At 34.8% G+C, this 121,698-nt stretch overlaps 6 protein-coding genes across 8 annotated transcripts; 2 read left to right on the plus strand and 4 right to left on the minus strand.

Annotated features, from left to right (window-relative positions):
• The first annotated feature begins 1,266 nt into the window (after nucleotides 1–1,266).
• On the plus strand, nucleotides 1,267–47,442 carry LOC138315329 (scavenger receptor cysteine-rich domain-containing protein DMBT1-like). 3 transcript variants are annotated; one of them, XM_069256266.1, is made up of 28 exons: nucleotides 1,267–1,430; nucleotides 2,617–2,770; nucleotides 6,888–7,063; nucleotides 8,090–8,246; nucleotides 17,459–17,658; nucleotides 22,806–22,956; nucleotides 24,046–24,218; nucleotides 24,465–24,621; nucleotides 25,217–25,404; nucleotides 25,837–25,987; nucleotides 27,068–27,240; nucleotides 27,487–27,643; nucleotides 28,239–28,426; nucleotides 28,860–29,010; nucleotides 29,997–30,169; nucleotides 30,416–30,572; nucleotides 31,168–31,355; nucleotides 31,789–31,939; nucleotides 33,019–33,191; nucleotides 34,579–34,735; nucleotides 35,273–35,460; nucleotides 36,538–36,688; nucleotides 37,014–37,186; nucleotides 39,012–39,168; nucleotides 39,894–40,711; nucleotides 40,902–41,052; nucleotides 42,522–42,594; nucleotides 43,044–47,442. In XM_069256266.1, the coding sequence occupies exons 1-25, from the start codon at nucleotides 1,364–1,366 to the stop codon at nucleotides 40,153–40,155; spliced, it is 4,173 nt and encodes a 1,390-aa protein (XP_069112367.1). In that variant the 5' UTR covers nucleotides 1,267–1,363; the 3' UTR covers nucleotides 40,156–40,711; nucleotides 40,902–41,052; nucleotides 42,522–42,594; nucleotides 43,044–47,442. The 3 variants fall into 3 exon arrangements, with proteins under 3 accessions (XP_069112367.1, XP_069112364.1, XP_069112366.1); XM_069256263.1 differs by lacking the exons at nucleotides 1,267–1,430; nucleotides 2,617–2,770; nucleotides 6,888–7,063; nucleotides 8,090–8,246; nucleotides 17,459–17,658 and adding an exon at nucleotides 22,194–22,374; XM_069256265.1 differs by lacking the exons at nucleotides 1,267–1,430; nucleotides 2,617–2,770; nucleotides 6,888–7,063; nucleotides 8,090–8,246; nucleotides 17,459–17,658 and adding an exon at nucleotides 22,194–22,374 and having other exon boundaries at nucleotides 40,902–41,025.
• On the minus strand, nucleotides 41,926–55,119 carry LOC138315330 (S-adenosylmethionine-dependent nucleotide dehydratase RSAD2-like). The gene is made up of 7 exons (XM_069256267.1): nucleotides 54,633–55,119; nucleotides 52,697–52,858; nucleotides 47,450–47,586; nucleotides 47,064–47,156; nucleotides 46,336–46,485; nucleotides 46,064–46,096; nucleotides 41,926–45,316 (listed from the first exon to the last, which is right to left on the minus strand). Exons 1-7 carry the CDS (start codon nucleotides 55,042–55,044, stop codon nucleotides 45,152–45,154), a joined length of 1,152 nt encoding a protein of 383 aa, XP_069112368.1. The 5' UTR covers nucleotides 55,045–55,119; the 3' UTR covers nucleotides 41,926–45,151.
• Nucleotides 55,120–61,758: 6,639 nt separating this feature from the next.
• On the minus strand, nucleotides 61,759–65,712 carry LOC138315331 (uncharacterized). Its single transcript, XM_069256268.1, has 3 exons — nucleotides 65,467–65,712; nucleotides 64,327–65,022; nucleotides 61,759–63,257 (listed from the first exon to the last, which is right to left on the minus strand). The coding sequence occupies exons 1-3, from the start codon at nucleotides 65,501–65,503 to the stop codon at nucleotides 62,860–62,862; spliced, it is 1,131 nt and encodes a 376-aa protein (XP_069112369.1). The 5' UTR covers nucleotides 65,504–65,712; the 3' UTR covers nucleotides 61,759–62,859.
• Nucleotides 65,713–72,082: 6,370 nt separating this feature from the next.
• On the minus strand, nucleotides 72,083–93,640 carry LOC138316625 (Golgi apparatus protein 1-like). Its single transcript, XM_069258298.1, has 16 exons — nucleotides 93,626–93,640; nucleotides 91,777–91,800; nucleotides 89,139–89,291; nucleotides 88,614–88,724; nucleotides 88,043–88,131; nucleotides 87,499–87,613; nucleotides 86,982–87,074; nucleotides 84,370–84,441; nucleotides 83,599–83,658; nucleotides 83,052–83,181; nucleotides 82,448–82,590; nucleotides 80,971–81,072; nucleotides 80,123–80,275; nucleotides 79,630–79,750; nucleotides 78,989–79,095; nucleotides 72,083–78,387 (listed from the first exon to the last, which is right to left on the minus strand). Exons 1-16 carry the CDS (start codon nucleotides 93,638–93,640, stop codon nucleotides 78,223–78,225), a joined length of 1,653 nt encoding a protein of 550 aa, XP_069114399.1. The 3' UTR covers nucleotides 72,083–78,222.
• Nucleotides 93,641–96,711: 3,071 nt separating this feature from the next.
• Nucleotides 96,712–98,592, plus strand: LOC138316983 (FMRFamide receptor-like). Its single transcript, XM_069258617.1, has one exon. The coding sequence runs from the start codon at nucleotides 96,936–96,938 to the stop codon at nucleotides 98,112–98,114; it is 1,179 nt and encodes a 392-aa protein (XP_069114718.1). The 5' UTR covers nucleotides 96,712–96,935; the 3' UTR covers nucleotides 98,115–98,592.
• A 6,030-nt stretch (nucleotides 98,593–104,622) lies between these two features.
• Nucleotides 104,623–119,123, minus strand: LOC138315332 (leucine-rich repeat and coiled-coil domain-containing protein 1-like). The gene is made up of 9 exons (XM_069256269.1): nucleotides 119,013–119,123; nucleotides 117,775–118,161; nucleotides 117,211–117,428; nucleotides 113,941–114,048; nucleotides 113,366–113,427; nucleotides 112,456–112,596; nucleotides 109,501–109,587; nucleotides 106,132–106,192; nucleotides 104,623–105,495 (listed from the first exon to the last, which is right to left on the minus strand). The coding sequence occupies exons 2-9, from the start codon at nucleotides 118,047–118,049 to the stop codon at nucleotides 105,326–105,328; spliced, it is 1,122 nt and encodes a 373-aa protein (XP_069112370.1). The 5' UTR covers nucleotides 118,050–118,161; nucleotides 119,013–119,123; the 3' UTR covers nucleotides 104,623–105,325.
• Nucleotides 119,124–121,698: the final 2,575 nt, after the last annotated feature.

Consider the following 121,698-nt stretch of genomic DNA (forward strand, 5'->3'; position numbering starts at 1 on the left):
ACACGAATATTCCTGTAAATCATCACGTAATTAGGTTTACATTGCATCAACCTTTCATTAATGATGGGTCAACCGAACTTGTTTATTGCTGTACCGATACAGATTTATTCAACTGAATTTATTTATCGAAGGGGAAATTAACGCTAATTACGCAAAGGACGTTTTACGACGCGGTTCTATCAACTCTAATTTTTTGCATATGCATATTTCACAATTTTGTGATATTCAGTTCATTTGACTGTTTACTGGGAATGTTATATCGGTGACTTTACAGGAAATCTATGGAATGACATACTTGGTAAAATATAAAGACAAGACAATCAAATAAAATAGTCACGGAAACAAATACATGTACTCTAATGGAAAATGAAAATGATATGATAACACCAAATAATAAAAATGATGTATGCAAATATAAGAAATAATATTCATTGCATATGTAATCAAATCAAATAGTAATGAAACCAATTTATGTAATGACAAAAAAATTAGAACCATGACAAATGGAAATAAAATATTAGTTAATTTTATATACATCGTATAAGCAACATATTCATATCAATAGAACCAGTGATTTCTATATTTTATGTGCATATACATTTCATCAGTTTGTTTGGAAGAATAAACTGGTCCACTCAAAGTCTGTTCAACACATAACTACAAGCTACATCAGAAGAATTTCAACGTCAAACTATGCTGCAAATAATCAGCGAAGGCCGCCATTTTATCACGACGTCCTCAAACCATGCCGTTACGTCATTGTTTACTGACGTCAAGTCATGATGTCACAATGAATTATCAGCCAATGAAAATCGCTCCAGGTTATATTACACGAATGACATGTGTTTTATTTTAAATATTACACGAGCAAAGACACTGGATATCAGGGGGATTGTGTGGTGAAATTAATTGCATCCCGAATTTAAATCCATGAAACTATGCGTTATATGGAATGCGCTACTGATTGCGAAAGCAAATTAGACATATATATAGATATACCGTGTTGATATTTTTTATTCTTGATATCTACTGATGCACAGCGTCTTTTGAAAGTTTATATATATATATATATATATATATATATATATACTGTATATATTCACAATTAAACATCAACTATAGTCAAAATAATAAATATTGTTTATACTCCGTCGACGTCTTAAAACCATACAGTCATGTAAATGCCTACGTGACAGCTATGCCGCTCCCCACATCTCATCTTACAGGTCATTTAAAATACACAATACAGAAAACTTTAAAGTACTCAGTTGTTAAGTTAGTGCTTCATTCCCGTAAACTGTTTCTACCTGTGCATGGACAAGCCTTCATCTGTTCAAGGAAAGTTGTTGACGCTTCCACAAAAATGGAGTTTCATGTTAAACTGGGATTGTTTATTTTGGGAATAGTGCTAAATCATGTATACAAAACAGGTAAATAATCAAGTATACCTTAATTTGGCTAAATGTGGTTTGAACGAGTTTAACGAACACTATTTTAACTGATGCATGATATTTGTACACACACATGTACATACAATTCAATAGGCTGATATTAAATTCAACTTGCAGTGAAAGTTTGCTGATTTTCCTGACTTTATGAAGAATTTCCTACGTACACATTGCATAGAGTCCTCGATCCATATCAATGTGTCAAAGGACGTTGTGTCTTGGGATCAAGGTTACAATTACAATGACACGTGTCCTCATTTTCAGAAGGAAAAAGAAATGAAAACTCATAAACTCTCAATTGATTTCTAAACAGACGTCAACAAGTCAGATTTTACTTAAATTGTCTGAATTCGTTTTCATCAAATTAGTATGATTTCTGCATTTTGCACTAGTAATTAAAAGGGATTACAACTAGGCGTGTTATGGATGCCCATCTTTCTCTCATACCCTAGTATCATACACTCATGTCGTATGAGACTTTCTCTCATACCTACGGCCGTGATGCTTGTTTATCCCCTGGTGTCGTATGAAACTTTCTCTCATACCTATGGCCGTGATAACGGTTTATCCTCGGTCATACACCAGTGTTGTACGAGGCTTTCTTGTTTATCTCCTGTCATAACTACAGTCTATGAGGCTGTATTCTATGGCTTCCCATGCAAAAATAACTCGCAATGCATCGTGTCAAAATATTTTCTCAGTAAAATGTTTACGTTATATTTAAAAACAAGGATGGGTTTACTATAGAAGACGCAATCAACAGGATTTTGATTAAAAAAATTCATGTATGGAGAAATTATGTGCAGTCTCAGTTTTCTTTGAAATTATTCAAAAATGATGGGGTATCATAATTATAAAATTCCAATAAACGTCGATGTATGAGAGACTTATACCTTCACAAAATCCTCGAGAAACATATCCTAATATTTCATATCCAGATTTGAAAGAGACTCCTTTTTCCTCACCAAAATGCCTAGCACAAAGGGAATAGACGATTTCGAGAAAGAACTCCGTTTTGTCAAATCTTGAATTACTTTGGCTCGAGGTTGAAATGAAAAATGGACCGTTTACCAAATACTGTTAGGTTCGGTAGTGGTTTAACCATAACACACCAGTTTTATTCACCACAATACAAAGCCATGTTCAAACCAATACGTTTGTTTTTCAGGTGGACAACAACTTGGACAAGTTCGACTTTCGGGAGGATATTCAAAAAGCTCTGGACGTGTGGAGGTTTTGTATTCAGGACAGTGGGGAACAGTGTGTGATCGGTCCTGGGACAATAAGGACGCCACAGTCGTCTGCCACATGCTTGGTTACAGGTAAAACACTGACACATGCTTGGTTACAGGTAAAAACAACGCCACATGATTGGTTACAGGTATATACATCGCAACATGCTTGGTTACAGGTAAGAAAACCGACACATGATTGGTTACAGGTATAAACATCTTCACCGTCTTGGTTACAGGTATATACATCGTCACGTGCTTGGTTACAGGTATATACATCATCACATGATTGGTTACAGGTAAAAACACCGACACATGCTTGGTTACAGGTTAAAACACCGACACATGCTTGGTTACAAATAAAAAAGACACCGTTACATGCTTGGTTACAAATTTAAAAAAAAAAAACACCGTCACATGCTTTGTTACGGGTAAACACACCGTCATTCCAATACATTCCAGTACACTTTGGACTTTGAAATCGTGTCCCGCGATTTCAAAGTCCAAATGTACTGGAATGTATTGGATTCTATATGCTCACTCACGTGTTATGGTTAGTAGAGCTTCGCTCCACGCTCTTATAAATTCTATAATGCGTATATCCTTAAGATTATTGTGGTTTGCTTTATCAATTCATGATATTAACATAACTTGTTATACACAAGCAGATTACATTGTCTTACTTTCACTATCCAAAAATGACTTGGATACAGCTGTAAATGTTTAAGTGTAATGTATCAAAATCCAGTGTTATTGTTTTTAACAAAAGAAAACGTGCATTTTTCAATTTAAAGAGGGAGTGGTATTTAGGGCCAAACAAAGTAGAAGAGTCCACTAGTACAACACATGTCGGTATCTTTGTAGATTAGTTCAGTCTTGATCGCCTAAACATAAATGAAGTTGTGCATAAGTTAAGTGGGCAAAGCTTTGCTCTGATGCAATGTGATTTACTTGGTCCGGGAATTAATCCGGTAACAGCTCTGAAACTCTACAAATCCATAGTTCTTCCAAGAGCGCTATTTGGCTGTGAGCTCTGGTTCTCGTTGTACTCTAACGATTCACGTCGTTTAGAAACTACCAAGCATCTTTGCGCTAAACTTATGCAAAACTTCCCTATTCGTTCTAGATCTGATATAGTTTTGGGTCTGTTAGATCTGTCTTCGATTTCATCTTATGTGGAACAATGCAAATTACGCTTTTTTTGCTGCCATATGCAACGTAAAATGTCAATGTACTGTAAAGCAGTTGTTTTTCATACGTTTATATTATATATATTTCAGTATTTACAAGTCTAAAAGAGGGTATATACCCGATATATGGTATTTATTCCATAAATACGATCTACAGTCATACTTGTATGATTACTTACAATCTACCTATATACCAAGTAAATTAATGTGGAAGTATATTGTAAAACATGTTTTGTTAGCAAAAGAAAGTGAGCAATGGCAACAGCGTCTGAATCTAAATAGTGACCTGTGCAGATTTAAGTTAATTCACAGACAATTATCAGTGTCTATTCTTTGGCGCCTGTCACAAGCATCTCTAAATTTAGCTGAAAATTGTAAAAGAGTCTCTAAGCTATGGATTATTCCACCTGACTGCGAATTACATTGTGGTAGTTGCAGCTTATATGCCTTAGATGCTGTCACCCTCTGTCTTTTAGACTGCAACAGTCCTGAAGTAATCTCACTCAGAGATAGTTTCTATAGAAATATAGTAAATTCTTACCCAGTTTATGTATATGTAACTTTAGACCAAGATGAAAGAGATGATCAAATTACTACCATACTAGGTCGTCCTTCACACAACATTGCTCTCGCTCTTGGTGATGACAATATAATTCTGTCTTTCATACACGACTGTCTGGTTTTTTTCCTGACAATGACTCAGCTTTAACATTTTAATAAAAAAAATTGTTTTAATCTGATATTATATGTCTATTTTTGATATTATATTATAGTATTCTAGCGTGGCAGTCTCTTTTCAAACCTTGGGTCAATTTTCTGTAAGGTTTACGCAATACTTTATCACATAAAGTTGAGTTTTTGTCCATCGTTAATTCGACCTATTGTTACGTTTACAGGGTTATATCCATTCCACTTTTTGTGAATGTGAACTAATGCTTATACATGTATATATATATATATATATTGTCTTTTTTTGTTCATTTTTCTTGTATATTTACCTTTCGCATTTATTATTTTTGTTCTTCTTTATCCTGTTCATTATTATTTATATAACTCTTCAATTTGGAGGATTAAAGAAATGAATGAATGAATGAATAATGAATGAATGAAAGATTGATTGATAATGCAATACATTCGGCTATAACGACCCGGAAGTATTATTGTGGTCTGAGGCCCATACCAATCGAACTACCTCACCCACTTCTACGAACATAGGAAGTCTAATTTCGGAGAAAAAATACTAAACTTAGGATGAACATCTGAGAAAAACAACTAGTAGAATAAGGGACGCAACGTTGATTGGAGGGTCCTTTAAGTACATATCTTGATAAACACCTGGAAGATGTGAGAATTTACTCATGCATAGTCGGACTTCTTGGCAGGCCGGGGTACATTGTAATCAATTCAAGTAACATACAAAGCATCAGCCCATTAAAACAGAGGGCAATTTGTTTAAGATATTTTGGTACAGGGATCGGTTGTGATATTCTAAACGACATCTATAATGGGCACCCAACCATAGCAGAGTATGTAGTAAACGGGATAACGTGTAATCTCTTATTACCGTGCGCTCCGTTTGCGGGTTCATACCAGTTGTACCGGTACGAATATGATATATCTTTAATGGAACGCGGTACAATCGGTACAAGTGGCACATAACGGACCCGCATTTCTCGTTGAAATATTATTTTTGTTTAAAAGAAGGCGTAATGGATTAATGTTCGTTAGATTTTGATTTATTATGGATTTCCATTTTGAAATATTTTATGTTTTTCCTTTTTTATCCTCAATGCTCATAAGAAAGAAAACAATAAGTTTTTAAATTCGAAGCATGTCTTTCATATAAATGAATGTGTGCCGCCATATTAGAAAAATCCAAACGCGTTCCATTATTCGATCGTGTCAGTTCAGTGCAACTGGCACGAATCCACAAAAGGAACGCACGATAAATGTATCCGACATTGTTCAATCCGACAGAATAAAGATAAAACTCTCTATGCTCCTACCGACGTAAAGACAGTGATGGTAATATATTCTTGTATTTTTTTATCACTTACGGACTGCCTGTAGAATTCGACTCCCCATTTATACATATCTATATATTACACATAGTCAGAGCTTCAAATAAGGTTTATGTGCACCCGATCACATTTTAAAGAAACAGTGTTTATCTGAACCCTTATGACTCTCTGATTACGAAATCAAAAATTACATTGCATAAACTAGAATTAACTTCCGGTTATGAAGTCGTCAAGATGTCAGAAATGGAGACAAAACGTGAAAAAAATCACTTGTCTTTTATTTATCTCTATGGTTGCATTTTGGCGACCATCTTGATTCCTTTTGTTTTAGGTCATCTGACCCAAAGGGTCAAGTTGACCTATAGTCATCACATTTCGTCCATCATAGTGCGCCGTCCGCCGTTCATAAACTTTTCACATTTTGAACATCTCCTAAAGTTCTACATGTGAAATTTAGCTGAAACTTGCCAAAATACAATATGGCGTCATCAGTATGACATCATGACCGGAAGTACTTGCAATTTGTCCCAGTTACCTTTTAACTGCAAAATCAATCGGTCATATGACTTAAACATTGGCTAGTTAAGAGGATGCACGTAAGTCCTATCTGACCGGACTAACGATTATTACTCTTTGTCTCTGACGAATACAGTCAATGAAATAAAAAAAAAATTCATTTCAATGGATTATTCTTAACCAAGAGTAAAAATTATACCGTTTTTCAAAATATTGACGTCAGCAACTGTCCTTCTACCATACTTTAAGATTATGATTTTAAAATAGATGAAATAAATTGAACATTTCATCCACTTTACATAATTGTGTATTTTATTCAGATATTACTATTGATGTATGTTATTTGGTAATTTCAAATTAAGAAAAAACATCGCGATCATCGATTAACGCGTGTACAGTTGAGGCAGAGAGTGGAAATCACAGAATGTACCACATTTATTAATATCATATGTATACTGACATCAAATATCTTGTTCATAGCCAAGGAACTGCCTACTCTAATGCTGTATTTGGCCAAGGATCGGGCTTGATCTTGATGACTTATTTAGATTGTTCTGGGTCCGAAATCAGCCTATTTGATTGTCCATTCCCTGGCTGGGGCGGATCGACCTGCAGCCATACAAACGATGCAGGAGTCGTCTGCTTCAATAACACAGGTATGGTGACGTCACAACTATTCACTTTCCATCTCAGTTAAATGATGAAGAGCTTTTAGTATTTTATTTACCACCAAAACTTAACAACATTTCGAAAATGACAATACAATGCATATACAAATAGGAGCTGAAAACGAGTGTTGGCTGTACTGTCAAAATAATTATATTTACATGTACAGTGCAATGAAATATGGCCAGACCATGAAATCATGCTGTGGTCTACAATGTCATTTCATATTTTCAGTGTAATATTTGTAATTTTAAGGTGATTTCTGCTCATACGTTTCCTTCTAAACATGCATGAGGCATAAACATTAGAATTTTACCGTGCATTATTTCTGTATTGTAACTAATGTTTATAAAGTATCAAACATGTTTTCTGTCAACTAGCATGATCTTGATCATGTCTTCAGGTTTTCAACAGATTATTGACGAAAAAATAACATGTCATTTTTTGCCAAATTATTTCACTTAAACTGTATAACTTTAAGCATTGGTTGCCATAATACGGGTACTGGGTGTTCTAGCATAACATATATGCTAGAACACCCAATGTATGATATTTACACCATTGATTGTCAAACTTTCGCTGTCAATGCATATACAGTAGAACTATATATCGAAGTCCATGTGGAATGGGAAATCTATTCAAATTATCCGGATTTTAAATAACCAAAGAAAAACATTAGGGATATGTGTGAACAGAAATTAAATTTCATTTCAAATTAAGCAGTATTTCAATATAACCGATTACAGATTATCCAAATGTATGTTTATGTAACGTGACTGACCAGAGAGAGGATGTGTTTACATTAGTGGTAAATTGTGTTTTATTTGATAAAGACATGTTTTGGTGTGTTAAATGTTGGTGGTTTTCGTGCCGATCGGCAAATAAGCCAAACTTTGACCACATCCAAAACATGCCATTTGCGGTAAGGGATTCCACTATTTTCATTTAACAACTTGTTATAAACAAGATAGATAATAAAAATTCAATATTTTGAAATAGAAGTTTATGTATTGTAGATATGTCGGAGGTAGCCGTACGTCTAGTGGAGACGGAGGGTTATTACAATACTTCCGGACGGGTAGAAGTATTCTATGATGGATACTGGGGTTACATTGGCCCCCGTAATTGGGACAACAAGGACGCTAACGTGGTGTGCCGAATGATGGGATATAGGTAAGACCTGCTTTCAGTGGATATCTAGGCTGGCCACCAATCTCTAGAATATTGAATATGTCACTTAAATTTGGCTATTAGTTTTTTGTTATCTTCGCCTCTTCTACAATTGATTCTAGAAAGTTCTGAGTTTCAACTAAGGGGAGATAATCTAGTACTCTACTAAGAAAGGTTTATCACCAACTTAGGGTCAGGTCAGGTGACCAGTCTAGAGGATATTATAAACTTTATATTGTACAAATGTGTGTCTAGCACCAATCATGGGGATAATGATTGATATATTGGAGGTATCCGACATATAAACTACTCCTATTGGCCTCGTGTTTATTTAAGGCTAGACTTGCTTAGGAATGTTGCAGGAAAACACCTCCTTACTGGTTACACGAAGTTGTCATTGAAATGAAAAAAAATGGATGTCCAACAAATAAGTCCAGAGACATTCACCAACACTGGTTCTCACAACAAGTCCTTGTAATTATCATGAGGACATTATTTCATCATCCACTGTGTTCCCTGTATTACGTGTAGACTGACTAAGCTTTCCTCCTTTAAGGCCCGGTCCCACTGGCGTTTAGGAAGATTTGCGAATGTATTGCGCACAAAATTGGCTGATATTCGCTGAACATACGCAATATTCGTAAATCGCACTTGTATCTGTCGCCTAACATCCGCACACTTCCGCAATTATCCGCAATGGCATGTTTTTCCGTTCCCAGGATTTTTGAACTGCACAAAATTTTGATTGCGGAAATCATTCGCATTAGATACGCTATTCGTACGCAATACATACTCATTACATGCTTACTATATGCGCTGTATATCCGCTGTTATTCGTTGATATCCGCAACAGACTGGGTTATGCGGCTTTATAGCGAACTGGGACAGCGTGTTAAACGAATTTATAGCGTCCCTATCACGTTGACATCACGAATTAAAATAATTTGTGGCGAATGCATATTGAGTTCAGCGTTTGTATTGCGTCTGTTTTGCATTTGATTTGAGAATAATTTGCGAATTTATAACAAACGTGTTGCGTAAACCAAAACTACTGTATAAATATGGCAAAAATCGACATATTTGTCTATTATTTCCTGTCCGTCGAGAAGTACAGGTGTAATAATGGGTCATTGGCAATAATACCAATGCAGCGGTATCCAATGGTATCCAACAACATATTAATCTACTTGTTCAAGTCATGAAATTGTTTCAAAGACAGAAAAGAAAAAGTTTTCTGCTTTGATTTGAATTTGAAACAGACTGAACCTTCTTTGTATCTGGAGGAGGTAGGATGAAAGTTGCATCTTGATTATCTTTGTTGCAGTCGTGTTGTTGTGAAAAGCGATACCGAAAGGCCCGAGCGCGCTTCTTTTACCTCCGTAATTCAGATGCCCTACATGCGCAATACAACCGTTCTCTCCGCTACATCTGCGCAATGCATTATTAATAGATTCGTAATACTTCCGTAACAATCGCAATACTTCCGATCTGTTTCCTCAATAGATGCGTTATATATTCGTAATTGTTTGTTACGTATCCGCATTATACACCTCACGGGAGCGCGTCCGTTATCGTATTCGCTTGTATTCGTGAAATATCCGCATTTGTTCGTAATAAATTCGCAGAATGTTATTAATATATCCGTAATTTATACTTGAAAATGTGTTATTTTAAGCCAATTTTGTTGCGGATGAAAACGAACGGCCAAAATTTATAAACTAAATTCATCCGTAATTAATCCGCTCTTCAGTTGGACCGGGCCTTTAGAAAACATAACCACGGAATGTCTTAACATAAATTGGTACAGCACCATATATATTTTATATGATTTATATGTTTTTCTGTCAATTACCACGGCGTACGTGTAGAACATCTTTATCGTCTTGACTTACACAGTGTTTTCTGATGTGTGCTTTGTGGTTTGTGTAATATCCTGTTTTGTCCTTTGGGTCTAGTAGACACAACTTATATCTGTTGTGTATGGTGGCTGATTACGGCCATCTCGTGTTGTTGTGTTGTCGCCTTGTCGTGTTGTCGCCTTGTCGAGTTGTCGCGGTTTCAAACTGCGACAACCCGAGATTTAACAGTTAAAATGTCGACTTGTCGCGTTTTCGAACCGCGACAAGTCGACAACACGACAAGACGACAAGTCGACAACACGACAAGTCGACATTTCAAACACGCTAATTAGCGCGTATAAAATATCGTGTTGTCGCGGTAAAATGTCGACTTGTCGTGTTTTCGAGTTGTCGACTTGTCGTGTTGTCGCCTTGTCGTGTTGTCGACTTGTCGTGTTGTCGAGTTGTCGACTTGTCGCCTTCCTGTTACACATGCGCAAATCATATGAAATAGACACTTTCTTTGAATATAGAAAACTGAAGTCAGTGCTTGTGAATATTTGGTGTGTTTGTAAGATATTCGATGTACAAAATTGTTTAAAAATTACATTTTCCCCATTGTTAACTCTTTTGAAAAGTATTAAACTTAACGGAAATTATAATATTAAATTGATTCAATATTAACAAAACAAAGAATGTTGTCAGAACATAGAACAAAAATGTTTGTACAATGAACAGTAACAGAGACGACAAATCTATATCAACTTAATATTGTAAAATCTCCTTTAAAAATATTGTGTCATTAATCGGTTAAGACTTATTATTCAAATTGAAGAATTGAAGAGAACACGGATGATAAGACGAAATATTATCTATTATTACTAATTAGTGTAATAGGTTATGTGTGTAGTACATCAAACAATAACCTTAATTTAAGATCTAATAAAGAATTTGATGTAAAACGATTAGAAAAAAATCATTAAAACTTTAATTTAGTCCAAAGCGTTATAGAACAGATAAGGTGTTGTGCCCCATCTTTCTGGTAATTAGTTCATGTATTTTGATCACCACGATGCATCGCAATGTACATAATGTAAATATTTTTCATAAAACTTATATATTGTACAGTAATACAGTAAGATTTAACCCTGGAAAGTTTGATTGTGTAACCTGACTATAGTAATTCATACAATAGTATACAAATGCTTGAGCATAGATACTTCCAGGGGATATCAATTAAATGGAACTCTTGCAAAAGAAAAGTACACAATTAGTATTTCTGGGTCTAGAAATTCCTAATACACAAAACATGTTACGAAATGAATATCATTATTATGTATTAATCTTTCTCAAAGCGATCAATTTGTGGTTAAGAGAGGCTTGGCTAATTATGATGCATTCAAGTGTAATTGACCTGTGTTAATATAATCCGAATGCAACTCAAGTTACATTACTCAAACATTGCGTTCTTCAGGGTGGTGTCCTATGGTCAATGATTTTTCTTGTAACTAACATGCACATTAGAGAATGGTTTCATACTTGCCAAAGAAAATAATATCTAGCATAAAAAATAAGGACCTCAGTTTCGGTTCATATGGTGTTATACCGCCCTGGTATAACTCGGTGGCCCAGTGGTTGAGATGTTCCGACATATTACCACAAGCCCTCCACCTCTGGGATGCGGGTTCGAATCCCATGTGGGGCAGTTGCCAGGTACTGACCGCTGGCCGGTGGTTTTTCTCCGGGTACTCCGGCTTTCCTCCACCAACAAACCTGGCACGTCCTTACATGACCCTGGCTGTTAATAGGGCGTAAAAATAATTAAAAAAAATAAACAAACCATCTTCTCAACTGGTTCGAATTCAACTAAACCTGTTAGGGAACATGTTTAGGATAAGATATAGTGTAAAATAGCGGCTGATCTCAACAGGGTAGCAGATCTACATATATATGTAGATATTTGAAAAATCTTATGATGTTGCCACGCCTAGGAATCAAAGTTCAATATACGCTATTCGGATAATATATACATGTACCTATATCATAGATGATGTATGGCGACTGGGAACATTTTGTTTTATTAATTACCCGATTTTATGTATTGATTGGTTAAGTTATATGTGCCGTAACTGGGCATGCAATTTTTTCTTCAAGAAACTATTGAAAACCATCAGATTGTTTTAAGGTGTGATAATCATTCAAATGGTCAGAAAACAATGTACGATGCCTTGTAAACATTATTTACAAGTCAGAATTTATGCCTTATGTATGTTAATATGAATGCATACCTGCAGTTATCACTTTATAATTTCTTATTATTTTATAAAAATGTTAAATGAAATTGTAGACCACATCTTGGCTTCATAGCCTGACCGCATACGTACTGTCAAAATCATTTTCAGTTCTTATTCATACTTGTAAATGTAATTTTCTAAAGGTTGATGGTGAAAAAAATATCCGAAAGCTCTTGATTCGTGAGTATGAAAAGTATGGCACATATATAAAGCTTTAAAGACCAACTACCTTTCCGTAACGAAGAATTCAATTAGCGTTTGCCTCTTAATTGTTTTCATTTTCATAATATGAATTAACAAAATAGTAGCACATCTAAAATTAAAACAAAATCATTTTTTCTCTTATATTGGTGATCCAATGTAGATATAGGATTAATTGTTTACATGTAGATAGCGATCCAATAATTTGGACCCACCAGAGTGTCATGCATAGACCATTTTAGACGTTTTATGAGTTTAAATACAAAAATCGGTAAAATCGTAATCTTCATGGTGATATATCTTGAGAAGGATGGATAGATCCCGAGACAAACAAAAATTAGTCCACCTTCATGTAGTTTTAGCGGTTAAAATCATATTTCTAGTAAGTCTTCACAAAAACGGTTACTACCGTTGGTAAGAGCAATAATTTTCTTTTCAAAATCCTACACAACTATACAAAGTACTGTCACTAAGACGAAAGCAGCCGAAAAATTATGCATATATTATAAGCCGGCTTTGATCTTCATCATATAAATGTTTGCACATTATAAAAAGAAGGTTGCACATCATATAATGAAGTGTGTACAGAATTTAAAGAAATTTGTACCGAATATAAAGTTTAATTTTAGCTACATAATATTAAGGAAAAGGCATAGGATATCTCGATATAACGACGGAGCATAATGGTAAATGTATCGAATATAACACAGGAATTACCGAATATAAAGATATACATATATAAGGATGTATATTATACAATTATCGACCTATTTTCAGGTGGATACTGTGAGTTATCAACCCGAGTAAGTGATATATCCCCCGAGGCCGAGGGTTATATCATTTACGAGGGTTGATAACTCACCGTATCCACCTGAAAATAGGTCGATAACTGTTTTATTATATGACACTTACAGATATTTACCCGGCTCTTCAAAAAGAATTAACTACAAAAACAGGATGGTATTTGCAAACTTTCTGTTTACGAAAGTAGTTACATGTAGTATTAATGGTAAATATCCAAATGCTTCTTGCTAATGCTTCTTGCTTCTAGCTAACGGTGTAGACTGGTAGAACCGGAATATTGTATCAACTGCAGCCCGTTTGGCATTCTTGAACGTTTTCCATAATTTGAAGTTTGCAGTTCATTTCTGTTGATCACCGTTGATCGCAGTAAACTTGCTTATAATAATGGCGTCACAATAGACTATCCCGAAGTCATTGAATGAGGGAAACTCCGGTTACGCTATATTTGGGTACGACTCGACGTCAAAAGTGATTATGACGTCACATTTCAGGGGAGTTTACCTCGATCTATTTTTGACGCAGGTTACTGGACTCGCGAGAGATATCTGGACTGAGTCCAGTAACCTCGCGTGCTTTTCGCCGGCCATTTCGGGGTTGATATCGCAGTTGATGAATACTTCTGAGAAGCGTATCGGCCAATCAAAAGACAGCAAAAATACCAGTCATATGATAATTTAAATTATACCAGGGCGGTATAACACCATATGAACCGAAACTGAGGTTCTTATTTTTTATACTAGATATTATTTTCTTTGGCAAGTATCAAACCATTCTCTAATGTGCATGTTACTTACTAGAAAAAGCATTGACCATAGGACACCACCCTGAAGAACTCGATGTTTCCGTAATGTAACTTGAGTTGCTGTTATTGACTTTGCACTCGGACCATATTAACACAGGTCAATTACACTTGAATGTATCATAATTAGCCAAGCCTCTCTTAACCACAAATTGATCGCTTTGAGAAAGACTATTATTTAGTTATGATATTTACTTCGTTAAATGAACACATGTTTTGTGTATTAGGAATTTCTAGACCCAGAAATACTAATTGTGTACTTTTCTTTTGCAAGAGTTCCATTATATTAAATGTCCCCTGGAAGTATCTATGCTCCAGCATTTGTATACTATTGTATGAATTACTGTAGTCAAGTTACACAATAAAACTTTCCAGGGTTAAATCTTACTGTATTACCATAAACAAATTAAAAAATATATATATTTACATTATGTACGTTGTGATGCATGCTGATGATCAAAGTACTGGTAACAAATTACCAGAAAGATGGGGCACAACACCTTATCTGTTCTATAACGCTTTGGACTAAATTAAAGTTTTAATGATTTTTTCTAATCGTTTTACATCAAATTCTTTATTAGATCTTAAATTAAGGTTATTGTTTGATGTACTACACACATAACCTATTACAGTAATTAGTAATAATAGATAATATTTCGTCTTATCATCCGTGTTCTCTTCAATTCTTCTAATTGAATAAAAAAAGTTTTAACTGATTAATAACACAATTTTTTGTAAAGGAGATTTTACAATATTAAGTTGATATACATGTACATTTGTCCTCTCTGTTACTGTTCATAGTACAAACATTTTTGTTTTGTGTTCTGACAACATCCTTTGTTTTGTTAATATTCAATTAATCTAATATTATAATTTCCGTTAAGTATAATACATTTCAAAAGAGTTAACAATGGGGAAAATATAATTTTTAAACAATTTTGTACATCGAATATCTTACAAACACACCAAATATTCACAAGCACTGACTTCAGTTTTCTATATTCAAAGATAGTGGCTATTTCATATGATTTGCGCATGTGTAACAGGAAGGCGACAAGTTGACAACACGACAAGTCGACATTTTACCGCGACAACACGAGATTATGTAAGCGCTAATTAGCGTGTTTGAAATGTCGACTTGTCGTGTTGTCGACTTGTCGCGGTTCGAAAACGTGACAAGTCGACATTTTAACTGTTAAATCTCGGGTTGTCGCAGTTTGAGACCGCGACAACTCGACAAGGCGACAACACGACAAGGCGACAACACAACAACACGAGATGACCGTAATCAGCCACCATACTTTACATTGTTTTCTTCGTTGAACGTAATTTGCCATGCTTTGGACCATGCCGAATGTTATCTAGGTGTAACTGCATTAGGTTAAGCGCATTCAGAGAATTCGCCTGGCCATATGCTTTATTTACCCTATAACACTTCCTTTAGGAACACCGCTCATGACAACCATCCGAGATTACTTGTAAGTTTCACCATTCAGAATAATTCTTTATTTGTATCCTTTTTGAAAGAAAGGCTTCGATCAATTTTCTTATGCTTCCTCAAATTCCTAGTTTATTATAAGCATTGGTTGAAATATTATGACATGCATTGATGTGTAACATACATTGAGAGTTCTTACATTACTTATTACTAGTCATCCCGTTATAAAAAGAAAATAAGATAAAAATGTAGTGAGGGCGCTGCCCTACGTGGCCGAAGGGCACGAAGTGCGAAGCACTTCTAAGGCAACACAAAAACACGAAAATATATGAAAAAACCCAATCTTCCAAATTCAATCCTACACACTGACAACTTCAGTTTGCGGCCGCCATTCTTTTATACATATGGGGAAGGGAATCATTGGTAAGCACTATGGATATGACGCTTTGGAGTCAGCTCATTATACAATTTAGCGGTTCAAACGCTCTTATGATCTGACAAACGTAATCTTCATCCAGCAGAAGCTCAGTGCCATCGCTCTTTATTTGCAAACGTTCAAGTGATTCAGACCACCTTCCAATATAATCAGCCGTTCAAAACCGGAATATCTGTTACGGAAATAAAATTTCTTCATTCTGTAATGGGGGTTCCTTCTCAGATGCGGGTTTTGGACAGTGATAGAGTGTGAATATACGAATAAAAATAAACAGAAAATTCGGCTCCGTTATTTCCATAAATTGCATTTTATAATAAAGTGAACAGTTTAAACATTGTATGAAAATAAAATTAATACGGTTACTGAAATTCTAAAAACATCTAGCTGCGCCCCTAGAATGGGGCGAACTTGCCTTTAGTCATTTTATGAGATTAAAACTGCGCCCTATACGTCTGCATGAGAACAAAATGTCATTTTTGATGGACATCCTATAATTTGGCGGGAAAACGTTGGTTCCAGCTTCTTCCGGTTTGTTGCCAAAAGCAACCGACTTAAAGATAACAGTATATGAATAGTCCTATAGATAAACCATATATAGAAAGATATATACATCACTTCAATACATTTCAAATGTATTAATTTGAATATATTTTCATATTTATCAATTTTAAAATATTTAAATTTTCTTCAGTGATTCTCACACTGACGTAAACCCAGTCTGTTCGTGACTCTGGTGAGGGGATTACAATGATGTAGTATGCCAGAGCCTAAATGCAAATGTTAAGATTGGAAAATATCATACATTGGGTTTAGTAGCAAAATACATGTATAGGTACTGTGCAGTGACAATATAAATATCATTTAAACATTAAACGGTAACGAGGCACTGCATCAAAAACCTTTTAGAAGTCTAGATATACTACACCCATGCTGTTACCCTAGTCTTGCTTATCTAACAGGTCACCACTAAAAGATGTAAATCCTAGCTGTTATAGCAATACCAGCCATTTTTACACAATAGTCTGTGATATAATAATACAAACGCCATCTTGTACTTATTGTAATTGGGATTTGTAGTCCTCCAAACACAAAGAGGCTGATTTGAGGATATCAGTATTCTCCTCTCATTTTCTATATTACACGTGCAATATTTTTTAGCAGTATTTTTAGCCGATAAGATAAGATTAGAAGTATGTTTTTAATTGATAAGTGGTTGTTCCGGTTGTGTTCCGTTTCTTTCATTTGCGATGATGTATTGCGTGTTGTTTTTATACTCACTTTTTCACGACCGATGGAAAGATCGATAATGATTACCTGGATTATATTGATATAGATTAAAGGTGAATGAATGTGTACAGATATACTGATTGTACATGATTTGAATACTGGAACTCTCCTATTTCAGTATCGGCCATTCTGCCGGAACATTCACCCATTATCACGAACCCTACGATCGCAGACACCCGACTTGGATGGATTCGGTACAATGCAACGGATCCGAGAGCAGCATCGCTAATTGTCCTTTCGATGGATGGGGACAATTCTCGTCGTACTATGGTTACAACTATCAGCGTACCGTTTTCGTGGCATGCTCCAGACAAAAAGGTTAAAGGCATACAGCATAACCTGACTGTAACAGTAGAATGCTAATTAGTGGAGCGGCTAAGCATGAAAATCGTTCAAAGTTTGAAGAAAGCATGAAACACATGGCTTCTTCAGGATATAAGGTTTCAAGGAAAAAGAGACCCCAAAAAATCATGGCCCCTAGCGGCCGCCATATTGGTTTTCAAAATGGCCGCCAAAAACCACCTTCTGTGACCCACGTTCTATACCAGCTAATCCAAATTTAAACGTCTACACCCGTATTATTGATACTTAGGAACATTCTGGTAGTGTTAAACTTCATATAGAATGACCGCCATTTTGTATTTCAAGATGGCCGCCAACTTTCCGAGCTATATCTTTATATATAATGCATTTAAATGGATAAGCTGACTTTAAGCAAATATAAAGAGAGTACTTACATTTGTGTAGTGTTTGATACATAAATAATTTGATTCTTATTTTAATTTCAACATGACCGCCATTTTAAAATCTAAGATGGCCGTTTAAATTCAAGTTGTTTCCTAATTTCACTCTGTAAATGATCGAACAAAAAGTCAAGTTAACATTTTTAAACGTCTTACACGCATAGTATTAGTACTTATTATCATTGATACTTCGGGTCATTCTGGTAGTGTTAAACTTCATGTAGAAAGACCGCCATTTTGCATTCCAAGATGGCCGCCATATTTACTACATGTGCCTATATCTATATATAATAATAATAATATAATGATTGGCTAAGGTGACATTAAGCAATAAAACACCTGCAAATACAGTGAGTATTTATATTTTGTAGCTTTTGATATAAAATAATTCGATTCTTAATCAGTTTTCAAAATGGCGACCAATCTGAAAATCAAGATGACAGGCAGCATTAAATTAAAGGTATATAAATTAACCGAGATGGCTGATAAATTATGAAACATTACTTTAAAACTTGAGTCCCAAATGTCATTAAATTCTGTAAATATTACACTTAGCATTATTCTTTAAACCGATATGAATAGATAAATTGAATGCAAACGTTAATTTCCATAAAACGGGTCGTTTTTGACCCCCAACGTCGTCCTTATCATTTCATCCTTTCGGACAGGTATCTGACCTTTAACTATTTCAGTGTACAGCAGCTTGAAAAACATTCATGTTTCACATCCATTTTCATGCCTGAAAGATAATTATAGTTCTAGAATCAAATTTTACAAAAAATAGCAATATTTGCCATTCTAGAAAGAACAGTAATACAAGAACTCAGTGCTTTAACTCTAAAAAGAGGCTTCGGCAGAGTCTTTTAAACACAAAATGTAAGTTCATATTTAATTAGAGAAAAAATCACAAATTGATCTGTGAAATCATCAATATCATGTAATTGGAAATAACCTTTCCTGAAGAAGATCTTCTCTAAACCATCACCATAACCTATTGGTATACTTTACACTGTCTACAAATGCAAGATGTGCCAAAACCCTATAAAATATACTGTAGAGACTCATTAATGTCATTCGGAAGAAAGATATGATATCTGATAAACTGTAGAGAGCTATGGTGTTAAGCTGGTATAGAACGTGAGTTATGGGTCAAAGAAGGTGGTTTTTGGCGGCCATTTTGAAAACCAATATGGCGGCCGCTAGGAGGCCATGATATTTGGTGTCCATTTTTTTCCTGAACCTTATGTCCCAAAGAAGCCATATGCAAAGTTTCTTGCTTTCTTCAAACTTCGAAAAATCAACCTTAGCCGCTCCAATAAATATATATATACCAATAACCCGGGTCAAAGAAGTAATATCAACAGGATTTTCCAGATGACACGGGATCCAATCAAACGTAAATCAGTTGGATACAAATTACTTCAAATAGTAAATATGGGACAAGGAAGTAATTCCAACCGTGTGGACAAAACAAAATTGACAAATTTTCGAGGCGATCTGCCCCTTTATCAAGACATACAAAACGAACACGATTACACAATAGGATACGAACAGTAATGCGGGACAAAGTAGACAAATATTAAACTATATAGCAGCACAATTGCGTTCCACTGTGCTGCTATATAGTGTAATATTTGTCTACTTTGTCCCGCATTACTGTTCGTATCCTACTATACCAATAACCCCAACAGTAACAACAGTAACTGTGTCTAAACCAGAATTTATTACTAGGTATTATCTTAATTGACCATACTTTATTGTAAGGAATGTATATAGGTGTTCAAAGGTACTTTGCGATTTGATATTTATTTGATATAGGTTGCATAATTCCAATTAACACATTCATCAATGTTGTTTTTCCGGAATATTTGATATGACCATTGGGTATATAGAAAATTGGTATTTAGTCATAAAGCATAAGAAGCTATACTTTAACAATTTTCTAATGTGTTTACACAGATGTGGACGAATTTGCTGTAAGACTGGTGGAAGGATTTTCCAACAATTCCGGTCGTGTAGAAGTGCTGTATGACAGACAGTGGGGGACCATATGTTTCCATGGCTGGGGTGACAATGACGCCAAAGTGGTCTGTCGTATGCTTGGATACAGGTAATGTACATAATGCCTTTGGTGTAATGTACCTGAAATTACCTTGACCTGTATTTCTGAAGAAAAAAAGTCTCAGTATGATACCATTTTCACACAAAAAACCCAACTTCATAAAAAATTCCTCAGGCCGATTTGACCTGAAATAATCTTAATGCAAATTCAGATAAAAACTAAAAATACAAATTCATGTTCGTTTAATTTTATTATGTCATATTCAGAGAGGTTTTACCTGAAGATGAACTGTAAATAATACCGTGAAAATTTAGGATTGTTTTCAGGTAATATTAATCTGTATTTGACCTAAATTTAGCTGTAATTTACCTTAATTTAACTGAAATTGTTTTGACGTAGCTTGGCTTCAACTTGTATTTTATTTTTTTGGCTATTTCCTAAACAACTTAAACAAGCGTTTCACAGTTATATGTACCATGTTTTAATGAATTAAGGAATGAAAATCATTCAAAGGCATTGGCAAACATTTACGATATCAGACACAATTAATCTCTTTTCATTGGTATCGTGAAAAGTAACAAATATAATCATTACAACCTGTAAAACTAACATTAATTTGTTGGAACATAATTTCGGGTAAAATGAGACCACGTAATTACTTAATCTATTAACAGTGAGAGTGTCAATTATTACAACACCTTCTTCCCCCGGGGTACGGGGATGGTGTGGATGACTGATGTCGGATGTACAGGAACAGAATCAACTCTGTATGAGTGTGGATTTAACGGATGGGGGTCTGCCTGTTCTCATAACAATGATGTCGGTGTCTTCTGTTTTAACAATACAGGTAATTGAACAGTCGGTATCTATACAGGTAATTAAGTAGATGTCGGTAACAGTACAGGTACGTATTATCAAGTAGATGTCGATAACAATTCAGGTAATTAAACATTAGATGTTTGTATAAAATTAGGTAATTAAACATTAGATGTTTGTATAAATATAGGTAATTAAACAATATATTTATAAAACAAATAATCAACAATCAAGACGAATTTATTCTAGCCGTTTTATTCAAAACAAACGCTGTACTTTGGCGTTATTAATTCTGACCTTTCCATGTTAGATGCATCTGAGGTGTCGGTCCGTCTGATAGAAGTACCAGGATATCACAACGGATCCGGCCGTGTGGAGGTGTTCTATGCCGGTCTGTGGGGATATGTCATATACAACAGCTGGGACGATAAAGATGCTGACGTCGTATGTAGGATGCTGGGATATAGGTAAGTATTGATAACAATAGTCTATGTAAACCTATTGAACAAACGCTGAATATATATCTAAAGCCACACCTTCTTCACTCATAGTTTTTTGATTGGGAACTTTATTTTATTTGGAATTTTGAATTGAATGATAATAATTATAAATTAAACATATCCTCAATCTTTTTCCATAAAGACGAGTCAATTATTCGCCATATCCTTGTTGTGTTATTTCATTAAGTGAACAGAGCTTGTTTCTTGTCAGTTTATGGCGTATAGCACATACAAGGGATGTTGTCACAGGGACTTGTAACGTAGGTTGTGAGAAAGTCTGTTGTGTATACATGTGTACTAGGCCTATATACTATATAAAAGGACAAGGGAACCAACGGCTCGCTTGGAAGAGGTACACCTGCCTCTACAAAAGTCGCCGGTATTCCGTCAAACATGGATAAATATGTATATATTTAATACTAATATATTCTTAAATAAATTTTATATAGTATATAGGCCTAGTACACATGTATACACAACAGACTTTCTCACAACCTACGTTACAAGTCCCTGTGGATGTTGTTGCCTATTCGAAGACATGTGAAAATATGCAATTTTATTTTTTGTTTTATTTCAACATATTTAAATGACGTAGTGTTTAGTTTTACTTGTGCCAGTGAGCAGCATTAAGCACTTTGACGGCTAAATTGATATGTTCCTATACAGTAACACATTTCAAAATGCAATTACAATCATAGATTTCCCTCCATCGGGAAACATCTTTTGACTGGAAAAGGAAGATCTATAAATAACTACATAGACACAGACTACCCTCAGCACCCTTCGTGGATGACCAATGTCCGGTGTAATGGTTCGGAGGTGACCATCGCCGACTGTCCGTTTGTTGGATGGGGGTATCCGTACCGTTCATCCAATTTGATATCTGCCTTTGTGTCCTGCCTCAGTCAGTCAGGTAGTATTTCACCAATAGTTTTTTCCTACCAGTAATAGACTTTAAACTCAATTATGATGACTGTAGGGCGAACGCGAGAGTAATTCACTTGTTCTAAGTATATTACATATACATGTTCAGTGTAACTTGTCTGAAGCGGAAGTCGCTGGGATCAACATTTGTGGTCGGTATAGCTAGGTGTTCAGATCACTCATTTTCTAAATACTATAAATATTGAAGGAACAATGTCATACGACGGAAATCATATGGATTCGGATAAGACAAGGGTGGGATTAGACACATTATACTGTAACAGCTAAAGTTTTGAACCGGACTTGTATATCCACTATTACATTTACCAGCATAATTATGTAAGTACATCTTATATTGACAATATTTAAATATCATGTACATGGAACCGATTCAAAAGTAATTCTGTATTGTGTTTACAGATGTGGACGAGTTTTCTGTAAGGCTGATGGAAGGATTTTCTAACACCTCTGGTCGAGTTGAAGTGTTCTATGACGGAGAGTGGGGGACCATATGTTCGAGTAGATGGGGTGACAATGACGCCAAAGTTGTCTGTCGAATGCTTGGATACAGGTAACGTGCTCAACGGAGAGCGAAAACAAGGATATTAATTCAATAAAAGCTGTACCGAATATACTTTAGAAAAAAAATGAGTAACGGCATTTTTTTCGATCCATATAATGTCCCAAACAGCTCGACAGGTAAACTTTTTTTTGATTCACTGACCAATCAACGCTCTCTATAACTTTGAAAGCAAAATTTTGATCGTCTTATTTCATTTTGAGTACAATGCCGGCACTTGATCTTGTGTACCTAAGAGTTTAATAGTTGATCAATAATTCATTTGCTATTTATTGATTGTTATATCATTTTGTCTTCACATAACAAACATTCTTTTTTCAGTAACTTCACAAAAATAAATGTTTTTTCCCTGTTTACCAAAAAATAAATGAAAAGCTTGTACCTTACCCTGTGTTGAAAACGGAAGTAAATATGGCACATGATATTGCGCAGAACACTCTATAATTCAATTTAAAGCACATTATAATATAATGGGTTTTTTTGAAAATGGACTATATATTATTGAGAACTTAGGTACATTTCAAACAAAAGATCTATAGAATGATCTCGAACATTACCGGACTGTGTTGCCCCAACAATCTACATGGTTTATAAGTTGTTTTATATCCTCCTCGGACGTAGCAGACGATGGGTAGACACTCGAGTTCGAACAGCAGTGGCTGCTTCTTTTTTGTTTTGTTTTGAGTGTGTATCAACTTATATCATTTTTAATGGTGTAATGGCAAATAAATGTTTTTGCTACTATTTTACACAATTTTCTGTTGAAACATTATAACATTTGATACTTACATATGTACATTAATGTATTGCGACAATCTGGGTAGTTTTTCGCAAATCCATCTTCCCATTAGGAGGACTCTTTTTCTTTTTTCATGATTTATGAGGTATGCCTGGACACCTCCCTCTTCAGAGTTTGTTTTCCGTTTGAAGTTTTTATTTGAGTCAATGTTATTTTCTATTTCCAATGAATTTATTTATCGCCCTTTACATTACTTACATTACATTTCGTCTGTGACATTCTACAGGTGTCACCCCAGTAGTGCTATACGATAAACATCGAATAAAACTATCTATTAACAGTGAGAATGTCAATTATTACAACACCTTCTTCCCCCGGGGTACGGGGATGGTGTGGATGACTGATGTCGGATGTACAGGAACAGAATCAACTCTGTATGAGTGTGGATTTAACGGATGGGGGTCTGCCTGTTCTCATAACTATGATGTCGGTGTCTTCTGTTTTAACAATACAGGTAATTGAACAGTTGGTATCTATACAGGTAATTAAGTAGATGTCGATAACAAAACAGGTACGTATTATCAAGTAGATGTCGATAACAATTCAGGTAATTAAACAGTAGATGTTTGTATCAACACAGGTAATTAAACAGTTTATTTTTAAAACAAATAATCAACAATCAAAACGAATTGATGCTGGCCGTTTTATTCAAAACAAACTCTGTACTTTGGCGTTATTAATTCTGACCTTTCCATGTTAGATGCATCTGAGGTGTCGGTCCGTCTGATAGAAGTACCAGGATATCACAACGGATCCGGCCGTGTGGAGGTGTTCTATGCCGGTCTGTGGGGATATGTCATATATAACAGCTGGGACGATAAAGATGCTGACGTCGTATGTAGGATGCTGGGATATAGGTAAGTATTGATATCAATAATGTAGGAAAATATATTGAACAAACACTGACATGATAACTAAAGCCGCACCTTCTTAACTAATAAATTTTTGATAAACCTTATTTTATTGGGAACTTTGAATTGAATGATAATTAGTAATAAAACATATCGGCCATCTTTTCCCATAAAGATGAGCCAAGTTTTCGCCATATCCTTGTTGCATTATTTAATTGTGTGAACAGAGCTTGCTGCTTGTCAGTTTATGGCGTATAGCACATACAAGGGATGCTGTTGCCTATTCGAAGAAATGGGTAAATACGCTATTTTATTTCATGTGATATTTTAACATAATACCATGAAGTAGTCTTTGGTTTTGCTCGTCCAAGTGAGCAGCAGCATTAAGCACTGTGACCGCTAAATTGATATGTTCCTATACATTAACACAAAATTGATTACAATCATAGATTTCTCTCCTTTGGGCAACACTCTTTTGACCTCAATAGATTCATTACTGTAATAAAATAGTACAGGGATAAATATGATACCTGAACAATATATTACTGATAAACTACTAAATTTCAAAATGCAAGTGCATTAGATTTATTTGTATCTGTAGTACTGGAAAAGGAAGATCTATAAATAACTACATAGACACAGACTACCCTCAACACCCTTCGTGGATGACCAATGTCCAGTGTAATGGTTCGGAGGTGACCATCGCCGACTGTCCGTTTGATGGATGGGGGTATTCGTACCGTTCATCCAATTTGATATCTGCCTTTGTATCCTGTCTCAATCAGTCAGGTAATATTTTATCAATAGTTTTTTTTCACCAGTTGAACGACTCTAAACACAATTATGATGACTGTAGGACGAACGCGAGAATAATTCACTAGTTCTAAGTATATTGTATATACATGTTCAGTGTAACTTGTCTGAAGCGGAAGTCGCTGGGATCAACATTTATGGTCGGTATAGCTAGGTGTTCAGATCACTCATTTTCTAAATACTATAAATATTGAAGGAACAATGTCATACGACGGAAATCATATGGATTCGGATAAGACAAGGGTGGGATTAGACACATTATACTGTAACAGCAAAAGTTTTGAACCGGACTTGTATATCCAGTAATACATTTACCAGCATAATTATGTAAGTACATCTTATATTGACAATATTTAAATATCATGTACATGGAACCGATTCAAAAGTAATTCTGTATTGTGTTTACAGATGTGGACGAGTTTTCTGTAAGGCTGATGGAAGGATTTTCTAACACCTCTGGTCGAGTTGAAGTGTTCTATGACGGACAGTGGGGGACCATATGTTCGAGTAGATGGGATGACAATGACGCCAAAGTGGTCTGTCGAATGCTTGGATACAGGTAACGTGCTCAACGTAGAGCGAAAACAAGGATATTAATTCAATAAAAGCTGTACCGAATATACTTTAGAAAAAAAATGAGTAACGGCATTTTTTCGATCCATATAATGTCCCAAACAGCTCGGCAGGTAAACTTTTTTTTGATTCACTGACCAATCAACGCTCTCTATAACTTTGAAAGCAAAATTTTGATCGTCTTATTTCATTTTGAGTACAATGCCGGCACTTGATCTTGTGTACCTAAGAGTTTAATAGTTGATCAATTATTCATTTGCTATTTATTGATTGTTATATCATTTTGTCTTCACATAACAAACATTCTTTTTTCAGTAACTTCACAAAAATAAATGTTTTTTCCCTGTTTACCAAAAAATAAATGAAAAGCTTGTACCTTACCCTGTGTTGAAAACGGAAGTAAATATGGCACATGATATTGCGCAGAACACTCTATAATTCAATTTAAAGCACATTATAATATAATGGGTTTTTTTGAAAATGGACTATATATTATTGAGAACTTAGGTACATTTCAAACAAAAGATCTATAGAATGATCTCGAACATTACCGGACTGTGTTGCCCCAACAATCTACATGGTTTATAAGTTGTTTTATATCCTCCTCGGACGTAGCAGACGATGGGTAGACACTCGAGTTCGAACAGCAGTGGCTGCTTCTTTTTTGTTTTGTTTTGAGTGTGTATCAACTTATATTATTTTTAATGGTGTAATGGCAAATAAATGTTTTTGCTACTATTTTACACAATTTTCTGTTGAAACATTATAACATTTGATACTTACATATGTACATAATGTATTGCGACAATCTGGGTAGTTTTTCGCAAATCCATCTTCCCATTAGGATGACTCTTTTTCATGATTTATGAGGTATGCCTGGACACCTCCCTCTTCAGAGTTTGTTTTCCGTTTGAAGTTTTTATTTGAGTCAATGTTATTTTCTATTTCCAAGGAATTTATTTATCGCCCTTTACATTACTTACATTACATTTCGTCTGTGACATTCTACAGGTGTCACCCCAGTAGTGCTATACGATAAACATCGAATAAAACTATCTATTAACAGTGAGAATGTCAATTATTACAACACCTTCTTCCCCCGGGGAACGGGGATGGTGTGGATGACTGATCTCAAATGTACAGGAACAGAATCAACTCTGTATGAGTGTGGATTTAACGGATGGGGGTCTGCCTGTTCTCATAACTATGATGTCGGTGTCTTCTGTTTTAACAATACAGGTAATTGAACAGTTGGTATCTATACAGGTAATTAAGTAGATGTCGATAACAAAACAGGTACGTATTATCAAGTAGATGTCGATAACAATTCAGGTAATTAAACAGTAGATGTTTGTATCAACACAGGTAATTAAACAGTTTATTTTTAAAACAAATAATCAACAATCAAAACGAATTGATGCTGGCCGTTTTATTCAAAACAAACTCTGTACTTTGGCGTTATTAATTCTGACCTTTCCATGTTAGATGCATCTGAGGTGTCGGTCCGTCTGATAGAAGTACCAGGATATCACAACGGATCCGGCCGTGTGGAGGTGTTCTATGCCGGTCTGTGGGGATATGTCATATATAACAGCTGGGACGATAAAGATGCTGACGTCGTATGTAGGATGCTGGGATATAGGTAAGTATTGATATCAATAATGTAGGAAAATATATTGAACAAACACTGACATGATAACTAAAGCCGCACCTTCTTAACTAATAAATTTTTGATAAACCTTATTTTATTGGGAACTTTGAATTGAATGATAATTAGTAATAAAACATATCGGCCATCTTTTCCCATAAAGATGAGCCAAGTTTTCGCCATATCCTTGTTGCATTATTTGATTGTGTGAACAGAGCTTGCTGCTTGTCAGTTTATGGCGTATAGCACATACAAGGGATGCTGTTGCCTATTCGTAGAAATGGGTAAATACGCTATTTTATTTCATGTGATATTTTAACATATTACCATGAAGTAGTCTTTGGTTTTGCTCGTCCAAGTGAGCAGCAGCATTAAGCACTGTGACCGCTAAATTTATATGTTCCTATACATTAACACAAAATTGATTACAATCATAGATTTCTCTCCTTTGGGCAACACTCTTTTGACCTCAATAGATTCATTACTGTAATAAAATAGTACAGGGATAAATATGATACCTGAACAATATATTACTGATAAACTACTAAATTTCAAAATGCAAGTGCATTAGATTTATTTGTATCTGTAGTACTGGAAAAGGAAGATCTATAAATAACTACATAGACACAGACTACCCTCAACACCCTTCGTGGATGACCAATGTCCAGTGTAATGGTTCGGAGGTGACCATCGCCGACTGTCCGTTTGATGGATGGGGGTATTCGTACCGTTCATCCAATTTGATATCTGCCTTTGTATCCTGTCTCAATCAGTCAGGTAATATTTTATCAATAGTTTTTTTTTCACCAGTTGAACGACTCTAAACACAATTATGATGACTGTAGGGCGAACGCGAGAGTAATTCACTTGTTCTAAGTATATTACATATACATGTTCAGTGTAACTTGTCTGAAGCGGAAGTCGCTGGGATCAACATTTATGGTCTTTATAGCTAGGTGTTCAGATCACTCATTTTCTAAATACTATAAATATTGAAGGAACAATGTCATACGACGGAAATCATATGGATTCGGATAAGACAAGGGTGGGATTAGACACATTATACTGTAACAGCAAAAGTTTTGAACCGGACTTGTATATCCAGTAATACATTTACCAGCATAATTATGTAAGTACATCTTATATTGACAATATTTAAATATCATGTACATGGAACCGATTCAAAAGTAATTCTGTATTGTGTTTACAGATGTGGAAGAGTTTTCTGTAAGGCTGATGGAAGGATTTTCTAACACCTCTGGTCGAGTTGAAGTGTTCTATGACGGACAGTGGGGGACCATATGTTCGAGTAGATGGGATGACAATGACGCCAAAGTGGTCTGTCGAATGCTTGGATACAGGTAACGTGCTCAACGTAGAGCGAAAACAAGGATATTAATTCAATAAAAGCTGTACCGAATATACTTTAGAAAAAAAATGAGTAACGGCATTTTTTCGATCCATATAATGTCCCAAACAGCTCGGCAGGTAAACTTTTTTTTATTCGCTGACCAATCAACGCTCTCTATAACTTTGAAAGCAAAATTTTGATCGTCTTATTTCATTTTGAGTACAATGCCGGCACTTGATCTTGTGTACCTAAGAGTTTAATAGTTGATCAATTATTCATTTGCTATTTATTGATTGTTATTTTACCTTACCCTGTGTTGAAAACGGAAGTAAATATGGCACATGATATTGCGCAGAACACTCTATAATTCAATTTAAAGCACATTATAATATAATGTTTTTTTTTTAAAATGGACTATATATTATTGAGAACTTAGGTACATTTCAAACAAAAGATCTATAGAATGATCTCGAACATTACCGGACTGTGTTGCCCCAACAATCTACATGGTTTATAAGTTGTTTTATATCCTCCTCGGACGTAGCAGACGATGGGTAGACACTCGAGTTCGAACAGCAGTGGCTGCTTCTTTTTTGTTTTGTTTTGAGTGTGTATCAACTTATATTATTTTTAATGGTGTAATGGCAAATAAATGTTTTTGCTACTATTTTACACAATTTTCTGTTGAAACATTATAACATTTGATACTTACATATGTACATTAATGTATTGCGACAATCTGGGTAGTTTTTTGCAAATCCATCTTCCCATTAGGATGACTATTTTTCATGATTTATGAGGTATGCCTGGACACCTCCCTCTTCAGAGTTTGTTTTCCGTTTGAAGTTTTTATTTGAGTCAATGTTATTTTCTATTTCCAAGGAATTTATTTATCGCCCTTTACATTACTTACATTACATTTCGTCTGTGACATTCTACAGGTGTCACCCCAGTAGTGCTATACGATAAACATCGAATAAAACTATCTATTAACAGTGAGAGTGTCAATTATTACAACTACTTCTTCCCTCCTGGTACGGGGATGGTGTGGATGACTGATCTCAAATGTACAGGAACAGAATCAACTCTGTATGAGTGTGGATTTAACGGATGGGGGTCTGCCTGTTCTCATTACCATGATGTCGGTGTCTTCTGTTTTAACAATACAGGTAATTGAACAGTCGGTATCTATACAGGTAATTAAGTAGATGTCGGTAACAGTACAGGTACGTATTATCAAGTAGATGTCGATAACAATTCAGGTAATTAAACAGTAGATGTTTGTATCAACACAGGTAATTAAACAGTTTATTTTTAAAACAAATAATCAACAATCAAAACGAATTGATGCTGGCCGTTTTATTCAAAACAAACTCTGTACTTTGGCGTTATTAATTCTGACCTTTCCATGTTAGATGCATCTGAGGTGTCGGTCCGTCTGATAGAAGTACCAGGATATCACAATCGATCCGGCCGTGTGGAGGTGTTCTATGCCGGTCTGTGGGGATATGTCATATATAACAGCTGGGACGATAAAGATGCTGACGTCGTATGTAGGATGCTGGGATATAGGTAAGTATTGATATCAATAATGTATGTAAATATATTGAACAAACACTGACATGATAACTAAAGCCGCACCTTCTTAACTAATAAATTTTTGATAAACCTTATTTTATTGGGAACTTTGAATTGAATGATAATTAGTAATAAAACATATCGGCCATCTTTTCCCATAAAGATGAGCCAAGTTTTCGCCATATCCTTGTTGCATTATTTGATTGTGTGAACAGAGCTTGCTGCTTGTCAGTTTATGGCGTATAGCACATACAAGGGATGCTGTTGCCTATTCGTAGAAATGGGTAAATACGCTATTTTATTTCATGTGATATTTTAACATATTACCATGAAGTAGTCTTTGGTTTTGCTCGTCCAAGTGAGCAGCAGCATTAAGCACTGTGACCGCTAAATTGATATGTTCCTATACATTAACACAAAATTGATTACAATCATAGATTTCTCTCCTTTGGGCAACACTCTTTTGACCTCAATAGATTCATTACTGTAATAAAATAGTACAGGGATAAACATGATACCTGAACAATATATTACTGATAAACTACTAAATTTCAAAATGCAAGTGCATTAGATTTATTTGTATCTGTAGTACTGGAAAAGGAAGATCTATAAATAACTACATAGACACAGACTACCCTCAACACCCTTCGTGGATGACCAATGTCCAGTGTAATGGTTCGGAGGTGACCATCGCCGACTGTCCGTTTGATGGATGGGGGTATTCGTACCGTTCATCCAATTTGATATCTGCCTTTGTATCCTGTCTCAATCAGTCAGGTAATATTTTATCAATAGTTTTTTTTTCACCAATTGAACGACTCTAAACACAATTATGATGACTGTAGGACGAACGCGAGAATAATTCACTAGTTCTAAGTATATTGTATATACATGTTCAGTGTAACTTGTCTGAAGCGGAAGTCGCTGGGATCAACATTTATGGTCTGTATAGCTAGGTGTTCAGATCACTCATTTTCTAAATACTATAAATATTGAAGGAACAATGTCATACGACGGAAATCATATGGATTCGGATAAGACAAGGGTGGGATTAGACACATTATACTGTAACAGCAAAAGTTTTGAACCGGACTTGTATATCCAGTAATACATTTACCAGCATAATTATGTAAGTACATCTTATATTGACAATATTTAAATATCATGTACATGGAACCGATTCAAAAGTAATTCTGTATTGTGTTTACAGATGTGGAAGAGTTTTCTGTAAGGCTGATGGAAGGATTTTCTAACACCTCTGGTCGAGTTGAAGTGTTCTATGACGGACAGTGGGGGACCATATGTTCGAGTAGATGGGATGACAATGACGCCAAAGTGGTCTGTCGAATGCTTGGATACAGGTAACGTGCTCAACGTAGAGCGAAAACAAGGATATTAATTCAATAAAAGCTGTACCGAATATACTTTAGAAAAAAAATGAGTAACGGCATTTTTTCGATCCATATAATGTCCCAAACAGCTCGGCAGGTAAACTTTTTTTTGATTCACTGACCAATCAACGCTCTCTATAACTTTGAAAGCAAAATTTTGATCGTCTTATTTCATTTTGAGTACAATGCCGGCACTTGATCTTGTGTACCTAAGAGTTTAATAGTTGATCAATAATTCATTTGCTATTTATTGATTGTTATATCATTTTGTCTTCACATAACAAACATTCTTTTTTCAGTAACTTCACAAAAATAAATGTTTTTTCCCTGTTTACCAAAAATAAATGAAAAGCTTGTACCTTACCCTGTGTTGAAAACGGAAGTAAATATGGCACATGATATTGCGCAGAACACTCTATAATTCAATTTAAAGCACATTATAATATAATGGGGTTTTTTTAAATGGACTATATATTATTGAGAACTTAGGTACATTTCAAACAAAAGATCTATAGAATGATCTCGAACATTACCGGACTGTGTTGCCCCAACAATCTACATGGTTTATAAGTTGTTTTATATCCTCCTCGGACGTAGCAGACGATGGGTAGACACTCGAGTTCGAACAGCAGTGGCTGCTTCTTTTTTGTTTTGTTTTGAGTGTGTATCAACTTATATTATTTTTAATGGTGTAATGGCAAATAAATGTTTTTGCTACTATTTTACACAATTTTCTGTTGAAACATTATAACATTTGATACTTACATATGTACATTAATGTATTGCGACAATCTGGGTAGTTTTTCGCAAATCCATCTTCCCATTAGGAGGACTCTTTTTCATGATTTATGAGGTATGCCTGGACACCTCCCTCTTCAGAGTTTGTTTTCCGTTTGAAGTTTTTATTTGAGTCAATGTTATTTTCTATTTCCAAGGAATTTATTTATCGCCCTTTACATTACTTACATTACATTTCGTCTGTGACATTCTACAGGTGTCACCCCAGTAGTGCTATACGATGAACATCGAATAAAACTATCTATTAACAGTGAGAGTGTCAATTACTACAACTACTTCTTCCCTCCTGGTACGGGGATGGTGTGGATGACTGATCTCGAATGTACAGGAACAGAATCAACTCTGTATGAGTGTGGATTTAACGGATGGGGGTCTGCCTGTTCTCATTACTATGATGTCGGTGTCTTCTGTTTTAACAATACAGGTAATTGAACAGTCGGTATCTATAAAAGTAATTAAGTAGATGTCGGTAACAAAATAGGTATGTATTATCAAGTAGATATTGGTATCAATACTATACAATTATCGACCTATTTTCAGGTGGATACGTTGAGTTATCAACCCGAGTAAGTGATATATCCTGAGGCCGGAGGCCGAGGGTGATATCATTTACGAGGGTGAAAAAACAGGATGGTATTTGAAAACTTTCTGTTTACGAAAGTAGTTACATGTAGTATTAATGGTAAATATCCAAATGCTTCTTGCTAATGCTTCTTGCTTCTTGCTAAATAACGGTGTAGACTGGTAGACTGGTAGACTGGTAGAACCGGAATATTGTATCAACTGCAGCCCGTCTGGCAATTATGAACGTTTTCCATAATTTGAAGTTTGCAGTTCATTTCTGTTGATCACCGTTGATCGCAGTAAACTTGCTGCATTCCGCCATACATGTTGTCGAATATAATAATGACGTCACAATAGACTATCCCGACGTCATTGAATGATGGAAACTCCGGTTACGCTATATTTAGGTACGACTCGACGTCAAAAGTGATTATGACGTCACATCTCAAGGGAGTTTTCCTCGATCTATTTTTGACGCAGGTTACTGGACTCGCGAGAGGTATCTGGACTGAGTCCAGTAACCTCGCGTGCTTTTCGCCGCCCATTTCGGGGTTGATATCGCAGTTGATGAATACTTCTGAGAAGCGTATCGGCCAATCAAAAGACAGCAAAAACACCAGTCATATAAATATAATAAAGGTAATTAAACAGTAGATGTCGGTATCAATACAGATAATTAAATAGCAGATGTTGAAAGTTAAATAATTTTATATGTCATTCGCCTAAAGGCTCGTGGCATATAAAATTTTTGAACTCGTTTGATAAATTCCATATCACATAGTCACAAGTGTAAGATACAGCGAAAAACAATTTATGAAAGAAACGCTATGCTGTATTGTATCTGTTTTAACGGTACCATTTCTACTATTATGTTGGATAATATTGAAGTAGAGATCAATGTTTATGCTAAATACGACCAAAATAAATGAACTTATAACTTTTCAAACTTTCCCTTCCTAACTTTTTTTTTGTTTTCATGATTGTTTTGAACCACAAATATGTATATTTACGTATAGGGGAAATTATATCAGAATTGTATAGTATATATGTAAGAGTATATACAAGAAATTGTTCGTAGCGGCATTGACGTATATATGCATTGGGATAATAAACATATTGATTGATACACGTTAAACAAAATGAAACAAAAAAAACTTTTCTTTTTTAACAATTACACCAATGAAGACCGATTTATTCAAAACAAACTTTGTACTTAGACGTTATTAATTCTTATCTTTCCATGTTAGATGCGTCTGAGGTGGCGGTCCGTCTTATTGAAGTATCAGAATATCACAACCGATCCGGCCGTGTGGAGGTGTTCTATGCCGGTCTGTGGGGATATGTCATATACAACAGCTGGGACGATAAAGATGCTGACGTCGTATGTAGGATGCTGGGATATAGGTAAGTATTGATAACAATAGTCTATGTAAACCTATTGAACAAACGCTGAATATATATAAAAAGTATGCTATTTCTGTCATACACATTTCTTGTGTCATTTTAACAATAAGTTTTTCTTGTCCCAGTGAGCAGTGTTAAGCAGTGTGACGGCTTAATGAAAAGGTTTTTTAAATCATCACTAAATAAATTGCATTAATAGATTTTTCTTGTTCGATCTCAATAAATTCACTTTTATAACCATTTAATATAGAAATATTAATAAGATAATGAAATAAGATGATATCTAAGGAAAACTATTATTACTGACAAACTACTCGTTAGAAATTTTAAAATTGCAAGTGAATGAGATTTATTTGTATCTGTAGTACTGGCATTACAATTATAGATTTCTCTCCTTCGGGCAACACTATTTTGACCTCAATAGATTCACTAATGTAACAATTTAGTACAGGGATAAAGATGATATCTGAACAATATATTACTGATAAACTACTAAATTTCAAAATGCAAGTAAATGAGATTTATTTGTATCTGTAGTACTGGAAAAGGAAGATCTATAAATAACTACATAGACACAGACTACCCTCAACACCCTTCGTGGATGGCCAATGTCCAGTGTAATGGTTCAGAGGTGACCATCGCCGACTGTCCGTTTGATGGATGGGGGTATTCGTACCGTTCATCCAATCTGATATCTGCCTTTGTGTCCTGCCTCAGTCAATCAGGTAGGATTTCATCAATATGTTTACCATTAAAACGGATTCAAAATGAATTATGATGAATGCTTTTAAAAAGCCAATGGTAATTATTTCATAAACAACCAAACTACAGCAATTTGCATCGGGAACATCTTAAAGTACCTTTAATACATACATGTTAAGTATACATGTAATTTGTACATGAAATTAAAAAACATAATATCAGAATTTACAACATGCAATAACAAAACCTATATCAACCTTGTATAAATGGCCGACACTCCATATAGTAGAATATTAGTAATGATTTTCTGCATTTGTCTCATGGGCGTTCTTTTCTAAAGGCATTGGTAGTGAATAAATATACGATATACTTATAAAGATGAGTTCTCGTTTATTTTCGTTTATATTTTTTTTTAAATATTTGTTTTATAATAAATACATATCAAGGGAGACAATTCAGCAGAAGGTTGACAACTCCGTTTCACACACACTATCATATTCATTGACAATTTAATACAAAAACTTGATAGCTTTGAACAACTTCAGTTATATACATATTAAATTATGTTAAAAGTTAATTTGAAATTGTTATATTAAAAACTAAATTTAAACAATCAAATACAATACCATGTATAGCGTTTATCGATTGTTCTCCATAAACATAAGGAATATTATTTCCGTTTTGGATCGTAAAGTTGTAAGCACCAAATCCATAATTGTATGATAATATAAGAATATTTTGATTCCTTTATTTTTCTACTAATAGACAATGAAAACACATGTGTAATTGTTTATTGAGTAATTGTGTGCGACATGGTTGTCAATTTACTACAGTCGTTGCGTCATCGTAATACAAGCTGTAGAAAGGTACCGACAATATCTCGCGTGTGACGTTTGTCAATGAATTTCAATTTCCATTTTGGTAATTAACGCAACTGCAACAATGAAAGAAACATTGCAACTAACATTTTCACGATAGTAAACATTCCGAATAAAGAAATCGGAATCTATCTTTACCATATGACCTTTTGTTATTTGTGTCGAAGTGTTTTCAGATATTCACTCAACACAGATATTTTTTGTCCCTCTTTAATGATGTAGACGTACAGGATCACGCCGTCCGCTTGGTTGGTGGGTTTTCCAACAGCTCTGGCCGCGTTGAGGTGTACTATGATAAAGAGTGGGGAGCCGTATGTGACAGAAATTGGGACAATAATGATGCTGAAGTTGTCTGTCGGATGCTTGGATACAGGTACATTTCGTATACATCATGCTATCTTCTTTTAATGACATTTTCTTTCAGGAAAATCGATCGTTTCAACATGACTGAAAGAAAGTGATCAACATTTATTCTTGACATTTTCGGAGTTTGAAGCTGGTTGATTGCGCCACAGAATAGAATATAGGCATAGCGAATTCTTACAAAAGTTTGCAAACAAAATTTAACTGATACATATCATTCTAATGTCAACTTTAAGATCCTTCGGAATTCCTTGTTTCTCTTTTTCTACTTTGAACATGAAATTGATTTATTCTCGTGGAAGATCTCAATGAAAGTACCGTTTCTATTTCCACAGCCGAGGTTCTGCTTACCGTTACGGTGTGTTTGGAGTAGGCACTGGGACTACTTGGATGACTGATGTTCGTTGTTCTGGCACGGAGTCTAAACTGTTTCATTGTTCCTTTAATGGATGGGGTTATTATTGTTCCCATGACTACGATGTTGGAGTCGTATGCTTCAACGATTCCGGTGTGTATATTACCCAGACATAAATAAGATAGATAAAATATAGTAATTCACCAAGCCCCTGAACAAAGTTTTTTTTTATCTTTATTAGGAGTCCTGAAATAAGGGGAATGCAACCATGTGATGCCACTACTCAATCGAAATAAAATTAGACAACTTCCCCTTCGGTGTCACCTCAGCACGAACCCTGGTCTAGAACATCTCGGGACGTGCTAGTAGCTGTTCATACTTCCGAGAGAAGCAACCACATCGAACATTTTATAGGCAACACGCTGATTGGCTAAACATAGGGGTTATTCTGAGGTGACCCCGAACGGAAAGTTGTTTGATCTTTTAGTGGAGCGTATCGTAAAGCAAAACAACGATACTGTCCTTTCTACCCATCCCTGTTGTAAAATATCTTGATCAAGATATGAAAATATTGAAAACGAAAAAGTCCAGGATTTAGTGAATCCACTCTTAAATCACATTCTGTTTTTAAACAAGAAAGCATATTGATAAAAGGGGTGTTGTGAGCTGATATATCACTAAATTCATTGAAAAGAAATTTGAACTTGTTTTAAATCAATTGAAACATGTATATTATGTCTGGATATTTTTGTAAACAAACTTAACTTTGGGGATTTTCGATTCTGCTGAAACAGAGGGCTGGACCAACAGAGCCAACATTTATAAAAATTCAGTTTCTCTTCCCCAGAGGGTGTTTCTGGTCAAATTTGGTTACAATCCGTGCAGAACTACGTGACTATTAGTAATTTAAAGGATTTACCTTTGTTTCCCCTATTGGGTTCCGCAGTTCCTGCCCCCGGGATTCAGAGCCAAAATTTATGCAAACTCTGTTCCCCTTCCCAAAGTATGTTTCTGGCCAAATGTTGTTACCATCCATGCAGGACGTTAAGACGTTTAGCGATAAAAATTATTTACTTCTATTTCCCTATTGGGCTCCACCCCTCCCACCCACGGGGGCGAAGCAGAGCTAAAAGAATGTTTCTGGCCAATATTGTTTACAATCCACGCAGAACTCTATGAAAAGTACCGATTTAAAGGGACAATTTAATGAGGCTTATTCTATTACATAACACGAAGCAAAATATGACATAAATGTATTGTTCTACAATCCTTATGAAACATACAACAAAAAATATTGACAAATTCCACGGCATTGTAAAAAAGAATTTTGATTGATCAATACGATTAAGCAGGTATAACATGTATGCTGTACCCATTAATCAAATGCAATACATTACTACTGAGGAGTTGATAAAATTATGTATAGACAAGAACATGCACCCAATAACGTAAACACACTTGTAAGAGCGATTTGAGTAGTTCTAGACAAAAAAAAACATACAACAGGGCCAGGGTTCGGCAGAAAAGTTGTCCGACCACAGTGTGTGATGGTGGACAGCAAGTGACTTTGAACATTTCACATACATTTCACTGCAGTGGGCTTTTCTGACATATCACATTAAAACCAACTAATCTAATCTAATTTACTATCATTTCCCCTATTGGGCACCGCCCCTCTTGCCTCCGGGAGACAGAATCAAAATGTATACAAACTCTGTTCCCCTCCCCCAAGGATGTTTCTGGCCAAATTTGGTTACAATCCATATAGAGCTCTATGACTAATAGCGATTTAAATGAAATATTGACGGACGGACGGATGGACTGAGGACGACAAACGCCGCGCAATGACATAACGAAGGGCTAGTCAGGTAAACATTGTACCGTCTCGGCCGTTAGTCATCAAAACGCCACGTCCAAATAAAATTCATTATCAATATAATAAAGGTTTGTCCTAATGAAATGTTCCTGTTTTACTTAGATATTTCGGACGTAAAATTCCGCCTAGTAGAAGTGGACGGATATAACAAAAGCTCAGGGTGGATTGAGGTGTTCTATGGTGGCTACTGGGGTTATGTAGGACACAATAGTTGGCAGGTGAACGACGCCCATGTCGCGTGTAGGATGTTCGGATACAGGTATGTATGTGGCCAGTTTGTTGATGAGGTACATGATTTTTTTATGTGTAATTGTAATCTAATCAGACACAGATATCTTCGTTTCATACCGCTAGCAGATCTTTATTTGTTCCGGATAACGTAACTGCACTTGATACGCTTTCATTTGTGGCAATTATGAAGGATATGAATATTCTCCATACGTGAAAATTGTGTGATATTTTTAAAGCAAATTCCCATGTTTGTGTCTTTTTAAGTAAAAAAATCAGGCTTGTTTCTGATAATATGAAGTATGACTGTTTGTAGGATTGAAATAAACAGTGTTTTCTTTAATTACAAATTAGTTATATACAGTCGACATAGTCTATTCTCTCAGAATAACAGCATATATTACCCATTACCCCCTTAATTTTGAAGATCAAAGTGCTTCATTTTCACATTTTTGGCAAATTCAAGGTTTTATTGAAAAAGTTCTGATAACTCCCTTTTCCCAACAATTATCAATACATGTATCTGTTATTTCTAATGGTTCTATAAGTTATTCACGTCTTAGCTGCGAGCACGAAGTCAACATGGGCATTTGCTATGTGTTCAACTAGGTTGATGATTTTTCGGGTTTATGAAGACATGGACTAAAACGAAAGGACATTTGTCATAGACTCTTTAACACTTCTAACCAATAGAAATGAGTATAACATATGAAATATGATAATCACAAATCAAATATAAGGTGAAACTTATTTTAGCACTGGTTCGGCTCATCAATATCGATGCCGATTTGAAGGGGTTAAGCGTCCAAAACCAACCTGGATGGACTCGATAGATTGTATCGGAACAGAGACAAGTCTAGCGCAGTGTTCCTTTGGTGGCTGGGGAGTGTACTATGGAGCTGGGGTCTCCTATCAGGATTGCGCCTTCGTCAAATGCACCGGTCCCATGGGTTTGTTCAGTAATACTAAAAAAAAGAGTGATAGAGTCTTGCTCTATTATATCAATAAATTCGGTTAACTTATTTCTACTCGTATACAAATTATCAAGTAAATTTATATATATATTCATGTTTACCCATTTATTTACCTTGTATGAAATAATTCTACTTTTTTTCTTTCAGTTTAAGTATAATTACATTGTCTTAAATGGCTGAAATCAAATCAATATGACACACAACACTTTTAGCATATCACATGGCTACATTGATAAACAGATATACAATCGTTTGATCCTGATCTTGTATTGTTATTCTGATGACGTCATGTAATTGTGGTGTCATGTACTGTCATGATATCATGGTGTCTAAATACATATGATGTAAACAATTACCATATGCAAATGTCTATTTGTCTATGTGTATGTTGATGACGTCATGTTGTTGTGGTGTCCTAACGTGGTGTCCCAGTACCATGTGATGTTTATATGTATAATTACATTTACGTTTGTTTGTATGAATGAAAATGCATTTGTATGGATTAGCATATGAGATTAGATTCATTGAATGAATGAGATATTTTCCTCCCAAGACATTTTCCTTAAACAACAGCTCATCCATACCGACTCTATTTACAAGGTAAGCAATGATACCTATTTCAACTTATTATATAATTTAAATTTTGTTGAATGTAGTAAATTTATGACATAGATCTTTAAATATTTGCATTGATTAATAATATAAGATTCAATACTAAGCTTTGATAAAGTTTTATCCATTTCCCATAAAAAACTTGTTTAAATACAGTGACTAACGTTTCCTATTTCAGTTTAGCACATTTGCAAAATGTGACAATGATACTTGTACATAGAGCCAATGAAGCATATTCCAGTCAATGGACAACACACCATTCTTAGTTTATGCTGTGGTCATACCGATACGACAAAAGGAAGGTATGGATGGATGAGAAATGCATTCAGGTAATTTGGAAGTATTACCGCAAATAATAAACATGTTACAAAGATACACAGGATTATGAATGGCATTTCCTCTACAAAGAAACATTTTATAATTGTATTTCATGTTGCATAACAATCTAAGAACGTTACCTTCAATAGCATCCATATTAGACTCCCGTAGTTAATTCTAAAAAGAAAATCATCGGCATCTTAATCATAATTTTTAAAAATGTACTCGCCATTAAATATTACATTTGCAAATTAGACCTAGAATTATCACAATAGTATGTCCGCATAATTCCATTACTTCTAATCATGAATATTTCATCTTCGGTTTTTCTTTTTTTTATTACGTTTACGACTTACAGGACAAATCTTGAGATCATTTGTATCAATATTAAGCCTAGCAAATGTATTCTATTTCATATTCATAACATGTAACATAAGCAATTATAATAAAAAAACTGATTTTATAATGAGACTGCAAGAACAGTATATAAACAAACAGCTAAATACTGGAGACTTTTCACAATACAAGTACCGTAACTCTTTCTGGTTGTCTAGAGTGTTTTCATTCTGGTTTTTGGATGTGTGCTGGTTCTGGTTGTCTAGGATGTGTTCTGGTTGTCTAGGATGTGTTCTATTTCTGGTTGTCTAGAATATGTTCTATTTCTGGTTGTCTAGCATGTGTTCTGGTTCTGGTTGTCTAGAAAGTGTTCTCGTTCTGGATGTCTAGGATGTGTTCCAGTGGAAATTACTCCACCAATCATCGCTCCACCAATCAACGACTCGCTTAGTCAAAGTAGAGTAATTTCAGTCATTTTTATGCCCGCGGTTATTACCTAGTTCATATGATTAATTTTGTTTTGAAAAGAACAAAAATAACTAAAGAAAAAACATGAAACGATTTAATGCATATTACATATATAAAAACAATACATTATTTGTATCGTAAACACGCATGACAACAACCTTTTCGCGGAATCAGTAAAGCCCCATACCTTCATGTGTGATATGTACATTATGTAAAGTTTAAAGTTTAGGTTAAAAGTTTCCAAAAGATTGAAAATACAGTTCCTTCTTCCTGAAACCATACAGTTCCTTCTTCCTGAAACCAGCTGTCATGTTTTCTAATTAAAACACAGGATTAGTGCCTTTTAGTTTTCCTTTGAATATAAGATAGAGCTTCCATACAACGATAACGATAATATTCCCAAATATCGTTCCATCTCCCTGTGTGGGAAATTACTATCAAATTCGAAAATAACATAATGCGAGTTATATCTCTCTATGTGCTTAGCTATGATCATATCAGAGTTTGCACACAAATTCAAAGAAAGTAACATTTTATATCATCACAAAGACTTCTTATCTTGCAATTTCCTGAAATTTGTGTTTTGATTTATTTCGGTTAGTTGTAAGGTGTATGAAACATAAATTCAACCTCTCGTCGATTTAGTCTTACATGTTGATTTTCGTTTACTTTACAGGTGAAACCTCTTTGACAGTTACCGATCATGGAATTGGGATTTCCTGTATTACGGTTCTGAAAGCATAGAGAAGGTACACCTAAATTGTCTATCACCAAATATATTGAACAAATAGACCTGAAATACGAAGAAACGAATTGTTTCATAAAATTATAAAAATAAATATATATATGACATACGAAAACAGAAATAAATAAATACGTGTCACATTTTTTCAGAGTGAAATATGAAGTTTTATGGAAAAATATATGTGGTATTTCACCCGAGTAAAAATCACGTGATGAGGAAACTAACAATTTTCACTCGTGTTGTGCATAATTTATATCAAAATTTCAAGCCCTCTCGATGAAATATAACTGCAATTCATCAACAAACAAGAAATATCCTTTATAAATTAATTAATTGTTTGTCAATATTTGCACAGTATATTTAATGTTAGGGTTGAATATAAACATATTTCATGTATATGTGTGTGATAAGTGTACGGAAATAATCCTCATTTGATATTGCCATGGGTTACAGTGTCCAAAGGAGCCTTCCTTCCAGAGTGGACCATAGGCAAACGGGTGGTCGGTTGTCACAGTGCTGTTTGATTCTCCAGGCGAAAGTGAATAAGTGAATAAGCCTGCTGTAGCCTGCCCGACCACGTGGGTTTTCTCCCACAGTCAGACTTCTAACTCGATTTGGGCCAACAGACTCCATTGAAGAAGCTTGTATACACTTTTAAATAATCATAAGTAAATTAGATAATACTTTAAAATGCGATTTCTTGTTTCATTTTCGTAATATCAGTGTAAGGTGACCTAGTGACATTACCATGTTATGTATAACTCTGAGAATATTTTCTGTGAAGCAGCTCAAAAAAGAAATGCTAATAAAAAGATACACGTCAATTTCCAACAACACCCTTAGCCATCATAACACATGGAAATCGTCTTTAATAATGACTTCAATTAAATAGGATAAAGTCAAGGTGAGTGCCTAAAAAGGATACTATGAGCGAGTTCACGTGAAACTCTAAAAGTTAACGCGAGCGGTACGTGTTTCAACAAAACGGCGATAATTTTAACTCGAGTTACGTAATTTGAAGTTTGAACTCTACCCAATATCTATATGTGAAACAAGTGATTAAGTGTATAACATTACGCAAGAAATAACAAAATGCAATATTAACCATGATCAACAAAACAAATTATTATTTTCAGCACACAAAATAAGTTACAAAAATACGACATAAAGAACATCAAATTTTCAATATCAAATATACCAAATTGAAAATCATTCGAATGTCAAATAATAGAAAAATAAAATATGTAAATCAATATTAATTCGCCGAACGTGTATCAACTTTATGATCAACTTTCATTGTCAACTAACTGTGAACAGATGTTTTTATAAAATTTGATTTTTTACAAGTAAAATACAGGAAGAGAAATTATGAGTATTACATCTTAAGTGTAAGCTCTTCTGTGTAGTGCATTTGCGTGGGCATTATATTGCTAGAAAATATACATAAATTTCTTTAAAAAGGTGATCTGTGTGGTAAAATGTCGTTGTACGAAAATTCCAAGATATTTATATGACAATATGCTTAAGCGATTTTTGTGTGAATATCAGGATTATTGTTGATATTTATGAAAAATAATTATAACAAAAGGGTTTAAAATTTGCATATACAACCATAAGCTTGCAAATGTAAATTACATCACTATAACAGTGAAATAAGTATCATAATAGCATACTGTGAAGTAACTTCAGAAATTATTTGTTTGTAATAATTGATTTTTCTTTGTTTTCATACTAAATCGGCCTGGTTGATAGTTCAATTATTTTTTGCGTACCACTATGAAAACTAAACGAAAATGGCGCAAAAACCCAACGTAATAGTGACGCTACAACAGAAACATTGACGTTGCGTATCGATTTCTTGAAAAGCAATGGAATCGTACGTTAATATTATTATCAAATAGCATAAAAAATAAGTATAATAACCATAATTAATAATAAAGAAATGAAAAAATAGTAACATTAAAGTGAATACTCGAACAAAGAAAACCAGTCTAATTGCGTTAATTTACCTTTCAAAAGTCCTTACATATCAAAACCACTGTCAAGTTCTGGTAACGTTGTTCAGTTTTGACCATGGAAATCATGGAAAAGCCCCGTGTAAATTTAGCACAGTTCAAAAAATAAATTCACCTAACTCTTTGAAAGCGAGGTTGCATGGACATGTCAGCACGGACTTAGACTGTTGGGAAGACGATTTAGGATTCTTATAATATAAATTCATTTATTCGCATGCAGAGCGATTGTTAAGGGAAAATTTATTTTTCAATTACATTAGAAATTATACCGAATATATATTAACACCATTTGTACCGATTATTCTCTTTAAGTATTTTGTAGTGGATTAGTAAAACTTTCATATATGAGAATTGAATCACCGTAAAAACGGTAAGCCACCAACGAAAATACAAGACTAAATTGTTGAAAAATTCAATAAGTTGCAGAAAATGAAGACATCATACAATATTAATATGTGAAAATGCGAATAAATTTGTTTGTCATGCTTGAATAAATATTTTCTTTTGGAATATCTAGGAGATTGCTCCAGTGATTGATCCTAAAAATCACCAATCAAGTTTCATGTCAGCTTTGCTCCAAACATATTTCCCGCCCCTTTTGAAGAACATGGCTTCGTCAAATCCACTAAACATGAGGGCATATGACACACCGACGTCCAGAATAGACTTAGAAGGATCCTTAGAACCTCGTGTACAGTCTAAAAACCTCATCTACAAAATAAGTAAGATTGAAAACTTAATTTACTTCTGGTACAAAAGAAGAAATTAAAGATGTAAAAAAACAAGGTCAAATGCAAATGATTCCTATCGAGTACCCCGACCAGGAATCAAACCAGGGTCTTCAGCGTGGAAATCTACGGCTCTGTTCACTGAACCAAAAGAAGTATGCTCTTTCAACTGAATGACAGAGACCGTATTTAACACTACTTGTACGTACAAACAACACCGACACGCTTCTTTTACACAGAAAATTATAGTCTGGTAGAAAAAGTTATATGTGTTATAAGACTTATTAAAAAAGAAACCAAAAAAGTGTTGACAATGTATGATGCTCAAATATTGAATAAAATATATAATAGATTTTCATCATGATTTTGATGGGAAAATGCCACAGATAAAGAACAAAGAATGCCATCATAAAACGAAATCTTTATATAACGTCTAAAATAGAATACATAAGGCCAAAGTTGCAGATGAAAGAACATTAGAACAAGGTCTTCAGCGTTTTCTGAATTATAGATGGCACCCGTCATTTAACAAAATTATTTCAACCAATCATTGCCTTGTATATGCTATTACGTTAGTTCGGCATTTTAAAAATGCTAATAGGCGAGGGTTCCTGAGACTGTTTTGACGAAGACTACCAGCAGAGACCAGTGCTGAACATATTGATTAAATAGTCAACACAAGTATGCATTAAGAGGACAAAGTTACATTTCCAAAGGTGGTTCTACTTACGTATTCATCCAGTATCAGGTACGAGTTTCTCATCTGGAATACAAACATATAAAAAATTATATTAGCATATATAATAATATTATTTTGACGTTTTATAACGACATGTGACAGACGACGTATCAAAAATATAAAATGTCTTCATTCTTTAATCATCTAAGTTTATTCTATGACAGCTTTATAAATATTAATGGCATGATGCTATACTAAGTGTGTGTAGTGACACAATAAGTATTTGATGTTTTAATACTAATAATAATTGTGATATTGGTAACCTTTTCATTAGATTCTGGTACGAGACATTGTACGTGTTTGTGTCTGTCTAGAAATGCCTGGAACTCAGTATCACTGACAACATACGTCTCCGCGTGTTTTAGCGCGTTCTCCCCAGCATTCTCACCGCCAATCAGCAAACACTGGAATACCTGTCAACAAAAACACTAACTGGAATACCTGTCAACAAATACACTAACTGGAATACTTGTCAACAAATACACTTACTGGAATACATGTCCACAAAAATACATTTTTTTGTGATTGTTTATTTTTCAAAGCATTTTCTGGTCATACAAATTAAACAGAATTTCAACAATCTATCTTCACATCCTTCATCATTGTCATCATCATCATCATCATTATCTTCAATTCATTCTTTCATTCATTCATTATCATCATTATAATCATCATTGTCATTATCATCATCATATCTTCAAAAATCTTCAAACATATTACCATCATATTCATCTTATCATCATCACCAACACCATCATCATCATTATATCATTATATAACCACGGTGTGTATATCTGATCAGTCAATCAATTTTCTTACTGAGGATTTCATCTTCAATAATGATATCATATGGAATACATTAGAATACAATTAATTTTTTCTTTGCAGTTTCAGTCGACATACGATACGAAGTAAGTCGTGATGTCCTCACCATGTGTTCCTTCCACTCATTACCATGAAGGTTACGTAACTCGCTGTCACAGAGCCTTACCTTCCAGCGACACGGTGCGAGGTGTAAGATATTGTCCGCCATATCCTCATCTTTGTTACAAGTGTTGACGACTGTGTTAATTTTAAACGCCACCTGTTCGGAGAAATATGTCGAAGTTGCTTGGTTAAATGTAACTAGATAAAGTTGAACTTCGATTTCATTTTACAGTGAAAACCAATCAAAATATATGTAACATAAAACAACTGGGCTTAATTTACATAGATTCTATACCGTTTTTGTATGATGTGTAATAAATCTGGAGTTCGAGATAGGAAATGTTGACAATTAAAAAGGTTTTCAATGCCAATATCAACTAATAAAAATTTAGAAATAGGAAAGAACCAAAATATAAAAGAAATAAAGGATTATCTGTTCGCTATACACACCTTGTACATATTACAGAGGTCTCGGACAGTCTGAAGGCTCTGTAGATGGTTCTTGTTACCTTGGTAGCGACCGATTTCCTTATTTACTTGAGGATGGAAGCTGTCACATGATATCGCCAAGATGTCAAGGTATTCACCTAGAATTAACAAGATTTTCAAAACGTGTCAAATTATTCGTCTATTGAACCAACAAGAAATCACCTAGTTGTCAAAAGTATGTAGGCAAATCAGGAGAAAACAATTAGGCCTGAAGATATTTTTGTTATGAAATATTCCAGGGATAGATATAACGACAGTAATACAGTAAAACATGGTTATAACGAACCTGACCAACAAAATTACTTCGTTTTAAGCATAGTTCGTTATAAGTATACACATATATCACAGAATAGCTGCAAGGTTTAAGAATAGGAATAGATGACTCAAAGATGTATGAGGAAAAGGAAACAGCAGCAGCAGCGCGGATCCCTTACACAATGAGAGGATCATTAGGTAGTGTTAGTTCAAAAGGTTGATGGAAATGAGATAATAGATTCTTTGATATATGATATAGTTTAATAGTTACACGTTTGCAAAATTTGTCAAAATCATTAAAAATACAGTTTAATATACATGTATGCTTTTATGTGGAAAAATAGGAACATTTTACTAAAAATATTACCAAGCGTAAATTATTATATCTTCATCGATTACGATTCAGAAGGGTATTGGATTTCTAATGTTTACGATGATATAACAAACTTTTACGCCGGTGTAACGTTGAAAATGGACCCCCATTGCTATATACGTACCTGTATTAGAAAAAGTTTCACTGTTGTATATCGATATAATCTATGGAATAATTTTTACTTTTAGTTGTTAGCTGGTGTGTAAACTGTACAGATATTTTAAATAATGAGTTCGTTATGTTGAAATGTCTGTGCAAAAAATGCGGTATGCACACTATCAAACATCAAAAAATAAAAAAAGCATTCCTAATATGAACATTTAGAACAGCTATTTCTTTTAAAACTAATATTCTTATGAAATAAACCTTCGTTTTTTACAACGTTATACGATTTATATAACAGCCGGCAAAGTCGAATAACTTTTTAATCCATTTATCCCGATAACTGATTTAAAAATGTCTAGTATAAACGGATACAATAGGCCTAATCAGATACGCATCCAGACTACATGTGGAAGTCAGTGATCCGGTGTGTGAGTATTCTTGTGCAGCAACCACTTCGAAAACGATTTATACCTTATACCCGGTATAAGGTAATATAGCAAAGAGAAAACGGATATGTAAATATCTAAAAATAAATTGGAAATAAAATGTTACTGAGTCATTAAAACAAAAATAAACTTGATGGAACACGAACATGATATTAACTAGAATAATAACCAGTTTAATGGTTTAATTCAGTGGGGGAAATAAAGCTAAAATAAAATACCTTTTAATAGTGGTTCATATACCTGACATTTATGAAAGAAAAAAATAAATACTACAGGTTATTCATGATGAATATTTTAAATTCAGCGATTGTGAATGATGATAGAATTTGTGGGACAACATCAGCATTTTTAAAGAATTAAATAAAACACACACAAAAAAAATAAACCAAAAACAGATTTCCATCGAATGATCTAGATAAGAGGCATCGTCATAAAATAGTTAATGTCAGTCATGTTAATTGTAAACTGTAATTCTCGTAATGTTCACATAGAAACGATTTGATTTGTTGAGGAATTGGATGTAAGATACATAAAATCACCATGTCTTACAACATACGGAACATTTCTCATTACTTGTATAATGTCCTCTTGATGTGCCATTGTCCTTTAAGTGGTGACGTCATAATTGGTGACGTCATTATGACGTCAATGCTTTTAAGCAGAATCAACTATTACATACTATTCAAGCAACAAAAATTTTTGATTGTATGCCTTCATATACTATAACAATCTTTTTTTTTGCTCATGTATGTCAAAAGCTATCTCTTTTTGATCAAGTAACATGAATTATGGGATACCCTGTACAGAGACATGTAATTAATGTAATCTGCGGAATCTTTACCCATTGTCATAATTATAGTATCATATTAAAGGACAAATATATCGCGTCGTTTCACAGGAATACTTCTTTTCCCACTGAGGCCAATGCGCTGGCCTAACACTACTCAAGTCAAGACTTGATCTTTCCTCGCTCTTCCATATTTTCGTGGTTTCTGCTGTATATTGTTGCTTCCATATTCTCCAGGCTCGTATTGTCTGGGTTGATACACTTTATCAGCACTCTAATTTGCCACACCAATTTCATGATTGCTAGGAAATTCAGTTAAAACGCAATATAAAAATAGTATAATCGTGCTGGATTTTTAATGTAGCAACATAACATGCCAGGTTAGGAAATTAGTGTGGGTTTTTTCCTGCAGCACACATGACATGTATCCATTCACAGCATTTACTTTCCACACATCAGCGATTTTATCATCGGCAAGCTACTGATGACTAACCGCGTTTGTCAGTTTATCACTGCTGCTACTTTTTCGTAATGTAATAAATACTATTTAAACTGACCGGTGTAAGACACTTGTTAGGTATTGACCATTAGTAGGTGGATTTCTCAGGGAACTCTGGCTTTACTCCACCTCCTAAATTTGATATACCACTTTAAATGATCCTAACAGTTAATGTGACGTTAAACAAATTAAGCTCTATATTAACTCTATGTAGTGCTTAAAGTATATTTATTTTCAATTCATGCTGGAATTACAGCCAAGATATTTGCACAATGAGAGTGTGTTTATGTGAGTTTGCAACTCGCTGTTAATGTTTAATTCATCATTAGATTTTTTTAAATAGTCTAAGCAATAACAATATTTCTGTCAATGTGAGTTGTAGTACTGGTTGGGTTTTTTTGTAATACACCCCTGTTTTTTTGTTTGTTTGTTCTTTTTGTTCTTTTTTTTTTAATTTAAAAAAAATGTTATACACCCCTTACAAGGAAAAACGTAAACATTGTTACGTTCTGAATTACTCTCTTCTTTGATGATTAATTATTTGTTTTTATTTTGTCATCATGAAATCATAATAACAATCTAGGTTAAGTTACTTTAGTGTTCAGATCAGATTTTTGATCATATATTGGTGTCTGTAAATACGAAATCTATTGTATGTAGACTTTGTAGATTGCAAATTTGTAATCTTAGGCTCATTTCAAAGTAAAACTGGCGTAATCTAGAGAATATCTTTATAATTGGTTCAAGCCGCTTCATTGTGCAAGTTATTGCTTTACGCCACCATACTTGTACTTGTTTTAAGTTTGTTCATCTAAGCCCTCGAGAGATGTTTGTTTAATTGTACTGTTGTCGTCCTACTATGCTTTACTACAGTATATCTATAATGGGTTCTAAATAAAGAGATGCAACAAGGTTCTTTACTAACCTCATTAGAACTTCATTAATAGGCCAGGTCGTCAGTAGCCATGACATAACAATGCAGAGAATGGTACACTATAAGATACACGATGGGCCTTGAGGCGCCTCTAAGGAAGTGGGAGAAATATATAACACAAACTGTTGCACTAACAGTGCAAATGTGTGGATACTGTAGAAGCTATGAAATAACATATTTCTGTGTCATCCCAGACGAAAATTCGATTATTAAACATTCTGACATGTGTATATATAAATTATCATCAATTATGTTTACATGTGTATATATCACTTGTGGGTTTATCAAGTTAATTTTGTTGAAGTTTGTTGAGTACATCTAACAGTAGACTGGTTATATCATTTAAGTCTATGTTTTCCAACAAATGCTAGGTTGGCATCAGTATGTGTCATTACAAAACACAAGAATTTTTTCGTACTTCTGAAAAATATATTTCTGCTTCGTAACGTCTCCTTGACGCTGCCACACCTTAAGCCTTCGACTGAACATCCAACCCTGAGTTTTGTGCCATTGCAGATACGTCCCATAGTTATAAACATGGTCGTTTTATGTTCGAATTTATCGTATACTGTGACTGTATTGTTCGATGTATTTCGTAGTTTGCTGCAGTGAAATAACACTATACAATGGGATTGGTTTGGTTTGCTTAGTTTTACGTCCTATTAACAGCCAGGGTCATGTAAGAACGTTTTAGCTTTCATAGTGGAGGAAACCCGGAGAACCTGAAGAAAAACTACCCACCAGCGGTCAGTACCTGACAACTACCCCACAGGTGGAGGGTTTGTGGTAATATATCGGGACATCTTAACCATTCGGCCACCGCGGCCCCATATGAAATGGGAAAGAATTCACTATCTTACAAAGAGACAACACAAAACATACCGCGGTCTCCCAAAACGCTATCTTTGCTAGAAGTAGAAAACTTGTTGATAAATGTGTCCAAATAGAAATGCTGTTCGACAGGTAATCCTAACTAGGATGTTTCCATTGCGACTCACTGAACTTTTTCTTCCAGCTCAATCTTTTTCTTCCAGCTCAATGTTACTAGTATACGAGATCCTATTCTTTGGCTATAATTCATGATAACCAAATTTGATTCAGCAGTTGTAATAGTACATTCCAAAACTTCAGCACTGGTCTATTGAAAATCAATGGGCTGTTTTGTCTGTTATACCCCTGTATGTTTTAAAACACCGTCCGTCGTAGAGCTCGGTCACTATAAAAGCTCGGCGTCGGTAGGTCTAGAGTTTTCTGCCCTTAAATTAGTCGCCGTGGTTACAAAAGCAGAAAGAATTTGAATTTCCTGTTGAAAAATATATTTATATAACTGTTAACTGTTGTTCGGACTATAATAGATCAAAAAAGAAAGGCATCAAGTTTGAATGATCTGCATAAAACCGTAAAACATGATATACAAAACTATTTAAAATAGGCGATTTATGAAGTTTTAAATAACATGCATAACTTACACAGAAAGATAAATAACAACTCAAAAAATCGTTGTGCAAAAATGTTTTAATACAAGCTGCCGTCAAGGAGAGATATAACCAAAGCTCCATCTCTGGCGGGTCGCGGGATACACAATTTAGCCATGAAATAACGTTAGGCAAGAATTTCCATATGACAAGGAAACCAAATCCGACTACACTAATGTCTCCAAAAACACCATACATGCATTGAAGGCAGACCATTATAAGTTCTAGGTTCTCGAAAATATGTCAACAGGTTTAAATACATAAACAGCAGGTAAAAAACAAAACATTACGTTAATGTTTCGGGCCATCAATCAGAAGAAATCAGTACACTTACCGTATTTCTGGAACCATTTCTCCGTGATTAGGCTTCCGTTGCTAACGATAGATACGCTAGGTAACGCGAGATCTCGTTTGCAAAAAATAACAAGTTCTCCAACATAAGATCCACGTTGTACTATGAATGGTTCTCCACCAGAAAAGTTCACCTTTTCCATCCCTAGAACGTCCAATAAGATAGTACAATTATCAAATTTTGCTTGTAACGCGCATTTCCATTGGCTTAAACAATGTATCACATAAAGGAAAAAGAGGCGTCGCCATTTGTAACGTTTGTTTCTGATTGACTAAAACAACGGTGTAATAATTTCTTTACGTGAATTGATTTAAACATTTTATTTGCACATTATATGCATATGGGATTAGACACAAGTTGTTAACTTATAATCCGTCTTCTACCGTAAAAATAATGATGATACAATGTATATACAAATATTAGTCAAAATGAATTTACAATGTATTTCAAGCATAATGAAATTTATCTGTACCCGCATGTCTATATAAAATCTAATTACTGAAAAGTACAGAATCAATCTTAAATTTTAAATGAATAAAATGTCGAAAATTAGTAATACACCTTTGTTCAAAGTATAGTTACAGATACATTCAACAGTAAATATAAATAAGATCCACTGAATTAACTTCTAGAATATGTATCAGAAATGAAAAATTACGAACTGCTGGTTAGGAAGTCATTAAAATAGGTAAATATATATTTGAACGACCAAAAATTAGACAAAAGGGTGGTCGGTGGTTGACACAGAAGACCGCAGTCTACATGGCACTTTCTGAAACACTCAATACAGAAAAGCACCGTGTCATAAAATATCTATTACTCTCATCTTGTATGCACCACATTGCAGTTCCATTCTTCACTAAATCCGAGCTAATGCTCCCTTCTGAATGCGGACGCGTTTTACTGTGTCAAACCGACCACAATTTCAAATAAAATCTGGTAAAATATAATTCAATTCAATCAAAGCGATTAGAAAGGGAATAAAATCGCGAAAGAATGAAAAAAAGTGTTAACTGTTTAAGACAATGTATCAGAACCAAAAAGAAACAGATCTGCAGTTATATCAATCAAGTTCAAGTTATTTAACAATAAGTTTCTATAGACAACAAATAGTGGACATGATAATAAATAGTGTTCAACAGTCTTTATGGTCTGTGAACATCTACATAGAGGAGACTGGTTTAAATGTAATTCGCTATATTTTTTCTTTAGTTCATCGTTGGAGACCCACGGGTGATCGCACTACACTCCGCTACACTTATCAAGTGCGGTCACCCGTGGGTCTCCGATGATAGCTTTAGTCGAGTATGAATTATATTCAGTTTTCTGTAACCGAAAGAGTAGAAATTGGGAGCACGTTCCCCTTTATAGGAAATTTTGTTTTTAACGTTGAAATAGAATTACAAAAAAAACGCGTTTGAATATCGAGATTATTCCAAAGTTTTATTTTATTAGGTATAAATGATTTTTCAAAAATGCTTAATCTGGTCCTTGTAACTGAGTTATTGTTAAGATTTCTTAAATTAAAATTACTCACGGTATGTACTGGATCAGACATGAGGTCGTGTAAATAGGAAGGAGTAAGGTTATTATGTATTTTGTAAAATAGCGTTAGTGTTCTTGCTTTCGACGGTTGCTTAATGTTTCCCATCCTGTTTCATGATATAAACTTTGTCGATTTGTAAACATAGGGAGACAAGTTACAATTTTGGCTGCCTCTAAAAGGAATTTTAATTATTGCAATCATCCCAAACTTCACAAGCATATTCCAAAAGAGGTCTTTTAAAAACAGTATTTAATTTGGAAATTGTCATTCTACTACTTTTAATTATATGTTTACCTCCTCTGATAAAGATATGATAATATTCAATTTTGGGCCAAAGGAAATCTTAATAAAACAACAAACCGGAAATCATACCTGATTCTTTGAGCATGCGCAATCCACGCTTTGCCTCCGCAAGAGGCAGCACTGCAGAGGTCTTGGCTGTGTGGAAACAGAACCCACATTGATAGTTACACTGCCTTGTGAAGTGATAGTTTACACTCAGCGGTATCTTGCTGGCCATTTCTTCACATGATGCGGTACAATCAGATGAAGTACAAGGTCCATCACCCGGACTGTCTTTTGAATCGTATATTGATTGAACTTGGTCGTTAGGAACCCGTCGTCCAATGTCTTTATCATGACCTGATGTTCTGTTTTCGCCTTTTCTATGTCTGGAAAACACTAAGTAGCCAACTATACCAAAAGTCAATACTGCAACTACGATTATCGATGTGAAATCCTTATCGTGGTCACAAATATCAGATAAAAAGTTAAGCCTGACCATTTTCAAAGTCAGCGTCTTGTTCAAGCTTTCTGTTGAATGCCGCTTCGTTGTTAGAATCAAAATATTCCGCGCGGAAAATCCACTGAAACTTACCAGTTTTTTTCCGCGAACAGGGTGATGTTTTTGTTTCGGTTTCTCGATAAAACAATGTTTTCTGGAACAACTTATGTTACAGTTTCTCGGAACACTTCATAGATGTCTAGCTAGTAGACCTAAACTAGTTTCGATTTCGTTACAAGCTGGCGGTATATATATGTACAAATGCATTTTGACTGTATATAATATAAGCTTGCAGCCATGTGTACTGATATATTGATATCACTTTAAAGAATATTTACACCATTAGATACCCTAATCCATTATAACCTAGTACAGTATACAATAACTCGTATATAAAACTTCTTATTGTTGATCATTGTTATTTTATTTATGTCATATTTATATTCGACAAGTCATTTTATTGACTAGATGTATAACATGAATATAAGTTAACGACAAGACATCCAATAGGCAAAATAATAAGAACATGTTGTAAAAATTACCAATACGAACATAATAGTAAGCCCAACTCGAAATTTAAACAAACATAGATTTGTATGGAGAGTTCTGTAAAGTACAATGAGTACAGAAACAGATCTTGATACTCTGATAAAGTAATCGCTATTTGCTTTAAAAACACCTGCCGCCATACACTGCATAGTTCAAATATTCTTTCACCTGTATCTATCTGATAAGGTCCTACTTCTGTTATCATGTCTTGTTATAGATAATACACGTCAGATTAGTATATACCTATGTACATCCTGCTTTGGTTTTGTTTATTAGGTTTAAGGTTCTATTAACAACCAGGGTCATTTGAGGACGACCTCTTGTGTGTGAATGTCTTTATGTTTTGGGAGGCTGCGGTATATTCGTGTTTTGTCTTCTTTTATAGTGGAACTCTTGGTCTTGTTAAAGTGCTATCTTACTGAAACACGCCACCGAAGACACTGAACAAGAATACCCGATAGCTACATTTTAAGTTTTAATATAATGATATCATCAACCAAGTATTTAGTTTTATTGACAGAAATTTAAATATCATTCAGTTAAGATTGAGGCATAAATGTAGTACTCTCAAAGATTTTTTTTTTGTTTTAATATTGTCGGTAATTTTCATTGAACAAATTGTGGAAATCATTGTGAAGTCATTTTCATGTTCAAATTATTTATTTGCAAATAGATAGATAGATTTCTTTATTTCCTCTGGTTAGAGATTTACATCAATCATATCTTTTGTTTACATCAAATCAAAACAACAACGTATATACAAAATCATAGAAGAGTGTTCATCTCTGAGATCACTGTAGGCACCAGATTTCAGCAATGTTCATCATCATTAAAGCCCACTTTTCGTGGTCCAAGTAAATGTCCTTTGAATTTCCAAGAATAAAAATGTTTTTCGTCAGTTAAATGGTCGAATTTTACGTAATCCGATACGTCTAATACGTTTACTAAAAGCTTTAATAATGCATCGCGACTTTTGAATAGTGCCGGACACTGGACTAGAAAATGAACCGTTATATTTTCAGTTTCTTTCTTACATATTTTACATGTCACCGTGTTTTTCTCATGACGATATGATAATTTAAACAGTTCGGCAAGTTTCCATGTATATTTCGGGTATTCTAGACTGTATGTCTGTAGTCTTTTATAAGATATCATAGCGTCTTGCCAGTTTTTTATGATATAAATCCTCGACTGCTTTTCTGCAAAAGTTCTTCCATGTTGTTCGCAAAGGACAAAATCCATCGAACACATAGTCTAGCAACAGGGATGAGATGTTAAGATTTCCCGCAATGATGGGTATATCGTGAACAAAACTTTATGTTTTCATCATTATATCACCGAATATAAAGGAGCACAGTCTAATCGAAAAGATAATTTTCAACACAAAGTTTATTGAAGCTTATTGAAGAACATGAGCTTTCTACGTTCAACCTCGGCGTAGATGTCTAATAGCCCGATGGCGCTTGTTTTGACTAAAGATGGAGACGTTTGCTTGAAACCTTGGCACCTTCGGGCTGCGTATCGTTGTACAATGTCGAGTTCCTGGCGAGATTGTTGTGTTTGATAAGTCCAAAGCTCCGATCCATACAGAATTCGTGACTGAACCATAAATTGCACGAGTTTACAGCTTGTCAATGGGTTCATACCTCCACTGTGTATGCCAAAATTATTTATTTGCCAATGCAAAGTTAATAAGTGAATTAGTAAAGTTAAGGAAATACGCCTTAACTTGCTGCTTCATGATGGTGAAAAACTTTTATGCATTTACATTCTTATGTTAAGTCCTGTGGATGACTCTGAACATATATATAAGCTTCAAACATACTTTTTTGTTAGAGGATAGATCTATTATCATATTTTATTAAAGTAAAATTCTTTGAATCGTTTAATGTATAGATATCTAGTTGTATAAATTTCCCTAGTATGTTGATTTGTAATATAATGATAGGGAACGGCTTCTTAAAAGTTGAAAAAACGAATAGGCCTAATGTCTTATCCTATGCGTTTTTATGTTGAAAGTCATGTGTTATTCACCGTTGCTTACCTTTGTCAAAGTTTTATGGATTATTATGCACTAAGGCCTATTGATGATAGGCTTTTATATGTGTCTGCGACTAATGTTCCTATTTCCAATTTATTTATGATTCGTTGTAAAATTCATGTAGTATAGTAGATATATAAGACACCTTTCCGTAAGTAAGCAAACTTATTGGATACATAAATACAAAAACTTAACATTCAATAATTACCATTCAAAAACACTTATAACATTCAAACTTATCGTTCAGCATGTATGTAGGTAATCAATATTTTGAACCCATAAACATATAAGAATGAAATTATCAGAGACATTTATTACAAAGAAGTATAATGTTTCGCCGTCTTCCAGAACAACTTTTTTTGAAGCGCAAAACCATGATATAGGTTGATAGTAAAATAATCAGTGGTTTCCACGACATATTATTGAGATCTTGGGTAGTAGAGTAAGCATCATTAACTCATTCACCCTGGAATTCCATAATGGACTAGTCTAGTCTTTGGTTTAGAAGAGCCTACAAGTGTCTTCAGGGGTGAATGATCTATAGCACGTGGATAATAATGTAAAATGAAGACATATATACATGTACCTGATACGGATGTATATCATTTAAATTGTTTACATGTATTTCTGTATTAAATCTAAGAACCGATATCATCGAATTGACTTGGTACCAAGAACACGTCACACACGAGACTTTGAAAAAGTGACCCAAATATATAACAGTCTAGAATATATATATTGCGCAATAATATGTTACACATGACCGAATCAGGAGAAACAGACCAAAATCGGGTATTTGCAAACTGACAAAACTGTCTGACGATCTCTTGGAATATCGGTTAGATAATGTTGATATACCTTTTAACATATGAATCATGTTTTGTAATGTGTTAATTTGAAAGTGTCATGTGATAAGTGCTTGGTGTTTATGTATTACAAGAGAAGTTGAATATAAGTTAGCAGAATTTACATACTAAAGCATTCGTTATATTTAAGGTAAATAATTTCAATATTTGATACCGTTTAACACTCTGACCTTCTGCTTCAGTATGAAAGGACTACATGCATGGCTAATGAAATATAAAAGCACATGTAAATAAATGTATGGGAGCCACGGCAGACATATTTTATAAACTACCAATAATTCGCATTAATCTGTTGAACACACAATTGTATTTACATATACTATATCATTAATGAGTGTGTCTTGAGACTGATAATTGAAATCCAGGAACGCGAGAATGATGTTGGTGTACTGCAAAATCAAACAAAAAGCGAAACAAAACTGTACCCTTTCTGTAACGATTGGAGTGTTTTTCTGGCAGGTACTGGTGTACTGACGTCAGAATCAATCCACAATAATCATTTTCAAAGCTGTTTTTAAATCTTATAGTTGGACGAAAATAACGTTACGTATTTTCAGTAAAGCATACGCGATAGGATTAAGGACACTTTCATGTGCGGAGAACAAACTTATTTTCGCTTTTGGTTTAGCTTTCCTCACTTCACTAGTAACCATGTTTCGGTTTCATTTGCTATCTATGAAAGCAAAATGGTAAGGTAAGAAAGGAAACCTGAAAAGTTATTTTTTCGTAATAACGAGAAAATTATCTGGAATAAACATTTTACTTTAAATTAATGTTGTAATAAATAAAAACAATAAATCATTAATAACAATAACTTATCTCGTTATTAAGTAGAGGCGTGGAGAGATCATTTTAGTAAATTTTACGAACCTTTACATCAGTCACATTTCGATGAAAATCATCGGCAATATATTTCTTAATGTGTTGGAGAATTATTTGATAAAAGCTTCCATAACGTCGACGGCGCTTTCATTCATGAAGTCTGACAAAGCGGGAGGTCATGACGGAATAGTTGTAGATCATATAAAATTACTCGGAGACACTTGTAAAACTTTACAATATGATATTGGAAACTGAGAGACATAAAGTTCACACTTGTTCTCCAGAAGCTAATATGTCTTTTCTTCGTCCTCTACAGCAAGGATTTCGCCAACAGAGCGGAAGTGTAACCGCGGTTATAATTATCTTTGTATTCAGTATTTCGTTCAATACGATATACAAATACACTCAATGGACTCTCAAACACAAACACACATAATGTAAAACATAACAATAACTACTAAATATGAGGCTTACAAACACACACATAATGTAAAACATAACAATAACTACTAAATATGAGGCTTAAATTTTGTGCGTAGAAGGTCATAAGAAGGAAAATAGCACAAATTTGGAGTTTGGAGATGAGAAAAAATATCAATTATATTGCACTGAATATTAAAGAAAGGAATCGAAGACAGGATTAGAAGAACAAGAAAAAAGATGTTTATTCATCTGTTTTATTCGAAGGAAAGAGAAATGAGCCTACCCTATCGTTATCTGTTTGGTGTTTTTTAGTTATTATAAATGATCTTACAATTCACCTTGATGAACTTAATGCAGGACTTGGAAAACTTCACGTACCCTGCCTTTATTGGCGGGTGATACATTGCTGTTGGCAGCGTGTAAACCATTGCCACAGGATCAACTTGATGTCGTGTATTCGTACGTTAGTAAATGGAGACTGAACTACTAACCTTCAAAACCGCTCACTTTACAAACAGTAAATCAAATGCGAACAACCGTTTCGTGCCATGCAAATTGGGAAACAATAATCTATCATGAATCAACGTTAACAAGTTTGCGGGAATTTATTTTACCAGGAACCTGGAATCTGCTATAGGGGCCAAACAATCGTGCCCAAAACGAAGGAAAGTTCTGAACTCCTTACTAAGCATCGGCCTAAAGCCGAATGGTGTTCATATCCATTTACGAGTGCTCAAATTATTAGGTGGATAGTCACACCTAGCGCGTGATTTATGAATGCGAACTGTGGAATGACTTAAAACAAGCTCCTACAGACTTTCTAGAAAGAACTCAGAGATATGTATATCGCCGTTGTATAGGCTTGACAAAACGATCATCTACTGCCGTTACAACGAAATGTCTTAACATGGATGATAATTCTAAAGAAATAGAGACAAGAAAGATGATATTTTGGAATAAAATTTATAATGGGACAAAGGATTTCATGTGGAACATCGTATTCCATGTGATGCTCTGTAGGGTTTTTTATGGACCCCCGCACGTGAAATGTGCACGTGAATTCATACCTGATATATACACAATATTCGCAAACTATCGAATACAGAGTCTATTTCTACACTACATTATAGTTCCACTATACAAGAAGACACAACACCAACATACCGCAGTCTCCCAAAACATGCACCTCGCACTTCACACACGCTACACACTGCATACATGGGAGGCCGTCCTTACATGATCCTGGCTGTTAATAGGACGTTAAAATAATCAAACAAACAAACAATCAATCAAACACTACATTATAAGTCTTGTTCAGATCCCGAAAAATGCTTGGAGGCGCTTTGTTGAAAGTTTTTTTTATCTGACTGGTACTTCAGTAAGTGGTGAGAAAAAAGTCTTAAAAGTGAGCTTAAACGCTACTCGCTTATTCACCGTACATACTGTCCTATCCTTTGCTACATCTCAGCCAAATGTATGGACAAAGTACGTGGGATCTTGTACCTCCTGGAGCTTTCATTCACTTGGTCAGAACAAGACGTAACTTGTAAGCGTTGTGCAAATAAAAGTACAGATATAGTCAAACATTTAATTAGTGAATGCCCTGCAATTTTTCAAATTAGAGACATATCATTAGATAAATAAGGTAGTCACCGCTCTATCATTTATGACAATCGTCGGGTAACAATCGATAGAGCGCTGACTCGTGGGTTTCCGACGATGCTCTTTGATATGTATTTACATATTTACATGTTACTGTTGTACTCTGTATTTAAGAAAACATATTTTATGCTTACTACTTTGTCAAACTTCTATACATTAAGATACCGGTATGTGTTCTTTAATTGCAATTATACTGTATATTTAAAGGTCTTTTGTAGACCAAACTTCTTCTTTTGTAATATTCCTTTTTGCATTTTTCTTTGCTTTATATTGGTTTATCCTTTTTGTTTATATTTTTATCTGAATGTTTATGTTTGCATTTCAGTTAAAGACCTAAATACATCACAGAATTCTGCAAAACCTTAGCAAAAACTGTAGAAAACTGTAAGTTGTTATTGGATACTGGAGGCAATATTTATATTCACCTTGTTGGAAAACAGCATGAGGAATACAAATATTGAACAAAGAAAGCAACATACAATGTATTTTTAAGTCTTCATATTTGATTTAAATGTGCTTAATTATTACAACATCGGTTTTCTAAAACAGAAACATTTTATTGGCCCATCGCAAATGAAAATCAATTCCTTTTTCTTCTACAGACTTATAAACCCACTGATAGTATTGTTTCCAATTGTCTTACAATTTCAAACAGTAAATACTTATAACCAAGAGAAAACTGGTTAAATTTGCGATACAGTGTAAATGTCAAATCAACAAATTCTGATACAAGGAAGGAATAAACTTAGTATTCTGAAATTAAAAAAAAATATGGCAGGAATGTAAAAATATACGTCATGTGAGGCTTCATTAGTAATAGATTTAATATTTCAAAAAAATTCTTGTTTGATGCTATGGAAAAAGACCTCAATAACTGTAGTCTCCTCAAATTAAAAACACGTGAATGGATCAAGGCTACCATGAGAGGTTTGGATTCAATATTTTTTAAAGAAATTCTTGTCTGCTAGTCTAACACGAATAAGACCAAACTTAAAACTATTTTGTGTTTGGTGTAATCGATGCAGCAATAATGGCTTGTCCTTACAGAACACACCGGCGTCTTCTCACTGTTTGGTTCACCGCCTACTAGGTAGCTGTGCTTTTTCAGACTATCATAGTGTCAGTTTCTGTCGGTGCAATTGTACATGTACTTTTTCATCAGCTGCTAAACTTAACATAATTTGTCCCTGTTTGATTACGATTAGAAGTTAATACTATTATACTTCTGAAACATAACAGAATACTACCTACATATAACCATTATTAATTATAATTAAATAGACATGTACGGTAACATCCTAAATCTAATGTATGATATTAATTTATCCTCAGCTTTCCAACATTAACAATGAGGGAAAAAACTTTGTCATCAATCGATACATGTAGTTCTGCCATGTCACTGGTTATCTAATAAGTAGCAAAAACATCTATAAACGCACTTCCTTGACTACCTCAATCTCTCATTCCATAATACTTTGCAACGTCACTTCCGGCTACCAAATCTCGCGAGACATAGTTGTAGAGATAGCATGGTACACCGTCTAATGTTTCTCTGTCTACAGCGAATGACTGACAGCCCTGTACGCGTAAACAAACGCGCGAACATACGCGCACTCCTGTTGTGTTGACAAACCCAAGAGCACTGACATATACCGATGGTCTGGTTCCTTTCGAGACGAGAGAAAAGTATCCGGCATCTCGTTGACTATCCTGCCATTGGAAACGCTCAAGGACTTGCTGCCATTTGAACTCATTGAAAAGCGAAGTAAGGGTGATCAAATTTGACAGGTCCTCAACGACCTCGGCGAGGCAGTGCTGTCCCGGTTGATCTTCATTTGGTAGTAGAATCACTGAAATGAAATATCAGATACCTAAGTATTGCTTTCGTGTGGATCTACACACAAGAATAATCTCTCTGGCGGAATATGCCCTCTAAAGCCAATTTGTGTCCCGTTTCTGTCTGACTGAATGGTTGCCTGTTTTAGAGATCACTTTACTATTTCTTTCATCACTGTAGTAACAACTGATTAGTACAATAAATCCATAATACTTCTATTCCATTACATCAGAAATAATTGATTTCATTCCAGTGCCTTATTTATATTTTTGCAATGAATAATATTTTCTACCACATCTATTTAAAAGAGGTTTTGATATCAGTTTGAAACTAAATGAAATAATGCAGCCGATAACATGATAATAAATGTAATTTTATTTCTTATTTTATCACTATTTTTCAAAACCAAAATGTGGCGTGTGAAGTTTTCATATTAGGTTTTTACACTTGCTTTAAGTATATCCGGATAAAGATAAAAAAAAAAGATACGTCAATGAGAAATAAAATACCTCTAGTCAGCCTAAAGCCTGAAAGGCAAATTAATAGTTTGATATGCCACTCGCCTATATCCAATTATTGAACTCGTTTTATATTTCATATTAGATAACAACTCATATAATTAAAGTTATCCACTAAGGGACAACCGTAACTACAACCAGTCAAGATAATCAAGAGGCATCACCACAAACTACTACTAGCTTCCTTTGACGCGAAGTTCAGACAAAGCTAAAGATTCTCTAGTTTTCTCTGTCTCTACAACCCTTGGACTGTCTCATAGTAAAACTGGAGGCAGCAGAACAGAACAGGTAATTTAGTTAGTTGATATACGTCAACGGAGCCGTTACGGTACACTGTGGTTGGCTGCGTGACTTTGAAGTTGGGCGTCACTCTCTCTGTAGTCTTCAAAGGAAATTTTTGCTGGCCTGTGATGTTTTCCGCTGAGCTGCCTCCAGTTTTATTATGTGATAGTCCACTTGGGGCGTAGAGATCGTATAAGATCGGAACCCCTTGAGTATCGAAGATGACAGTATCCTGTATTAACTGGAAGAGACATCAACAATATAATAAAGAAATGTACTTACGGGATGGTTTAACTTCCCAGTACTCCGACAGACACTTATTCCAGGTGTTGTCTGGTTGTCCGGGTTTGTCCGTCAGAAGTTTGTCAAACACTTGAAGACAAGCGATTCGTCCAACAAACTGTTGGTCTGGATCGTTTGGAACAGTTCCCACGGCTAACATTCCTGAGTTTGGTATTGGAATGCTATCCTGAAAGTCGTCATCGACTTGTATCTTTTTGATCCCATCGACATAAATAGTTATCTCCCCGTTGATGTACTTCCGTTGGACCACCAGGTGGTTCCACTGGTCAGCCACAAGAAGATTCTCAACTGGAACCAGTCCAGCTAGATTGTCGTAGCCGTCACGAAATGAGACAACCGCTGTCGTGTAAATAAAATTGATACGAAATTTCTCAATCTCGTTCTTAGTGTAATAAAACAAAGTCCCGCTCTGATCTCCTTCGGGATACACCAGAATCGATATAGTGAAATCTTGGAAAGGTGCTTTTCGCGATAGATTGACTTCAACATAATCTGTTGAATCTCTCGACAGAGTTATCGCCCCTCCAGGAAGCCCAGGATAGCCTTCGCCAAGTACAAAACATTGACCATCACCGGAAGCTGTCATATCGTTTCCGTTAATAACATCGGTAAGACCGGAAGTATCGCCAAGCGGCCATTCGTATAATGGAGTCCCTAGACAACTTTGCATTTTATCTGAAATTATAAGCAGATACCATTTTACCTTAAAATTCTAGGAACACCAAACCAAACGGTAAAACAAGAATGACCAAAGAATGGTCAGAAATTCAGTTGTAAATAATAAATGAGAATGCATTAAAATATAGTCTTTAAACAAAGTTCGATCCTAGTATATAAGTTAATGTTCTAATCAACAGATATGGAACCCAGTCAACCTCAAAGGTAAGACCACTTTAGTATTACGACTACTCACAGCTCTGGGTGGTTTTAATGGTGACAAGAAGTTGAATACGTGCATAAAATATATTATAAAATTACACATTATTTTCATTTAAGGAAACAAAGACTTGCAGGAGAATGATAATGCGTACATTTTTTAATTACAAATGTACTTTGAAGTTCCAGTGGTAAAAAATACAATGTTCACTAATTTTTGACATGTAACATAAAGAAACTTACCAGCAAAAAGTAGGAGTACCAACACCGGGAGTATCATTGTGCTAGTTGTGATAACACAGTACTCCTATAGTTCGTAAATGTTCTCTTCCACCTTCAGATCATGATTCTTGAACAATCGTCAAAATGAATACCATGGACCTTTACTAAGCACCAACAAGCATTATAAGGAGATGCATCAGAAGGTATTAAGGTGTGTCATCTTTGTCCGAGCTGTTCCTCAGTGCGTGATTGGTCAACAGCAGTATAATTGGTATATATGGTACAAGATCAATAAAGCAGGGGGAATCAAAGTCATCTAATAGGCTTTGTTCTCTGGAATGCGCCTCCCGTACAGAAGGCACGGATTATGATCTGACAGACAAAAATGTTAATAAGATCACATGGTTGATGAGCCTACGCTTCAAGTGTGTACTGACAGATTGTAAATCCGGACCAAAGTATAATGCTGATAATTATACACAGTGTTGTAGATCTGAATTCCATTGCAGCAACCACAACCAAGGTCCAATTTTTATAAAGACGCTTTTATACAAAAATGGTTCGCAGACATAGAATCCTCGTCTAAAGGTCTGTTTTATTCAAAATTAAAAAAAAAAATTATCCCAAAAGAAAATAGAATATGTAATTTATGTCAAGTTGATATCGGAGATGAATTTTACTTTCTTTTCAAATGTCAAAAAAGGGAAATTAAAGCTATTAGAGAAACATATTTTGCTCAGTACTACACCAAATATCCTACCTTTTCTATTGAATATCTGCAGTATCCAAGTTTTAAACAAATTCACAATTTTTCTAAGAAAGATAATGAAATTACTTTAAACATTATACGATTATAACTCTATGTATTTTTATATTTTGTACATGTATATTTTGTGTCCATCTTGTCATGTATATGTCTATGTATATCATTATGTCCTCATGTAACACATTTTCATGTGTCTGAGAGTAACAAATAAAATCTTGAGATAATTCTGCGTTTGCATATTGCGGGTAGGTATCAATTGTGACACCATTATTTTGTCAGCGAAACTCTAGGTTGTTTTCTCTCAAAATTATGAGGTAAAATATAAGGTCATATTCTTGTTTCCCATTTTCATAAATCTGATCTCATTTCTTCTTTATTTGGAAAACAAACTAGTAATAGAATGGGAAAAATAATATTCTTAGTTCATATATAGTTTATCTATCATAGTCCCACTGTTGTTTCAATTTTGAACACTTTTTAGTAATAATCGTATTATAACACCTCGTTTAAAGAGAAAGATATATAATATAGAAGAAAATATTATCCTTTTGAAATAATACTATTTAGCAGTACAGTTTGGGTTTTTTTTGAATTTTTTAAATCTAAAATAAAGAATATGTGTACTGCAGCATTAGAAAATAAATATACATTTTTTTAAGAAGTGCAAGAGTATGGCTTATTCGTGTCGCAATAGTTTTACAGACATATCAACAAACATGATTATTTCAAAAGTTATAATGTTCTGGCTGTATACCCATTGATATATAACCCAGTTGCTAATAGTTTACGGTAGACAAAACTGACCATGCAAATTGCAATATCTCAAATATAAAACTTGAAATACTGTATAGATTGAAATGTGATGAGAGAACAGCCATTTTATTACAACCAATACATAAAGTATCACTTTATTTCTAATTCGCTCATAATTAACATCCACCTTGACAATCAGCACAACACCTGCACAATTGTGTAAGTTTGCAGTTCTACCAGATTAAACTGTTTTGTAGCTGGGCCTAACTGTTCAAAAGGTGATTAGACGAATAACCGTTTAAAAGTAATTTTCAAATCAAGATAAAATAATTTCGGTTGAAGCTGACTTTACACAATTTCACTAATTTCTTGAATACTTCATTCTGTATCCGCACGCCAATTTTAAAGAATGTAAACATTTTCCAACAAACCATAAATGAAAATTTCACTTATCATATGATTAAGTTCATCACCATTTGTACAACCTAACTCTGGTGTTCTATGCTACTAGCCTTTGTGCAGTTAACAATTTTGTTAACTGTAGAATTCCTTCTACATTTATAACATATTAACTGACAATTAATTAACCAGGTGATTCACAGAATCGTGTTTACTTTGTAACACCAAGAGACGTGTTAATACCTCGTACACTTATAGGAATGAAAGCGAGATACGACGGCTGATTGATGTTTTAAGCTTTATACTGACATATCAGTCAGTCCTCGTATGACGAGATAGCTAGGTATCGAAATAGTTTGAACGAGACCAAAGTTTAAAGATATGCTATCTTATCAATAAAAAGCAAGAATGGATAACCTTTATTTATCAATCTGATGTATTGTTGGGATATCCTAAAAAGGCAGATTAGGCCGATGTGTTTTATTTACATAATCACAGCCGATATCAAACATATAATGACCTTAAAGTCACTTTTGTCTGTAATTGGGACATAGATATCTGGCCATAGGTGGTCTATTTTTTTCTCATATCTACGGATGTAATACAATAAGACTCTTTCATTTGTGGATATGAAGGATAGGGATATTCTACCCGAGAATCACAAAATGTGTTCAAACCCGAGGCTTGAAAGAGAAGTTTTCTCTCATACCTCGACGTTTTATTGCATATTTATTACTATGATTTTCGGCCATTTTGAAATGTATTCGAAAAAAAGCGCGACTTCAAGTCAATCCTCCATACATTTCGTGATATTTTCAACGCAAATTCCGTTGTTTGTATCTTTTAAAGTAAGTCCAGTCTAGTTTCCGAGAAAATAGTAATTTTGTTGACGCTGTGACGACATGAGTGTATTGTCCTAGATCAGCCAGTAGTTTTTACCATGCAATACACTCATGAATGTCGCCTGGGGCGTCAACATACTGTAATTACTATTTTTCTATCTACTTTTTACTATTTTCTGGCGAATTTATCTTTTTTACAGAAACTACGCTGGTTTTACTATAAAAAATGCAAACAACAGGATTTTTGTTTAAAATACCGCGCAATTGACTTGCAGTTACATTAACGTCGAGGTGTGATTGAAAAAAGACTCTTTTTATGTGGATGAGAAGGATAGGGATGGTCTACCCCAGGGTTACAAAATGTTGTAAAATCCGAAGCTTGCCGAGAGTTTTACAGCATTTTGTAATACCGAGGGTGTCCTTCATGTCCAAATAAGAAAGAGTATTTTTTCACTCGCACCTCGTTTTGTTACAATTTTACATAATAATATATCTTATAATATTATATTACCCGATCCTTTCAGTTTCGGTTTCCCTGGTATTGTGTATCACTCTAGAACAACTCAATTTGAAACCCATTGACTTAAAAAGATATTACCTAAATACGTCCATTGTCTACAGACGTTATCAGAGGTTAATCTGTAATGGGGTGTCTCTAATGTCTTAAACTAGAACATTGTCTATAATCACTGCCCAACCGCGGATCTTGTCGCTTCCTTTACGATCAATCAGGCGCCATTTCTGTCAATTTGAGAGTAGATTCACTGCTACTTTGTCTATGGATTTCAGTGGTGGAAATGCAAATTGTAGCTTCAAGGTTGAATTCATAGGGAAACCTGTGGATCCTTTATTACATCCTAGGGTTCTCATATCTTCTGTCAACCCTTTATACACCATTGTCGTCCATTCGAATGCGTTATCACAGCATACCTCACATTCAACCATAACCACTTCTTCGTCTGCTGTGACCAGAGAAGATCTAGGCATACGTTTTATTGAATGATGTCTGAGAATACAATCCACCATATTTCTCAGGTGTATGAATTCCTCTTTTTAGTTGATACAGAAGTGTGCCACCATCTCCACTTTTGAATAAAGTTAATGAATGTAAACTCTTTTTGACTGCATGCACTTCTTTGTTCTGTTACTTTAATTTCCTAGACGTCTACAAAATCGCTCAGCACGTTTGTAGAGTGTCTGTTGTACTTTGTTTGCATTGGTGTAGCACGCACACGATTTCCCGGTTGATGGCACAAAGAGCAGTCTGCACTCTCATTCTAGTATAGAATTTGGCAGCGATTAGGTCATGATACCATCCTCGATACACCAGGGGTTCCGATCACTTACGATCTCTACACCACTGGACTATCTCATAGTAAAACTCGAGGCAACATAACAGAACAGGTAATTTAGTCCTTTGATGTACATCAAAACAGTGGTATAACGGTAAACTGCGGTTGACTGTGTTACTTTGAAGTTGTGCCTCACTCACTCTAGTCATCAAAGAAAATCTTTGCAGGCCTGTGTTTGGTTCAGATTGTTTGCCCTGAGCTGCCTCCAGTTTTACTATGAGATAATCCAGGGGTGTAGAGATCGTAAGTGACCGGAAGCCCTGGAGTATCGAGGATGGTCATATACTAACATCAATTGGTTTGGTACTGAACTTGTTAAGGTTCTAGATGCCTGATATCTTACCAAGTTAATCTTCTGTCTGTCGAGCCCAATTTTGTCTATGCTGCACGGACTTACATCTAAGTTTTACAGAACTTGGTGTCACAATGCATCAACTTCCTCTAGAATGCTTTGCTAAATGTTCTTTACAACCTTTTCTCGGTCCTTGGTGTCCTTTACATTTTGTACCGAAAGTGTCTTATGTTTTAGGTAGCTTTCTTTTGCTTATACTGCACTACTTAGATAACGCACCATCTCTGTTCTTTATTCCCGTCTGTCTGTATGTCTCTCTGTCCGGATTTTGTTTACAGATGATAACTTGAGAACAAACTGATAGATTTTTACCAAACTTCACACAATGGTGGCATATGGGAAAATACAATTTGGAATTAAATATATATTGTTCCACAAAACATTTGTTTCCGGGTGATAACTTGAGAAAACTTCAACGGATTTTGATCAAAATTCACATAATGGTAGCATATGGGAAAATACAGCTTGGAATTGAATTTGGGATAAAAAGGTCAACTACAAAGGTCACTGTTACTTAAAATAGATTTTTTCAGAAAACATTAGTTTCAAGACAATCACTTGAGAAAACATCAACATGTTTTGTTCAAACTTCATACAATGGTAACATAGGGGATAACATAGCTTGGGATTGAATTTGGGGTCAAAACGTCAACTACAAAGGTCTTGTTACTAAAAATAGATTGTTTCACAAATTTTAGTTTCCGGATGATAAGTTGGGAACGCATTAACGGAATTTGTTCAAACTTAATACAAAGGTTAAGTAGGGGATAACATAGTTTGGGATTGAGTATGGGGTCAAAAGGTCACTGTTGCTGAAAAAAGTGTTTCACAAATTTTCGTTTCCGGGGGATAATTTGGGATAGAATTTGTTCAAATTTCATACTACGATAGCATAACTAAGCAAAAATAACTGGCCATAGATTAGAAAAATGTAATTGACTGCAGGTGACGTGTGCTTGCAACACTTATTGTAAGCTCTTTTCACAAAATTTAGTTTCCGGACGATAAATTGAGACCATAAACGGAATTTGTTCAAATTTAATACAATGGTAGCATAACTATGCAATAAAAATAACTTGCCATAGGTTAGAAAATGTAATTGGCGGCAGGGGATGCTTGTTGCTTGCAACACTTACTGTAAGCTTATTCATCTATATCACTTGTCTTGCCCTCGCCACCTTTATTTCCTAAACCAATCTCAATTGCTCAGCCAACATTTGTTAAATTTAGACGCAGAGGTACTACTGATCATCTTTGCAAGTACTTACGGGTGATTTAATTTCAGCACCGCTACTGTCATTAAGTATAGTATACATCGCAAGTGGTCATGCCAGACGAGGCAGACATTCATGCTTTGGTGGTAAAACCTTGACATGAACTGACTCGAATATCCAGACTGAAGTCCTGCTTTGCATTGAGTCTCCTGGTTGTGTAAGATTCGTTCAGATCAATATCTCCCAGGGTGCATTGCTGTCCCCATATTTTCACCTCTGTAAACGGCCCAGCGAAATTTCAAGGTTCTTGAAAAAAGTATTTCGGACGCATACTAAATATCGTAAGTTTCCTTTTGTATCATTTTCCTGTAAACGACTGTCAGTTCTGACATAATATAAATTGATCATTCATTATTAAACCAAACAATAATGGATTTTTTTGCGGATACACTAGATTTACTTGTAAGTAGTCACGATTTGCATACTACGTCCGCCGTTAATCTCTTCCAGGGTTCATTGTGGTCCCAACATTCAGATGATCTAAAAAGTAATTTGATCACTTTTTGTTATATTTCTATGAGCCGCTCCTTTCCGTTCAATCTTTCTGTTGTAACCTACATGTGTATAGACAGCATCTACCACGTGCAATGGCAACCACTCTAAAACAACTTAGATTTAAAACTCATTGACGTAGGATATGAGCATTTCCTTTGGATCTTAATTATCTGCATGGTGTTTCTATCATATTTCTGGGGTTTGCATTTCCTCCATATTCATAGGACGCATCACAAATTTTTGCTTTAGATTTTAAATGGACCGACTTCTTTCGAAAAAGTTGAAAAAGACATCTTCCAGACTAAAAAAATACCTTTAAAGTGGAGCAGGTTGCCTTGCCATTCTGCGTCAATTGTAATTAATCCAATGTACAATGCTATCTGTCCCATTAAAACAAAACGATATGATGTTCAATTCATTTATTCAACTTGACAGGCATTCCCTGAAAACTGGTCATGTATTATTCCCATCATTAATCCCCTTTGACTTCAACAGTCTTTATTCAACTGCGCCAACTTCAGCAAAATATTTTCCAAAAATTCATCATTCAAAGAGTCAGATATGTAAAATGTTAATGTTGATCTTTTAATGAAATATGTATGAGGTTGTGTGTGAGTGTGTGTGTCAATATGAAATCTCCAGAATTTGACAGTTTAAATAAATTGTACATATGAAATTTAATAGAAGTTTTGTTATTGGAACACGATATGAAACTATGGGGTACATAAAATGATGACGTCAGCAGTCGATGTTAGTACACACTACTCCTTTTGTCAGCTTTAAAATATAACAATTGACATGTATATTCATATCGTTTGAATCAAATTTAAATCTTCAATACACAACCGGATGTAACTGATGTAAGGAATTATGATGCAAAATTTTCCAGCCAATGAAACTGCTTTCTATAAGAAACATTACCAATTCATATTATATATATATATAGATATACAAGTTAATCTCCCCTGGTTCAAATAAACTGTTTAAATATCCATGTGCAAACCCTTATAATTGTGATAAATACATAAATGTATATAGATATTTACTTTGATTTCTAATAATAAACCCTTTTTCTGTTGGGATTTAACGTTTTATAAATGCCAATATGATATCAATATTGTATAAAAATTTATTTTTTGTGGGGAAGATATTTTGTAATTTTGCAGAACATTGTTGTGCTTATGAAAATTGTGATCTTTTCACAATTCTCCTCTCATGGATCCCTCACTGTTTTAAGAACTGGCTATACTGTGTATCATACATACAGTACTCACATATTCTTACAATTAAAATGCATATGTAAATTAGAACTGATTTGTACTTTTGTCACAAATAAACAACTATATCCACTGAAAAAATATTATAAATAATGATGATCTTACATAGAGTATCAGGACCAAGTATAAATTGCATTCAAACACTCACTAGCACTCATCGAACAGCTCATATATGCTAAAATACTGTACACACATCATTCACATATAAAGCAATGGCAGAATTTACATAAAGCTTTTTTCTCCTATCAAGAACACCAGACAAAAATAACCCCACATATAACAGATAGGCACAAAATATACAATAATAGCTTTGCTAAATGCTGTAAACAAGCATTTTTACATATGCAATCAATTTTTGTGGGTTTTTTCGCAAGTGATTAGACAAACCACCACAAAAAAAAAATTTCAATGACAGGTTTTTTTGGGTTTTTTTTATTTCAAAAGGTATGATTGAACCATGTTCGCTGGTACAACACACACCTAAGTCCCTGTGAAGCTATGTCGTCTATATATGCCATCAGAAACCAAAACAATATTGGTCGTTATATCTTTATGAAATCTGCATGAAAAAGTATGAAAATAAAATAAAAATATGCACATATCCCTCTACATATTGAAGCTTATTAGCACTATAGTATAATACAAGCTTACTGATTTATATAATACAGTAAATATGCCAACAATATATTGTTTATGTTGACTTAGTGTACAATAGGAAGGAAATCTTAGGGACCTCCGTTAATTTTAAAAGCCATCACAAAGATGAAGAAAATCTCAAGCAATGTATTGTCCTTGAGAAATGTAAGGAATAAAATGAGTAAATCTTGGTCTTCAAAATGTTTTATAAAAGTGGAAATTTACTTATAGAAAATATGTTCAACGCCCTCCCCCCACAACAAGGGGAGGTAAGAACTTTTTTTGTTATAAATATCGACCATGCCAATGATTTTCTCTATATTTACTTAAACCAAAATTAAGGGACAAACACGAATTAATTTATAATAAATCCATAATTTTTTTTTTATTATTAAAATTCATACAATTTTTTTTTATAACAAATTTGATTATATCATATATATATTTTCATACTGTGAAATCATTTATTTTCGTTGGGCTCAATTTTCGTGGATTCTAAAATTTTACAATTTCGTTGGCACTTAAATTCGTGGAGGAGACCTTATTTACACATCACTGTTAAAAATACACAGTCGACACTTGTCACCTGTACTGTGTGATCGCTCAACCGGAACTAAGCTCTACCACACAACACACTTACAATCACAAGCTAGAATCGGTACTCAGCCAGTGTTTTTACAGATGTGTCCAACAAACAATTATCGTGTCACATTGATAGATTCATGATATACTCAATCAATTATTTGTTGGTACATGTGGATGAAGTCTATGAAATTCTGAAAACTTATCTTTGTTTGAACAATATGTCCCCGAAATAGATTTTATGTACATGTAGTGAGGTACTAATCATCCTACAATGTATGAACGCATGAACTTACATGACATTGGTATAGGTATATATATTTTCGTGGGGATGTAAATTCGTTGACTTTGGTCAAAAAACGAAATCCACGAAAATTAAACCCCCACGAAAATTAATGATTTCACAGTATATCTCTTTTCAGCATGGCAGTATATCATCTTTAAATATGAAAAACACTACAGAAACTTTGATTTAGGTAAACATGAACAAACAATAACAAGCCTCATAATAATATAACCCAACAATTAAATGCAAGTGGAAATTTAACAAAGAAACAAAATGATGGAACACATTTTTATTTGCATTGTTCTGGATACACATAAAATAACCCTGTTAACTTACTGCTCTCATCTTTTATCACAAGTTCACATTGCAACAAGATTACTTCACGCTTAGTTTTTGCCTCCATTTGGTTATATTTTCCTTGGAGTCATTTGTTATTCAGTTTGTTCAAATGTTCATACTTTTTTGAAGTTGTTCATTAGCAAGTAATAAAAAGCATTCAGTTTAACAATAAGACAAAATAACACAAACAAAAAGAATTAATAATAATATTTAACTTATTAAAATAAGAACATTTTTTTATTTATTACAATGCATTTATAGAAAGATGTTAATCCTAATATATTTAAATTGCAAATGACCAAAAGATATGAGTCAGCCAATCACAGAAAGGTTTTAAAAGTGTTGTCATACATTATGAGCCAAACCCAGGCAGGGTAACATAAAAAGTGTTGTCATTATGATTCAGCCAATCACAGACATGGTTAATAAGATTGTTGTCATACATGGTTTGCTAAGAAAACCTTTGACTTAACTGTTTAAACCAATAAACCTGGTATTTTGTTATGCGAAAAATAAACTCAATGTAGACACATTTATTCAGAAAAATGATTCTAACCTAGATCACACAGCTTCAATATTAATAGTTACACGTCAACCACAAAAATCATTTAGACACAATTACTCAAAATCACTCTTATTTCATCAGAACCTAATTGATCATGTGTAAACAAATTCATCCATAGAAAATATTTTTTAATATATTAAAGAAAAATTGTCAAGATGAAGAACATTAAATATTAATTTTGTGTTACAATGAGGACTTTTTCTTGTGAATGTGCACATGTGATTCACAACAACTGAACTATAATCCATACTGATGCATCTGACAGTACTCATGAATGAGTGTAAAATCAACAGTTCTCAACACATTTTGAGAAAATTAACGACCCTTCTGGGTTGAGTTTGCCGCTCAGTCTATATATATACCATATTGGTATAGTATTCTCCATTATAACCTTACTTCATAATAACAATCTCCATTTGCTTTGTAATATTTTCCATAAATAAATTAAAGTTAAGATAAGGTTGTACATTTGTATATTAATTCTACTTGTTCTCTTCTCAAATGAACATATAAACAATATATGTGTATACATTACACAAAACCTTTTGTTATGAGTTCATGAGCCTTAATTGGTTTTTGTCTTTGGTTTAGAAATGTTTTGTTTCAGCACATAGTTTGTGGCAGGTCAATAGAAAATCACCTATAAATTGTGATAATAAAGCTGACCTAATACTGTACAAAAAGTACAAGCAAGAAAACAGTTTCCAACAGCACTCTTTGAAATGGCACATTGTTTTAACATTCATCAGAGAATCAAAATTTTCAGTAACTTGAAAAACGTATATCAACAAATTTAGATCTGTGATTAAAAGCAAAATAACACAAATATAAATGAAACAGGAATATAGAGACAGGTCAACTTTGGTCATAATGGCAATGATTAAACGCTTAGATATGCTTGGAACAGATTTACATCAGCAAAATAACAGTAACATTAACTTTGAAGAAAATGCAAAATATACCTTATGCAATATGAATTTATATCATACCCTTAAGCTATTTTGTTTTGGAACCCACGCATTTTATATTATACATTGTAACTTTTGTCAACTTTATTTCAAATATATTTTTGCATATGGGTCATTTCTTTGTGATTGTAATGAAAATTTAATACATTTATTGTGAATAGCACATGTAGAATCTCTTACACAGGGAAAAAGTAATTTTAATGATTGTGACAAATATCAAATGAATGGATCAAAGGTAGCAAAATAAAACTCAACCAATCGCTTTTACATATCACTTTATGTTTTCAGTTCTGCAACTTATTCATATACATGTGTAACTAAGGTTAAATAAACCTGCCCTTAAGGTAAATTTTGCAGATCTTTTTTAATTAATCAATATGAAATGACATCATATTGTCTCATAAATCAAACATATTAATCAAACAATAACATTTCTCTTGACACAAGAATAAACAATTTGTGATAATCGTTGAAAGGAAAATATCTTCAACAGTAATGTTAAAAATTGTTCTGGAGTCAGCTAAAAGTGTTTAACTGTTAAGCATAGCACATTAGTTAATTTACATTTACACTTTCCTAGCTGTAAGATTAAAACATGATCACAAGTAAATAATATCTAAAGCTTTATTCTCGGACAAAAATAAATCTCATATGACTTTATGGAAAAATTTACATTATGCAATAAAAACAACTGAGTTTGAGAGCCTTGGCTCAACCTATAGAGATAATGAATGCGAGTGATGCCATTTCCAGATATACAAAATATAAACAAGATAACTGTTGTACTGATCAATGAACAAGTTCGCTTGTCCAATATTCTGTCTTTGCAGATTACAGAGTTACTTCCCTTGCAGATAGGTATCCATTGTGACATCATTATTTTGTGAACTAAATTCACAGTTTTCTCCGAGAAGTATGACATTACACCCGCAAACACACGACGTCACAATCAATACCTACTAACAAGGGCATATTACTCTGTAATATGCAAATACAGAATTAATACAACCACTGAATGTATCAATTTGATATACTGATAAACCTGCATAATGACATTAATTGCTCATAAAAAGGTAAAAAGGTCTGTGGAAGCCTAATCTATGATGTGGTCACCACTATGGAAACAGGCTCTCTTCTATACATTCCAACAAATTTTAACTCAAATATCATGGATGTCGATACAAAAATGATAAAAAATTTCTGACAAATACGAAAATATGAAAAAAAATATGCTAGTTTTTGTGGTATGAAAAATTATAGTAAATGCAAAGTTTTTCACACCTGTGACATGGAACTAAATCTCTAGTACCACCACTTCCAAATCATTTACCAAAATATCTATAACGGAATGACTTTAAGTAACAGACTAAATATCGCTAGGAAGAATTTTTAGCCTGAAAGGATCCATTTGGACCTTTTCCTGAAAATTGCAGGCGACAGGGGTCAAACAATTTACCATAGTTGATTTTAGTGACATACAGCTTCTCTTTTGTGTAAAGTAGCCATGATAAAATTACTACAGGCAAATACTCTCTAAGAATGACTGACTAATTACAAATCAATAAAGTCAACAGACATAGAAGCTAAAGAATTCACTCAATACACTATACACTAGATAGAATTCCAGTCAGCCATAGCCTCAATGAAGAATTCTTTAACCCTCTGTATTCTAATTTCATCTAATATAACTTCAAAAAATATAAATAAGGTGATGCTAACACTAAAACAAACAAATTAAATTTTAATAGTTCGTTAAAACTGAACATTTTTGTCTGATTAATGTAACCAAGGTTTTAATGAGTGAATATTAACTATTATCACATTCAGCTTTATTCCCACCCACGAAAGTTCCTCCTGTTGTTAACATTAATACTCATTTTTTTTATTCTGATTATTTTCGTTTGTCTCCCTTAGCTCGCTTTGTTACTCGTCCACACGTAATACCGACCAAAAATATCATACCTAATACAACTATCATTATGCTAAGAATATAATTTTTTGCTGGAGATATACTGATTTGTTCATAAATTTCTCCAAAACCTTCGGGTGGAGCAACCTGCAATGAACGAAAAATTTTAATATTAGTGAAAAATCAATGTGTTGATCATTTCCAACAGAACCAAATTGAATAAACCTCTAAATTGATGCATCAGGTAACTGATAACACAATGGAGTAATTTCCCCTTATCACAATGGAGTAATTTCCCTTTAAAAACAAACTTCTTGCTTGATGCTATAGGTAAAATAGAGTTACTTTCCCTTAATTAACAATGGAGTAACTTCCCCTTATAAAACAATGTTGTTACTTCCCTTAGATAGCACTATTGAATAAACTTCAAGCATGATGCAAAAAGCAGGTAACTGAATAACATAATGGAGTTACTTCCTCTTATTTATCAATCAATAGTTACCACAATCTCTCTACCACCAACTTTAAGGTTGAATGCAGCAAATAAGTAGTAACACAAGAGGAATTATTTTCTCACTAACTTTTCGAAATATACAATAAGATTTGGTATAATCACCTTTGGATATCCCCCTATTTTTATGAACAAACTGAACAAAGTTAATCCCTGTGTACAATACATACAAACCAATCAGAGGATCAATATTGCAGCAGTAGATACAATGTATTGCTACATCAGTTTAAAACTTACCCTAACAGAAAACTCCCACAAATCTTTACGCTTTGAAAGTAAGTTTCTGCAATCAGCTGACATCCCATCAGGTCGGTCTTCAAGCTCAATTAGTAAGCAGTTCATCTCTGAAATCATAATGTACGACGATGTAAATTTCATGTAAATAAGAAACTTTAATATGTTTGAAGATTTACATAATAAACATAAAATTCCATGAAAATACTGTCATACAGTATATAGTTTTGGTGAGTGTAGAATTTCGCTATTGGCTGTTATTAACTTATTCACAGAATTTTAATTACATGAACCACCACTGTAGCCTTTGAAAGTGTTATTTCAGTAAGATTGATAAATAAAATAATAATTTTTGAAAAATTTGCCAGGTATTGAATTTTGCAATTTTTGGTGAATGAAAGAATTTAGCGAAATAAACCCCCCAACAATTATTAGCAATTATACAACAGTAATTTGCATTTCAAAAGTTTTGGTCTAATAACTAGACCCTACATTTCTACATAAATCAAAATCTATAATCCATTTTTTCTCCAATTTCTTTTACTATATCAATAATCAGCTTTCTCATTATTTTTACTGAATTTAAGAAATTTATAAGGTAACAAAAACCCAATAAATATAAGACAGAGTGAGGATGAACTTACGTCTGCCGTTTCCAGGATTGATGTGGCCACAGTGTTTAGAGAGATCCTGTTGACAGGCGGTATGAAGTAAAGGATCTACTCCTACGTCTATATGAGCTTCCTGGATTGTACGAGCTACTTCCTGTAAAAGAATCCCAACATCCATAATGTAAATCATGGTAGTTTTTAATACAGAATTCAGTTTTTGTCTATGACAAACTGTAAACCAATTTTCTTTCACTTTCAATTTACTTTTGCAATTCCTGCGATGAAAGTAAATTCGGAAAAGTTTATCTCGCTCTTATAGGAACTTTGACAGGAAATGAAAATTACAACATTATAACCCTGGATGCGTTGTAAACGTGTTCGTTATAAACATGTTTTACTATAGTATTTTTTAAAAATGACTCTTTTAGGGAGACTTTGCAGTCAAAAAAACAACCACATGAAATAAATAGAATTCTGCATACAGTCCTATATGAAAGACCCTAACTATACAGTATGGGAGCTATACCTTGGCACATGCTAAGCCATTTTTACTACTTTTGATGACTTTGATGTTCTTTTTCAGACACTCCATCACTGCTCCTTTACCATCTTCTGTCACCACCACTTTGTTTTCACTTTGCAAAGCTCTGTTGTGCTCGTCGGAACAAAACGATTCAATCTAACAAAAAACATCAAAGAACAATTCAATTTTTACGTTCAAGATATATATGAAGCATTGTATTAAGATGTACATTACAATATATTCAGAAATTCTACTGTTAACTAAATATCTTAGCAGTAATGATATTTTAGCACTCTGCACAGGAGACACTTTGTATTAATATATTATGGCGCAAACCACATTACATATGTATAAATTCATCACTGCACTAACTTAGTTTGTACAAAATCAAGTTTGTGTTAAAATTTGATAGCCCCAAAATAAGTATATAAAGAGTATACATTATATATCACCATCATAAATTCATCACTGCACTAACTTAGTTTGTACAAAATCAAGTTTGTGTTAAAATTTGATAGCCCCAAAATAAGTATATAAAGAGTATACACTATATATCACCATCATGGAGAGACTCTAAGAGGTTCAATGGGACTGTTTCACTGACCTTTTCTACATCAAGTCTGTTACAAGTGTAAGTCTTTAGCATTTTTCCTGCATTAAATAATCCTGGAACTTATGTTATATATAAAAGAGATTTATGTCAAGAATTTGAAAGAAAACGCCTCAACATAAATTATTTGCAGACAATAACAGACAACTAACTTTTCACAAAGTTAACCAACTGATGATGGCTGCTTAAATGTTGAACTCACTTGTTCACACAATGGGCATGAAATAACAGTGACACTTACCACACCTTCACAAGCCTTAGCCAAGACAGGATCCTCCAAATAATTTAGGGCTGCATCTTTAATGACATCCTTAATCTCTGCATTACAATCCCTGGACAACCTCTGGGTAACACAAATTACAAGTAATTATTTACCTTGCCTACCTTGCTTTACATATACATAATACTAAAGTCATTTGACAATAAGAACTAGCTATATGTATGTTAGACATTAAGTGCTTGCTAACTACTTCCTAAAAACCTTAATTTCCAGAACGATATGCATCTACATGTATAAGGCTCCTGCGGTGAGATATTTTGCACGTACAAAACTGTAACACCTAATTTATAAATAACCCGCAGATATACATATATACTCACAAGCCTATATTAAATCATCCTCGGCAACAGGTGTACATACTTAGCACTATCGCTCATTATCCCTGTGACTATTACTATTTACGTCCTTGATGCATTTTAATGAATAATTTCCTTTAAATTACATCATCAGAACAATAAATGTGAGATAACTTTGAACTTTGTTTATTGTATTCTTTTTTTTATATAGAAGTTTATTTGTTATCTTATTGATATTGATATGATAGACTTGTTTCGCTGTTCAAAATAGTCGTCCGCTACAGCACTGTCCAGTCTCTGTGCACATGGTGACTTACCTGTGTCATGCTTGAATGCCTTTCTGGGGTAAATCAGATCTAGAGCTCGGGCATCAGAACTGATATTGTATAATGATTTTTATTCTGTTTCTCTTACGCAAGGCTGGGTAATTTTATAAATATTTATTAGAACCGTAGCAAATGCGGTCTATAGTCACTGGGGTTAGTAAGCGATAGTACAACGTAGATGTATACCTAGAACCTAGGATGATGTGAAATAACACTGTAAATGTCTTTGGCTGGTATTAAATATTGACTACATAAACTTGATTCGCATTTTATTGTTCCAGAGGTTTCCAAAGTCGATAAAATGCTTAGAATATCGTGACGATGCAAGAGTTTGTGTGATACGCCGCTTGAAGTTTACAAAAAACTAATGTGTTTAGCACTGTCTAATGTCACTGTTGTTAATTTACAGAATAACATCGCTGACAGGTATCTCTTATTTTTGAAAGGTTGGTGTCACTAAATCACAGCAAAATCTATTAAGTGGTATTAGAAAGTAACTTCCGGTATCACGTGCGTAGTTGGAACCTGCGCATAACGGATGTACACACACTCTACACCCGACCAAAAAAAAAACAATAGGGCGAGAGTACACTCGCCCTAAAAACACATCTCTCTTTTGAATATGATAAAATTTCATGATTTTAGGCTGGTCAGTTAAGGAGTTGTCTTGATTAGATCTAACAAACCAGGATCACAGACTTAGCTTGCAGAGAACTAAAGATGTCTGTAAGAATAAAAGCTTTCCCTGGGTAAATGAACCTGACTGTAAATAGGATATTAAACCAATGCACACTCTACATTTAACCAATCACTTACATTTACAGCAAACTGTTTCCTGAGACAGTTTATCACTTTCCCTTCCAACTCCACATCATTCTTTTCTGACTGCACAAGGTCAAGGCAGAATTTATTGATGTCCAACTTACAGCTTCTCTTTAAGGATGGATTCAGTCTATAATCTATAAAATATAAAAATACATTGCAAAATCTTCACATGAAGGCTACTTTTTAACACAACTACGGTATTTGACATTTTATCCTTATGGAACCCTGATACTCCAGACACTGACAGGCTGGAAAACTATTAGTCTGGATGGAAATGTTAGGGAACAAATTACCGTAATGTTACACTTTGACTAAGAACACAAAATTAGGCAGTCCGGAAAATTCGTAATCCGGACGGTTTAGGCTGGGATGGAAGGTGTTTGTATTATCAAAGGTTCGCTGTATTTAGTTACCAAGTAGGTAATACATCAGTGTAAATGACTAGATCCTTATCTTACCTACACCAAATGTGTTTTTATTTCAATGGATTACATTTGATCTAAATATTATTTTTCAATCTTGACCATTTGTTTCAGCTCTTAATGGCCTTAGATATCGATGGGCTGTAAAGTTAAAACAAACAAAGGATTCTTACCTTGATTTTGAATCACTTGTCTTTTGATGACGAATGCTCTACATTTCCTGTCAAATTCTGCTTCGTCCTTGTGTTTCTGAAGACAATGCATGACTTCACCATTCTCCTGTACGACTGTTTTACAATAAGTCTGAAACATGTCATATACATATCATTAATATTTAGTACATATATCTACAATACACATTCAATGGATAAATTTCACGATAGTAATATTAGGTAAATCAAATCAAAGTGAAAGTAAAGGGCCATACAACTGTGCCATTACTTTCAAATTTTGTTACTTGGTTACAGTAAAGACCCTATTCCCAAGTCATAAGTGGACTGTGATCTAGAAACCACAGCAAGGTCATCCATTTGTAGAAATTGAATAACCTTTCCAACAGCACATTCTCACCACGTCTTCTTTGTTCATAAGAATTAGTTTCATGAATTGTAGCATATTTGTTATTACAACTCTATCTGTGTAACTTCTGTAAATTTGGTTATTTCTGTAAGGAGGGGGAGCAAATAAATACAAACACGTTACTAGGCACTATGTACAAACCTTTATCATTCCAGCACAGGCCTGTTTTAATTTGAAGTCACCAATGTAAACGTCATCTTTCTAAGGTAAAAATAAACAAGAAAATAAAACAGGTATTACAGAGATGGCCAAATCACTCAGTTTGGTGTTAAACATGAATTCAAATAAACTATTTTCTAGTCTTGTAGTTTTCAAGAATTTTTAAACAAATTTTCATCTATTGGACCTTTTTTTTTTTACTTGTAATGGTCAAAATCTTCACGCTTCAAGTCTGTCTTTTCCCTTCATCTAGGGAATGTTAACCATAGAACTCCTGACATAGGCTCTACAATTATAGTCAGTAGTCAGAGCAAAGGAAGGCTAAAGTCAGTTAAAACGGTGTTAACATATCCAGTATAATTTTTTATGACATAGAAAAATAAAATTTCCTTTCAAAATCGCTCAGCATGTGAAAAAGTTTATTCATATTATTTGAATCCTAATATGTCCTCCTGGCTGGCTATGTCTGTGTCGACATTTCCACACAGCCTCACTATCAAAGAGTTATCAATAGAGGTGTACTTTTACCAGGGCTTTTCCATGATTCCAATACGGTAAGCAGAACTGGACCGTCATTTTGATATGTCAGGACTTTTGGAAGACCAATTAGGCTTTTAGAATGGGTTTCTTTGCCCGACTATTCACTTCAAAGGATATTTCAAGGTAATTAACAAATTATCCTGATTGATCATGACCCAGTATTTTTAATAACTGATGCCTAATCATTTCTTTAAATGATCAGGATTTGCTTACCTCTCTCAGAAACACTAGTTTGGAACACTCCGGTCCAAGTTTTTTGGGGTGGTTCTTTAAACATTCTATGGCCTGTATAAGCAATGAAGAAATTGTCCTCATTAAAATGTGCTGGTGTAAAAATATTCAAGTAAAATAGGGTTACAATCATGACAAGAGGCCCAGAGGGCCTGTATCGCTCACCTGGTTTGTAATGCCAAGTAATATTCTGGATACAGGTTCATTGTTTATTTTCTGAAGAAATTTGAATATTTACCTCTAATTCCCCTATTGGGCCCCACCATTCCTGCCCCCTGGGGGTCAGAGCCAAAATTTATACAAGCTCTGTTCCCCTTCCCCCAAGGATGTTTGTGGCCAAATTTGGTTATAATCATTGCAGAACTCTATGACTAGTAGCGATTTATAGGATTTACCTTTATTTCCCCTATTGGGCCCCGCCCCTCCTGCCCCCAGGGGCTCAGAGCCAAAATTTATACAAGTTCTGTTCCCCTTCCCCAAAGAATGTTTGTGGCTAAATTTGGTTACAATCCATGCAGAATTCTATGACTAGTAGCGATTTATAGGATTTACCTTTATTTCCCCTATTGGGCCCCGCCCCTCCTGCCCCCGGGGTGTCAGAGCCAAAATTTATACAAGTTCTGTTCCCTTCCCCAAAGGATGTTTGTGGCCAAATTTGGTCACAATCCATGCAGAACTCTAGGACAAGTAGCGATTTATAGGATTTACCTTTATTTCCCCTATTGGGCCTTGCCCCTCCTGCCCCTGGGGGGTCAGAGCCAAAATTTATACAAGTTCTGTTCCCCTTCCCCAAAGAATGTTTGTGGCTAAATTTGGTTACAATCCATGCAGAATTCTATGACTAGTAGCGATTTTATAGGATTTACCTTTATTTCCCCTATTGGGCCCCGCCCCTCCTGCCCCTGGGGGGTCAGAGCCAAAATTTATACAAGTTCTGTTCCCCTTCCCCAAAGAATGTTTGTGGCTAAATTTGGTTACAATCCATGCAGAATTCTATGACTAGTAGCGATTTATAGGATTTACCTTTATTTCCCCTATTGGGCCCCGCCCCTCCTGCCCCCGGGGGGTCAGAGCCAAAATTTATACAAGTTCTGTTCCCCTTCTCCAAAGAATATTTGTGGTCAAATTTGGTTACAATCCATGCAGAACTCTATGACAAGTAGTGATTTATAGGATTTACCTTTATTTCCCCTATTGGGCTCCGCCCCTCCTGCCCCCAGGGGCTCAGAGCCAAAATTTATACAAGTTCTGTTCACCTTCTCCTAAGGATGTTTGTGGCCAAATTTGGTCACAATCCATGCAGAACTCTAGGACAAGTAGTGATTTATAGGATTTACCTTTATTTCCCCTATTGGGCCCCGCCCCTCCTGCCCCGGGGGTACAGAGCCAAAATTTATACAAGTTCTGTTTCCCTTCCCCAAGGATGTTCGTGGCCAAATTTGGTTACAATCCATGCAGAACTCTATGACTAGTAGCGATTTATAGGATTTACCTTTATTTCCCCTATTGGGCCCCGCCCCTCCTGCCCCCGGGGGGTCAGAGCCAAATTTTATACAAGTTCTGTTCCCCTTCCCCAAAGAATGTTTGTGGCCAAATTTGGTTACAATCCATGAAGAACTCTATGACTAGTAGCGATTTATAGGATTTACCTTTATTTCCTATATTGGGCCCCGCCCCTCCTGCCCCCAGGGGGTCAGAGCCAAAATTTATACAAGTTCTGTTCCCCTTCTCCTAAGGATGTTTGTGGCCAAATTTGGTCACAATCCATGCAGAACTCTAGGACAAGTAGCGATTTATATGATTTATCTTTATTTCCCCTATTGGGCCCCGCCCCTCCTGCCCCCGGGGGCTCAGAGCCAAAATTTAAACAAGTTCTGTTCCCCTTCCCCCAAGGATGCTTGTGGCCAAATTTGGTAACAATCCATGCAGAACTCTATGACTAGTAGCGATTTATAGGATTTACCTTTATTTCCCCTATTGGGCCCCGCGCCCCTCCTGCCCCCAGGGGCTCAGAGCCAAAATTTATACAAGTTCTGTTCCCCTTCCCCCAAGGATGTTTGTGGCCAAATTTGGTCACAATCCATGCAGAACTCTATGACTAGTAGCGATTTAAAGGAAATGTTGACGGACAGACAGACGGACGGACGGACGGACGGACGACGGACGACGGACGCCGCGCCATGGCATAAGCTCACCGGCCCTTCGGGCCAGGTGAGCTAAAAAATTTAAACGATTCAGAGGTTTGAGTTAAACCCTTTCAAACGTTCATTACAGAGACAGTTAAGTGAAGCCAATTTTCATATAATAATTAATAATATAATTAATGTTGCTAAACATTGCATAAAACTAAGGTTTAATATTTCCAATAGGAAATAAAATTTACAAATATCTCTACATGAACTGGACTTATTTAAAGTACACAAAAAGATACTTTTAAGATTAAACCATGCCTATTAAAAGCTAAATAAGAACCATTTGAGTACCAAGTTGTATTTAATTGCTCTGCTGGTGCAGGTCCCAATTATGGCTTAAAGACATTTATTTCTACCTCCATATTTACTTTAGACTAAACTGTCTTAAGAAGATGACTGTACCTTAGCATTGCCATGCTCCACACCTGAACAAACTGTATCTAATTCTTCTCTACATGCCTTCTTTAGCTGTGGGTCAAGGTCAATTTTTTCTCCCTGAAAATATACATACAATGTATACTATTAAAGTTCAAGGTCGATTTTTTCTCCCTGAAAATATACATATACCATAAAAGTTCAAGGTCGATTTTTTCTCCCTGAAAATATACATATACCATTAAAGTTCAAGGTCGATTTTTTCTCCCTGAAAATATACATATACTATAAAAGTTCAAGGTCGATATTTTTCATGAAAATAAACATAAAGTATTAAAGTTCAATTACTCCTACAGAAAAATTATTAACATTACGTACATGGATAGAGTAAATGTATCATAAATTTTGCTGGTAAAGCCAAACGTTTTGCATTCATTTTGCTTTAGACTCTAAATCCCATTAAGAACTTCAAAATTTAGTTATTAGCCTACTACTGACATATCTTTTATATGCTATGTATTTTCTCTGTTTTAAGAGTACTTACCCTTTGAAGAACTTCAAATCTGAGTTGTTTCCGACACACTTTTGATATGCGGTGTTTTCTATCAATAACTGTATCATTTCTCACATGTTCACTCAAGCACGTCACAACCTCGAACCTGGTTTGTGTATACAAAGTAAGATTATCAAACAATCATTATTACTTGTCTACTTTCTTAACAAATTATATTTACAATTCAAGAATTTTTCAGTAATTCAGCAAACGTAATTTTGAGGACAAGTCTTTGTTCAAAATCAAAATGAAATTCTTGTGTTTTAATCTGTATCCAATTCAAGTACAACACAGTAAACTCAGGGTCGTTTCATTCTGAGTATTCTGTTTTGGACTGGTTTCCTGTATCTATAGATATTCACTGGAATTTATGGTAGGACCTCTTGTCTGCTACTAAGGATCAACAGATTATCAATATTTTTTTTAGGAATGCTGTCCTTCCATCCAACCTAGATTTACTAATTCATAATAAATGTAATTCAGTTTAATTACCATTTAATTACCAGATTAGATAGACACTCTGACGGATACTTACTTTGTTTTCCTTCCTTTACAATACATCATCACATTTTCTTTACATGCCTCCTTAAACTTGTGACTAAACCGGAAATCTTGTAATGAAATCTATAGAAACAAAAGCAGATACATCACTTTATAAAAGAAACAGCTAAGTCAAAAAAAGGTAGCTTCCCTACTACAATGAGGCATCATACAGCTTTAAGTCTAAATAAGCATACCATAGTAGACCATATAAGGGCCAAGGGCGCTTAAAAATAGAAAAAACGGAGGGCTCTTAAAGGGCTATAAACTGTCACAAAATTATTGCACAGAGTAAAGCCATTAATCAATTTATAAAAGAAAATCAAACAGAGAACTTACACTGTTTTCATAGTTTTAGTCTGTATTTAAGTTGTGGTAAGTGAAACTGAGGCCTAAAAATGGGGGAGGGGCACTTATTTGGTCAAATACAGTATACAGTTGAACTTATCATGTTTCATGGCCAGTAAAGTAGCAGCTTTAAAACTATGTCATAATAAGGTGACATACCATCCAACTAAGCATTCAAAATGATGCCACAGAGTGTGATAAACCCTGGTCCAACTTACAATCTGGTGATGCTCGACCCCAGCGGCACACTTCTCATCCATTGATGGATCATGTTTATTCTCTATAAGGCAGTCCATCACATCCTCAGCATCTGCATCTTCCTCAATCTCCTAAAATCAACAGGAAATGGAAAAACAACCGTCTTTGAATCTTGCATCTGAAGAGATGGTAGAAACTTAAACACAATGAAAACCTTAGCTCTCTTCTACTTATTTTAAGGTAAGGAGTCTGGTGAATTTGATGAAGAAACAGAGTAAACCTATGGCCTATTCAATTCCATAGTAGAAGTTTGCTAAAGTTGATCTGATTACAGATACATTCCACTTTACCATACTAGCTATTACTTGTATGACTGACAACTTTTACAACAATGGCAGAAAAATCCAAGATAGTGACCTAATAGATCAACGTAATTAGGCAAGTTGTCTGCAAATAAGAACCCACCACCACCACTTTAGAAATTTTAAAATTTCTTGTCTGGGTAAGGTGTCTTAATTGTGAAGAATCAAGAGATAATTACTAACCTCCTTACAAAACTTTTTAATCATTGGCATACAAGACTTCATCACCAAGTTGTCCAGTTCCAGGTAAGTGTCCTGATTTTCTGTGATGTTGCCAACAATTTCCTGGCAGTCATCCTCTAAGTCGTCGTAATTATCCTGAAGGCATGCCAACTCCTGTCAACAAAACACCAAATTATAAAATTATTTGTACTGTTACTCCATGTCCTGAACGGCTGTATCTCCATTTGCCTACTTTTTATAATCTGATAATTGCTGGTATGTTGTGAGAAGGATTATAGTCTATTTCAGAGAAGTATACTAAATGTTACATGTGATTTACCTGTAATTTACCTGAGATTTTCACCTGTGCTACTTACTACATGTACTAGTATCGATGCATTAATTAATATCAGTATATATATAAATATTAATTAATTTTATGATTTTAATAGAATAAAGTTTTCTTAAATGCCATTTTAAAACAAGAGGCCCAGAGGGCCTGTATCGCTCACCTGGTTTTTTGTTAGTAATTATCACAAGACTCTGACAATTAGAAAAATAAGCAAAATTGACTCCCAAAGTTTAATTTTGAATCACAACCATACAATGATGCTATTGATACCATACAAATATGCTATCCAATACATAGGTTCAGAGACAAAGTAATTTATATGAAAATAGTAGCCTAATTGACCTTTTGACCTCGCATCTATTGCCGTCTAAGGCCCCGGGGGTCAGCCCTATCATTTGTACAATTTCAAATCCCAACCCTATATAAGGATGCTACCATTGCACTATAAGTGCTCTTCCATTCTTAGTTGCAGAGAAGAAGTCGTTTATATGGAAATAGCTAAATTGACCCTTTTGACCCCACCCTTCAGGCCCCCGGGGGGTCAGCCCCATCATTTGCAAAATTTTGAATCCAAACCCTATAAGGATGTAACCATTGCATTATGAGCGTAATCCCATGTTAAGTTGCAGAGAAAAAGTCATATATATATGGAAATTGACCACTTTTGACCCCGCCCCTCAGGCCCCCGGGGGGTCAGCCCTATCATTTGCACAATTTTGAATCCCCACACTATAAGGATACTACCATTGTATTATGGGTGCTATACCGTGCTTAGTTTCAGAGAAGAAGTCGTTTAAATGGAAATAGCCAAATTGGCCACTTTCGACCCCGCCCCTCAGGCCCCCTGGGGGTCAGCCCCATCATTTGCACAATTTTGAATCCCCACCCTATAAAGATGCCACCATTGCATTATGGGTGCTATACCATGCTTAGTTTCAGAGAAGAAGTCTTTATATGGAAATAGCCAAATTGGCCCCTTTTGACCCCGCCCCTCAGGCCCCTGGGGGGTCAGCACCATCATTTGTACATTTTTGAATCCCCAACCTATAAAGATACTACCATTGCATTATGAGTGCTATCTCATGCTTAGTTTCAGAGAAGAAGTCGTTTATATGGAAATAGCCAAATTGACCCCATTTGACCCCGCCCCTCAGGCCCCCGGGGGGTCAGCCCCATCATTTGTACAATTTTGAATCCCCACCCTATAAGGATGCTACCATTGCATTATGGGTGCTATCCCATGCTTGGTTTCAGAGAAGAAGTTGTTTATATGGAAATAGCCAAATTGACCCCCTTTTGACTCCACCCCTCAGGCCCCCGGGGGGTCAGCCACATCATTTGTACAATTTTTAATCCCCACCCTATAACGATACTACCATTGCATTATGAGTGCTATCTCATGCTTAGTTTCAGAGAAGAAGTCGTTTATATGGAAATAGCCAAATTGACCACATTTGACCCTGCCCCTCAGGCCCCCGGGGGGTCAGCCCCATCATTTGTACAATTTTGAATCCCCACCCTATAAGGATGCTACCATTGCATTATGGATGCTATCCCATGCTTGGTTTCAGAGAAGAAGTCGTTTATATGGAAATAGCCAAATTGACCCCTTTTGGCCCCGCCCCTCAGGCCCCTGGGGGGTCAGCCCCATCATTTGTACAATTTTGAATCCCCACCCTATAAGGATGCTACCATTGCATTATGGGTGCTATCCCATGCTTGGTTTCAGAGAAGAAGTCGTTTATATGGAAATAGCCAAATTGACCCCATTTGACCCCGCCCCTCAGGCCCCCGGGGGGTCAGCCCCATCATTTGTACAATTTTGAATCCCCACCCTATAAGGATGCTACCATTGCATTATGGATGCTATCCCATGCTTGGTTTCAGAGAAGAAGTCGTTTATATGGAAATAGCCAAATTGACCCCTTTTGGCCCCGCCCCTCAGGCCCCTCGGGGGGTCAGCCCCATCATTTGTACAATTTTGAATCCCCACCCTATAAGGATGCTACCATTGCATTATGGGTGCTATCCCATGCTTGGTTTCAGAGAAGAAGTCGTTTATATGGAAATAGCCAAATTGACTCCCTTTTGGCCCCGCCCCTCAGGCCCCTGGGGGGTCAGCCCCATCATTTGTACAATTTTCAGTTAGTAGCCCATAAGGATGCTACCAGTCAAATTTTGTTGAAATCCGACCAGCGGTTATGGAAGAAGAAGTCGATTGTTGACGGACGGACGGACGGACGGACGACGGACGACGGACGACGGACGACGGACGACGGACGCCCGCCACGGTATGCATAAGCTCACCTTGGTCCTTCGGACCACGGTGAGCTAAAAGAAAATTGAAATAATTTTTAACAGATTTAAAATTTTTTGATTTGAATAGAATTAAAGTTTTAAATCCAATTAAAAAAAAATAACTTAATATGAAAATAAAAAAAAACATTATATACCCATTATCTGTTACAATTTCATTTTTGTTTATATCTTAAGGGCTCACATATCTATGTGCTGCTACAGAAAAGCATTGCAAAGGTTCAAATCTGTAAAAAGTACTTACAAATTAGAATAAACTTTAAAGTTGAACCTTTTAGAATTTTATTTTTTATTTTTCATTTTGATAGTGTATTATGTTATCAAACCTTATGCTTAAAATTCCAATTTGCTTTGCCAATGTTAAACAACAAAACCAAACAAGAAGTCAGTTAATGTCAGTGATTTTATAAATTTCACTTTTTAATCTATGAAGATTTATTTGGTTCCATCAAATCTGTGAATTCAGAATAAGATTTTTTGAAGTTTTTAGCCTATTTGACCCCTTTTGGCCCCGCCCCTCTGGCCCCTGGGGGTCGGCCCGAGGCCTGGACAAATATGGATATGGTGTTAAAATTCTATTTCAGGCTAATAATTCTAACCCAGTTTGACTTATTTCCTATGAAAACAAAGCAAATAATGTTCATAAATGTGTTTTTCCTATATAAACTATAGTAAATTTGACGCCCTACCCAGGGGAAAATCTGAGATCCAAGGGCGATGAAATTCACAATTTTTGTAAAGGGCCTTAAGACATTCCAATCTATGAAGAGTATCAGGTTCCATCAAAGCTGTGAATTCAGAGGAAGGTTTTTGAAGTTTTAGCCTATTTGACCCTTTTTTGGCCCCGCCCCTAAGGCCCCTGGAGGTCAGCCAGGACCAATATGGTTATGACGATAAAATGCTATCTCAGGCTAAACATTCTAACCCAGTTTTACTAATTTCCTATGAAAAATAAGCAAAAAACATTCATATATGTGTTTTTCCCAAATAAACTATAGTTAACTTGACCCCCTCCCCAGGGGGAAAAGATGAGACCCCAGGGTCATATAATTCACAATTTTTGTAAAGGACCTTAAGACCTTTCCATCTATGAAGAGTATTTAATTCTACCAGTTCCAGAACTTTAGAAGAAGATTTTTGAAGTTTTAGCCTATTTGACCCCTTTTGGCTCCGCCCCTAAGGCCCCTGGGAGTCAGTCATGGAAAATTTGTTAATAAAATTCAATGGCCATTTCATAGGGATAATTCTGACAACATTTGACTAATTTTCTATTATAAATGACCAAGTAATGCTCCAAAATGTGTTTTCCACTATATAAACTATAGTAAACTTAACCCCCTCCCCAGGGGGAAACCTGAGACCCCAGGTCATATAATTCACAATTTTTGTAGAGTGCCGTGAGACCTTTCTATCTATGAAGAGTATTTGATTCTACCACATCTGTGAGTGGAGGAGAAGATTTTTGAAATTTTAGTCAATTTTACCCCTTTTGGCCCCTCCCACAGCCCCCTGGGGGGTGGGGGTCATATAATTCACAATTTTGATTGGCCTTATGCCTTAGAAGGTTTGTGCAAAATTTCATTGGTTCAGCGGTTTTTGAGAAGAAGTCGAAAATGTAAATTGTTTACAAACACACGACGGACGACGCACACCGCACGACGACGGACAAAAGGCGATTAGAATAGGTCACTTGAGACTTCGTCTCAGGTGACCTAAAAATCTGTTCATATTCGACAAAAATAAAAGTAAACTATTTCGTGACACCCGGAAATCACAGATTAACACGCGTTTTAACGGGGCGGGAAGTGAACCAAAATTGATCAATTCACTTTTTCGTTACCAAGGCCAAGAACATGTTGCAATTGCTTTAATTAAGTTGTTTTGCTATCATTTTTAAGATGATTTTATGTTTTTAGAATATTTCTAACTTTTCATGTGATGTTGTTTATTTTGGTATTCGTAAATGTTTCCCGATTCAAAATCCACAATTGCTTGAGGGATTTTGGTGAAGAAGTCTTCTTTTTTAGTTTAAGTCTAATATATGTATACCATTAGGAGTTTACAATGGGTTTTTTATTAGTGTACAACTAAATACGTTTCTTTTTATTTGATATTCTGTATATTTTACAACATTTTCTATTAAACTGTGCAAATTAATGTAAATATGCATGTTTGCAAAATAAAATCTTGTAGTTTGTTATATAAATTACACTGATTTATCATAAACCATATAATATTTGATTTCACAAGTTGACAGACAAAAATTTGTGTGGGCAATATAGAGTATATTCAAAACGTAATTTACATGGCTTCATATATACTGTGTGTGTTATGGACATGTATCTGTTAGGACAGGTATCCGCTATATAAAGGTGTCAGCTATTACAGGTTTGATTATTATCAACTGTTCAACATTATTTTTTCCTTCAAAAATTTTCAAATTCATTATTCTAATTTGTACAAAGTTATATTATATTATACAATGTTCTTTATATTAATACAAAGTTACACACAATAAACAATTTTCGTTTAAACACTCTTTATATCCTAGTATTGTTTATTTTAATACTATATATACTATGTGGAATTCTTTTAGTTTCAGTTTTTTCTTTATATTTCATATGGTAATATATTTCTTCCTAAATGGTAATTTTCTTTAAAATGTTCCTAAAATTAATAACTTCTAGCTTTCTTTTAAGTGCGCTTTACTTTTGCAAATTTCACTATCAAAGTAATTTCGCAAAAAGTTTTTTCTTTTTAAAGAAAAATATTAGAATAATTTAATATCAACATTGTTTATATTTAAAAGTTTTCAATGTTTCAATTTAAAAATCTGTGAAAACAAGTATTCTTTGAACTCATTTAGAAATGGAAATCGCAAAATTTAGAAGTCATAAAAGAAAACAAATGGTTTACAAAATTCAAATTTTGTAACAGTTACTAACAATTCTTGAAGACTGTACTGACACAGGAATGAAGGATTGAGGGATAGTCTATCTCTAGAGTCACAGAGTAGGACAAAAACTCTCGGCTTTAATTAATTATCATATTTGTGATCCCTAGGGTAAAATACCGTACTCATATATGAAAGATTGGTTTTATTAGTTTAACATCCTATAACTAACAGCAAAGATCATTTAAGGATGCGACAGCTTTGTTGGTGGAGAAAAGTCAGAAGGCAGAGTACTCGAAGAAAAACCTTTGACCAGAAGTCTGTATACCTGGCAACTGCCCCCCTCCCCAGCCATGGGATTCAAACTCGCACCTAAAAGGTTGGAAGGAGGGGGGTATGTTGTGATATGTTGCAACATCACACAGCCACATGTATTTTTCTCTCTGACATGAAACTTGAAAGCAACTTAATCATACATTTCCTACATTAAGGCATATTATTTCTGTTTTGAAATATTTAACAACTGAAACAAAATCAGAATAAAGCCTTAATGCATCCATTAAGTAACCACAACATATGTCCAATTTACTTGTCATGCACAAAGCTATTTCATGGGTACAACTACATCTGTAATTTTAAAATTCTTCTGTGTGTCAATATGAAAGATAAGGAATTCTGTACATATAAGTATTAATAAAATGTTAGACAGGGATGGCTTGGACTGTCTTCAATGTGATATTCTGTATTTGCATATTACAGAGTTATCTGTACTTGCAGGTATTGATTGTGATGTCATGTGTTTGCGAGCGTAACATCATATTTTTCTCAGAGAAAACAATGTGAATTGAGCTCACAAAATAATGACATAACAATCGATACCTACCCTAATCTGTAATATGCCAAAATGGAATAGCCCTGTAAAATGGCTAAGAGTACAGGGTACTAGTACATGGTAAGATTAATCAGTGAAAGCTAGTACATCTGAGACCAATATACTCAAGTTACGGTCTATGAAAATTTAGCAATATAAGTCAAACTAAACTTTAAAGGACTCGATAGCTGGTAAAAGGTTGGACATTTTTCAATGCCTAAGTGAGAAAGCTTGGTATTTGCAAAGCTCCTTACAGAAAGGTTAGGTATTTGCAAGAATAATAATGTGCATTGCATTTTTTTTTTCTAAATGTATGGATATTTTTCACAAAGTATTATATACAAAATTCTTGGTATTTGACAATTAAGTCTAATAAGAAATTCTGGATATTTTCTTTGAGAGCTGATATGACCTCTAACATTATGAGAACAGTTCCCAGAGATTTCAGTGCATCCTTTAAGTTCCATCATTAGCTTTCAATGCAGTTTAGAAAAGAAAGAAAAATTGTTTGGTTTTTTTTCTTCGGAAATTGAAGTTTGAATTTTTAAGAGAACTATCCTTTGTGATTTTCCAGAGCACTGTGTTGAAACTTTAATTTGTGATGATCTGGCTTCATCACACTCTGGGCTAATGTGTATTGATATTATGGCCACAGTGGCACATTCATCCCACTTTAGTGCAGGATTAACACCTCTCAATTGAAATAAAACATGTCTGCCTCAGGGGGTGGACTTGAATTAAGGGTCAAATCATTGAGGATTTAATTCTTTAACAGATTTTCAAGAAATCCATGCAGAAATCTTCCTTAGATATGTTACAGCAAATACAAACTGACCATATCATGTATAGCAATTCATGTCTATAGGGGTTGCATGCTGGTACAATTCTGTATTTGGATATTATGAGAGTCATATCTTATAGAGAATACATTATTTTCACCGACAGAATAATGAGGTCACAATACAAGGGGTTTTGAGACACCAAAACGATGTGGCTAAAGTACGATTTAGCATTGATTGCGGTGATTGCGACATCACAGAGATCACATAACGGAAGAAGCAACTAATTGATGTCATTTATATCATTTTGTTTTGTTTATCTTGAAAACAATATATTGTTGTTACCTACACATATGGGCAGGTAACTCTGCAATATGCAAAGATAAAATGAAAATCTAGGTAGAACTTGCAAAATCCAAATGTTATTGTGCATTTTATTGCATTATATCTATAAAGGTATGGAAAAAGTGAAAAGTTGAAGTCTATCAATCACTCCTCAGTAACACAATATACCATAACATTCATGTTTCAGTTATGAAAATGAAAATATTTTCTCTTCTACTTACAGATTGACTTGTGATCAGAGTTTGAAAGTAAAAAATCAAACATGGACGACAACTGGCTTAGTAACCAAGACAACAACACAACTGTGACATTTGACCTTAACATGTCAGGAGAGGCCTGGGGTCAATATGACTGTGACACAGAATCATCCATAACATTTCAGTTCTACACGTGGGGTATCATAGCAAATATAATAACTGTGTATGGCATTGTGGGGAACATCCTCTCAATACTGGTATTGCGACATCGCATGATGCAAAGTTCGACATCGCTGTACCTGATATCCCTGGCAGTGTATGACACGGGAGTGTTACTGTCCATGTGTTTGTTCCTAGCCCTGCCCACTCTGTACCTGGAGAAGGGGTACCTACAGAATTACTATTACGCCTACAAGTATATGCATCCGTTCTGCTACCCTATAGCACTTGTGGCCCAGACTGGCACAATATACACCACCCTGGCGTTCACTGTGGAGCGTTACATCGCCGTATGTCACCCCCTACAGGCTGCCAACACCTGCACCAGGTCAAGAACAAAGCGTGTCATATTGTTGATATTTTTGTGCTGTGTTGTATACAATATACCGCGATTCCTTGAGTCAGAAACGACGGAAGTGTGGAACAGCTACTACAATCGTACGGAGCCTCAAATCCAACAGACGGAGCTGGGTACCAGTAAAGCCTACAGGGAAATCTACTTTATCTACCTACAGCTCTTCATCATGTTCCTTTTCCCGTTCTCTCTACTGGCCGTTCTAAACATTCAACTGATCCGTGCAGTCAAAGTTGCTCAGTTAACCAGACACCAGATGAGTGTAGGTAGCTCCAAAACTCCCAAAGTTCCCCCAAAGGAACCAAACCTTACTATAATGTTGATTGCCGTTGTCATGGTTTTCCTTGTGTGTCAGCTGCCGTCGGTAATTGACAACATTCTGTGGACAATTTTTGACGTAAATGAATTAAACTGTTCGCTTCACTACATTCGATTCACCACCCTGAGCAATCTAATGGTAGTGATCAACTCGGCCATCAACTTTGTTATATACTGCATGTTTGGCAAACGCTTCCGTCGTGTTTTCGTTAAAATGTTTATTCCATGCAAGAAAAACAAGAATCAATATAAATATGTTATGTATGAAAGTACCATGAATAGTCGAGTAGGAGGAGCACAAAAACCCAACGGCAATGACAAGATGTTTGACACAGAAAGCACATTTCTGTAATTACCAAACCAATCTTTAACTGTTCGATGTTGCTTTTGTGTTCAGTTTGTTCTGGCATCCCTTCTAGGGTGAAATATAAGATACTGCTTAAGTGTTCATCTATTATGATAAGTGTACCCATATATATCACAGGTAAAAACTTAATGTGATAAAAATATTACTCTTTTTAATTTGGAGATTGAGTTACATACTTGACTATGTATTTTTGTGTCATTAATTCACATGTGATGATTCTATTTTAAAACACTTATCAAGTGTTTGTATATCTATCTACTTTCAATCCATTATATGTATAAAACCTATGCTAACTGAGAACTAAGCCATTGTTTTTATTTATTCTGTAACAAGTGTTTATAGCATTCATGCACATATACTTTCCATAGCAAGTGGTTAAGATGTCCCTGACATACTTCCACAACCCCTAGTGACCTCTGGGTCACAAGTTTGAATACCATATGGAGCAGTTACCAGGTAAAGATCGCTAGTCAGAGGTTTTTCTCTGAGAACTCCAGCTTTCCTCCACCTCCATAACTTACTTAAATTACACTGTCTGTTAATTAATAAGGCACTAAATCAATTAAACCAAACATGGAAAATGAAATTTTGCTTAAAAAGCCTAGAAAGCACTGAAACCTGAATAAAATGACTTTCAAATTGGTTGTATTCACTCACTGTGACCATTTAAGGAGTCAAAACCGTCGTTCTTAATTGATTTCATTGATTCTTTTCTTACATTGACAATACTCAACCATTGCCTTTTAGTTGTATCTTTAGTGTAAAAAACTCACAATCAATCAATCCTTCTCAGTTGATCCAAAGAAACTGTTTAACTGCACTGACAGACGACCTGTGGAAATGATCCGAAGTTGTCCAATAATACTTGAGACAGCATTTCCAATTTCATTTAGAAGTCAATATGAAGGTTAGTACACATAAAATAAGTGTGAATCACTTAGCGAGATACAAATCTTTGTATTAATTTGCGAGAAAGCTCGAACGCGAATCCAAATGGTTCATGAATAATTATATAAAACATCACATGTATGCAACATTGACAGTAAGAGCTCTTCATTGTGAAATTAATTTGCAAATATGTTGAAAAGAACAAAGAAGCAAAATATTGTATACACGAAAATAAAATTGTTTACAATATACACGTACATGTTAATTTTAAAATTGACCAAAAACTCGAAATTGGCAGTCCAGAAAATTTGTGATCCGGATGGTTAAGGCTGGGAACGAAGGTGTCCAGATTATCGAGGGGTCCATGTGCACGGTATAGTACATTTTAGATTTACTTCTTCTGAATACAGGAAGTTATCTTTATTCCATTTAATTAAAAAAAGCCCGTAAAGAGATGATAAGTTAAAAGATAAAAACTGAATTTGAAAGGGCAATCTCAAAAGAAATTTAATTTTTTAATTTTTTTTTTTTTTAATATTTTTGTTTTAAACTGAACAGAAATAATCACAGTCACTGCTCTCTAATGATTTCTTTATATAGTATCTACCCTGAAATGTATGCCAACCAAGAAGAATTCAAAGATTTCTCTCATAGAAATCTAGATTGGACATAATAAAAACTCCATGATGAAAGTATATTTCAATATAAAATTGGCACAAGCTGTAAATATTTTGAAAAAATGAAAAAAATAGAAAGTACCAATAAGACAAAAAAAAAAAAATGATGGACTGAGAACACTGTCCTGATGAATTCCATAAATTGTACAACAAAATATACTGTATGAAATGTTTCAAAATACATTTATCAAAATAATGATTTCCACATAACTATGTTCTGGCCAATTCAACTCATCTCATTCTTCCCTGAAGACACATATAGAATCTTCTAAATCAACGATTAGACCAGGCCATTATGAAATTTCAGGGGTGATTGTGATAAGGGGTTAATTTGAGTTAGGGTAAAAAAAAGTAATACATACTATAGATACTAGATACTTGAAAATCACTTCCAACATTGGTGAAACTTCTGCTTTACAAATTTGTTTATCATTTAATTGAATCTCTGGTCTGCTCCGTTATCTTTGTATCGTTCTAACAGTTTCCCGAACCAAATAATACAACATTGAACAGATGAGGCAAAGATTTAAAAGTTACAACAAACACTGATGAAACCCACTGATGTACGGCAGATGCGGCTATAGATTAGCAATAAAAAGTATACCAATAATACATTTTTTCATATTTCGTTAGGGTAGCTGTCATGATTCAATGTGTTGTATAAAGTTCTGCAGGTTACATGATTGGCATTTGATTATTTCAATCAATATTCATCAAAACTTCAGGGAAATCATTTCAGAATTTAAATTTACAGCTATGAAATTTTGATACATATGGACGAAAAATGAGATATAAAAACATATGAACAGAAACATCAAAATGAAGTTTAATGAGGTCATATGTACATAAAGTAAGAAATATATTTGAAATCACATTGATGTCATACAAAAAAAAATCAATCTGGAATTTAGCACCTTCTAAAACAACAACTTTCAGACCAAAGTACTGAAATAGAAACTTTTTTTCATTTGCTCAAATTTTATAAAAATCTTATTACCTATCAAAAAATCAAACTTTTCTCCTTTAAAACAACTATTTTCTCATGTCAAAGGTACTAATAATTATTCTCTAGATATGATTAATGTATCTTGATTCGCAGACAGAATTACTACATCACAGTGTGGACAATTTCACCTCTACCCGCCAGCACCTACGATTTCTCAATGATTTATGAATGAAGAATTCCTCCCACATTGTCAGGAAATAACTTCCAGTAGTCATCTATTTGTAAGTATTCACAGTAATATACCTCTGCTCAATTGATTTCCATGGCGATTTTATGTGAAGAAGATATGTCAAAATGTGTGGGATAATAAAACTATAGATTGTAAAAATTTTAACTCTCATTCCCTCATATTCACTTTTTTTTAAATGGGAATGTAAAACAAGATTGATTTGTAGAGTCACAAAAGTTATTTAGCTTACCATTAATACTACATTTATCATTACCTTCTGAACCAATCAATCAAAACAAATAAAATATCAATTTTCATAATGCTGGTTGTCCTATTTACCGAACATTGGTTAAATATCACTGCACTGGACAGCAAAACAACGAGAAGAATCTTCATCGTTAAAAACTTGCATTCGTTTGGTGTGGTTACCTCTTCTTAGGCCATCGATAAACATTTCTAACATATGTTATAATGGCTTTTAAGAAACTTCAAATTTTAGTTTCAGAAAGGTAGTGGGCCTTTAATAAGCTATAAAATAGAACAATTTACAATATATTATCCAGGAGATAGAAAGTTAAAAAAAAAATCAATGTGTGGTGAGCTGTGACCAGTAATACTGCAGCCAATATCAGACAACTAGAGCCTGGTGAAGACAAGACATCGGTCTGGTAGAGAAAGGCTATCTGCGCACCGTCTGCTGACACGGTGATCAGTCCAAATGAGAATATACCTGACCTGCATGGTTCAGTGATGAGTATTTATATGAACAAATCCTATTACTTGTCCCCCAATAAGAATGTTTTACAACAGGCCGAGTTTGATGCCATTATACCAGATTACTGCAGCAGAGCACTAAGCATTGCCCCCAAATCAATCCCACACCAAAAAAACTGGTGGTACTGGCTTAACACACATCATCTAAATCAATATGTGTTCATTCACACAGCTTTAACAATATTTGTTAATCACAGGTGGAGTTAAATTAGAACAGAAATTCAAATGGATAAAGTAAAGCAACCAACTCAATTGTGGGTTGGCCGAGTGGTATGTGATGCATTTCCCAGATAATAATGGTAAATGCAGTTTGCTGTTTTTTCTCCAGGTACTACTCCAGCTTTCTTCCACAAGATTATTAACTGTAGTTTGCCAGTTTTTTTCCGGGTACTCCAGCTTTCTTCCATGCTCCCCCTTCCCCCTCACTCAAATCTAGTACATCCTGAAATTCCCCTGGCTGTCAAATGGACATTAAAACAAACAAACCAAATATACACTTGTCTGATATACAATGTAGATAACTGCCTGTTTTCTCAGTTGTTTATTTACAGTAATAAGTAACACTTCTGGTCCATTAAAGTCTGAGGATGAAATACAAATACTGTTTTCTGTAATAAAAACTACTTTTCACTGTTCTGGAAAGGTACATACATACATTATATGCACCTATATACATGTATGCCCCTTTCAGATAAACATCAGTACCCTAAAACTATTCTAAATGAATGACACATATTATAGGCACCTATATACATGTATGCCCCTTTCAGATAAACATCAGTACCCTAAAACTATTCTAAATGAATGACACATATTATAGGCACCTATATACATGTATGCCCCTTTCAGATAAACATCAGTACCCTAAAACTATTCTAAATGAATGACACATATTATAGGCACCTATATACATGTATACCCCTTTCAGATAAACATCAGTACCCTAAAACTATTCTAAATGAAAGAATATCTCTTCAACTCATTCCCTCCCGGAGAATCTAAATGTGTCTTCAGAAGTGAATGTGTTAATGCTATGCCTGCATCAATTCAAAAAATTACTTCATACACTTTATTTCCATTCTTTCTTATGCACTGTCCACGAAACATTGGTAAATGCAGAAAGGAGAAGGTACGTTAAGACTCGAATATGGCCTCAAAATTAATTCTCCAGTAAAGAACAACATATTTTGCCATATAACAGCTGAATACATTTGCTAACACATTACATCTCGAAAATATCCCGCATGTGCCAATTATGTTCACTATGATATCATCAACAAGCAGTTTCCCGCCATTTTTCACAAAAATCATTGAAAAATCATACTTTTTGAGTGGTTTTCTCTAAAAATGAATGTGACCGCCTTCGTGGAGCAGAAAGAGATTTTCACACGTTGTGTATCTTGTATTTACGCATATCCATGCAAAATGTAAAGTTGCTCCAAGGTGGCGGCCAAATTTCATTTTAAGCCTTAATTTTCTAACCTAAAGATGATGAATTTCTCGCAAAATTTGGCGAGAAGAGGAAAATCATCAATTTGATGACGTCATAGGTGGGACACATCGTGTACATGGTTATAAAAAATCATGTTTTGATGAATGGCAAGTATGAGAGTATTTATTGATATGAAATTGATGGGGATCAGAGTTAATTTTTTTTGGTCTGAAAAATTAAGGCCAAATACTGGTCCTATCATATCTACTCCTTTGACAATCTGAGAGAGCATGTTAGAAAGTCAATATAGTATACGAGGCCTAGGCTACAGTTGCTGTGATCAGGTGATTGGTAGCTAGGTATATCACCCTGAGATACAGTAGAGCTATCATACAGATTAACTACCCAGTCTGTTCCATTGTTACAATGGATATCCACACTGCAGAGCTACATAAGCCTCAGATGGCAGTATACATTTTATTAACTCATTCACTGCTGAATTAAGACACATTTAAGCTCTTCTAAATTAAAGATTATAGACCTGCCTATTATCAATTTTCAGGGATGAATGTGTTAAAATCATGAAATCAAGTTCTGCTTCAATGTATCTAATTCAATGAGGGATTTACTTGTGTATGTATCTATCAAATGGTTATTCCCATTGTTTTTATTCATTTCTGATTCAGTAGTTAGAGCCAAGCTACAATATACAACATAGAATACTTTTATGCATGGAACAATATAGAGTACAAGAATATACCAGATACATCAAATTTTAATTATGAAATATTCTTTTAATCGAAATATGAACTCTGCTAGAGATAGACAAAATGAAAAGACATAAAACAATATATACAAGGGTGGAAGGAAACTATAGAACCTAATGAAAAACCATCTCTTTGGTTAGATCAACCTTGTATTAACATAGGATCAAAAACTGGAAACCAGCACATCTTGATGAAAGGCTAGTGTATAACTACATGAATTGAATTATCAGATTGTAATAATTTTGCAAAACCAGCTACCTTTATTCCATCTGGAGCATTACTCTTATGCTGGTTCTAAAAATAATTAAATAGGCAAACTAAACCTAAGATGTTTCCCACACATTTCAACCATCAGGTTCTCACCATTTACACTATAATTAAAAATGACACATTTCCTCTTGTACATAAAACCTATGTGACAGCAATTTTTAATAATTCTTTCATTTTCCACACTGAACACTAACACTTCACTTTGTAGCTACTGTAAACATGGATACTTGTTAAATTTCAAGGGAGTAAAATTTTGCGAATGACTGTAAGGAATTTATTTATAGGGATTTATTTTCATAAATTATCTTTTTAGCCTTTGAAAGTGTCATGAACATGGTAGGCTACAATACCTAAAAACCATGATTTCGACAAATTTCACAATTATACAGTAATAGCAGTGCTAGGTTTAGAAAGCGTAGGAAGGTCAGAGTGCTCAATGAAAAGCAATCAACCTACATTCACTCAGTACCTGAAGCTGTCCCACAAGGGTTGGGCTAGTATATGCTTATTTATGGATACTTGAGCGCCTATAATTACAGTAAATGCTATCGGGATCAGAATATATATAAGGAGTATACATAGTATCGTTCACAACCAAATCTGTGCTGCTTCAACCCTATCCAGAATTTTTTAACTCTCACAATGAATTTTGAAAAAGAGATTTGTACCATAGTTCATTACTAAATTCAATTATGATGTACACTGTATCTTTAAAAGCCTGACTACTGTTTTTTAAATAACAACTTTTAGAATGGTTTTTTTTATTTTTTGTGTTTTTTGGGTTTTTTTTGCATGTGGTATCTTAATTGCTAAAGGTTAGGTTGAGTTCTGTTCTATTCTGTTCTATTTTATCTCCTGAAAAACTGAATGCATTGGATTGTGAATGCAACATGCCTGTTCTAAACTCAATTTTTCTATCACTATTTTTAAGAATATTGTTTTTTTTTCCTTGTGGTATCTTAATTGCTAAATTGCCAGACAGGTTCCTCATTACAACTGCTGATAATTTAACAAATTAGAAATGTCTGTAAGACATAAATGGCCTGTTCTCCATAAAAGAAAGAATGGAACACAACAAGACAGGATAGGATAACAAACATTGATTACATTATGTGTCCCCCTATTTCATGGTGGAAGCATACAAATATTTTTTTTCATTCAAACCATTCACTTAAAAGCCACACCCTGAAGAAGGTCCACAAGTATATGTAACTTACCTTGAGCTTTCTGCTGGTTCCACTTTGGCCTGTGAGGCAGCTGTAGGCTTACGATAGCCAGGGATACGCGACTTCCTTGACTTTTTGTTCTTACAACTTCTGCTTGTTTTGTAGCATTGAATGTTTCCTGATTCTGCATCATCACTCTCATCTGTCCGACCAACATCTGTGAAAATCGAGAGAGATCATACATAAGTCTGTCAACATCTGAGGTCAAGGGAGATAATTTATAGGTTTGGCAAACATCTGAGGTCAAGGGAGATAATTAATAAGTCTGGCCAACATCTGAGGATAAAAAGGGAGATAATTTAAAATTCTGACCAACAGCTGTTGAAATCAAGGAAGATACATTAATTGATACGTCTGACAAACACCTGATGAAATCAAGGGTTATGATTTATAAGCCTGACCAATATCTGTGAAATGGAAATAACTTACAATCTTAGAAAAGGAGCTAATTATTCAGTAAATTATACATGTGAGAAAATCACTTGAAATGATATAGAAGAGTGACTGATATCGGAGGAAGTGAAACAAGTCAAGTCAATCAGAACAACTGTTCACCAATATCTGGGGCAGACAAACCACTTAGAAAATCAAGGGGGATTATCTAGTATGTGACCAATATGAGATATGATAATTAAATCAAAATCTGAGAAAACAAAGGAAGATTATTTAGTCTTGATAATATCTAAGGAAATCATAACAGTAAACTATAAAGATAAAGTAGATTTGATTTTCATTCTAAGTGAAAATAGTTACATGATTTTGAACTTTCAAATAACAAAGGGATAGGCCTTACCTCTTTCAGCAACAAGTCTTGTAGCTGCTTCTGTAGAACTTTTTTCCCCATCAGACATCCCCTATCAAATATCAATATCTTTGTAAGAAATGCAAACAGGCTGTAAAATCTTAATCACCTTCACATTGTCGTGAATTAAAGACCATATCTCTCTCAATTTTGGATGACATTTAGCTATAATGCAAAAATTTCACTGATCTTAGAGACATGAACATATGCAATCTTATCATAATTATTCATATGACTGGCAACTAGGCGAACAATATTGAACAATATTCTGTTAATGTTAAGTAGAAGCAATGAAGTTTTTGTATTATATGAAATGAGAGACGTAAGGTGCAATAAAAGAGTTATCGGTCCTTCGGATTGAATGTAACATGACAACTTTTTGCTGTCAACCAGGTTTTAACCGCAATTTGGGTAATAAGAAAATTGACGCATCAAATGTAATGAAATTTTGGACTTAACCAAGTCAAGGCATAATTTATCTTCTGAGATAGTTGTTGACAGCAAAAATTCATTTAACAGAGAAATTTGGGGTCAAACATGCAAAAATCGACATTTTCATCAATAGTTTCTGCGTAATTCATTTTAGCGAATCGAACAAATGCTCAAAGTTAACACACTGAGATTCTACACATTAAAAGTTGAAGTAATTCTGAACAAAACAATATTTTTGGTTTTTGAAAACGTTGCGAAGAATGACCACAAGAAGGTCCTGGAAATTGGTGGTTTTTTTCAGGTTCCCAGTAAATTTCCACAGCAGACAAGATTTTTTCGGGACTTGGGCTGCCTTCCTTCAAAGCCATTCTGACCTATTGGATCGAGGAGTGGACCATTCACAAATGGGTCGTATTTATGGAAAAGTGTGCTTATTTCATGATATAATAACTTGAATTTATTAAACATATTGTAAGTCTTGCAATAATATCTAACCATATGTTGGGCATTGCAAGAATTGGGGAAATGTGTGCTGTTTGGGGAGTTCAAAGTTTGTTTGTTTGATTGATTAATTAACGTCCTTTTAACAGCTATGGTCATGTAAGGACGGCCTCCCATGTATGCGGTGTTTTGCGTGTATGTTGTGCGAGGTGCGTGTTTTGGGAGACTGAGGTATATTCATGTTGTGTCTTCTTGTATAGTGGAACTGTTGCCCTTGCTATATAGTGCTATATCACTGAAGCATGCCGCCGAAGACACCAAGCAATACACCCCATCCAGTCACATTATACTGACAACGGGCGAACCAGTCGTCCCACTCCCTGTATGCTGAGCGCTAAGTAGGAGCAGAAACTACCACTTTTATAGACTTTGGTGTGTCTCGGCCAGGGGACAGAACCCAGAGCCTTTCTCACTTGGGCGAACGCTCAATTCAAGGCCAAAAGTGAGGCGGTGCCAAGGGAGGCATTAGGAAGGATAAAGTCAGTTAGGAAGAAGAGAAAATATAATATCCGAAATTTAGTCGCCTTTTACGATCATGCAATAGGGATAGCAGGTACAATACTAAAGCCCTACCTGCAGGGCAGCTTGGCTAGTTCAACCGCACAAAAGATATGCTGTACAACAACACCACCTGGTAGGAGAAATGTGTCATGTCACTTGTGTATACAGTTTGAACTGGTTTTGGTTGATGTTGAAAACAGCCTTGATGTTCAAGTTAATGTCATCAATATCAAGCAAGTAGGCCTAGTTGTGTATATCATCTGTTATATCACTATCGACGGGTGTTAGTATTATGCGTTTCGTAATATTTGAGGTTTCTGTTGTCTATTACGATTGTTTTTTGTAGGCCTTCTGCACGCAGTCTGCAGTACCTCAGTGATCATGACAGCGACTGAACTGTACTGTAGGCTATGGATTAAAAACAACTCGCATACTGACTGTGTATTGTACAGGCTCTGAGACATGTGCCGTTTGAATATGTTTCTCCTAATATATAGCTTGATTATATGATTAAATTGCTACCTACTAATATAGTTAATTAGTTACACCATATCTGTTATCAGATGGCACATGAATAGCACCGATCATACCATGGTGAGATCAAAGGGAAGGTGACACGTCCGTGCGATAATGTCAGGCAAGGGATAACCGTAAACTTAATATAGGCCTAATTGACAACTCCATCTTTTGTTACCTTCTAACTAATTTAAACCAGTGCATTCTAATTATAATAAGTGACCAATCCTGATGAAAGTACAGAAATCAAATTTGAAAACATGTTATTAAAGGGACAATTAAGTGAGGCTAATTCTGTTTCATAACAACGAGGCAAAATATGGCATAAATGTACATGTATTGTTCTACATTCCTTATGAAACATGCAGCATAAAATATTGACAAATTTCGTATCATTGTTAAGTATTTTAATTAATACGGTTGGAAATTCAAATGGTATGGCAATACAATTAATCATGTACAATGTACCCACACCCGATCGAACCAATGGCACAAAAGTTAAAGATGCTCCATTGCTAACAAATAGTATTTTTCTCAATAAAAAACAGAAACTTACGATTTAGTATTTTTCTGCAGTTACAAAAGTTACATACTCTACACCATTACCACCAACAAAAACTTTGAGGTTCTAATTTAACTTCAAGATAAAAATATTAAAAATAATTAATTGCGTCACGAAAAAAATCTGTGGCACTATGTCCTAAATGGAGTGAAGTACTAATTTTGCATGCACCAAAGGCATAATAAAGTATTTTATATCATTTTTTGTGTTAATAAGACATACAATGTATATGTATTTGATTATTGCTCAAATGATGAGTATGCTTATTTTCTGTCGGCGGTGGAGCATCTTTAAACAAATCAAAGTCAATAACTAACCACTGATAAGTTGATGAAATTGGTTTTAGACAGGAGCATGCACCTAATACGGTAAACACACTACTGTAAGAGTGACTTGAGTAGTTCTTGATAAAAGTAACATTACTCCACCAGCAAGGGCCAGGGTTCAGCATACAAGATGTCCGACCACAATGTGTAATGGCTGACAGCGAGCGAGTTTGAACACTTCACACACATTTCACTACCATGGACTTTTTTGGCAAATCACATTCTTTATCCATGAAGCCACATTTGCAGGGCACAAAATATATAGAAAAGGGGAGGCAATAATTTTGGACTGAAACCAAAAAGAGGGTTGGACTCAAGTTATGGCAAGTAATATATCATGAAAATTGGTTTTATAGGGAAAACCTCAAATTACTTCTTCTGAAGAATTACTGAGAGTTATAGTCATTTTTGTCTCTCATTTCATCTGCAACACCCCTTAAGGTGTTGCCCCACTTGTATAATATTGTATTTTTAGTGAGCTGTTGTATTCTACGTAATATTCGAGAGGGTTTGTGTACTGACCTTTGACTTAGAGGGCTGAAGTAGGTTTGCTATCTGTTGTTCCAGTATCATAAGACGACGATTCTGCTCTGACATAGCACTAGTATTCTGAAATTGAAAATTCACAATCGATGCCACCTGATTCCCTGTATTATTATGTTACATTGTGTCTCTACATCTTACTGCTTTTAACAGCTCAATAATATTTCTATAAAGACTGAAAAAACACTATACATCACCAGATGATGAGACAAAGAGAAATAACTCTATTTCATGATAAGTATTGATCTCATTAAATGGTAAGATGAGCATGACAATGTGTCTTGTTTAATCTATCATGCTGATCAACCAACAAAATCTTGCTATAGTCATCTTTACAATTTTATTACTCTACTTCATGCTCTTATATTTCAATTTTCACTGAAGTTGGACTCAATGAAACTAATTTAAAAATCCGGTTTCATTTGCTCATGAACTTGGGTATGAACTTGGGTATCTTAACATCAGTTTTCGCAAAAAAAAATTTTTTATCTAGACCTAATTATGCCTAAGAAGGCCTAGGCCTACATGTAGTTTCCTACTAGGCCTAGATCTAAACAGCGGTGGTTTAAAAAAGTGCAAATATTACGGACAGATTTCTACAATTCTAAAAGTATTTTTATGAACTCTCCTTTTACGGACTCTTGTGCATCGTTCGAGTCAGCAACATACTACCGAAGAAAAATTAAATGTGCCATGTCCCTGTGACTGTGACGTGTGTCGAAACTACGTTAGATCGACTCAGTTACAAACAAATGGTGAAGAATAAACGGCGATAAGAAATACTATATAAAAGTCAATGAGTGTTGATTTACCTTTAATCAGTTGTTTAACTTGTATCAAGTCTAAATGCTACATAAACCACTAGAACCTTTCCATTCCCATCACGTTACGGTGACTTTCCACTTTGAATAAAAGCAGGAGACAACCTGATTATCCTTCCGCATCTTTGGCGAACTATTTTTGCAATCACTTCTAAATCTATTGTAAATGTTTTATGTTTCATCTGGATTACAATGATAATAAAGTTGTTTCTAAATAAATGTTTGACAAATTGTAATATTTGCGCTATAATTAGTTGTATTAAAATCTAACAAGAGGCCCATGGGCCTTAACGGTCATCTGACTATTAGTACAATGCAACATAGACGTTTAAAGATTTTAGCCTATTTGACCTCTGTGACCTTGATTAAAGGTCAAGGTAATTCATTTGAACAAACTTGGTAGCCCTTCATCCCAGCATGCTACATGCTCAATATCAGTACCCTGGGCCTTCTGGTTCTTGAGAAGAAGTCATTTAAAGATTTTAGTCGATTTGCCGCCTGTGACCTTAAATGAAGATCAAGGTCATTCATTTGAATAAACTTGATAGCCCTTCATCCAAGAATGCTACATGCCCAATATCAGTACCCTTGGCCTTCTAGTTCTTTAGAAGAAGTCATTTAAAGATTTTAGCCTATTTGACCCCCGTGACCTTGAATGAAAGTCAAGGTCATTCATTTGAACAAACTTGGTAGCCCTTCATCCCAGCATGCTACGGGCCCAATATCAGTACCCTGGGCCTTCTGGTTCTTGAGAAGTCATTTATAGATTTTAGCCTATTTGACCCCCGTGACCTTGAATGAAGATCAAGGTCATTCATTGGAACAAACTTGGTAGCCCTTCATCCCAGCATGCCACAGGCCCAATATCAGGTCTCTAAACCTCTTTATTATTCACAAGATGTTGTTTAAATGGTTATAGCATATTTGACCCCTGTGAACTTCAATGAAGGTCAGGGTCATTTATTTGAACAAACTTGGTAGCCTTTCATCCCAGCATCCTACGGGCCCAATATCAGTACCCTGGGCCTTCTGGTTCTTGAGAAGTCATTTAAAGATTTTAGCCTATTTGACCCTCGTGACCTTGAAGAAAGGTCAAGGTCGTTTATTTGAACAAACTTGGAATTAAGCCCTTCATCCCAGCATCCTACAGGCCAAATATCAGTACCCTGGGCCTTCTGGTTCTTGAGAAGTCGTTTAAAGATTTTCGCCTTTTTGACCCCTGTGACCTTTGATGATTACCCTGGGCCTTCCGGTTATTGAGAAGAAGTTGTTTGAATGAAAAGTTTACGCACGGCGGATGACGACAGACGTGTTCACGACGCAAAAATAACAACACTGTTGTCGGACATGTCAGGATCATTTACATGCAAAGTTTCACGCGCAAATCCCACTGTAGAACTTTGAGAAGAAGTTCAATAATGTGGTTTTCAAGATGGCGGCTGGTGGCGGGCCATCTTGGATTTTTCGCAGTCGACCACAAAGAAAAATAACCAACACTTCTAGTCGGGACCTATAGTCATGGATTCATTTCATTGCAAGTTTATAGCCACAAATCCCACTTGGTAGAACTTGAGAAGAAGTTCTTCAAAAGTTTTGTTTTCAAGATGGCGGCTGTGGCGGCCATCTTGGATTTCGGATTCGACCACCCTAAAAATAACATACACTTTGTCGGGAACCGTGTCAGGAACATTTCATGCAATTTTTCAACCAAATTCCCCACTGTGAACTTGAGTAAGAATGTTCATATAATGTGGAAAAGTAAACGCACGGGCGGAACGGCGGACACGGCCGGACCGGCGCTCATCCGGCGCAGGGCGCACGGGCCGGACGGCGGACGACGACGACGAAACATGAAGACTATGTCATCCTGGACCCTTCGGGTCAAATGACCTAAAATGTAATTTTGTCAAAAAAAACTAATAACTTTCATCAATTGCTTACCCTTTCTGGTATCATTTTTATTTTTGAATAGGGAATTTAGGTCAATAAACAATGAGATTGGAAGTGTATACCGCAAATACACTGTATAGCTACCATCAATTGTGAATTGGGCAAAAAGGCAATTTTTCATTGGGAATGGGGGCCTATTTCAGTCATATAATACACTACATACCTGTTTTTCTATACTCTTATCCCATTCAGACTCTGATAGTGGTACATTACTGGTGTCAGAGCTTGACTGTAAAGCCTTCTTTTTAAAATGTTCCAGGGCTTTGTCTATTTTAGGTGTTACTAAGTCCACAGGTTTCGCCTCCTAAAACAAAAATTTCATTTTCAAACTGGCAAGACAAAAACAGTCTCTTTCATTTCCAATAATGTCAGAAAAGAAAAGTTTATCTTTACATTTAAACATTTATATCAAGACTAATACTTTTATAAAAGTTATGTAGTGTAGTGTAATCAATCATTGGTCTCTGACAATTGTGATTTATAGGTTATTATCTTGTATACCAATCCTTATTGGTATACAAGACATACAAATACAAAAAATATTTATCTGTCCACAAACCCTACCAAACATATAGCATAGGTGCCTACCCAACAACGCTTATAAGTAAATCAATCATCACACCAAGGATACTCTAGGAATAATCATTTAACATATTAGATGAAGTCTTTAATTTTAGGTCATACCTACAGTATCAACCCTTTGTTTTTCAAGGGTGTTGACGGACAAAAATATCATATTCTATTTGGTCTAAGCTAGCTTCACCATGGCCAGTAGTTAAGGAAGAGTTGTATTAAATTAAAGATACTCTGTATCTTCCTTGTAAATGAGCAGCATTACTGAGTATTGTAATCCCAACTTTGTTTCGCATGCAATTTGGTACTTTCACAAATTTCACGATGCATGTTAAATCACCAAAGTATATCTCCACAAATTAATATCTACATCTCTTCAATACATATGAATTTTCATTCAATTTTTAAATCTGCGAATGTTTATTTGCAAACTTGTGAAATTTGTAGCCACAAAAGAAAGTTGGCTTTCAGTTTATGTGAACCATTCCCTGGTGACATACCACAAAAGAGTTGGAGGTAGATTCACTGTTTGAGAGAAGGAAGTCCATGTAATCCTCTAATCCTGAATAAAAATATCAAAAGACATCAATCATGAAATAAAATACTATTTATTGCCTAGAATATCAAATTTACTTAGCATTTCATATTTTTATTGTCAAACAAGATGAAAGTTAACACTCCATTTTAATTGTGAGGGTGAGGAATAAATATATATGAAATACATAATATGTAGACATTATGTCAAAATTATCAAATATAGTAAGAAAGACAAACATTTTGAAATTTAAGGGACATTACTGTTTATCAAATTTTAGTTGACTTCTAGAAGAAAAGTTTGTAGATTGTCCTCGAAGTACACATATATTGTATAAATACTGTAATGATGAATTCAGAATTAGTCAGACCTAGTCAGATCTATGAACATTTCATGTGCGTTAATCATCTTAAATTCTTGGAACTGTTAAATTTTTAAGCTGCACTTATCTGGTTTCACCATTTTGTTATTGAACTTATCTGGTTTCACCATTATGTTATTACAGTAATGTCTAATTAATTCCGATTAAAAAAAAATGACCAGGAATATCAGCCAAGACGTCCAGTCCTGTTGCACGTTGACCATCACGACTGATGTTGTCTAGGACCTGGACTTGGAGAAGTGATCCAAGGATGTTGACCCTGTATCCTATTATAACAAATGGAAAAAAAATTTGAAAAATTGTCCTATTGAGAAAAATTTATTAAAAAATTCAGTAAAGACAAAGGGTGATAATCAGTAAAGTAGCTAATGACAAAATTCAAAGGGAAATACATGTTACTGTATTAGCAATGGAATCAGTTAATTGTCAAAAAGGTTAACCAATTGAGGCCAGTTGAATGGTTAAAGGGAGATAACCAATTGAAGAGGTTAGTAAAGACAAGCAGTCGAGGTGAGATAACGAATTGCGGCCATTTAATGGTCAAAGGGAGGTAATCAATACTGGAGTTGAGTTCCCAAAACGATTTAGGTAAAGTACAATTTTCTGTCAATAAGAACCACCTTCCGGTGATTACGACCTCAAAAAATTCACTTCAAAACATGACCTCGCAATCATCAAAAGGTAGGATTTATCAACAGTAAATCATCCTTTACCAACGTCATTTTGGGATCTTGAAACTGACATATTGGGAAGGTCAGTGAAGACAAATACTCAAAAGAGATAACAAATAGAGTTCAGTTGAATGATTAAAGGGAGATGACAAATTGAGCAGGTAAGTGAAGACAAGTGGTCAAGGGGAGGTAATTATAACCAATTGAGGTCAGAGAATACAATGCTGAAACAGTCAAAGGGAGAGCCAATATTGAGGAGATCTGTGAAGACAAATGGTTAAGGGGAGATAACTAATTGGGAAGGTCATCCAATAGGGAAGTTATTGCATATATGGTCAAAGAGAGATTAGCAACAAAGAATAACTGAGTGGATCAGTGAAGACAAATGGTTTCAGGGAAAAAACCGGTGGCAACCAATAATGTATATTTCTTAATTACTTTTTGGTTTAATTTTGCAAAATCTCAATCAGATTTCATACAAAATAGACAATGTAATTCTCATTTTGATTAAATACTATATATATATAAGTGTAGATGTCTCAATAAAAGATTAAATCCATATGTAGCAATCACAGAAATCAAGGAATACTATAATATTCAGAACTATATACATGTAATTAATAGCCAAGGTGAACAAGAGCTGCAGATTTTTTAAAAATGAATGGAAAAAATGGATGACTCTGGTACAGCTAGCTGATTAAAAGTTATCAATATATATAAATATATGTTTCATCCATGGAAAATAAATTCGAACCATATAATAATTGGTATAATAATTTATCTTATAATCTTTAAAATATTACTCTTGCTAACCCAGCCTCACTTCCGCTCCTAGCACCCCCCCCCTCTCCCTCCTCCCCCGTTTTTTTTTTTTTTTTTTTTTTTCTTCTATGTTTGTTTGTTATTGTCATGTGCAGGTGTCTTATGTGTAAGTTTGTATGGTTGTATGAAAATGGGTGTGTATGTATGTAATCTATAAGTCATAGTATGAGTCTGTGCATGTAACTTAGTCTATAAATGTATATAAGAGTTAAACTATTAATTAGTGGAGGAACAGGAGATTTCAGAAAAGATGGTGTGACGTCACAGAAAGTTTACATCCGGGTTCTCAAAGGTACAAACACAGTATGGCGACTAATAAAAACAATAACAGATATGCACATCCCTGCTACACAATCAATATTCTAACAGAAGTATACACTTTCATACTTTCAAATTCTTATTTTAAATTTTGTTTTATTATTGTTTTAGAGGTTAAAGACATTTAATTTTTTATATTTACAATTGTTTATTGCTAGATACATCTGTATAGATTTAGTGTTGATCATGAAGCCAGCTTGCGACACGGTGCCAGGCCGTCACACGTACCCGGTTTTTTTTACCCCTAATCTAACGAAATTTGAACCACCTGGCCAGACCACGGCCGTTCGTGCATGGCTTCACTGGTAGATCACCTCAGGCCACAGCCCATAGTTGGGGAAATTAATAATATCGATACATAATTACCAACATATATCTCAATAAGTACTTGTTAAAGATATATATTTCGTTCTTTACCATGTATATCTTGTTTTAAATGAATGTTACCACTGTATTACACATACATGCAGCTCTGCATGTGTACGTACACGTATGGCTGCCAATATTTCGAAAAATAAAATGGTGAAATCGTTCAGCTTTCATGCTGTAGAGTTGGTTTTTTTTTAACTTTCATTCGCTTATATTCCACGGTCTGTTATATAAAGTCTTAAATTCAAGTGATGTTACTTTTAAATAATTTGAATACATGTTATAAAGACTACATTTAGATTTATGAATACAGATCGTAGTACTGTAAGTGCCGACAAGGACACATTGCGCGCGGCTTCGAGAATAAATACTTTGTTTTAAAATATGATAAAAAGTAACTATAAACTAACTCATTTCTATGTCATGAACTAAATTCCAATATTTCTGAAGAAAAACTTATCCAGAATATGTAATTTTGTGACTCTGAAAAAGGACGAAATTCGGTATCTTGACAGTACTGTACGTAATGGCTGTCGTGCGCTTGGGGTGTTCTGCGGAAGCAAATTTCAATTTGGTCATAATCACACATTGTATGTGTTTTACAAAGTAAGACTTAGAAAACAGTAATCGCTTATTAAAATGTCAGTATGATAATTTTGGGGAACTTTGAATTTAATTTGTAATTTCAAGTTGATATTCGCAATATATCTGTCAACACGTAATGGCGACCGTGTTTTCTCGTGGCGGTCGAAAATGGAGTATAAACAGAGTAAAATATATGAATACCATATGTTTAAACTATATATTATTGTTAAATATTTTTATTTACACTTTTTGAAATAAAAATAACATAATAGTTCTTGGATTGGCGTACTATTTATTATAATAATATGTAAACAAACATCGCAAGCGGTTGTGTACCCACCATGTTAATGTGTACAGTTATACGGAGTTGTACCTTTGAGCGCCCGGATGTACCTTTGTGTGACGTCATCGCCATCTTTTCTGAAATCTCCTATTACTCATGTATTATAATTCATACAAATTAAGCTTTATAATGGCCAACTCCTTTTTTGGCAATATCGTTAATTTCACCCACAAATTTATATGTCTCATTGTAAAACAAATTACATGCATAATATGTGTTACCAATAAAAGTTGTATAAAAAATGTTATATAACTGTCTGATAAAAATTTGGAAAAATAAAAGAAATACAAAAAAAAAAATAATGTATATTTCAGACATACCAGCCTGGTTACAGAGTGGGTTAGATGATCCATCAGCATTGAGACTAAGTTGTCGTAAGTTGACACAGCCCGATAAACACTCTGACACATGTGCTGAGGATGACAGCTTGTTTCCCTGTAGCTCTATATGTGTTATCTTGAAATTTGGCCCAGTCACAGACTTAAATCCAGAAATATCTGTTATCTGGTTGTAGCTCAAATTCAATTTTACCAAAGATCTGGAAAAACAAATTTTTTATTAAAGCTTATATTATCATTTCTCAGAATGTGTTAGACAAACTGTCATGATCTTTTTTAAGGAGTATATAAGGCTACAAAATTTCAATCATTATTAATGATACATATTCTATATTTTTGTGTTTTTGTGTCACAATAATTAAAGGAACAGACAGATTTAAATGTTTCAAATTACATTTTTGCATCACACATTTATACATGTACTTGTATTCGAAATAGGATCATTCTAGTTTAAACTCCTGGCCATTACTTTCAACACCTAAGCTTGTATCTTTTTAATAGATCTTATATAAATTCATGAATATACATCAATCATTTTAAACTTACCTCAGCCCAGCAAGACCTCTAACATCAGTAAGAAAGTTACATGATAAGTTCAAAGTTCTTAGGGAATTCAGCTCATCTAACCCTTCAATAACAGTAATTTGATTGGACGAGAGATCCAGATGTTTCAAATGATACAGGTGAGTCAAATTGTTGATGACTTGAATAAAGTTGCCATGGAGATTGATGCTTTGGAGGTGTGGCCTGAGTGGGACCTGTTGTAGGGAGCTAATCCCAGAATCTATCAGACAGAGTTCATGTGAGTCCATGTCCATCATGTGTTTTGTGTTCGGGATAATTCAGCTATATGGTATTATACACACTTATGGAACATATCATATGTTCATACTTCAGTATGAATACAAGTCCATATTTTTTACATTGTTAATTCTGAAAAAGAAAAACAACAAATGGGTAGATCAATTTCAAAACATCATGTATCAGACTGACAGTTTAATAATTATCAAATTTGAAGAATTTCACATTATTGAAAAATCTTTATTCTCGTGTGATGGTATGGTGTCCACAACCTAATATAAATATTTGTTTCTATACTAACACAATTTGTTGTAGAATCTAAATTCTGAAGATTATATAATTCTAGCAATACAGTATTTAATTGTGCATGCAGTGATAACATAAGGTCACCTTCTATATCTTTACACTAGAGAATTTCTCTAGGTCAATCTGCAGACCAATAAGCCATCATAATATAATACTTTCATTGTAACTCTTCAAATTTTGGAGGAATAAAGAAATGAATGAATGAATGAATGAATGAATGAATGAATGAATGAATGAATGAATGAATAAAGAAATGAATGAATGAATGAATGAATGAATGAATGAATGAATGAATGAATGAATGAATGAATGAATGAATGAATGAATAGGCCTATATATCTTATAATCTTATAGGCAGAATGATGAAAGTGATAAACCAGTACATATGTAATTATAACTATATATAAACCTAAACCCAAATGCAAGAAAAACCTCTGCAAGCATAGGTCTAATCTGAAGTACCTCCTTTTACTTTTAAATTGTGTCATCTACTTCAAATGTCGTGCATGATTAATATTGTTATTGATAGATCGTCAAACTTTGAAACTCCGGAGTCTTGTGATTTTCTTTCATAGTTGGACGTAATTTTTCAATGGGGTTACATTAAATGATAGTTGATGAAATGAGAACAGTGTGGTCTTGATGTTTTAGAGTAAAACCCAAATCAATATACTCACGAGAAATATGTGTGAATACAACAAGCATCAATCACAAATGTTCATTTTGTTTTTGCCTCTTGTTTCTCTTCAGCAAGTTTATACTTGCCGCTGACATCTGATCGGCGTAAACAAAACGCTTAGTGTTAATGTTCTCTGACACCAATCGTTTCAATGACACAGATTTAGATTTTTTTGTTGTCGGTGTCGTTGCAGTAATATTTCATTGATGCTATTTTTTATCATCATTTACTTAGGTTTAAATCGCTAAATCATTTAATTTTAATTTCATATAGAGATATAAACATATATCTTGTAAATATTTGAGGCCGTAAAATTACATTTACGACATCTTATTCGGCATTACTCGGAAATTTACCTAGGACCAGAGTTATCGAATTCCTTTCGATACTTATTGGAGTTTTTCATATGTAGCTCTTTAACTTGTAACTAGGAACAAAATATTGAAACTGGTGATATTTAAAACGACGCATATTCATCTATGTGCTCGATCAGTACTCTCGGGAGATGGAGTTGATTTCTTTCCCATATGAAAAGGGAATATGTGATTTTATCACAGGAGTGGCTCAAATCAGCGGATAATTCGCGCCATATCCAGTTGACCTACTGACAATATAAATGTCACTTTCAAGAATTTGTGATTATGCCAACCCAGGAAGTGATTCTGCTGTGACACTCGTCCTGACTCCTGAAGTATTACATTTGCGTTCTTAAGTGGTAATAACATTCTGTAGTTTTAATACAGTGTACACAACAATCCAGTGTTTCTGAGCCCAACAAGTTTTGGTTCAGTTTGACCCGACCCCCCTCCTGAGAATTTTGTTTGGAAATTATTTAAAATTACCTTTCCTTGATTTTATTTACACCCATTGTAACCTCCAAATTAATGTCTGATGAAATGTCTACATGTTACGTGTAAAATATATATGCATTTGGCATATTGTATACCTTCATGTACACTACATGTATATCAAGGATTTATAAGTGAGAAGGATTCGTCACTGTCTCTTTACACTACTAAACACCATGCGAGCAAATGCTTGTCTAATCGAGTCAAACAAAACGCCAATTTAAAGTTAATTAAATTTTACAACGTTTAGTACTTGCTTTAAGGACGGAAGATTTAAAAATTTATAAGAAATGTCTTAAATTTTTGTTAAAAATATATGACAGCTCATGAAATGACAGCATACACACTTCAGAAAGTAATTAAGATGGTAACCCCTGCACCCTCAAGCTACATCAAAGGCTGCACTGGCAGATATCAAAGGAAAATCAGTCGTCACCCAACGTCTCGGTCAGTGCACAAACACAAAAGCCCCTGTGCCGTACTTGCCCCAAACCCAGTGTGACTTATCCTTCTCATATGCGTCCTTAATTAATTCAGTACATATACTAAATGTAGCTATTGTTGTAGCGGAAAAGATATCGCCTTAAGTCAGTCAGAAGGTGAGTCCTTTTCTACTACAACAGTAGCTATACATGTACATATAATGCTATTTTACAATTACAAATTTAAACACCTGTGTCTGCTGTAGTCATGTTGGGAAAACCATCAGATTGCATGTTGTATGCTACTTTAAGTTTCCTTTTATACATGGATATATATGTGTGACTGTTATATTTTCTTAGTGTTTTCCTGTAAAACCATCAAATTAATTGCATGCTACATTTTTAGCCCACCATCATCAGATGGTGGGCTATTCAAATCGCCCTGCGTCCGTGGTCCGTCGTCCGTCGTCCATCCGTAAACAATAATTGTTATCACTATTTCTTAAAAACTGCTGCAGGGATTTTGTTCAAACTTCACATGGAGGGTCCCCTTGGTCCCTAGTTGTGCCATACAGATTTTGTGGCTGATCGGAAAAACAAGATGGACGCCAGGCAGCCATCTTTGATTTTGGCAGTTGAAGTTTGTTATCGATATTTCTTGAGAACTACTGAAGGGATTTTGTTCAAACTTCACATGGAGGTTACCCTTGGTCCCTAGTTGTGCCATATAGATTTTAAGGCTGATCGGAAAAATAAGATGGCCGCCAGGCAGCCATCTTTGATTTTGGCAGTTGAAGTTTGTTATCGATATTTCTTGAGAACTGCTGAAGGAATTGATATTTCTTGAGAACTGCTGAAGGAATTTTGTTCAAACTTCACATGGAGGAAACCCTTGGTCCCTATTTGTGCCATACAGATTTTGAGGCTGATCGGAAAAACAAGATGGCCGCCAGGCAGCCATCTTTGATTTTGGCAGTTGAAGTTTGTAATCAATATTTTTTGAGAACTACTGAAGGGATTTTGTTCAAACTTCACATGGAGGTTACCCTTGGTCCCTAGTTGTGCCATATAGATTTTAAGGCTGATCGGAAAAATAAGATGGCCGCCAGGCAGCCATCTTTGATTTTGGCAGTTGAAGTTTGTTATCAATATTTCTTGAGAACTGCTGAAGGAATTTTGTTCAAACTTCACATGGAGGTAACCCTTGGTCCCTATTTGTGCCATACAGATTTTGAGGCTGATAGGAAAAACAAGATGGCCGCCAGGCGGCCATCTTGGATTTTGATAGTTAAGGTTTGATATCCCCATTTCTCAGTGCTGAAGGGATCTTTCTCAAATTTAATATGTAGGTTCCCCTAGGACCCTTGTTGTGCATATTACATTTTTGGACCAATCGGTGAACAAGATGGCCGCC

Source organism: Argopecten irradians, chromosome 2, assembly GCF_041381155.1.
Source record: "Argopecten irradians isolate NY chromosome 2, Ai_NY, whole genome shotgun sequence".
Lineage (NCBI taxonomy): Eukaryota > Metazoa > Mollusca > Bivalvia > Pectinida > Pectinidae > Argopecten > Argopecten irradians.

Bases quoted from the DNA above. Each gene is read 5' to 3' on its own strand.
- LOC138315329 (XM_069256266.1), top strand. From the start codon at position 1,364: ATGGAGTTTCATGTTAAACTGGGATTGTTTATTTTGGGAATAGTGCTA. The intron at 30,573-31,167 runs GTAAGTATTGAT...TTGTATCTGTAG, and splicing joins TGTAGGATGCTGGGATATAG to TACTGGAAAAGGAAGATCTA. The intron at 36,689-37,013 runs GTACATTTCGTA...CTATTTCCACAG, and splicing joins TGTCGGATGCTTGGATACAG to CCGAGGTTCTGCTTACCGTT.
- LOC138315330 (XM_069256267.1), bottom strand. From the start codon at position 55,044: ATGGTCAGGCTTAACTTTTTATCTGATATTTGTGACCACGATAAGGAT. The intron at 47,587-52,696 runs GTAAGTGTACTG...TGTTAATTCTAG, and splicing joins GAAATGGTTCCAGAAATACG to GTGAATACCTTGACATCTTG. The intron at 45,317-46,063 runs GTAAGTAGAACC...CTTATTTTGTAG, and splicing joins ACCTGATACTGGATGAATAC to ATGAGGTTTTTAGACTGTAC.
- LOC138315331 (XM_069256268.1), bottom strand. From the start codon at position 65,503: ATGATACTCCCGGTGTTGGTACTCCTACTTTTTGCTG. The intron at 65,023-65,466 runs GTAAGTTTCTTT...TTATAATTTCAG, and splicing joins GGTACTCCTACTTTTTGCTG to ATAAAATGCAAAGTTGTCTA. The intron at 63,258-64,326 runs GTAAGTACATTT...ATTTCATTTCAG, and splicing joins CTGGGAAGTTAAACCATCCC to TGATTCTACTACCAAATGAA.
- LOC138316625 (XM_069258298.1), bottom strand. The intron at 81,073-82,447 runs GTAAGTGATTGG...TGTGTTACCCAG, and splicing joins GGAAACAGTTTGCTGTAAAT to AGGTTGTCCAGGGATTGTAA. The intron at 78,388-78,988 runs GTAAGTTTTAAA...CGTTCATTGCAG, and splicing joins TGTGGGAGTTTTCTGTTAGG to GTTGCTCCACCCGAAGGTTT.
- LOC138316983 (XM_069258617.1), top strand. From the start codon at position 96,936: ATGGACGACAACTGGCTTAGTAACCAAGACAACAACACAACTGTGACA.
- LOC138315332 (XM_069256269.1), bottom strand. From the start codon at position 118,049: ATGATGGACATGGACTCACATGAACTCTGTCTGATAGATTCTGGGATT. The intron at 112,597-113,365 runs GTATGTCACCAG...TTTTTGTTTTAG, and splicing joins CTACCTCCAACTCTTTTGTG to GAGGCGAAACCTGTGGACTT. The intron at 106,193-109,500 runs GTCAGTACACAA...GATATTTGATAG, and splicing joins TTCAGCCCTCTAAGTCAAAG to GGGATGTCTGATGGGGAAAA.